General features: G+C 39.3%; 1 protein-coding gene and 1 pseudogene across 4 annotated transcripts; both read right to left on the reverse strand.

Moving 5' to 3' along the window:
* Window positions 1-38,470: 38,470 nt before the first annotated feature.
* Window positions 38,471-84,353, reverse strand: TMEM168 (transmembrane protein 168). Of its 4 annotated transcripts, none has more exons than XM_051848889.2 (5): window positions 83,899-84,353; window positions 77,936-79,182; window positions 47,050-47,192; window positions 45,070-45,344; window positions 38,471-40,447 (listed from the first exon to the last, which is right to left on the reverse strand). In XM_051848889.2, exons 2-5 carry the CDS (start codon window positions 79,061-79,063, stop codon window positions 39,900-39,902), a joined length of 2,094 nt encoding a protein of 697 aa, XP_051704849.1. In that variant the 5' UTR covers window positions 79,064-79,182; window positions 83,899-84,353; the 3' UTR covers window positions 38,471-39,899. The 4 variants fall into 4 exon arrangements, with proteins under 4 accessions (XP_051704849.1, XP_051704850.1, XP_017198217.2 ...); XM_051848890.2 differs by having other exon boundaries at window positions 84,036-84,175; XM_017342728.3 differs by lacking the exon at window positions 83,899-84,353 and adding an exon at window positions 83,321-83,803.
* A 19,178-nt stretch (window positions 84,354-103,531) lies between these two features.
* Window positions 103,532-121,618, reverse strand: LOC127491655 (COP9 signalosome complex subunit 2 pseudogene; annotated as a pseudogene).
* Window positions 121,619-121,896: the final 278 nt, after the last annotated feature.

The raw sequence follows: 121,896 nt of genomic DNA on the forward strand, positions 1-121,896 counted from the left end.
CCCTGGTATGCAGGGATGGTTCAACATTCGCAAATCAATCAATGTGATTCACCACATTAACAGACTGCAGAAGAAAAACCATATGGTTATCTCAATTGATGCAGAGAAAGCATTTGATAAAATTCAACACCCTTTCATGATGAAAACTCTAAGCAAAGTGGGTATAGAAGGAACATTCCTCAATATAATCAAAGCAATTTATAAAAAACCCACGGCCAGCATCCTATTGAATGGGAAAAGTTGGAAGCATTTCCACTGAAATCTGGCACCAGGCAGGGATGCCCACTCTCACCACTGCTATTTAACATAGTTCTGGAAGTTTTAGCCAGAGTCATCAGACAAGAAAAAGAAATCAAAGGAATACAAATCAAGAAGGAAGAAGTCAAACTATCCCTCTTTGCAGACGATATGATTCTGTACTTAGAGGATCCAAAGAACTCTACTAAGAGACTATTGGAACTCATAGAGGAGTTTGGCAAAGTGGCAGGATATAAAATCAATGCACAAAAATCAACAGCCTTTGTATACACAAGTAATGCCATGACTGAGACAGAACTGCTAAGATCAATCCCATTCACAATAGCTACAAAAACAATCAAATACCTTGAAATAAACTTAACCAAGGACGTTAAAGATCTCTACGATGAAAATTACAAAACCTTAAAGAAAGAAATAGAAGAGGATACCAAAAAATGGAAAAATCTTCCATGCTCATGGATTGGAAGAATCAACATCATCAAAATGTCCATTCTCCCAAAAGCAATTTATAGATTCAATGCAATCCCAATCAAGATACCAAAGACATTCTTCTCAGATCTAGAAAAAATGATGCTGAAATTCATATGGAGGCACAAGAGACCTCGAATAGCTAAAGCAATCTTGTACAACAAAAACAAAGCCGGAGGCATCACAATACCAGACCTCAGGACATACTACAGGGCAGTTGTAATCAAAACAGCATGGTACTGGTACAGAAACAGATGGATAGACCAATGGAACAGAATTGAAACACCAGAAATCAATCCAAACATCTACAGCCAACTTATATTTGATCAAGGATCTAAAACTAATTCCTGGAGCAAGGACAGTCTATTCAATAAATGGTGCTGGGAAAATTGGATTTCCACGTGCAGAAGCATGAAGCAAGACCCCTACCTTACACCTTACACAAAAATCCACTCAACGTGGATTAAAGACCTAAATCTACGTCCTGACAGCATTAAGTTATTAGAGAACATTGGAGAAACCCTTCAAGATATTGGCACAGGCAAAGAATTTCTGGAAAAGACCTGGGAGGCACAGACAGTCAAAGCCAAAATCAACTATTGGGATTGCATCAAATTGAGAAGTTTCTGTACTGCAAAAGAAACAGTCAGGAGAGTGAAGAGACAACCAACAGAATGGGAAAAAATATTTGCAAACTATGCAACAGATAAAGGGTTAATAACCAGAATCTACAAAGAGATCAAGAAACTCCACAAAAACAAAACCAACAACCCACTTAAGAGATGGGCCAAGGACTTCAATAGACATTTTTCAAAAGAGGAAATCCAAATGGCCAACAGGCACATGAAAAAATGCTCAAGGTCACTAGCAATCAGGGAAATGCAAATCAAAAGCACGATGAGGTTTCACCTCACCCCGGTTAGAATGGCTCACATTCAGAAATCTACCAACAACAGATGCTGGCGAGGATGTGGGGAAAAAGGGACACTAACCCACTGTTGGTGGGAATGCAAACTGGTCAAGCCACTATGGAAATCAGTCTGGAGATTCCTCAGAAACCTGAAGATAACCCTACCGTTCGACCCAGCCATCCCACTCCTTGGAATTTACCCAAAGGAGTTTAAATTGAGAAAGAAAAAAGCGGTCTGCACCCTAATGTTTATTGCAGCACAATTCACAATAGCCAAGACCTGGAACCAACCTAAATGCCCATCAATGGTAGACTGGATAAAGAAATTATGGGATATGTATTCTTTAGAATACTATACCGCAGTAAGAAACAACGAAATCCAGTCATTTGCAACAAAATGGAGGAATCTGGAACACATCATGCTAGTGAAGTAAGCCAGTCCCAAAGGGACAAATACCATATGTTCTCCCTGATCGGTGACAACTGACTGAACACCAAAAAGGAAACCTCCTGAAGTGAAATGGACATTATGAGAAATGGTGACTTGATCAGCATAGCCCTGACTGCTAATGGACAACTTAATACATTATCCCTCATAGTATTTTTTTTTGTCTGTTCTACTTAATATGACTGGTTTAATTCTGTAATTATCACACAGTTATTCTTAAGTGTTGAAAATTAACTGAAATGTGATCCCTGTTAAACATAAAAGTGGGAATAAGAGAGGGAAGAGATGTATAATTTGGGGCATGCTCGGGCTGACTTGCCCCAATTGGTAGAGTTGGAAACATACCAGGGGATTCCAATTCAATCCCATCAAGGTGGCATGCGCCAATGCCATCTCACTATTCCAAGTGATCAATTTCAGTTCACAATTGATCATAATGAAAGGACTAAGAGTCAAAGGGAGCACATAAACAAGTCTAGTATCTGCTAACACTAACCAATAGAATAAATAAAGGGGAGAGTGATCCAACATGGGAAGTGAGATACTCAGCAGACTCATAGAATGGCGGATGTCCTAAATAGCACTCTGGCCTCAGAATCAACCCTAAAGGCACTCGGATCTGGCTGAAAAGCCCATGAGAGTATTTCAGGCATGGAAAGCCAAGGCACTCTGGCAAAAAGATCTCTGTGAGTGAGATCCCAGTGGAAAGAACAGGTCTTCAAAGAGGGAGGTGCCTTTCTCTGAAGGGAGGAGAGAACCTCCACTTTGACTATGACCTTGTCTAAACAAGATAAGAGTCGGAGAACTCAAGGGGCTTCCATAGCCTTGGAAACTCATGACTGGTGCATAGGGAGATTATTGATGCCATAAACAGGAGTGTCAATTTGTAAAGTCAACAACAGGAGTCACTGTGCACTTACTCCTCATGTAGGATCTCTGTCCTTAATGTGCTGTACATTGAGATTTAATGCTATAACGAGTACTCAAACAGTATATTTCACTTTGTGTTTCTATGGGGGTGCAAACGATTGAAATCTTTACTTAATGTACACTAAACTGATCTTCTGTAAAAAAAAAAAAAAAAAAAAAAGAAATTATCAATTCCCAACTTGACTCTCACTGGGATTAAACATGACAATAGGTCTGATCTGATTTCATCATCATTTAAAAAAAATCATCTATTATTTTTCACTTTATGTTTCTGTGTGGGAGCAAACTGTTGAAATCCTTGCTTAAGGTATACTAAGCTGATCTTCTGTATATTAAGAGAATCTAAAATGAATCTTGATGTGAATGGAAGGGGAGAGGGAGTGGGAAAGGGGAGGGTTGTGGGTGGAAGGGACGGTATGGGGGGGAAAGCCATTGTAACCCATGAGTCGTACTTTGGAAATTTATATTCATTAAATAAAAGATAAAAAAAAAAAAACCTCAAAAAAAAATATAGTCACATCAATTATATTAATAGCTTTTTCTTTTAAAGAGATTGTATCTTGGAATCTGTTGTGTCTTATGAATAGCATGTACTCTGGACACTGCTTTTTAAAAAATTTACTTGAGATGCAGAGAGGCATAGGGAAAGGGGTAGAGACAGAAGTGGAGGCAGAGAAGGATATAGAGAGCTCTATCCATTGATTGATTCCCCAAACTCTCACAAATGCCAGGGGCCAAAGTCAGAAGCCAGGAACTCAACCCAGGTCTTCCACGTGGGTGGTAGGAACCCATTTACGTGACCCATCACCTCTGTCCCCAGGGTCTACATCAGCAGGAAAGTAGATTGAAGAACCAAAGCTGGAAATCGAACCCATTCAGTCTGATATGGATCACGGTAGTCTTAGCAAGTACCTTCACTGTTAGGCTAAATGCCTACCTTGGATATTGCTTTTTTTTAATCTAGTTTGACAACATCTTCCTTTTGAGTGTAATCACATTAAATATAGTTATTTACTTGGAAATGTCAGCCTTTTTTTCTATTTGTCTTTTAGATGGTGCATGTATTTTTTTGTCTGTTTCTTTTTCCTTTATGGTTCTTTTGTGTCAAATTCCTTTTAATGTATCACTTTAATTCTGTCCATTTTCAATTGTTTTAGTATTAGCAGCTGTGCTATGGATTTCTGTATGTGTCATGATAAACTACATCAGGTTAATACAAAGCTTATTCCAGTAAAATATGGCAAAAATTCTACCATACTTTTCCTTCTTCCATCTTTGTGCTATTGTCATGTCAATGTATCTTTAAACTCAACAGTACAGTTCTAAAATACATTTATACATTTTTAAAGTGTTATCTACATGTTTACTATTTCATTTTATCTTATGGATTTAAGTTGCATCTTGTGTTATTTCCTATCAGTGTGAAGATTTTTAGTATCTTATGAGGCAGATCTAAGTCTTCTCAAACTTTACCAGCCATAGAATTCTTCATTGACTTGTTTATTCTGCCAATATTTGGTATATATTTTTCTTTTCTTGCTCTTAAGGTAAATCCTAAACAGTTTTGACTCCTCCATTCTTTTTTTGAACTCAAAATCCAGGTGCTTTCTGCCCCATAATCTTGACCTTTATATTTTCCTTTGGTTGATTTCTTAGCCTTTTATTTCCAGTTGGTCATGAAAACCCCTGGACATTCCAATTATCAATAGAATAACCTCTAGAAGGAAAGGAATTTTATTTACTTGCTCAAAAAAGCAATGATTATTGCCTTGGCTTTCCAGAAAGCCAAAAGTTAAATTTCATTTGAAAATATAAACATTGGCTCCCAATGTAATCATCTCTCCTCATAGATCTAGCAGTCTATCATTCTTCTAAATGTTCTGTTTTTAACTATTCCAGTAGCAAATCACCAAAGAACCCAGACTTCCTGGTAAGCTGTTAGCACCACCATTTTCATTTTATTTACCAAATTAAGGAATAGAAAATTGAAACCCAAGCTCAGACTTTTTCTAACCCACATCTGCTTCATGCAGCAATAAGTCTAACACAGTTCATTTACACCTTAAAAGGGACCAAATTACAATCTTTATAGTAAGCATGACTACCTAAAATAAGGAATAAAACAATGTTTTCCAGGCTTCCTTGTTAAAAGAAACTTCCTATTTACCAAAAACTGAGTGTGATGGGAAGGCCTTTGCAGCAATAGCTCAGGCGGAACGCATGCCTCTGCTGGTGGCATCCTGCGTCTTCAAGTAAGTGAACATAGTAAGAGGCATAGCTGTATCCAGTAACACTAGTTATTTTACAAGGAAAAATGTGATGAAGAATCATCCATTAGGTATGAAGTTGCTCATTAGGTGACTAAAAAGACAGAAGGGGTGGAAGCAACAGCAGGAAGCAACCGCCACCCTCTGGGGGAACAAAAGGAAGAGGTTGGATAGATGAAAATTTAGAGGCTCAGAGGAGAATCCCCATGGAGCTGGAAGTCAGGATGGAGGGTCTGGAGGCAGCTGGTGCAGGCATCTGGTGCAGGAGGCTGTTTCTTCCAGTGTTGTGTAGGAGATGCAGCATCACAGATTGATGTTCCCAGGACTGGGACACAGATAGGAAGAAGCAAGTGTTCCTTTCTCCCTTCACCAGGTACTCTGATGCTAAATCACACCACCCCAGTACAGACAAACACAATTGACAGAATTTACTAAGGAGCCAGCTTGCACCGTAGAAATATGGTTTGCCAAGCCCCAGCTCCAGTGTCAGTAAGGAGGGTAGGTTTGGACTGAGATAAAAACCTTAATAATGGGAACATTCATTTAGTTATAAATAAAACTTGTACAGAATGTGCATTTTGTATAGTGGTTAAGACGCCCACATCCCACATGACAGAACCTGGGTTCAGTTCCCAACTCTGACTCCTGATTCCAACTTCGGCAACAGTAGTTACTTTGGAAGCTGGGCTGAGTGAAGGGCTTTTCAGCTTACAGCCAGCAAGTTCTTCAGCTCTTGAGCTGGGAGTCCTTCAACTCTGGGGTAGTTCTGTTTCCAGTGACCCAACTCTTGGCTGGCAGAGCTGCCAGGGCTCTTTACAAGCTGACTTCTGCTGAAGCCCTGGTTTTCCAGATTGAAAACCAATGCAGTGGAGTGGCCTGTTGGGTCTCCTTGATGGCAGATCACTGTGGAGCAGCCATTAATTGGCCTGCCACCTATCTTGACATTGCTTCCACTGCCTAGCTTCCTCTTCCTCCTGGTTTGTTTTTTTTTTTTTTTTTTTTTTTTTTTTTTTTTTTTTTTCAAAGCAGACTAGAGGAAAACTTTAAGAGGATTCCAAGTCAAAGGGTTGCTCAGTCCCTAATCCTTGATGGCCTAAACTGGAAATCTATAGTCATAGGCATGTTCTGGTAGTGGCTTTTCTGTGAGGTAAACAGTGGCCATGAGGAAAGCTATGTTCTCACTTTAACATCAAACATGATGACCATCTTATATATAAAATTTGAAGTCATTAGTAAAACTTTCTCTCCCTTCCTTTGGTCTGAAAGGGAGGTTTTGTCTGTTTACCCATGGCAAAGTAAATCTAGCTATGAAATCATAACTTAAGGTCTCATTTTTGTTATGCTATTAGTACAGAAAAGTGTTAGTCATCCTTTTATAAGATCTAAAAATCAAACTGTACACTCTGGAGAGTCCCTCAGTATAGAGTAAGTTTCTCATCTTGAAGAGAAGACAGAAATGAGGGAAAAAGCCAGCCTTCCCAGATTGCTTAGTGTCAATAACTTAATATTAAATGAAAGCATAGCAAACAATTTCAACTGTTAAATAACAACTTCTGAAAACATTTACCAGAAAGCCCAATGCCTGCTCTAAATTTCAAGAGTACCTGTATTTGGAAACGTTGCTTAAATATGTAACACAAGTGTAACTTGTTTGACCAGTAAACCAAGTACAAACAAGTCAACTAATTTAAAACACCACAGATTTAAGTCACATGAATCAAAAATGTGTATTTGATTTGTTTAGCAATATATATACACATGTATAGCATAACATACAAGATAAAATAATAAAACAGTTTCAGTAATAGTTTCTTAAAGTCTTTAACCTTTTTTTTTTTTTTAAGATTTACTTATTTATTTGAAAGTCAGAGCTACACAGAGACAGAGGTCTTCATCTGCTGGTTCACTCCCCAAATGGCCGCAAAAGCCAGAGCTGTGCTGATCCAAAGCCAGGAGCCAGGAGCTTCCTCTCGCTCTCCCACGTAGGTGCAGGGGCCCAAGGACTTGGGCCATCTTCTACTTTCCCAGGCCATGGCACAGAGCTGGATCAGAAGTGGAGCAACCGGGTCTTGAACAAGAACCCATATGGGATGCCAGAGCTTCAGGCCGGGGCGTTAACCCACTGTGCCACAGCATAGGCCCCTAACTATTTTTTAAATTACCAATTGATTTGAATTACTTTCTGCTCTTAGTAACCTCAATTAACTATACTTTCAGTTGCAACCATAGTCCATTATTGGCTTTAACTGCTTACAAAGCCAACCCAAAGTACTGAATACAATAGAAGTCACTGGGAACCATCCTTCAGACCCTAGAGGACACAGTTGAACACAGAACCAACATGTTTTAGTTTTACGAGCAGCAAATCTGACTGTTAGTATTTGGAGGAGAACACAAACTGTGGATGACAAAAGACTTTAAACAGCCATGTTTAAAATTATAAATTCATTAACCAACAAGAGGTGCTTGCTTACTCCACACATTATTTTTGAAAGCACCTATAGGATTTTTACAAACATTTATCGCTTTTAGGCCTCTGGGCCTGTCTCATTAAGATAACTATCATGTCTGGTAACACAAGATCATTAGACTTTTTAATTTTTGGACATTTGCATCAGTTGTATTTTATATTATCATAACTAAAAATTTAGCACCACTTCACATCTTGACAGGACCTGTAATATAATCCAAATAGCCTGATTAGTTGGTGTCTCTACAAGATGAGACATAAATCCTTTATTTCCAGGGGCCTAACTGGAATTATAAAAGTCCAAAGAATTTAGAACTTTGATTTTTCTTTTGAATGGCTTTCAAGGATGCCAAGGAGGTTTAAAATATCTGGTAGAAACAAGATCCCTAAACATCATGACATAATATAGACCAGATTTGATCACTGTCATAAGGTGACTACTCAGATGCTTTTGAATGAGTATATATTCAAACATACAGTAACTCCTAACTCAGTTGTTCCTAAACAGAGCTTAACACACAGTAGAGAACACAATAGATTAAAAGAATACAAAATCTGTCTCTTTGCTCATCCCAAACATCACAAATAAAAACTTAGCACATGCAGTCATCCCATAACTTGTAACAATTTTAACAGAGCCAGAACTAGGGAAGAGAAAATAGCTTATTGGAGCTGGCTAGAAAAATGACAGTCACCAATTAAATAAAGCTATCAAAAGGAGGCTCCTATAAGAGCATATGAAGAGGCAGGGTAGAGAGAAAACTGGAGGCTCTACGAAGAGATAACAGCTGTCCCCAAACCAAAAGCTAATACTGGAAGTGTCTAAATGCGGGAGCTGTTGGTCAAACCAGCCTCAGGGATGGGGGTCAGGTCTGGAGGTGTCTCAAGAAGTATTCATAGCATCTGAGATTACTGGGCTTGGATTCTTGCCTAGAGGCCCCTGGGCAAAATTACAACAATGGGAGGCAATAAAAAACTTATTAAAAAAACTCTCATCCACCAGGATTAAAAGCCTCAACGATAGTCAAACATGATAAGAGAAGGAGTCTGGCTCACTAAATAGACCCACCACTGTGGAAAAGAATTTGACTCGGACCCTTTGGAAAACAATTTAATGCATATTGGAGCACATGCAGGGAAATAGAGCAAGAATCAAGTTAGGAGACAGTTCTGTGACAGGAGTCAGGGTAGAGGGGCCGGCACATCTTGCAACTCTTTTGAGCCTTCATGGTGAGAGAGCCTTAGCAAAAGTGTTTTTAAGCTTAGAGTACCAGCTCTGATTACCATATAAGTTGGTGACTAGGCAGGTGTAGTCACAAAGAAGCATAGTAGGGGAATAAAATTCTCCCCAGGAAAACTCTTCTGAAGTATGTACCACATAGGAAGGACCCGACAGAAGTGACCCAACAGAGGGAGCTTAAGAAGGAAGATAGGAGATACCAGTGACATGCTGAAACTTGCCTACACAAATTCAGCCACATGGGGACTGTATCTAATGGGAGTCTAGATTGAAAAACTACCTGTCTGCAAATGGGATAATTAGACTTTAACGCAGAGCTAACAAATGAAATATCTAGGAAATACCTTCTATTGGGACCAGGAAATTGAATTTGTAGGAATTGAGGCGACCTGATGAGGTACAAGGTATCAAAGTCTCACTCCAGGCTGCACCCAGTCTCACTGACAAATTAATCTCCGAGGAAAGAACAGAATGCAGCTTTCAGCTGACACCCTAACAGGCCAAACACCCATCAGGAGACCTGATTATCCTGTCTGGCTTGCTCACAATAAAACAAAGTGCCATCTGAAAGGTGGGATAGGTGACGTGAGATAAGGGTGAGCAGGAGCTTGGAATTCCCAGGTGGGAGGGAGAGGTACAGAGAGTCAGAGCAGGGAACATAGAAGAGAAGTTCCAGATTTTTAGTGAGAACTTTGGCCGTTAAGAGAGCTTGAACAGGAGATCACAAGGTGTAAAGAGAAGGTTTAGAGATAGGAAATCTCCTTCCACTTTTCCAAATGCTCACAGAAGTGGTAGAGATCCCGTCAGGGTCAAACGTGCCATTAAGTGTCCATTTGGACTGGTTGTCGAGGTCTGGGGCCAATTTGAGATGGAATCCACATTCCATCTATGAATGTTCCTATAGTGACCTGCAGAGGTAGGACTGGCAGATAGCAGGTGTCCCAGTATCACAGCCATCCAACAGGGAGAGTAAGCCTATAGAAGGGAAACAGGGAGTGAGTCGTCACCCACACCTGCTGTTGCCTAGGGCACAAAGTCTGTAGAGGCATGAGGCCATAGGAGTTGTGGTGCCTAGTACCAGGACTTTGGGGGTGAAGTCACCTGGAACTATAACACATAGAGGGTTGTGATGAGAGGATCCTCTGCCCACCATGTCTGTCTACAGGATCTTGAAGGGCTGGTGTGTGGATGGGAATTGGAGCGCTCAGTGGCGAAGGAGGTCTGAGGGTGAGTTTTGTGGTTGGCAGGGGTCCAGGATCCCAGAGAAGCTGAGATTCCCCAGGGGGAGAGTAAGGTCGACTGGAGAGCCTGAATCCAAGTCACAGCACCAATGAAAGGCCACCACAAAACACACGAAACACCGGAGTTTTAAACGGAATGGTTTATTGTTGGATGGGAGGAACTCAACAGGCCGGAGAGAGGGCGAAAAGAGGACAAAGGAGAAAATGGATCGAGAGAGAGAGCGACCACATATGCAGGGAAGCAGGTCCTGTTGCAGCTTTGCAAGGGGTAGGGAAGTGGGAGCAACGAATCCCCTGGAGGTGGAGTTGCCCCTTATGGTTGGGCCATCTGGTCACCTGACTTAGTAAGCCAGGCTGTATCCTGGACTGAAGCTTACTGTGCAAGGTGTCGTCCAGGGCTTAGATGGTGCCTCAGATAAGACCGTGCCATTTTACTAACACTCATTCTTATGCTGTAAGTAAATAAGTTTTATTTATTTTCCCCTATGTTTCCTATCTCTTTATTTCCTATGTGTCTGAGATATTCAGACTCTTGTAACATTAAAATATTGTGAATTATGGTTATTTTAATGAGTTTAATCAAAACTGACTTATATTTTCTAGTATCATGGGTTTTGGGAGGGAACACACAGGAATTAATAGGGGCAAGCAGAAAGATTACAGGAGGAAAGAACTCAATTCGTGTGGCCTATTTAATCACAGGAACCAAATTACTTGCACCATCACCATTGTCTCTCAGGGTCTACACAAGCAATAAGCTAGAATTAAGAGCTGGACATGGATTCAAACCTAGGGACTCTGATGTGGGATGTGGACAATTTTTTAAAGAATGATTTATTTTCTTTGAAAGGCTGAGTTACAGAGAGAGGAGGAGAGACCAAGATCTTCCATCCTCCGATTCATTCCCCACAAATGGCTGCAATAGCCAGGGCTGGGTAAGGCCAAAGCCAAGAGCCTGGAATTTCATCCAGGTCTCTCAAATGACCAAATATCTGGGCCATCATCCACTACTTTCCCAGGTGCATTAGCAGGGAGCTGGATCTGAAGCAGGAGCAGCTGGGACTGGAACTGGCACTCTGACACAGTTGGTTGCAAGTGGTGGCTTCACCCATGCAGCACATAGACCTCTTAATCACTGGGCTAACCTACCCTTACTCCTGCTTTTTTTAGTGGTCCTATTTTTATTGTTGACTACTTCAAATGCATTGGTCATACGTGAAGTGTAACTTGTAAATAGATAAAACTCAGCTGTACCAACAAATCATAAAAGACACCCAACAGTTCCTCAATGGTTTAAACTGGAAGAGTATGCAGTCTTAATGCTGGGTATTCCAAGTCAACACAGGAGATGACAGAAGGAAAGGGTAGTGTGAAGTGAGATGCAGCACTTCAGAATCCACTGCATTTCTCACCCCTCCCCCGAGGGTTATCAACCCATCAGAAGCAGCTTCCGTTTTCTGAATTGATAGAGAACAAAGGACGAACACATCCAAAGTAAAAGCACTGGCTAAGATTCTCTTGAAAGTAAGATAGAAATAGTTTTATTTTTAGAACCTTTAGGAAATTACTATGGAATAATCCATAGAACATGAATAAGAGGAGTCTTCAATTTTTTTTCCTTTGACTGCAACTTAAAAGCTAACGCTGTCCTTATCAATGTAGGCATAAAAGAACTTTTAAGCTACTAGAAGATACATACTGATGGTGCTTAAGATAAAACAAGATGCATCCCCCAGGCCAAGTAAAAGTTATTATGCAAGTGAATTTAATCAGTTTCCCTCCCTGGCTTCAGAAAATGAGGATATGAATTCCTACGGCTTTTGAAATCTTGACTTTAAGAGTTCTGAGGAATTAGGAAAATGGAGTGATTTTTCAACATAGCATAATCTTGCATAAGAAAAGGGAAGGTATGAGTTAATTAAAATTTTTTCTAGGGGCTGATGTTGTGGTACAGTGGGTTGGGCTGCTGCCTATGCCACCAGCATCCCGTATGAGTGCTGGTTTGAATCCCAGCTGCTTTGATTCTCATCCAGCCCCTGCTAATGTGCCTGGGAAAGCAGCAGAAGATGGTCTAAGTATTTGGATACCTGCCACCCCTGTAGGAGACCTGGATGGAGTTCCAAGCTCCTTGCTTGGGCCTGGCCATATGGCCATCTGGGGACTAAACCAGCAGATGGAAGATCTCTCTGCTTTTCTTTCTCCCTCTCCCTTTCTCTCTATAACTCTGCCTTTAACACAAACATTTTCTTTACAAAATTTCTGGAAAGGGCATATACTAGTGGTCAAGGTGACACGTATCACAGTACTTGGGTTTGCTTCCTGGCTCTGACTCCTGACTCCAGCTTCCTACTGCTAAGTGCCCTGGAAGGTGGCAGTGATGGGCCAGGAAATTGGGTTTCTGCTACCTGTGTGGGAGACTTGGGTTAAGTTCTGAGCTCCTGGCTCTAGACAATCCTAATGTGGGCTTTTGAAGGAGTGAAGTAGTAGATGGGAGCACTCTCTCCTTTTCTGTACCTGTCAAATACAATGTAAAGCACACACACAAAGTAGCACTTTTCCTGGCGACTTTGACATCCACTCCCTATGCCAACCCAGGTTTACAAGCAATGTAGAAAGTGTAATTCTCCACTAACATTTACTATCAGGAAAGTTGAACCCTTAAATAAAATCTCTTATCTCAATTGTTTTATTTTGAGTTGTAAGTTATCACAAATAACACCTAGATCACCAACAACTACCAAAAGAAAGCAAACATCGATCCCTGGGAATTAAAGTAGCCCATCAAGGCAGGCAGCTCAGGATGACTGGGATCTACCACAGAAGACACTAGATTGTACAAAATAACATAAAGAATGCTGACAAAACACAATGAGAGCAGGGCTCCAAGATGTGGATCAGAGCCTGTGGGGCTTTCCTCAAGGTAGGCTCAGGAGGTAGACGACCCTGGTAGAAGGCAAGAGCTGTGGTAGGCTGCACCCTCTCTGGGAGAAAGTCTTGGGTACAGGCTCTTGTTGCTAATTTTCCTAACTTAGATCTCAGACAGGCTATTACTCCCTTTGGTCACCAGCCCAACTGAGGTGTCTCTTCTGAGGAGGTTTCCAATTCTCTTCTTGCAATTTCAGATCACTGTGACTTGAAAAGCAGTCTCCAGGCTGGCGCTGCAGCTCACTAGGCTAATCCTCCGCCTGTGGCGCCGGTATTCCGGGTTCTAGTCCCGGTTGGGGCGCTGAGTTCTGTCCCAGTTGCTCCTCTTCCAGGCCAGCTCTCTGCTATGGCCCGGGAAGGCAGTGGAGGATGGCCCAGGTCCTTGGGCCCTGCACCCCATGGGAGACCAGGAGGAAACAGCTGGCTCCTGGCTTTGGTTCGGCGCAGCGTGCCGGCTGTGGTGGCCATTTGGGAGGTGAACCAATGGAAAAGGAAGACCTTTCTCTCTGACAGTCTCTCTCACTGTCTAATTCTGCCTGTCAAAAAAAAAAAATGCTTTGAAAAAAGCAGTCTCCAAACCAAAGTGATGTCCACATCTAAACATCATCACCCCATGTATCTCTTATATTAACTGACTAATGTTAGAAAAACTCCACTGTTGAACAGACCACAAATAAACTTTATGTCAGTGTCTGGTCTTGTTTTTAAGATATAATTTGTCATAAATTCTGTAAAAGGGATGTAGAAACACATTAACCATGTTACTTTTAGACTTTATGGTGTCTTCTGCCTTCCTGTTGAAGTCCATGTCGTGTTATTTTAAATGGAGATAGTGAGATCCACTGTAGTCTCTAGGCTGGTGTAATGGTTCAATGAGATAACACAGAACACTGGGCCAGAATTTAAATTTCAGGGGCTGAGAGTTTGCAGGTGCAGGGTGAGCCTTTTTGTCCGAGAAGGAAGAACCCAGTGAAAGTCCACTAATTCCAATTAATTATTTGCTCAATTAAAACAGAAACGACACCTATGTGGGATGCGGGCACGGCAGGCCTTAGCCCACTACACCACAGCCAAGTCCTGATTTGCTGAATTCTGAAGTTTGTTCAAGGCCTCCAGTATACACCAGAATTCCTACAAATGTTCTGTGCCTTTAATGAAAGAAAATATTTTGCAGTCAATTTGAACTTTACTAGGGAGAGAGAGTTTAGCCTGATGGTTAGAGTTAAGTTTCAGACAGACTGCCAGAGTTGAACACGCTCTTCTGTGTGATCCTGGGTGAGTTATTTTTACCTCATTTTACCTCTCTGCCCATTTTCTCATCCCTAAAACAGGGATAATAATAGCACCTCTTTCATAGGTTTGTTAAAAAGATTAAATGAGAACTCAACGTCAAGTTCTTACAACAAAGGTTCTCTGTGTTAGCCAAAGTTAACTATTCCCTTTAAAGATTTATTCATTTACTTGAAAGTCAGAGTTACAGAGAAGGAGAGGTAGAGAGGAGGAGGAGGGCTCTTCCATCTGCTGGTTCACTCCCTAGTGCCAGCAATGGCCAGAGTTGGGTCAGGTTGAAGCCAGAGAGTCAGGAGCTTCATCGAGGATTCTCACATGGGTGCAGAGGCCCAAGCACTTGAACCATCTTCCTCTGCTTGCCCAGGCACGTTAGCAGGGAGCTGGATTCCCAGTGGAGCTGCCAGGACTCAAACTGGAACCCATATGGGATACACAGCACCAGCCTCCCTGGTGTTAAATTTAAAAACATCTCTCAAAACAATCTAGCTTCTGGAAATTTATTTTTTAATCAAATTCCAGTAACAATAAGACTATATTTAACAGTCTTGCTCCCCACTATTTATACAAATGCTTATAAATCCCTGTTTAAAACCTTTTTTTCTATACTTCAGTTTTGAATGACTTCCTAGTACAGAGTTATTTTTAACAGGAACCCTACAAATGTCAATGCATTATTTACTCTGTTGATGGAATTGTCATTTCTAGAACCAACTTTGAGAACTAATGTGTTTGTTTCATTTTAATCTTCTTGGCTTTGACGTGCAGCAATTTTCAAATCTGTATCTTTCTATCATGAATAAATATAATGTGAGGCAGATGGCCTATGTGTGTATGGCTAGGAACCTGGGCTGAAATATACCATGAAAATACAATTTAAAAAGCATTGTTATCTTGACTTTTTTCCAAAAGTATACTTTATAATATGTTGGTAATTTTTAGATAACTTCAAACAAAGTGGCAATTATAACTGCCACATTTGGCATTTAATAATTAGTCATTTGCATCACAAAACAACACCGGCTCATTAGCTTTCTGTCTCTCCTCTATGAATTATTGTTTGAGACGCTTTATATAGATGATGCAGTGAGCACCGTTCACTTTATAAAGCTTAATTTAAAATGTATGTAAAGGATACTAGGAGCTCAAAAATGATGAACATAGGCATTAAAAATCAATTGCTGATAGAACTTGGGCATAAAGTTAATGAAGCGGTTCATGTTTTCTGATAACTTCTTGTCTCTTGCATGAGATTTTTCCATTAAAAACAGTTTTAGGACCATTGTGTCACCTATTTGTCTTCTGGAATAATGACTTTCCATTCTCCAACTTGTTCTCTTGTAATGTCTGGGGACAAACTCTGATTGCTTCAGCACTATGTTGTATGATATTAAAATACAGGTAACAAATCAGAAGGAATTAGGATGTAAGCAGTCAAAAGTGAAGGAAACGAAAGTGGGTATATCTGGAAACATGTGATCTGCAAGGAAGGAATGAAAGTCTTCCATTTGTATAGTTTGGACAGCAAAGTTCTCATTTTGTGGTAAATAGATAATGCAATCCTCATTTTCTGGAAGAGCTTAAAGCTAGATTGAATACTTTTAAAAAGCAATACGGTAACTGTGCTGTGTGAAAAATGAGTCGATACCAGTTTCTTCCCAGAAAGTCATTAAAAGAGAATTGATTAGCAGGTTTGATATTCTTTAGCATAAATCAGATTTTCTTTTTCACAAATCTTGGTTGAAAATGGATTTTCAAATTGAAATATCTTCTAATATAATTATATTGTCTTCTATTATAAATCAGTTCAGAAATGAAAACTTTTACCCAGAAACAAATTCAAGTTCTTAGCAGAATTAAAATGAAACCTGAAATGCATATGTAGTGTGGACCACAATATGGATAACTGGATGCTTAACACCTCCGTAAATATCTAGTTTGAATACGGGTAGCTGCATACAGGACTATAGACTAAGTTTAGAACATTTGTTTTGGAGATCCACTTTGTAACTTGAACGCTCAGGAGCTATTTTTGCCTTAAAGAATGTGAGCTTGTTGGAAAACGTTTGCCCATCTGTTTCTTCTGGATAATTAAGAACTTGGGATATATTTGAACAACACAACTAAGCTACATGTTGTTAAATGCATAGTTGTCATAGTAGAATGTTTGTTGGAGTTGGGATTAGACCTGATTAGAATCCCATTTCTGTCACTTGCTATCCAAACACCATTGGACAATCCTCACCTCTAAATTGGAACACAAACCTACCTTGAAGTTTTATCACTGGAACTAAGAAACATGACTTCCTAGTGCTCTCTTGGCACCTAATAAAGTGTCCAAGAAGTATCAATTACTAAACTTCCATTCATAGACTTACTAAAGAGGAGCTCATGGGTGGGATGAGGCAAACTGGATTCATAAATTGGTTGAACTCTCGTCTTTCATACTGTCACATACTACCCATGAAATTTCTGAAATGGTAACATTGGATCGAATCTATCTTCTTACCGTACTTTTTGTCTTACCTGTCCTATGACCTGTGTCTTCTGCTTTCTTGCTTTGAGAGAATTATTTTCTTTTAAATTCTACCTTTTCCTCTCATTCTAAAAGCTATGCAATTGTTTTATTCCCAAAATGACAATTTGAACTTTAACCTTCCAGCAGGAAGATACAATTAATATGCTGCTGTTTAACGTATGCTCTTTTTTAAAAAAGATTTTTATTTATTTGAGAGGTAAGGTAACAGACAGTGAGAGGGAGAGAGACAGAGGGAAAGGTCTTCCTTCCGTTGGTTCACTCCCCAGATGGCCACAACAGCTGCAGTCCGAAGCCAGGAGCTTCTTCTGGGTCTCCCACGCAGGTGCAGGAACCCAAGGACTTGGGCCATCTTCTACTGCTTTCCCAAGCCATAGCAGAGAGCTGGGCCGGCGCCGCGGCTCACTAGGCTAATCCTCCACCTGCAGCGCCGGCACACCAGGTTCTAGTCCCAGTTGGGGCGCCGGATTCTGTCCCGGTTGCCCCTCTTCCAGGCCAGCTCTCTGCTGTGGCCTGGGAAGGCAGTGGAGGATGGCCCAAGTCCTTGGGCCCTGCACCCCATAGGAGACCAGGAGAAGCACCTGGCTCCTGCCTTCGGATCAGTGCGGTGCACCGGCCACAGCGCACTGGCCACGGCGGCCACTGGAGGGTGAACCAACAGCATAGGAAGACCTTTCTCTCTGTCTGTCTCTCTCACTGTTCATTCTGCCTGTCAAAAAAAAAGGGGGGGGGGCAAAGAGCTGGATTGGAAGAGGGCCAGTCGGGACTAGAACCGGCGCCCATATGGGATGCTGGCACTGCAGATGGAGGATTAACCTACTGCGCCACAGTGCCAGCCTTGACATATGCTCTTTTAAAAAAACTTGCCTGGGTATTTTAAACTCCAGAAAAGCTTTACTATTATTTTACATAGCCAATGTTCATTGAGATTTCTCCCCTTATTTATGGCTTTGCACACACATAATTGACAGACTGCTTCCAGACAGAATTTGACTTCCATATGTAGTAAAAATGTTTGTCTTTTAAAGATTTATTTATTTGAAAGGCAGAGTGACAGAAGGAGAGACAGAGCAAGATCTTCCCTCTGCTGGTTCAGTCCCCAAACAGCTACAACAGCCAGGAGTAGGCCAGGCAGAAGCCAGGACCCTGGAACTCCATCTGGATATCCCACATGGGTGGCAGGGACCCAAGTGCTTGGTCATCTGCTGCTGCTTTCCCAGGCCATTATCAGGGAGCTGGAGCAGAAGCAGAGCAGCTGGCTGTCCAGTATGGGACGCCACAATCACAGTCAGAGGCTCAACCTGCTGTGCCACAACACCAGCCTCACAAAAATGAATTTATTTTCTATATACTGGAGTGAAAGTAACTCTGCATCTGTGCTCGCTTTACTCTAGCACTGAGTTAAAGAACCAGCAGAACAGGAGTACTAAAGCAAGTTGTTTTGAGGAACTTCGACATTCAAGTCAAAATATTCTCAATTTCCCTTGAGATTTTTACTCAGAGGTTATTTAGATGTATGTTACTTTTAAGTATTCATTATTGATTTTAATTCTGTTGTCTTCAAAGAAAATACTTTGACTGCAAGCATTTGTTATTGAATAACTTGTTTTTAGGCCTACCATAGGAGCTAGCTGGGTGAACATTCAGGGTAACTTTGAAGAGTGTATTCTCTGCAATTGTTGAATATAATATTGTGAAAGTATCATTTAGGTCAAGTGGGCTCACAGTGTTCAAACATTCTATGACCGTAATGATTCTTATCTAATTGTTCTTTCAGTAATTCCTAGAACAATCTTTAAATATGCAAATACAATTATGGATTTGTAGGCTTTCTTTTTTTCTGTCAATTTAGCTTTCATGTATTTTGAAGTTCTATTATCAAGTGTGTACAGTTTAGGTCCTTTTCCAAGCAATAGTTTGGGATGATAAAATGAATTACCAACCTCTGATAATGTTCTTTGCCTTCAAAGATACTTTGACAGTAGTATTCTCACCAGCTTTCTTATGATTAATTTTGATAAAATACTGTTTCAATCCTTTTTCTTTAAGTCTCTTAATATTTACATTTTTTTATATTGATTTTATTTAAAGAGTTAGAAGGAGAGAGAAATCTTCACTGGTTCACGCTCCAGATGGTTGGGGCTAGGTGAGACTGAAGCCCTCCCACATGGGTGCAGGGGCCCCAGGCACTTGGGCCATCTTCCACTGCTTTCCCAGGTGTATTGGCAGGGAACTGGATTGGAAGAGGAGCAGTTGGGAATCAAATGCTGGCGCCCATATGGGATACTGGCATCACAGGTGGCAGTTCTATTGCTTTACCACAGTGCCAGCCCCTTTACATGTATTTCTATAAAAAACACTAGTTGGATCTTGACCTTTATCTAGTAAATGGTTCTCAATCATTATTTTTCCCCCAAAGGGACATTTGACATCTAGAGACAATGTTGGTCATCACCACATGGAAAGGGGAATAAGAACTATCGGTATCTGGTAGGTAGGCATCAGAAAGCTGTTACACATCCTGCAGTACATAGGCAATTGCCTACAACAAAGAATTATCTGTCCTCAAATATCAGCAGTGCTGAGTTTGAGAATCTCTGATCTAGTTTGATAACCTGTGACTTTAATTGAAGCATTAATGGATTTATATTGCCTATAATTATCAATATTCCAAATTAACATCTTGCTATTTGCTTTCTATTATTCCTTATTGTTCTTTATTCCTTTAATCATTCTTGCCTTCTTTGGGGTCAGTCCAGTGGGGAACAGTTTTATTATTTTATTTTAAAGAATTATTAATTTGAAAGTTTCTGAGAGATTGAAAGAAGGAGAATCTTACATCGATTGGTTCACTCCCCAGATGGCCACAATGACTGGATGGTCCAAGCTGAAGCCAGAAGCTGGGAATTCCATCTAGGTCTCCCATGTGAGTGGCAGGAGCTCACGATTTTAGCCACCATCCACTGTTTTCCCAGATGCTTTAACAGGGAGCTGGTTTGGAAATGGAGGAATGAGCACTCATATGGGATGCTGGCATTGTAGGCAGTGGCTTAACCCACTGAGCCACAACACTGGAATCCTGTTAATTGTTTTGATGCTCAAATTGTCCTAAATGGGCATTGGGAGTTGTTTCAAGTTGACTTCTGTGACTATTTGATTTGTTACTGTCATTCTTAGAGCATTTTTTGCTTCTGTAATAAATGTGTTCCAAGCTCATCTTGTATTTGTGCTATCTCAGCAAAAGTACTCAAAATTGATCAGTTCTCCAAGAAGCCTCCAGTTAACAGAAAGTAAGAGCTAGGATACAAATGTATTTATGGCTATTAGGGCATTGGCAGTCTCAGGAGGACATTTTAGTAGACAGAGCTGATGAATTGAGGAATAAAGTTGTAAAAATGCACGCATATGTATATCTATGTTAATTTCTGTATCTTTCTGATACTTCTTTAATACTTTAGACACCATTCAAGTTCTTTCCATTTCCTTATTTGCCATTCTCTTCTTTATCACAAGAACCTGTCCCCATTGTCTTTATCACCTTGTCTTATTTTTTTATGTGAAATTCTGCATGACAGCATAAGTTTCCCATAATTCCACCCCGTGCCTGGTGTGGATGCTGCTGCCAGACCGCTCCACTTTGGGGATTCTTGCCCTATGCTCCAATATCATATGTAGGGGCTCTTCCAAATCTGCCATGACTACCAGAAGTGATTTTTTAAATAAAAATTTTATTTTTAATTTTAAAATTTTTATATTTTTTAAAAATTTATTTTTAGCAGATTCAATATAGTTCCTAGATAAAATTCTAAAACTATAACGATATTCCCTTTTTCCCAACCTTCTTCTTTTTCCCTTTCTTTTTTTAGGTTGAGATAGCATATTTTAAATTTATGTTAGAGTAGGGGCCAGTGCTGTCGCATAGCAGGTAAAGCTGCCACCTGCAGTGCCAGTATCCCATATGGGCACTGGTTCAAGTCCTGGCTGCTCCACTTCTGATCCAGCTCTCAGCTATGACCTGGGAAAGCAGTGGAAGATGGCCCAAGTCCTTGGGCTCCTGCATCCATGTGGGAAGACCCGGAGGACACTCCTGGCTCCTGGCTTCAGATCAGCCCAACTCTGGCTGTTGAGGCCAATTGAGGAGTGAACCATTGGATGGAAGACCTTTCTCTTTGCCTCTCCTTCTCTCTCTGTGTAACTCTTTCAAATAAATAAATCTTTAGAAAATTATAGTAAAAAATTATAGTAAAAAGTCTTAGCTCTTCACTAGATAAGAAATTTAACAACTAAAAAGCAAAAAGACCCTAGTTTAAGGAGAATATAGGCAATGGTTATAAATAGTGACTGAATGGAAAAATTACCATTTCACCTACACAGAATAAATTTTACAGTAATCAAATATCATTAAAACTATAGCAGTATAACATTTTTAACCACTGGTTTGACAAAGGTATAAAACAAAGTTTTATGAAAGAAGCATTTGTTTTTTGTTTTTTTTTTTTTTTGATTATTTTTCCTTTTTTAAACTTTAGCTACCACATAGAGGAGAATGTGTTTTTATTTATCTTTCTGAGTCCACCTTATTTCACACAACATGGTGTCCTCCAGTTCCATCCATTTTCCTGCAAATGGTAGAATTTCATTCTTTTTTTTTAGCTGAATAATATTCCATTATGTATATAAACCACCTTTGTCCATTTATCTGGGCATGTTGGTTGATTTCAAATTTGGGCTATTGTGAACAGTGCTGCAGTAAGCATGGTGATGCCAGATAGCTGTTTAATACAATGTGTTCATGTCTTTTGGGTGTATACCCAATAGCAACATTGACGTATCATATGTCAGGCATTTTTCTAGTTTTTAAAGAAATCTTCATATGGTTTTCCACACTGGCTGCACTAATTCACACTCCCACCACCAATATGTAACAGCTCTCCTTTCTCTATATCTTTCTGAACATCTGTTACTCTCTGTCTTTTGAATTTTAGACATTCTGACAACAGTGAGGAGATATCTCATCATGGTTTTGATATGCATTTCCCTATTAGCAAGTGATGTTGAGCATTTTCATGTATTTGTTTTCCATTTGTATTTCTTCTTTTGAGAACTGTCTATTGAGGTTCTTTGCTCGGTGTCTTAACTAGATTGGTAGATTCTTGTAGAGTTTTTCAAGTTGCTTATTGTTCCAATTATTAATCCTTTGGATAGGTGGCTTGCAAATATTTTTTTCCATTCTGTTGGATGTCTTCACTATTGAATTTTTTGCTGTGCAGAAAATTCTGAGCTCAATATAACCCCATTTGTTTAGTTTTGCTTTTGTTTCTTGTAGTTTGGGGGTCTTATCCAAGAAGTCATCTTCACACCAGTATCTTGGGATGTTTCCCCTACATTTACTTCCAGCAACTTCATAGTATCAGGTCTTAAATTTGGGCCTTTGAATTATCTGGAGTTCATTATGTATGTGGTAAAATGTATGGATCTAATTTCATTCTTCCTATATACTTCGAGTTTTACCAGCACTATTCATTGAAGGGATTACCCTTACTCCTAGGTGTGATCTGAGCAGTTTTGTCAAAACTCAGTTGGCTGCATGTATGTGGATTAATTTCTGAGCTCTCTGTTCTTTTGATCTATCTAGCAATTCAATTTTTATGCCAGTACCATGCTGCTTTAATTAAAATAGTTTTGTAGTATGCTTTTACGTCGGGTATTGTAATCTTTCCAACTCAATTTTTCTTGCTCAGGATCACCTTGGCTATTCAGGGTCTTTTGTGATTCCATATGAATTTTAGAATTGTTTTCCTAATTCTGTAAAAAATATATTGATATTTTGATAGGGATTCCATTGATACTCCAGATTGATAGTATAAACGTTTTAATAATATTCCTCAACTCTGAACAAAAAAATATTTTCATTTTTTCGTGTCCTTGATGATTTCATTCAACAATGTTTGATAATTTTCATTGCAGAAATCTTTCACCTTTTTTTTTTTTTGGTTAAGCTTATTCCTAAATATTTGATTTTTTGTGGCTTTGTGAATGGGATTTCTTTCTTAGAATTCATTTTTTTCTTGAGTTCATTAGTGTGTATATTTTTATTTGACAGGTAGAGTTAGACAGTCAGAGAGAGAGAAAGGTGTTCCTTCAGTTGGTTCACCCCCCAAATGGCCATCACAGCCGGCACCATGCTGATCCGAAGCCAGGAGCCATGCTCTCCCTCCTGGTCTCCCATGCGGGTGCAGGGCTCAAGCACTTGGGCCATCCTCCACTGCCTTCCCGGGCCACAGCAGAGAGCTGGACTGGAAGAGGAGCAACCAGGACTAAAACCAGGTGCCCATATGGGATGCCAGCGCCACAGGTTGAGGATTAACCAAGTGAGCCACGGTGTCAGGCCCCTAGTGTATATTTTTTAAAGCTATTGTTTTTTGTATATTTATTTTGTAACCTGCAAATTTACTGAATTGGCTTATCAATTCTAACAGGTTTTTGATGGAATATTTAGGTCTTCCCATGCACAAAATCACATCAACTGCAAACATGGATACTTTGACTTCCTCTTTTCCAATTTTTATGCCCTTTATTTCTTTGTCCTCCCTAATTGCTCTTGCTAAAACTTCTAGTATTATGTTGAATAAGAGGGGTGAAAGCAGACATCTTGTCTTGTTTCAATCTGAGGGGAAGTATTTTCAGGCTGTTTGTCATATACAGCTTTTAAAATTTTGAGGAATGTTCTTCTATGCCTAATTTGAGGAGGGTTTTTATCATCAACGGGTGTTAAATCTTTAAAAAAAAAGAGAGGCAGAGAGAGAGGTTCCCCATCTGATAGTTCACTTCCCAAATGGCCCTAATTGCCAGAGCTGGACCAATCCAAAGCTACGAGTTTAGAGCTCTTCCAGGTATCCCATGTGGGTGCAGGGGCCTAAGGATTTAGGCCATCTTCTGCTGTATTCCCAGAAACATTAATAGGGAGCTGGAGCAGAAGTGGAGCAGCCAGGACCCGAACCAGTGCCCATGTGAGATGTCGGCACTGCAGGTGGCAGCTTTACTCCCTACGCCACAGTGCTATCCCAAGGTTTTGAAACTTGTCAAATGCTTTCTCTTCATCTGTTGATCACCATATGGTTTTTGTTCATCCTATTGATGTGATATATAAAGTTTATTGATTTGTGAATGTTGAGCCACCCTTGCATTCTTGGGACAAATCTCACTTAATGGTGATGTATGATCTTTGTGATGAGATTTTAGATTTGATTTACTGAGAATCTTTACATCTATGTTGATGAAGGATATAGGTCTGTAGTTTTTTTGTCATGTCTTTGATAGGTTTTGGTATCAAAGTGATGATGGCTTCATAAAGAGTTTGGCAGAGTTCCATCTTGTTCAGTATCTTGGAATAGTTTGAAAAGCATTGGAGAAAGTTCCTCTTTTAATGTACTGTAGAATTTGTAACAAAGCCATCCAGCCCTGGACTTTTCTTTGGTGGAAGACTTTTGATTACTGCTTCAAACAGATTAGTTGTTATGGTTTTGTTTAGATCATCTACATCTTGATTTAGTCTTAGCAGGATTATGTATCCAGGAATTTGTCTATTTTTTTGAGGTTTTCCAGTTTGATAGTATATAGTTATTCATAGTAGTTTCTTATGATCCTTTATATATCAGTGGTGTCAACTATAATGTCTCCTGTTTCATCTCTAATTTTATTTGAGCCTTTTCCCTTTGTTTCTTTGTTACTCTGGATACAGTTTTATCTATTTTGTTTATCTTCTCAAAAAATCCAACTTTGGCTTAATGATCCTTTGTACTTACTTTTAGTTTAAATTTCATTTATGTGTGATCTAATCATTTTTTGAATGATTTTATTTATTTGAAAGGTAGAGTTACAGACAGATAGGGATAAACAGAAAGGTCTTCGATCCATTAGTTCACTCCCCAAATGACTGCAATGGCCAGAGATGGGCTGATCTGAAGCCAGGGGCCTGAAAGTTCTTCCAGGTCTCCTACATGGGTGCAAGGGCCCAATCACTTGGGCCACCATCTGCTTTCCCAGGCCATAAGCAGGGAGCTGGATCAGAAGAGGAGCAGCTGCAGCCAGGACATGAACAGGAGACCATGAGGGATGCCAGTGCCATAGGTAGATGCTTTGTATATGCCATACCATCAGCCCCTCTGCTCTGATCCTTATCATTTTTTGCCTCTTGCTGATTTGGGGTTTGATTTGCTCTTGATTTTCTAAGTCCTCAATGTGTATCATTAGATCTTTAATTTGAGGCATTTCTCCTTTTTTAATGTAAGCATTTAATGCTATAAACTTCTCTGATACTGGTTTGCTGTATAACACAGGTTTTAATATGTTGTGTTTCCATTAATTTCAAGAAAATTTTATTTGTTTTAAAAATTTGAGAGGCAGAGTTGCAGACAGAGAGGGAGAGACAGACAGATATGTCTTCCATCCACTGGTTCACTCCCCAAATGAGGCAACAGCCGGAGCTGGGCCACTTGGAAGCCAGGAGTCAGAAGCTTCTTCTGGGTATCCCACAAAAGTGCAGGGTTCCAAGCACTTGGGCCATCTTCTACTGCTTTCCCAGCCCATCAGCAGGAAACTGGATCAGATGTGGAGCAGCTGGGACATGAACTTCTGCCCATATGGGACACTGGCACCACAGGCGGAGGCTCAAGTTGCTATGGCACAGTGCTGGCCCCTCAATTTCCTTTTCAATTTCTTCAATGACCCATTAATAAATAGCATGTTGTTCAACTTCCAATTATTTGAGTGTTCTTGTTTATCTAGTTGCATTCTTTTACTTCTAACAAGATATATGGTATGATTTCAATCTTAAAATTTACTGAGACTTGATTTGTGGCCTTACATATGGTCTATCCTTAAATGTTCCATGTATATAGGTACAGCTTTAGGAGCATAGTGGTTTCTCTCCCCTACCATAACTGCCCTCTACCCCCATTCCAGTCCCACCTTCCACTCCCTCTCCAATCCCATTCTTTGTTAAGGTTCATTTTTAATTAACTTAATATGCAGAAAACCAACACTATACTAAGGAAATATTTCAACAATCCGCAACCAAACACACACACACACACACACACACACAGTATAAAGTACTGTTTGAAAACAAGTTTTACAGTTAATTCTCACAGTACAACTCATTAAGGACAGAGGTCCCATATGGGGAGTAAGTGCACAGTGACTTCTGTTGTTGACTTAACACTTATTTCTGATGTCAGTGATCACCCAAGGCACTTGAATGAAGTGCCAAGGCTATGGAAGCCTTTGAGTCCACAAACTCTGTCAGTATTAAGACAGGGCCATAAGCAAAGTGGAAGTTCTCTCCTGCACTCAGAAAAATACATCCTTCTTTGATGGCCCATTCTTTACACTGGAGTCTCACTCACAGTTAGATCCTTCATGTAGAACATTTTTTGTAAGTGTCTTGGCTTTCCATGCCTGAAATGCTCTCATGAGCTTTTCGGCCAGATCCAAATGCCTTAAGGGCTGATTCTGAGGTCAGAGTGCTTTTTAGGGTGTTTGTCATTCTATGATCTGTGTGTCCTGCTTCCCATGTTGGAACATTCTCTCCTTTTTATTACTATCTATTGTTATCACCAGTGTTTTTTTTTTTTTTTAGAAAATCTTTTATTTATTTTATTTATTTTTAAATTTTTTGACAGGCAGAGTGGACAGTGAGAGAGAGACAGAGAGAAAGGTCTTCCTTTGCTGTTGGTTCACCCTCCAATGGCCGCTATGGCTGGCGCACTGCGGCCAGCGCACCGCGCTGATCTGAAGCCAGGAGCCAGGTGCTTCTCCTGGTCTCCCATGGGGTGCAGGGCCCAAGCACTTGGGCCATCCTCCACTGCACTCCCGGGCCACAGCAGAGAGCTGACCTGGAAGAGGGGCAACCGGGACAGAATCCGGCGCCCCGACCAGGACTAGAACCTGGTGTGCTGGTGCCGCAAGGCGGAGGATTAGCCCAGTGAGCCGCGGCGCCAGCCCAGTGGGTCTTATTTATGTGATCCCTTTGACCCTTAAACTGACCTATATGATCAATTACACCCTTAATATGATCACTTTAACATATAAGATTGCGTTAGTGCCCTCCAGCTTAATGGGATTTGGAGTCCCATGGCAAGTATTTAGCTTTACCCATAGGGGTAAGTCTGGGAATGTGTGCCAAACTGTACATCTCCTCCCTCTTTATTCCTATTCTTATTTTTTTACTGGGATCTATTTTCAATTGATTTTATGCACCTATGATTAATTCTGTGTTAAGAGTTCAACCAATAGTATTAAGTAGAACAAAATAAACTCTTCCTTGACAGTCAAGAGAAGGGCTGTTCAAGTCATTGCTTCTCATAGTGTCTATTTAACTTCTACAAGTTTCTTTTTAGGTGCTCTGTTAGTTATCACAGATCAGTGAGACTATATGGTATTTGTCCCTTTGGGACTGGCTTATTTCATTAAGTATAATGTTTTTGAGATTCATACATTTTGTTGCAAATGACTGGATTTCATTCTTTTCTACTGCTGTGTAGTATTCCATAGAGTGCATATCCCCTAATTTCTTTATCCAGTTTTCCATTGATTGGCATTTCAGTTGATTCCTTGTTCTTAGCTATTATGAAATGAACTGCAATAAACATGGAGGTGCATATAGCACTTTTATTTGCTGATTTAATTTCTCTTGGGTAAATTCAGAGGAGTGGGATGGCTGGGTCATAAGGTAGGACTACATTCAGATTTCTGAGGTATCCCCAAACTGTCTTCCATAGTGGTTTTTCCAGTATACATTCCCACCAATAGTGGATTAGGGTAACATTTTCCCTACATCCTCTCCAGCATTTGTTGTTTGTTGATTTCTGTATGTAAGCCATTCTAACGTTGGTGAGGTGAAACCTCATTGTGGTTTTGATTTGCATTTCCCTGATGGCTAGTGATCCTGAGCATTTTTTCACGTGTCTGATGGCCATTTGGATTTCCTCTTTTGAAAATGTATGTTTTAATCCTTGCCCATATCTTGACTAGGTTGTTTTGTTGTTGTTGAGGTTTTTGATCACTTTATATATTCTGGTATTTAATCTTTTATCAGTTACATGGTTTGCAAATAATATCTTCCATCTATCAGTTGCCTCTTTACATTCCTGTTTTGCTGTACAGAACTTCTCAATTTAATGTAATCCCATTTGATAACTTTGGTTTTTATTGCCTTGCCTCTAGGGTCTTTTCCAGGAATTCTTTGCCTGAGCCAATGTCTTTCAGGGTCTCTGATACATTTTAGTGTTTAACCCATTTTGAATGGATTTTTGTGAAGTGTGTAATATAGGGGTCTTAATTCATATTTTTGCATGTGGAAATCCAGTTTTAACAGTACCGTTAAAGAGGCTTTCCTTGCTCCAAGGAATGGTTTTAGCTCCTTAGTTAAATATAAGTTGGTTTTAGATGTTTGCATTGATTTCTGTAGTTTCTATTGTTACATTGGTCTATCCATCTGTTTTTGTACCAGTACCAGGCTGTTTAAATTATAAATGCCTTGTAGTATGTCTTGAAATGTGGCATTCTGATGCCTCTGGCTTTGTTTTTGTTGTATAAGATTTCTTTAGCTATTCAAGATCTTCTGTGTTTCCAAATGAATCTCAAACTCCACGGGGACCACAGAATTACCTTCAGATAAGATCCCCTAGTTGTGCTCATGCATGCCACAGCATCCTGTACTTACCTTCTTAAGTTGACACTTCTTCCCTGCTCGTTACCAGGAACCCTGTGGGAGGGATGGGAAGTAGGCAGTGTGCTTACTTCATGGGGTTATGCAGTCACCCTCCCCCTATTAGCACTCCAGACTCAGTGTGGTCCCCAACGTTCTCCCTCAGGCAATATCAACAGTGACATGGGTTGCCACAGACTCTTCTCACTTCTAAGAGAATGGCATCTCCTCCTGACTCTAATTCTGATGCTGGTAGGAGCAGAACAGAGGCTTAATATGCAGCTTTTCATTGCCAAGTATGGTGTCCTGCAGGAGTTGGGGATGGGAAAGCAAGCAAGGTGGCTTCCATGCTCCAAGCTAGGCAGTTCAAAAGAGTAAGCTCCAAGGCTGAGTCAGCTAAGACTGAGAGGTGGAGCACACAGCAAATTCTTTCTGCTTTGACATGTTGTGATGGTGGTTCACAGCAGCAGCTGACAACACCGTGCAGCTGGCTGCGGCAGTGCCTGTCTTTTCTCCTGTTGTCCCATGGAATCTTCATTGTTTCTTCACTTGTTCACTGAAAATTTCCATCAGTCTGATCCTCTCCTGGAAATGTCCTTCCTTTGTTCTTTTCACCGCCCATAGCAGCTGTAGTTATTGTGGCTATACTTTATTCTGCCATTTTTGATCTCCAAAATTTTTATATATTTAACAGTCCTACATTTTTCATTTGGTTCCAAAGTTTTCCTTTATCTTTGCCTATTATACTCATAATTTCCTCAACCTAGTCTTTAAAGATGATCTTGCTTGTGACTATATACAAATATGTTGCTGCCTCTTATTTCTGATAATGGTTGCAATTCCTCTCCTTCCTTATATCTTGTAATTCTGTATTGAGCATTAAAAATCAGTGGGGAGTAATTTTGAGAGTGCATGTGTGTGTCCAGAAGTTTTCATCCAATGGTTGTTATAATATATGGCTTTCCCTTCACTTTTCCCCTAAAGCTGAGATGAGCTGGAGCTGGGCTGCAGCTTTAATCAGACCGAGTTCACATTCAGTTAGCCCAGCCCCTGCTCCCTTACACTTTAGTTGCCAAGTGTTTGAGCTGGAAGAGAGCTGGGGCTTGTTTCAGAAATTCTTGGTTCAAATGTGATGTGGTTTGGGCTCTAGCAATTCAAATACTAAAATTCAAGCACTGTGAGAATGTATAAAAACATGAAATCTCTTTGCTTATTAGGCCCTCCTCACTACTGCTTTCTTGCCAACATTCCGTGAGCATTTTGGGGCCAAAACTTAATGCTCTTTACACACTCAATTTGTCGGTGTACAAAAAGCTGTTAAAAGCTCAGTTTCTTCTTCCTGCAAAATCTCCTGGTCCATGACAGTTCCAAGGCTCACTCCTTATCACTCAGGCAGGCATTAAGCCCCCAGTGTGGAAACTGCTGTCGTTTCTGCTCACTTAGGAAGGGCTCATCCCTCTCTAGAACTTATCTCATCTAGACTTGCTTGTGTATATACTCTGCAGTTACTCCATTAAAGAGAATATTTTATCTCAAATTCTTCTAATGTTTCCACTGGAGCATTTTATGCCCTAACCAGAGGTTGAAGTTAATTTCACCATGTTTTTTAAATGAAAATTACATTGCTTTTAGTTTAAGATAGTGAACACATGTGCTTTTGCAGCTTCTCTTATATGCATTAAATTAATAGTAAAGGAATAAAGTGACTATACCACCAAGACATAGGGGATGGAAGGATGTGCCATCAGGCCAGAAACTTCAATACATTCCCGGAAGACATAAGCGGATAGAAGAGTAAGAACTTGCGTGGCAGAGAGGGGCAGGCCATAGCCCAGCAGGAACATGGATGTCTGTGGTGGAGCATCTGACCGCCTAGCACAGCCCCAGGGAGTCTCTAGCGTCAGAGACTGCTGGTGAACTGGGGAAGGGCTTAAGAAGTTCAGCTGACAGTTGTGAAATTAATAACTGGAGACCTTCATCTTCACCAATTTTGCTTCTCCCTTTTACCCATGTACTTATAGTCAGGCATTTATCCCCAGGAGCAAAAAACAGTTTCTAAAGGGTATTATAGTATTTATACCTGACAGTAAATCCACCCAATACACAACACAAAAATTGGCTTCCTACACTTTCATTTTAGTATGAAGCCATGAAGTTCAGAGTTTGTATCCTGAATAAAGAAATTTAAGCCAGCTTTTTAATTGTCTCCTCCTTAACCATGAACAGGCAGCAAAAGGTCTTCAGACATTCCAGGAAAGTCTGGAATACAAAAGAGAGACTAAGGGAAACTAACAGAATGACAATGACAGCAAATCCCAGAGGAAGCAAAGAAAGGTCAGAAATACAAAGAAAACTGTAGACCACCTCTAATTTAGAAAAATCAAAGATACTCAATTCACATCATGAAAAAGGAGTTATAAAGAACAACAAAGGCATTAAAAATGTGTTAGGTGAGGGGAGGGTAGAATGGTTAGAAGTATTGGAAGATAAACCCAAGGGAGTCTTTCAAAGTATAGAACAATTAAATAGAATATAGAATGTTCATTCTGGTAGTAGGACATCAGTAACGTGAGCTCACAAAAAATGGAGAGAAAATTTAAAATTCTCAAAGCTCTAAGAAGACTCACGTCTTCCGGGTTGGCATTATGGCAAAGCCGGTTAAGCCTCCACTTCTGATATAGGCATCCCATTTGGGCACTGGTTCAAGTCCTGGCTGCTCCAGTTCTGATCCAGTTCTCTGCTAATGGCCTGGAAAAAGCAGTGAAAAATGGCCCGTTTGGGCCCCTGCCATCCTTGTGGAAGACCTAGATTTAAAAAAAAAGATTCAAATCTTCAAATGGAAATTGCTTGCTGGGGAATGCTCAGTTTGACTAAAATATACCCCCAACCCATTATAATTGAGTTTTGTTTTTAAAGAGAGAGAGAGGCTTGCTTGCTTGCTTCCATCTGATGATTCACTCTCCAAACAGCTACAACAGCCAGCTCTAAACAGAAGCCAGGAATATTTATTCCAGGTGTTTCACTTGTGCAGCAGGAACATAATTTCTTAAGCCATCTTCTGCCTCCTAGGCACATTAGCAGGGAGTTGGATCAGAAGTGGAATATCCAAGACCTGACCAGCACTCTGATACTGCATGCCAAAGTCCCAAGTAGTAGTTTAATCCATTGTGTCACAACACCTCCCCTACAATGGAATTTCTGAACAGCCAAGTGTAAAGAGGTATTTTCAGATAGATCATAAATTTGTATATACCAAACAAAATTAAAAAAGCCCAGAAAGGCAAGAATCAACTGTCAGTGACTGGCAAAAGGGGCCATGCCTTCAACTTTCTATATACTATATACTATATCACAGTTGATCATAATGATTGGACTAAGAGTCAAAGGGATCGCATAAACAAGACTAGTGTCTGAAAATACTGATAGAATAAAAAAGGGAGAGAACGATCCAACATGGGAAGCGGGATACACAGCAGACCCATAGAATGGCAGATGTCCTAAACAGCACTCTGGCCTCAGAATCAGCCCTTAAGGCATGCGGATCCGGCTGAAAAGCCCATGAGAGTCTTTCAGGCATGGAAAGCCAAGACACTCTGGCAAAAGAAAAAAAAAAATGACCTAAATGAAATATCTCTGAGTGAGATTCCAGTGGAAAGAACAGGTCATCAAAGAAGGAGGTACCTTTCTCTGAAGGGAGGAGAGAACTTCCACTTTGACTATGACCTTGTCTAAATATGATCAGAGTCAGTGAACTGAAAAGGCTTCCATAGCCTTGGCAACTCATGACTAGAGCCTAGGGTGATTACTGATGCCATAAACAAGAGTGTCAAATTGTTAAGTCAACAACAGGAGTCACTGTGCACTTACTCCTCATGTAGGATCTCTGTCCTTAATGTGCTGTGCATTGTGATTTAATACTATAACTAGTACTGAAACAGTATTTTTCACTTTGTGTTTCTGTGTGGGTGCAAACTGTTGAAATCCTTACTTAATATATGCTAAACTGATCTTCTGTATATAAAGAGAATTGAAAATGAATCTTGATGTGAATGGAAGGGGAGAGGGAACGGGAGTTGGGAGGGTTGCGGGTGAGAGGGAAGTTATGGGGGGGAAGCCACTGTAATCCATAAGCTGTACTTTGGAAATTTATATTCATTAAATAAAAGTTAAAAAAAATAAAAAATTTTAAAATTGAAATAAAATTTTTAAAACCAAAAAGAATTATGAATATTTCAGATAGCTAAGTGTTTCAGTGAGGGAATACCATTGGAAACAAAAAGTAGAGGAGGTGTGCCATGCTAGGAAGAGTCTTCATAGAGTCATACTAATGTAATTGTTAGCTCTGAGAATCAAGCATGAAATAAAATGGAGATATTACTCTGGTTAATTACCAGAGACTGAAGCAACAAGTTAAAAGGTGGAGAAGTAGCAGAAGTGTAATACCCTCATTACAAACTTAGCAAATAAGATACAGTGTCTACAATTGGGAAAGCACAAAATAGTTTTACATATATTAAAATGAGGAGGAAGCCAAGAGCAGCACAAAACCATTTGGAAGGCTGAGGAAAAAGGAGTTGTAAAAGTGAAATAAATTAAAATTTATTTTCAGAGATATGAAAAACTAAAACAAGTTTATAGCCAATTTCAGAAAATAGGAAAAAGTATAAGCCACATTGCTGTTGCCATTTTACTTATGATTGTATTTTCTACTTCATAATGGATTCATATGGTTACTTAAGACTGGATTAAATTAATTTTGCTACCATGTAAATAGTTCAGGTGAACAATATTCATCCCCTACAAAAATATGCTGTGTCTGTATCTGGTCTGCTCTTACACATTTTAATATAGTTAGGATTTCCTTTCTGTTTAATGTGATATTACCTAAATCTGGTGCTGTTAGTATAATTTTTCCCATTATACTTAAAATGAGTTATTGCTAGTGGAAAACGATATCTAAACCTAGAGACCCTCAGTTTAAAATCACTGTGACGACAGTGAGAATCCAGCCAAGGAAGAAAAATGCCCATGAAGAAGGTCAAGAATAAGTCATGTGACTTAAATCCCTCCCATCTAGAAGATATCAAGGCTTTGGAAGCTGGCTCTTAAAGGCAGATTTCAAGGTCTCATTGGAGAGTCCTTACAGTGCTGGAAGTAGTTGCAACTGAGAAGGGGGTACTTGTTGGGGGGGCTATGCCTCACCTCAAATCCTAGTGAAAGGGCTCTAATTTGGCTCCTCAGAGAGGTTGGTCATGGACCTACAGTTGGCCAGTATTATGAACAGGACTTGACTCCCCAAACTCTTGCAGACTTTTAAACCCTGAAGTCTTAGGTTAATAGTGGATGGAGTAAGGGTGGAGATTTGATCTAACTATGGCCTCTGGTATGTGGGCCTGGTGAGAGGTCTTGGTATTATTGGGGGCATGCCCTTGGAAGGTAGTTCTGCAGAGATGGTTGGTTTTATAAACCAGGCGAGCTTCCTGTGTCTGTTTCATGACTTCACTGGGTGGCAATGTTCTTCCACTGCCAGCCTCTAGCAGATGCCAGACTAAAGGGGACATCTGATCTTGAACTGGGAACCTCCAAAGTATAAGCCGAAATGAACCTTTTCCTTCCCAAGAAGCTCGTTTTGGGTATTTTGGTTAAAGTAACAAAAAGCTGGCTAACAGGGCAGGCATCCTGGGCTGCTGTTGACTCCTGCCTGAGGAACCCTAAGGACTGGCCAGATACTAAGAAACAAGCTGTAGACATAATTGCAGATCTGCCTGCACGGCCCCACTTGCTAGGGCAAAGGTTGTGAAAGGGTTTCCCACTGACCAAAGGAGGCCCCTGAACACTGGGCTGGTGTATGGCTACAGGATGCTCACAAAGGCTGAGAACAGAAAACAGACCTCAGTAGAGAGAAGCTTGGGATATCAAATAAATTCTTAGTCTCTGGAGTCAGGCAAATAAACACATGGGAGGATGGGAGCTCCCCAGGAAGAGGAGCATCAGGGAAGCCTCTTGCTGTAAAGGTCAGCAACATGCAGAGGGCCTGCCCTCACCACCTCTCCTACCACCCCTCCATCTCCCCTCACTCCTCAAGGGGTAAAGAAAGAAGTGGCTGGCCCTGTGCTCTGCCCCAGCTGGATGTAGTTAGATTTTTGATGAAGTTGGAATATTTACTAGTTCCATGCAAATGATCATCCTCATTCTTAAATTGAGGCCGTATCTTCAAAGTATGACTAGGGAAAAAAAAAAAAAAAAAAAAAAAAAAACCATGGAACAGCCTGAGTTTTCATCCAGACCATAAAAATGAATCAGACCTGCCAAAAAATACTTTAAAGAAATAGTGGGAAATGTTAGTTATCTCACTGCACTTCATAAATCCTGATTACTTCTCATTCCTTCTATGCTACTCTACTTCAGGACCCTTTTAAATATATCCACAGCATTTCTGCTTTGCTCTTGTGACTTGAGGAAGCCTTTCCTCTCATTTGCTCTCATCTGCCTTTGTCCTGTCACCCCAGCACTGGATCATGTCACTCCGAGTGGTATCAACTGAGCGGTTTGCTTGGTTTTCATATCTGTTTCTCTCCAAGAGCCTGAGTCTTAGCCCTTTGCTCCTCTTGGTTCTAAACCTTTGCATCAGCTAAGCTCTTGGGATACTATATCCCAGTGTCAGGTCCTTCCCCTGTCCAGGAATAATGGAGTATAATTACCTAAACATAGTTGCTTGGACTTTTTCGTTTTCTCCCACACTGAAATTATGACCAACTAGATGTCCTGATGTACACGGGAGCATCAAAATGTCTGGAAAAATGGAATTAAAAATTTAGTGTTGGGAGAAAGGGAGAGACTGGCATTGTAAAGCTGCCTTTAGAGCCAACATCCTATGAAGAGTGCTCTGAGAATCAAGTCCCAGCTGCTTCACTTCTGAACCAGCTCCATGCTAATGTGCCTGGGAAAGCAGTGGAGGATGGTCCACGTGCTTGGGTCCTGCACCCACGTGGGAGACGCTCCTGGCTTTGGCCTGGCCCGGTCCCAGGCATCATGACCATTGGGGAAGTGAACCAGCAGATGGCAACCTCTAGGAAGATACGCCATGTTCCTCATTTATCCCTGGTACATTGCTGAGATTTTTGATTTCAGATAAATCAATATTTTCTAAGTCTGGATGAAGTAACAAAACTTCACTAAAATTGGGGTGGACATTTGGAGTAGCAGTTAAGACACCACTTGGGACACCTACATCCCCTATCAGTCTCCCTGGATTCAACTGTCAGCTCTACTCTTGATTCCAGTTTATTGCTAATGTGCACTCGGGGAGGTGGCAGGTAAATGCCCAAGTAAGTGGGTTCCTGTTATCCACATGGGACACCTGCCATGAGTTCAGGACTCCTGGCTTTGGCCTGGTCCAGTCTTGGGTGTTTCAGGCATTTGGGCAATAGATGGGGAGACCTGTTTTTCAAATAAAAAGTTTTAGTGAAATTGCTTACCTCTTTTTAATTTCAAACTTACAAAATGTTATATCACATAAGATGATTAATCAATTTTTAAAAAATCAACTAGTTTTTAAACACCCAACATTTTAAAGAAACCTGGTTAGCTCACATTTCAATTTTGAATCATTGCTAATCTAATATTTCCTAAAATATATAAATGTAAATTATCCCATCAGAATGGTTCTAAATAATTACTGCTTAAATCTTAGTAATATTTTATTTCAATGTATTACAACTAGTAAATAAGGGAGGATACTCTAAAAAGACTTGCAGTTTCCCTAACTTGTACTTAACCCAATTATGTTAACAGCTCTATTTTTCTGACTTCACAATTTAGCCATCACCAATATGTACAGCTAAATTCCTTTGTTCAGCAGTCAAGACTTTAATAATTTCCACTTGCAATAAGCCTCCAATGTATAAATGTAGTAATGGGGAAATTAAAAATTATTAGAATCATGATGGAAATGGGCTCAGCCCCAAAACAAGTCAGCTATCCAAATCAGTCTTAAAAGTTTTTCCTTCCCTCATCTTAACACTCAGTCTTTTAACTACAAATATGAAATTTGTTTTCCTTTTGCTAAATTATTTTCTTAATGATCTTGTAATAATATCCATTTAAATAAAATTGTAGGGGAAATGTAGTAAAATTTGATTCCAATTTCTCTTACCATTGTAAATACATTCACTCAGTCAAAAATATTTATTAAATAGCTCTTATTGTGGGTAAGGCACTCTTCTAGGAAATCTTGTCAGAAATGTCTAACTCTGTGAGCTCTGCCTAAAGGGATACCAGTCTAGCAGTTTCTAATAGAGAAGACATGCAAAAGTACTGACAGATCTAACTCCTTTTATCGTTTACTGTCAAATATCTTATATTGTTAAACCATTGCCTTGGCATACATAATATTAACTATCATATCACCTGTTGAACAGTAAAGCAGAATATTTCTTAGAGACTAAGCCCTATTTATGAAAGAATATGTATAAATAAGTAGTACCCAAAACAACAAATATATTTAAGCCAAAAAGTTACAAACAAAACAATTACAAATAGATTTTACTGAAAACAAAAATGGACCTACCAATGCATTACATATAAATGCATTTTAACTGAGAATGTATTTTTTAAAAGCATTTATGAGAACACTATCATATCATATCACTTTTCCATAGAATTTTGAATTTATTAAGAGCAAGGTTGAATTCTATGGAAAGACAAATGCCAATTTCCTAGGGAGGAAGAGTTTAGATCAAAATAAACAAGAGTTTTAAATAAAATAATAACTGAATTTAGAGAAAGAACTTGCCTCCTTTGTTTAATATTCAATGGTATATATAGATTTTTCAAAAGATGTTTTTAGGGTCTGGTACTTTAGTGATTTTAGCAGGTATCATATATGGAAATAAGTCAAATTATTTTAAAAAGCATTTCCATGTCACCTCCTTTTTAGTAAAATGGTAGTTTTGCCTAAAATAGCTTATTTCACTCTAAGTTTAAACTCCTTCCTAATTAAATTTATAAAATTAAGAGGCAATGGCTAATTATTTTCATCAACTGTCATCTCTGCTTTTTAATCTTTAGGTAAAAGTATCTATTTACTTTACACTTCTTGTACCAATACTTACTTTTCCATTCTGCTACACTCATGTTTTAAACTCGGCAGCTTTAATTTAGGAAACCATCCTGAAGAGTCACTCAGTTTTTTTGGTAGGAAAATTCATCAGAGTGTACATTTTTTGGTTAATAAGTAGGCTTAAGTCAGATTTTTAGCCCAAAGACCTTTTGAGGAGAGATGTTTACAGAAAATTCATATCAAATGAAAGAAAAAAAGCAAGAAAAACAGAAAATACATACCAAAAACTTAGCTTTGTGGCTATCAGTTTGTGTACCTAATGTAATTTTTGGTACCATTTTAAACTATATAAAGAATGGGGGCTATACTTTACTATTTGTCTTTCTCAGAGTGAAGAGATTTGCTTTAGTTAAAGCAAAGTTGTTCATCCCTAGCCAAGAAACTTAAAAGATTCTATTTAGCATAAGTTTGAGTGGGTTTTGAAGCCATAAACTCATATTTTTAACATTTGGCTTTTCTACTGTACTATTTCTGAATAAACATGTCATAAAACATTAAACCATTTCATTCGGGTAATGCTAATATAAATACTTAACAGAATATGTGAAAATTTAAAATCGACCTGCCACCAAATGTGAACTCTTAAAAATGAGCATTTTTATAACTATCACTTTTAATATACTAAACTATCAATGTTATTTGCACATTAAATGAAAAGCTAATTTTTAACAAAATTTTATTCAAAGCATTAAGAAAATCACATTCAATACATAAAAATAACCAGACTGCAACAATGCTGCATAGATAGTGGTATACAAGTTCCCTGACACTAAGTGACTTCTTCCTAACTAAGACCTCAGTGTGCAAAGTCACCAGGTAGAAAATAGTGGAGGCATTATTTCCTTTGAGGTTGGAAAATGGCTTCAATGGTGAGAAGTCACTGCATTTTAGTAACAAAGACCAGATTACCTCCCAACTTAATTCTGTTCCCTTCTTGTTATTTCTCAAAGATGGCAACTTGGAATGCAAGGATTACTGGAAGGGAATATGAAATGAATTACCACTAAGGAGATACCCTGATCAGTGCCTGCCTAAAGGAGACAAAAAAACACCGAATTAAGTTTAAAAATTACAACCACACTATTATGCTGAACTAAAATTGCCAGTATGAATACTTTTTTTTTACATAATACATTACGTGTACACTAGAAAAAACTGACCTTTTCCTATCTTTTGACCTTCAGTAGAAAAAATGTCTATCAATTAATGGGAATTTGAAAAATAATTTTCACAGCAGAGCAACTATAGAGATAAAAAACTTTACTGAATATTTCTCATTCAGTCAGTGAGAAACTGCTAAATTTCTTTTATGAGTACTTTTTCAAAAGGAAGACAATTTATTTGGGAGGAATTTCTGGCTGGAAATACTGTTCTTTAATAAAATATTGTTACCCTGAGACTCTTTAAATTAGCAGTTTTTAAAGCCCCCCCCCCCAATGCATGAAGGAAAAATTTATAGAATCTAACCTCTTAGAGCTATCTACATGAAGAATGTTCTGATTTGAAAAAAATAATTTTGGCTTCCCAGATACACTGGTTAACAGGTCACAAGCAAGACGTTTGACTGTGATGGAGTATAAGTAAAATCTGCATTCATTCTGGATAAGTTTCCTCTTCTAAGAGTGTCATCCTTCCAATGGTTTTGAAACCTCAAAGCTATCATTCACAGAAAAGAATCCTCTCTAAGTAAATTAACAGTTTTCACAAAGTAGTCAGTTTTTCTGGTCTACATTCCCTAAGCCTAGAAAATAAGGCATTAGTAATTCTTCATTGGCCATTACAGAGTATAGAAGACTGCTTTCTTTCTAATCAGAGGCATATGCAAACATTCCTGAAAGTGCAGTTATTTTTAACATCTCTTATGCATTTACAGAGTTAGCATTTGATTCCCAACCTACTTTTAATATAAAGTAATGCTTATTCCAACACCTTACCTATACCATAATTACTTGAGAAAAGACAAAGTGAGGGCAGCTACAGAAATAGGAAGGTATTTTCCACAAAAAAAAAATACAGCATACAAAAAAAATGGCAAGTTAGTGATAATTGGTAGTATGAACTCAGCCACATCTTGCATTTGGGTCCAAATTAAGATTTGACAAGTTTGAAACCTTGTCCTGTGTCCAGCACCGTAGGAAGAAACCACCTCATTTTTAACCTTTTCAAGCACCTAAAACAAGTTTTGCAGATCCAAAAGAGATTCAGACCACATAACCAATTGGCTAAATGCACCAGTGGATATGTAATGCGAGGAAAGTGTAGCATCCAGTGCTTGGCCACATCGCTTCCTGTTGGCAAATGCAGAGTGTAGTCGCTCCACCGTTTGGACACACCATATACTGCTTTTACAGTGCGGCCCTTTTCCGTCCAGCAAATGCTATTACTAGAGTTACAGTTGTATTCCACCCAGTCTTTTGTAAAGTCGCCCAGCTGTGGTGGGTCAGCTTCTTCAATATCTATGGTCTTTGTCAACTCTGCTCCTTGTACTGCAATATACTGGTCATTAATTTTTCTCACTTCTTTCACCCAAGGGGTTGAATTCTCACTGTCTAAAATGATAATTAGACGAGAACAGAAGGAACCATTCTTTTCTCTCCACCATTCTAAAAGTGTCTCAAGGCGCAGTATGTCTCCACCTGGAATGAGAGAAAATTTAACGGTACAATTTCTGAAGCCTTGCATTAAGAATACTCTTGTTTCAAGTGTATTTTCTTTAGATTCTCAGAATTAAATATATAAGCCAAAAAAAAGTGAAAATGTGTTACTTTCAAAGTACCTTTTCAGAAGGTATTTTTAAAACAGATTTTCAGGGCCAGTGCTGTGGTATAGTGGATAAAGCTACCTCCTGCAGTGCCGGCATCCCATATGGATGTTGGTTTGAAAAGCCAGGCTGTTCCACTTCTGATTCAGCTCCCTACTAATGTCCTGGGAAAGCAGAGGATGGCACAAGTGCTTGGGCCCCTGCATCCACATGGGAGACCCAGAAGAAGCTCCAGGCTGCTGGCTTTGACCTGGCCCAGCCCCAGCCATTGTGGCCCTTTGGGGAGTGAACAATCAAATAGACGATCCCTCTCCCTCCCTCCCTCCCCCTCCCTTCCTCCCTCCCTCTTCCCTCACTTTCTCTCTCTCTCTCTGCCTTTCAAATAAATAAATCCTTCTTTAAAAGATTTTCAATCTCAGGAAAAAAAAATCCTTGTTACTTACATTAAAAAGGGATATGCTCAGTCAAAAATTGTATTATATAGTTAGACTTAATGAAAAAAATAGGAATGCTAATATTCTACACCTGGGGCAGCACACTGGCTTGTGGGCCAAATCCAGCTTGTTTTTATATGGCCCACAAGCTGAGTTGATTTTGTATTTTTATAGTTGACAGAAAAAAACAAAAGAGTAATAGTTTGTGATATGTGAAATTATAGAAAAATTAAATAGTATATAATTATTCCATCAATAACATTCCATTAGAACACAACCATGTTCATTCATTTACATTCTGTCTATAGCAACTTTCAGTTTACAATGGCAGAAGTGAGTAGTTGCAATAGATTTTCCAGCCCACAAAGCCAAAAATATCTGGACTTCTACAAAAACTGTTGACCTCTGTTCCACACTCATTTCCTATCCTCATATATAGGTACCTATAAAAAGAAAAACCCTCTTCCTATCTATACTCAGAACAAAGGAATGAATACACACACCACACACACACAAGAAGTGGGGGTAAAAATTATATATAAATATTTTCTTCCTATTGTCATCTTAGATAGTATGAAATAAAAGGTGGGGGATGGAAATGAATTATGGTATAACCTCAGGAAAGAATTTTATAATGTTTATAAAAAACTTTTAATGGTAAGATGTCTTTATATGGGGGGAAAAAAGCATGATGTGGAATCATACCTGCATAAGTTATATAATTATTGTGGGGTGTTTGGATATCTGGTGGTTTTAAAAAGTACTTTTCTGTTTTCTAAAATGTTCACATTGAGCATGTTATTTTTATAATTAGAAAAAGTTTTAATATGCTACAATTTACTACTAAAAGATTCAACCACCTAACTTTAGAACATGCATCTCTACCAAAAGTAGCCATCCTTTTTGCTAAACTATCAAAATGATATCACCAGGGAATTTGAATTCTAGTATTAACATGACTTCTACAGCCAGGCTGAAACACATTCTTTAATATATAACTAATTTTCTTTTTTCCAACAGCCTGCTGTATGTTAGACTCAGCCTGATATATTTGAGACTATAAGAATGAAAAGTAATTGAGCTGCTTTAACACTGAAGAACATCATCTCAGAGGCACTACTTCAAATATAGTTTCCACATATTACCAATGTGTTGTTTCACTGGAAGATACCACTTTTTCAAAAATCACCAGATGTTAAGTTTTCATTATTGCCTGCTCTATTAAATTTCTAAGAGATCAGAGGATGACATAAATTACAAGAGTCATTATACAAATTCCATCTGTCACAAATCATTGCCTAACATGTAATTCACAACTATTTCAATAAATATTCTTTAGCACATTCTACCCTAATTCTCTTTTAAAAATACTCTTTAGATATCAACAAGAGAGTTAAAGCACAATTAAAGCCTTTCAAATTCTTTCTCTAATTTTCTTTTACTTTGCTTTCTTTGGCTTTTGGCCCAGATGCAAAGTACTTACATTCATTTCAGATAACAGCCATCTGATGCATTTCAAGCAACTGAGACTGCTTTTTAAAGGCTTTGTTTATCTGTGATAAACTGCTTTATAGATCATCTACATTTTTCTCATTTATTTCTCTTGTAATTACTGTAATTGTTTTTTACCCTCAAGCAACGAGGCAAAAATATCAGGTAACTTATTATGAAACCCCATAAATGTAAGACTACATGTTCCAAAAAGTATCAAGAGTGAAAGTATGTGATGAAGGATAAATAAAAATTTCTTTTCCACAATGGTATTTAGTTCTAGAATGGTTTTAACTTACTATCCCAAAGAAAATCTACTCATAACGTTTCCTATTTCAAAGGTTGTTAGATTAATCATTAATAAACTATTGGAGTTTAAAGTTCTTTGTCACTTGGTTGGGGATAAATTAAAGCACTCCCTCAGTGCAAGAGTGTTCAAAGCTATTTCTGAGGCAGAATGAGCCTCTGAGGCTGTATCTGAGACAAACCAGGGTAAGAAGTGACTAAAAAGGAGGGCTTCTGAGCCTAGTTCAACCTGAGTAAACCAGGTGCCTCAGGTTAGGCCTGACACAATGCAGTTGCTGAATTGTGGGATAAGCCAGAATCCTGTCAAGATCTGAAATCTTCCTGGCTAACAGCAAAATTCAATTTATGGTAGCATCAAAAATAGTATATACCATTGCAGAATGTATCTGCTAGACATTTAAGATTTCATAGGGGCCAGTGCTATGGCATAGCAGGTAAATCAGCCACCTGAAGCACTCACATCCTTTATGAGTTCCAGTTCAAGTCCTGGCTGCTCCACTTCTGATCCAGCTCCCTACTAATGTGCCTGGGAAGATAGCCCATGCTAGGTACCCAGATGGAGCTCCTGACTCTTAGCTTTGTCCAGGTCTAGCCCTGGCCATTGTGGCTATTTGGTGAGTGAACCACTGGATGGAAGATCTATCTCTCTCTCCCTATCTCTCTCTCTCTCTGCCTCTCAGTAACCCTTTCAAATAAAATAAACCTTCCAAAAATTTCATAAATTATTCCCAACTCATCATATATGAAAATTTAAGAACAATGACTTATAAATTACTTTAGTGCCTTTGATTTTTCCTAGGAAAAGAAAAAGCTGATTAAATTATGGGTTGGCTATATGTTTAGAATTTACATCCAAAGCCATCCATAAAAACTACTTGAAATAAGTTTTTAAAATATTTGAAGAAAAACACAAACTTCTTAAAGTGTTTATATAAACATTAAGTAATAAATCCTTCATGTAAATACACAAAAGTTGTTTTTAAAACTACTCTTTGGGATGAGTATAGTTCACAGTAATGTACTGCACATTTTACAAAGAACTAAAAGGAGCTCAAAGGCTCCAAACATAAAGAAATAAGGAGATGGAACTATTAATTACATGACTTGATCCATTTAACTGGTATACATGTGTTAGAATATAACACTGTACCCCCCATAAAACTGTACAAGCTGATGTCAATTTAAAAAAACTTCAATAAATTTAATCATACTTAACTAAAAACATATGCATGGTCACTGAAATTATGCCTTTTTTCCTATTGATCTGGGGATAGTTCATTACCAACATTCTAGTAAGTTTTCAATAATCATTCCTAGAGATCTCAAATTTTGTTTGTGAAGATTGTGAATTGACTAGAACTTTTTCTCTTGGGCTCTGAGATAGAATATACATAATGATATACTCTACCTGGAAGTGAAGTGCCTAAAGGTTAAAAAGTCATATTCTATGTTGTAAATAAACCTCCTCCTGGTAAATTAAATTGTTTTATAAACTATGTTCAAGTAGTTTACACATTGAGTAGCTTCTTATACATTCTGATTTTTTTGAAAATGGGTGGTTAATGCTAACAAATATCTACTTAGCCAGACCATGCTGCTTATCTATCATCATAGCTTTCACCCTTGGTGGCAACATGGTACAGTGCGGGAAAAATACACTTTAGGATAGACCTGGACTGAATCATGGCCCTTTCAGTTAGTGGTATGACCACAGAGATGTTATGTAACTACTTTCAGCTTCTACTTCCTCCTTTAAAAAAGAATATAATAAAGGTGATGGTATCTAAGTCAAAGAATTCCACATCTTATATACTATGTATAAAGTACTTAGTACACTGCAGCTAATGCTTCAGATGTGCCCAGTAGTAAATTCATTCACCTTTACTACTAGACAATCACTGAGTTATTCACTATGTATTAAAAGAATTTCCAACAATACTATTCTTTAAAATAAAGCCCCAGTTACAAATCTGGCATGAAATTAGTAAAACTAATTAGGGTAACTAGTTCCAAGTCTCAAATCAAGCAGAATTTTCTTCTTTCCAATTATTTCAAGACAATTCTCAAAACCTTATCATTAGAGATTACTAAAATTATTTTAAAGAAGTATACCAGAGAAGAAAAGAAACGAAATAGAGCTATATGTATACCTGATAAAGTATGAAGTGAAAAGTTGAGAAATTTAATGTCTCTGTGTGAAGACTAGATCACACAAATATTCCTATGTATATCTCCATCATGGTAGAACTGCTAAAAGTGCCTTTACCTGCTAGAGCCCACTCTCCTGAACCGTGCGTGTGCCCACTGTAATATAAAACGTATGTATCATGTCTAGGTCCATCTATAGTCCGAAGTTCAAGGAAAGATTTAAGTTTGGAATGCAGAGTATCAAAAGACAGTCCACTTGTGGAATAGTCACATCCATACGTTTCAATCATGTGATACGCAAAAAACCTTTGGATAGCGTTGAGCATGCCGGTAGACCTCAAATTTAACTCTTGTACATGTTCTGGTGGAAGCAATGTTGGCTGACCATCAGGACTAAAAGACAAAACAATTATTTTAGTGCTTAAGAAATGCTTTATGTTATATTCTTGCAGATCATTCATAATTGATCACCTCAGAAGCATAATAGTTGCTGCAATCTAAATGGAAGGATTTTGAGAAATCAGCGTTTCTAAAATTCCTATAAGGTTAAGAATTAAGCTTAGAACCAAAACCTAGTTTCTAAAAATTGGTTATTTTAAGAAAAAATGTAATTTAAATGCTGGAAGAATATCTCCAAATGTAGATAGTATTCTTTGTTCCCTATTTACAAATACTTACCAAATAACACATTGGACAGCAAACTTTTTAAGCTCAAAATTATACGAAGCATTTCAAGAATACCTGGATGGGGATTATTAGAACTTCTTATTCTTGAGAAAAAAAATCTTAACAGGTAAAATGAGATGTTTTAATTAAACATTTAATTTTCACATTGAAAAGTATAAAGTATTGTGTTCAAGTTTCAGTAACTTATGTAAATGATACAGGAAATTATCTACTAACAAACAGCATTTACAAGCACTATTAAAAGATCAATTGCCTCTATACTATTGAACATGAACTTGAAGATTTAGATTCTGCAACATATAAAATGGTAGTCCAGTAAAAATATTAAACTAAGGCTTATATCTAGCAGAAATGAGACAACCAATAATGAAAGGGGAAAAAAATCATCACTCCTATCTAAAAAAGGAATTTCTCTATTAGGGATCTGAAAACTTTACATTTTACTTAATGTATTATCAGTACTGTTCTAGTAACAATATCTTGCATATATGGAACTTAATGTTTTAACAATAACAAAAATGTTAAAAAGCAATATAACGGAATAAAAACTTAGCAGTGCATATTATTACTTCCATACACACTCTTGGCAAAGTTGTCATGTCTTCCAAATCTCTAGCATTTCCCATGAAAATCTACTTCTTAACCCTTTGATGTGGAGGAAAATTTACTACAAATAGTCTATTTTATGGCAAATATTTGAAAGCAGATAAATTTTTTTTTTTATTTCAAGGTACCTCCAACCTCCAATAAAGTATGATGAAAATCTGGTCATCAGAATTCATGACTGGCAAATATTTTTCTCCCATTTTAAAAATATTTAGCTATAAAATAAAAAAATGTAGTAATAGGTAAAGATTCATACAGATCTCCCATTCATTTGGGGACAAAAGTTCTTTTGGAATTGAACTTTACTGCTCATCTTTTTGAATTTTTGGTATTTGTATGGCATTTTTTCAGTATGCAGTGTTCTTACATTCATAATCTTGTTAGTTTCCAAAACAATTGCTGAGATAGGCAGAAAAGGCATTACCATTTGCACTTTAGATACCGACACTCAGATTTGGAGAAATTATGATTTGCCTAAGGTAAGAGAACTAGAATTCTGGATTCGGGTTCAATGTTCCTTGTTTAGGACATTTTCTTAAACAAGATATGAATGAATTTTCTAAGGATAGGTCCTAGTATTTTTTTACTTCCAGCTAAAATATAAGCTAATCAAACTTACCAAAATACTTAAATTGAACCCTATTCTTACTGCCTTTAAAAAATTTATAATACAGAAATGCAACAGGGTATATACTTTGAAAATATTACAGCTTGTAAAAAATGAGTTATTTATTCATATTTACACACATCCTAAGAAAATGTTATGAATCAAGAAGTCATTACCAACTATACTAGGTTACTGTACCTGCAGAAGTTGGTAGGAATCACAATGGCATATCCAACAGATGTTCCTCCTAAACAGTTGCCCAATTCATGGAAGAGCCCATGAGCCATAGATTCCAATGGCAAAACAATTAGAAACATGCTCAAGAAGATTCCATTTGTTGGCTAAAAGAATTCACAACAACATGACTCAAGTAAATATGAATACATAATTACAATAAATATAGACTCATATTTTTACCTCCACTTCCAAACAGGATAAAAAGGACAATTAATAATTTAAAGCCAATTGTAAGCTAAAGCTGACAAGTAAGCTTTATCAGCTCAATAAATGCTAAATTTATCCCTAGGCTGTCTGGAAGCTGTGGCAAAACACAACATATCATATTTTTAAAAATCTGTCAACATCTGAAACTAAAAATTATACCAACCAAAACCCAAAAACCAATCCCTAAAACCACTCTGATATGATGGAGAAAAAGCCAGAAAACAAACCTCCTGCTAAAACCCACATGCCTCATGTTAGATTTTAAATAATACATTCACTCTTTTCATCAGAAACACTATTTTAGAAAGGGTTCTTTTCCTTTCTTGTAAAAAAAAAAAGTCTAGAAATTAGAAAAATCTTCAGGAAATTTAAGACTTTAAAGCTATCAAAATCAGTTCCATTTCTTACAGTTTATCTAGGAAAAGCCCTTAAACTATAAAATGGGAAGAGAAAAAATGAGTGAATGAATGAAGGACAGTTAAGCACCATAAAAGCAGAGTGGAAAATAGGTGAGCAAAAATATTAACAGGAGGAAAGATTAGACATTAATCACAGTTCAACAACAACAACAACAAGAAGGCCCATTTAAGAGACAAGAGACTATAAAGTCCTGAACTATCCATTTAGAATACTAATTCCATATTGCCTATATTGCTATCGCACATAATATAAAGCCTAAATGCATGAACACACTTTTAACAAAAGGCGTGGTTCACCTCATCAACTTTCTAATTAAAGAAACAGAAAACTGACTCTCACAATGGAAAAATGGATATAGTGCCCTATTTCAGCATATTCTAGTTCATCAATTGTATCAATAACGCAGTACATGTCTAACTTATAAATACTGGAAAAACAGAAGTAAAAACACAATGAAAATCATTACAAATCACACCACCATATAGCTACCAACTTTCTGAAATATTGCCAAATTCAATGCAATATATGCATTCACACAAATACATATTCATATGTGTGCATATAACTGTAGGTCATTTTCTTTTCAAAATGGGATGATAAGTATTCTGTCAATTTATTATAAGCCTGTTAACATAACTCTAAATCACTTGTAAAAGACTAACTAGCATTCAAACAATATGTGACTTTAGCTGAACCCTTACTACTGGTTTTTAGCTGCTTAAACTTTGCATTACAAATAAAACTAGATTAAATATCCAGTTCTCTGATTACTAACGAAGTGAAATATCTTTGATCATTTGGGTCTCATCCTTGGTTAACTGTTAAATATTCTATCCACTTTTCTCCGGACCTGGACTTTTTCTCACTGATTTACAGCTTTGTTTGATTCTTAACATATTTTAGGTCAAAGCCTTTTGTTGTACTGCAAATACCTTTTCCCTTTTCTGACTCCCTTAAGTGCTTTATCCTCAAGTTCTTAATTGTAATGTAGTCATTTTGTGTCTTGTTAAATCTCCCAATACCCACAAATCAAAACAAATTTTAGGAATGGGCATCAGATGCAGCAGGTAAGCTGCCAAGTAGGATGCCTGTCCCAGCTCCATGCCCAGTTATCAGCTTCCTATTAAATGTGTACCTTGGGAGGCAACAGGTTGGGTTCCTGCTACCCATGTAGGAGACAGGAACTGAGGGAGGTCCAGGCTCCACACATCAGCCTGTTGCAGGCATTTGGGGAGTGAATCAGCTTGATAGTCTTTCAAATAAAATGAAAATAAATTTTTTAAAGTCTTAAGCTAACCAAAAAAAAAGGTATTTTACATTATTCCTTAAAGGCTTTATTGATTTCCCTTCACATTTAGGTCTCAATACTGATTGCTTATGAAAATGATGCAATTTAATTTTTTCCTACATGAACAGCTAATTAAGAACCAATTACTGGAAGTAGCAACCATTCTTCATTACTCTAAAGTGCCACTTTATCATAAATCAAGTGCTCTCAGATCTGTTTTGGGACATTCTTCTCGTCTATTGGTCTGTCTGGCCTTTCAGTTCTTTGGCCTTTGTTGCCCCCTGGCCACTTTCTTTCTGGGACTTGAAACACAGAACAGATCTTTTCACGGTATTTTCTTTCGAGTCTTATGCTTCCCTTCTGTTTGGTATTTTCCATATTTTTTCCTCTTTTGTGCTCCTTGTTGCACAGCCTCTCCACATCTTCCACTTCACCAACATTCACTTCAGCCTGCTAGAATCTATTGTTAAGCATGCACATTCAGTTAGCTCCAGGTATTTTCCAAGACTTGTATTTTGTTTGTAAAAAATGACAAGGCAGATTTAAAAAATCGTAACAGATGCTGTTTTATTCAACTTAGTGAGCATGTGGTTTTATGCATGACAATTCTAATAGGTTTTTACTCCAAGAATTTTTTGTAGCTTTTGTTGGTACTGCTACTTCTTGCTCTTGTTGCCATGTGGATATACCTGGTTATATTTATGTGTGACTATGCATGGGGAAAATAAACTAGATCTCACATGATTCATTTTAGGCTTAGGAGAGATGATTTTTGCGCCAGAGAGCTGTGGCCATTACCAGTATACATATCTTAATTCAGGTTTGATCATTAACAATAGACAAGGTTCATGAGAGGACTGTTCTAAGATGGCACTTCAAAATACTCATGGAAAGCGGAATTACCAGATATGGTTATTTGGACACACACATAAACAAATTAAAGTCCATGCATACAAAGCATCTTCAAGGAGTTCATGAAATGCGTATTATGAAAAAACTATATGCAGATGTCAAATTTTTTTACACTAATATTTACGTTTCAATTCACTTTTCCACAATTTTTGAAGTACCCTTACCATGGCTCCACCTTCTTTCTTTAATGTGTCCACATAAGATGGAGGTAATTTATCAGTGATCCCACTTTTGGAGGCCCTCACTTTTACTCCTATAGAGGACCAGAAGTTCAGCATAGCTTTGAAAATCATTTCCTCTATACTGACAAATGTCTGCCAGGCACAACACTGAGTTTTTCTATCCTATTAGGTGCAGTATGTTTTTCCATTTGTTTTTTTATGATATTCAATGGAGTTCTTTTTTTTTTTTTTGACAGATAGTTAGACAGTGAGAGAGAGAGAGACAGAGAGAAAGGTCTTCTTTCTGTTGGTTCACCCCCTAAATGGCCATCACGGCTGGTGCTGCGCCAATCCAAAGCCAGGAGGCAGGTGCTTCCTCCCGGACTCCCATGTGGGTGTAGGGGCCCAAGCACTTGGGCCATCATCCACTGCCTTCCCAGGCCACAACAGAGAGCTGGACTGGAAGAGGAGCAACCAAGACTAGAACCCGGCACCCATATGGGATGCTGGCACCGCAGGCAGAGTATTAACCAAGTGAGCCATGGTGGCAGCCCCTAAAGTTGTGTGTGTGTGTGTGTGTGTGTGTAGTGTTATTTTTATCTACCTGCAAGACAGGGGCAGGGAGTACATCAATTTTCTATGTTCCTTCCCAAATGCCCACAACAGCCAAGGCTGAGCCAGGCTGAAGCCAAGAGGGAACCAAGCATTTGAGTTTTCTGCTGCTTCCTAGGGTGCATCAGCAGGAAGCTGAACAGAGAATGGAGTAGCTGGGATTCAAACTGGCACATTCAGATATGGGATGCAATATCCCCACCAATGGTTTAACCTGCTGTGACACAATGCCTACCCCTTCAGCAGAGTTTTATAGTACTTCTTTGTTTTATACGTTTCTTTAAAAACTCATTTCTAGGCATTTTACGCTTTGTTATATTTTCTAGCTGATTATTAACTTCCAAGTTTTATTAATTTTAAATATTTACATTTTCATTTGTCATCATCTTAATGGTATTACAAATTTCCAAGGTAAATACATTTCTTATAACTTATATATAAACTATATATTATATACCATATTTTTTACATAATTCATATAAGTTCAAGAGAATTTACATAGTTTTATACTGGTTGGGTTAATAACTGTATCTGTGAACAAAATTAACCTTTTTGATAGTTCACAACTTTAAAGCAACTAATTCTCCCAAACATTACTATAGTATTTTCATTTTTGTTAACTCTTAGATTTGATAATTAATCATCTTATCTTAAATATTAATAATTTCAATTTCCATTGCACATGTTGCTCTATTTCAATAGAAAATGTTTTGATTAAGCCTTTATTCACATAAAAATATTACTTTCAAATTATATTAGCAATTCATAAGAACCACTAATCAATAACATGAACACTATTAATTCCAGCTTTTACTTCATATAATGAGTACTTTTCCACTGATGATAGCAATATAAGAAATAATTCACCATCTTATCCTTTATAGCAAGGGTCACAAACTCCAATGTCATCAGGGGCCAGACAAGTGCATGTGTGCTGCAGCTATGGTAGTATGCAGTTACAGAGAAAAAAACAAAGGTGCATTACTATCTAACGGTACACACTTCAAAAATAGGTCTGGTCAAATAAAACAGTCTACTCGGTATTCTTCCAGGCTTGTTTACTTATTCTGTTATATAGACAAAGGTGTAATTATGAAATTAAAAAAAAATTACAAGAGAATAGTCCCCTTAAAAAAATCCCTGCACATTACTGCTAAGACTAGGAGAGTTATTAGAAGGAAGAGTTCAAAGATAAAATGTATAAAACAGCTTTTCTGTATTGAGAGTTACTAGAAAATTTCATGACATGGAGAAAAAATATGAAGAAGCATGGATTTCAAAATTTTCTTGTACCAAAATAGACTTACTTCCTTCCAACTCCCCATGGACCTTTAAAAGTATCCTCATTTACATATTAAAGAAATCATAAACATTAGAAAATTTGTTTTCCTCTTAGAACAGGGGACCAGAGTTTAACATGTAAATAGTAAAAGACTGGAACACTATACTCCAGGAGACCAGAATATTCCACTATAAACTATTCCTTATTAATATAAGGATTGATTTGAGTTGAAGGCAAATTGTGAAGAAACAGACGAAAGAAAACCTGTGGCCTTCCCTTATACATTAAAAGCAGGACAGAACTTTATAAAAACAAAGGTCTCCTTTCTACCTTTCCCTACCGGAATGGACAAAAGTTGATCACTGAAGACTGCTTTAAACCCTTAATGGGCTAGAAGATAGGTATGTTCTCTGGTACTAACAGAATCCCACTTATTTGCCTTCCCAAAATTTGCCACCTCTAGAGACTCAAAGTCCTTTTCCTTTGTCATGCCACTTCTCTAACAAGTTACTTTCCTTGTTGAAAATGCTATATAAGCCTTAATTAAAAGTCATCTTTTGGGTCATTCAACCTAGTGGTTAAGACAGCTATCTGGATGCTCATGTCTCATACTGGAGTACCTGGGTTCAATACCTGGCCCTGGCTCCCAATTCCAGCTTCCTGCCAATGTAGACTGTAGGAGGCAGTAGTGATGGCTGAATCGAGTTCCAGCTCCCAGATTCAGCTTGGCCTGGTCCAGTCTAGCCATTGTGAGAATTTGGGGAGTGAACCAGCAGATGGGAGCATTCATTCTCTCACTATTCCCCCTGCAACCCCTCAAATTTTCTAAAAGAATACAAATAAATATGTTGAAAAAAAGTTTAAGTCATCTCTGAGAATTGCTCGTGCCCTAGGTGTTTTGCATGTAGACATGAGGTATACATATCAATAAACTTTGGCTTGCTTTTCTCTTGTTAGTTGGCATTGACCCCTGGAATGAAAGACTAAGAATTCTGGAGGACAGAAATAAAAAATTATGTTCTCCTCCCTATGGTACCAGCAGAAAAGGTGTTCTTCGTTAACAAGCTATCAATTTCCTCTCCTTTCCTACAGAAAAAAAAGAATAAAATGGAAAAAAGTTTCCATTTCTAAAAGTAGAGCTAGAATATTTATTTTAAACATGATTCTACTTATCTAAATATGTCAAATGTAGAGATTGGTCGGACTTATTCTTGCGTACAAAATATCAATGGTTATTACTACTACATTAAAGAATTTTGCAGGCGGAGCCAAGATGGCGGAATAGTGAGGGCGCGCACCGATAGTCCGGGAAAATTTAGTTTAATAAAAGGGGAGTTACGGTAGCCGCAGAAAATAGAACCAAACAAAAATTGCAGGGGAAACCCTTCTGAATGGAGCAGGCGTGAATCGGAGGACCTACTGGGAGAACAAGGTCGCCCACCGCGCGGAAGCCAAGTCGCGGGACCCAGCCGCAGAAGCCCCAGGGTCCGCGCGACAGTGCTCCAAGGAGAGTGCACGCCACACAGAAAACAGCGGGGAGACTTGAGACGCTCAGGGCTCCGAGTCCACACATCGGCGCTGGAAGGGGAGGTGAGCTCAATAACCCGAGACATTGGTGGGGAAACGGGGGTCAGAATCTAGAGGGGGGCCGGAAAGTGCAGCAAACTCACTACCGGAAAGAAGGAAAAAAAAAAGCTTCGGGTTTCTCTTCCCCCTAACCTTGCAAAGGTTACAAGGCTGCAAGACTTGAAGAATTCCCAAGAGACAAAGAGCAGGCCTCCTCTTTGGATTTACATATCAGTGGGGGAGAGTTAAGGAACTGAGTCACTACAATTCAGTAGCCTAGGCAACCCAGTGGGAGCCCAGAGGAGCCAAAGACTGGAAGCTAAATACCATCAATTCTGCACAGCCCTGCCCTGCAGTGTTACTTACCCCCTGAATAAATAAAATAAATAAATAAATAAAAAGAGATTTACCACACATAACCTGAGGGTGTCACCTTTGCACACCCTTAACCAGGAAGAACCAGGCAGAGCTCTCAGGCCGCACCCATCTCAAGCCTCCAAGGCTCCTCCAACAGCAGGCAGTCCACTTAACAAGGACACAGTATAAAAAAAAAAAAAAAGAAAAAGAAAAAAAAAAAAGCGCACAGTGACGCAAGAAGAATTAACTATGCCGAGTAACAAACACAGAAATAGAGGGAGCAAGATCAACGATGACACTATGATGCCTCCAAATAAGCAAAACACCCCAAGCCAAGAGTATGAAGATGATGAGATAGAAGAAATGCAAGATACGGATTTCAAAAAATTTATGATAAGAACATTTAGAAGTTTTCAAAAGCAAATCCTTGAACTACAGAAATCCTTAATGGACAAGATTGAAAATCTTTCTCGTGAAAATGAAATTTTAAGGAAGAGTCAAAATGAAACTCAGAAACTAGTAGAACAGGAAAGTGTAATAGTCAAGAGAAATCAAAACGAAATGAAGAGCTCAATAGATCAAATGACAAACACATTAGAAAGCCTTAAAAACAGAATGGGTGAAGCAGAAGAGAGAATATCGGACTTAGAAGATAGAGCACAGGAAAACATACAGTCAAACCAAAGAAAAGAAGAGGAAATTAGAAACCTGAAAAATATTGTTGGGAATCTACAGGATACTATTAAAAAAACCAACATTCGAGTTCTAGGAGTTCCTGAAGGCATGGAGAGAGAGAAAGGATTGGAAGGCCTTTTTAGTGAGATACTAGCAGAGAACTTTCCAGGTTTGGAGAAGGACAGAGATATCCTAGTACAGGAAGCTCATAGAACCCCCAATAAACATGACCAAAAGAGATCCTCACCACGACACGTGGTCATTAAACTTACCACAGTGAAACATAAAGAAAAGATCCTAAAATGTGCAAGAGAGAAACGTCAGATTACTCTCAGAGGATCTCCAATCAGACTCACAGCTGACTTCTCATCAGAAACCCTACAAGCTAGGAGGGAATGGCGAGACATAGCACAGGTGCTAAGAGAGAAAAATTGCCAGCCCAGAATATTATATCCTGCCAAGCTCTCATTTGTGAATGAAGGTGAAATAAAGACCTTTCATAGCAAACAGAAATTGAAAGACTTTGTGGCCACTCGTCCGGCCCTGCAAAAGATACTTAAAGATGTGTTACACTCAGAAACACAGAAACACGCCATCAATATGAAAGAAGGGAAAGGAAGAACACCTACCAGTAAAAGAGCATGGGAAGCTCAAAGCATATACTAGAAAATATTTCCGGGAAAATGGCAGGGCAAAGTCACTACGTATCAATTGTCACATTGAACATTAATGGTCTGAATTCTTCAGTTAAAAGACACCGTTTAGCTGACTGGCTCACAGAACACAACCCAACTATTTGTTGCCTACAAGAAACACATCTCTCTAACAAAGAGGCATGCAGACTGAAAGTGAAAGGTTGGAAAAAGATATTCCATGCCAACAGAAACCAAAAAAAAGCAGGTGTAGCCATATTAATATCAGACAAAATAAACTTTAATACAAAAACTGTTAAGAGAGACAAAGAGGGACACTATATAATGATTAAGGGTTCAATTCAACAGGAAGATGTAACTATTATAAATGTATATGCACCTAATTACAGGGCACCGGTCTATTTAAAAGATATGTTAAGGGACTTAAAGGGAGATTTAGATTCCAATACAATAGTACTGGGGGACTTCAATACTCCACTCTCAGAAATAGACAGATCATCTGGACAGAAGATCAACAAGGAAACAGCAGATTTAATTGACACTATTGCCCAAATGGATCTAACAGATATCTACAGAACTTTCAACCCTACATCTACAGACTTCACATTCTTCTCAGCAGCGCATGGAACCTTCTCTAGGATTGATCACATACTAGGCCATAAAGCAAGTCTCAGCAAATTTAAAAGAATTAGAATCATACCATGCAGCTTCTCAGACCACAGCGGGATGAAGCTGGAAATTAGCAACTCAGGAAACCCCAGAAAGTATGCAAACACATGGAGACTGAACAACATGCTCCTGAATGAACACTGGGTCATTCAAGAAATCAAAAGAGAAATCAAAAACTTTCTGGAAGTAAATGAAGACAACAACACAACATATCAAAACTTATGGGATACAGCAAAAGCAGTATTGAGAGGCAAATTTATAGCAATAGGTGCCTATATCAAGAAATTGGAAAGGTACCAAATAAATGAGCTTTCAGCGCACCTCAAGGACCTAGAAAAACTGCAGCAAACCAAACCCAAATCTAGTAGGAGAAGAGAAATAATTAAAACCAGAGAAGAAATTAACAGGATTGAATCCAAAAAAACATTACAAAAAATCAGCCAAGCAAGAAGCTGGTTTTTTGAAAAAATAAACAAAATTGACACCCCATTGGCCCAACTAACTAAAAAAAGAAGAGAAAAGACCCAAATCAATAAAATCAGAGATGAAAAAGGAAACGTAACAACAGACACCACAGAAATAAAAAGAATCATCAGAAATTACTACAAGGACCTGTATGCCAGCAAACAGGAAAACCTATCAGAAATGGATAGATTCCTGGACACATGCAATCTACCAAAATTGAACCATGAAGACATCGAAAACCTAAATAGACCCATAACTGAAACAGAAATTGAAACAGTAATAAAGGCCCTCCCAACAAAGAAAAGCCCAGGACCAGATGGATTCACTGCTGAATTCTACCAGACATTTAAAGAAGAACTAATCCCATTTCTTCTCAAACTATTCAGAACAATCGAAGAAGAGGGAATCCTCCCAAATTCTTTCTATGAAGCCAGCATCACCTTAATCCCTAAGCCAGAGAAAGATGCAGCACTGAAAGAAAATTACAGACCAATATCCCTGATGAACATAGATGCAAAAATCCTCAATAAAATTCTGGCCAATAGAATACAACAACACATCAGGAAAATCATCCACCCAGACCAAGTGGGATTCATCCCTGGTACGCAGGGATGGTTCAACATTCGCAAATCAATCAATGTGATTCACCACATTAACAGACTGCAGAAGAAAAACCATATGATTATCTCAATTGATGCAGAGAAAGCATTTGATAAAATTCAACACCCTTTCATGATGAAAACTCTAAGCAAATTGGGTATAGAAGGAACATTCCTCAATATAATCAAAGCAATTTATAAAAAACCCACAGCCAGCATCCTATTGAATGGGGAAAAGTTGGAAGCATTTCCACTGAAATCTGGCACCAGGCAGGGATGCCCACTCTCACCACTGCTATTTAACATAGTTCTGGAAGTTTTAGCCAGAGCCATCAGACAAGAAAAAGAAATCAAAGGAATACAAATCAAGAAGGAAGAAGTCAAACTATCCCTCTTTGCAGACGATATGATTCTGTACTTAGAGGATCCAAAGAACTCTACTAAGAGACTATTGGAACTCATAGAGGAGTTTGGCAAAGTGGCAGGATATAAAATCAATGCACAAAAATCAACAGCCTTTGTATACACAAGTAATGCCATGACTGAGAAAGAACTGCTAAGATCAATCCCATTCACAATAGCTACAAAAACAATCAAATACCTTGGAATAAACTTAACCAAGGACGTTAAAGATCTCTACGATGAAAATTACAAAACCTTAAAGAAAGAAATAGAAGAGGATACCAAAAAATGGAAAAATCTTCCATGCTCATGGATTGGAAGAATCAACATCATCAAAATGTCCATTCTCCCAAAAGCAATTTATAGATTCAATGCAATCCCAATCAAGATACCAAAGACATTCTTCGCAGATCTAGAAAAAATGATGCTGAAATTCATATGGAGGCACAAGAGACCTCGAATAGCTAAAGCAATCTTGTACAACAAAAACAAAGCCGGAGGCATCACAATACCAGATTTCAGGACATACTACAGGGCAGTTGTAATCAAAACAGCATGGTACTGGTACAGAAACAGATGGATAGACCAATGGAACAGAATTGAAACACCAGAAATCAATCCAAACATCTACAGCCAACTTATATTTGATCAAGGATCTAAAACTAATTCCTGGAGCAAGGACAGTCTATTCAATAAATGGTGCTGGGAAAACTGGATTTCCACGTGCAGAAGCATGAAGCAAGACCCCTACCTTACACCTTACACAAAAATCCACTCAACGTGGATTAAAGACCTAAATCTACGTCCTGACACCATTAAGTTATTAGAGAACATTGGAGAAACCCTTCAAGATATTGGCACAGGCAAAGAATTTCTGGAAAAGACCCGGGAGGCACAGACAGTCAAAGCCAAAATCAACTATTGGGATTGCATCAAATTGAGAAGTTTCTGTACTGCAAAAGAAACAGTCAGGAGAGTGAAGAGACAACCAACAGAATGGGAAAAAATATTTGCAAACTATGCAACAGATAAAGGGTTAATAACCAGAATCTACAAAGAGATCAAGAAACTCCACAAAAACAAAACCAACAACCCACTTAAGAGATGGGCCAAGGACTTCAATAGACATTTTTCAAAAGAGGAAATCCAAATGGCCAACAGGCACATGAAAAAATGTTCAAGGTCACTAGCAATCAGGGAAATGCAAATCAAAAGCACAATGAGGTTTCACCTCACCCCGGTTAGAATGGCTCACATACAGAAATCTACCAACAACAGATGCTGGCGAGGATGTGGGGAAAAAGGGACACTAACCCACTGTTGGTGGGAATGCAAACTGGTCAAGCCACTATGGAAATCAGTCTGGAGATTCCTCAGAAACCTGAATATAACCCTACCGTTCGACCCAGCCATCCCACTCCTTGGAATTTACCCAAAGGAGTTTAAATTGATAAAGAAAAAAGCGGTCTGCACCCTAATGTTTATTGCAGCACAATTCACAATAGCCAAGACCTGGAACCAACCTAAATGCCCATCAACGGTAGACTGGATAAAGAAATTATGGGATATGTACTCTTTAGAATACTATACCGCAGTAAGAAACAACGAAATCCAGTCATTTGCAACAAAATGGAGGAATCTGGAACACATCATGCTGAGTGAAGTAAGCCAGTCCCAAAGGGACAAATACCATATGTTCTCCCTGATCGGTGACAACTGACTGAACACCAAAAAGGAAACCTCCTGAAGTGAAATGGACACTATGAGAAATGGTGACTTGATCAGCATAGCCCTGACTGCTAATGGACAACTTAATACATTATCCCTCATAGTATTTTTTTTTTGTCTGTTCTACTTAATATGACTGGTTTAATTCTGTAATTATCACACAGTTATTCTTAAGTGTTGAAAATTAACTGAAATGTGATCCCTGTTAAACATAAAAGTGGGAATAAGAGAGGGAAGAGATGTATAATTTGGGGCATGCTCGGGCTGACTTGCCCCAATTGGTAGAGTTGGAAACATACTAGGGGATTCCAATTCAATCCCATCAAGGTGGCATGTGCCAATGCCATCTCACTATTCCAAGTGATCAATTTCAGTTCACAATTGATCATAATGAAAGGACTAAGAGTCAAAGGGAGCACATAAACAAGTCTAGTATCTGCTAACACTAACCGATAGAATAAATAAAGGGGAGAGTGATCCAACATGGGAAGTGAGATACTCAGCAGACTCATAGAATGGCGGATGTCCTAAATAGCACTCTGGCCTCAGAATCAGCCCTAAAGGCACTCGGATCTGGCTGAAAAGCCCATGAGAGTATTTCAGGCATGGAAAGCCAAGACACTCTGGCAAAAAGATCTCTGTGAGTGAGATCCCAGTGGAAAGAACAGGTCTTCAAAGAGGGAGGTGCCTTTCTCTGAAGGGAGGAGAGAACCTCCACTTTGACTATGACCTTGTCTAAACAAGATAAGAGATGGAGAACTCAAGGGGCATCCATAGCCTTGGAAACTCATGACTGGTGCATAGGGAGATTACTGATGCCATAAACGGGAGTGTCAATTTGTAAAGTCAACAACAGGAGTCACTGTGCACTTACTCCTCATGTAGGATCTCTGTCCTTAATGTGCTGTACACTGAGGCTTAATGCTATAACGAGTACTCAAACAGTATATTTCACTTTGTGTTTCTATGGGGGTGCAAACGATTGAAATCTTTACTTAATGTACACTAAACTGATCTTCTGTTAAAAAAAAAAAAAAAGAAAGAAACTATCAATTCCCAACTTGACTCTCACTGGGATTAAACATGACAATAGGTCTGATCTGATTTCATCATCATTTAAAAAAAAAATCATCTATTATTTTTCACTTTATGTTTCTGTGTGGGAACAAACTGTTGAAATCCTTACTTAAGGTATACTAAGCTGATCTTCTGTATACTAAGATAATCGAAAATGAATCTTGATGTGAATGGAAGGGGAGAGGGAGTGGGAAAGGGGAGGGTGGTGGGTGGGAGGGACGGTATGGGGGGGAAAGCCATTGTAACCCATGAGACGTACTTTGGAAATTTATATTCATTAAATAAAAGATAAAAAAAAAAAAAAAGAATTTTGCAAGCCATTGAGATTTTATTGTGAAATTAATGATATGATACTTTTCAACCACTATAAGAAAGTATTAAACAGTCTGATTTAGTAGTGAACTATGTAAGATAAAGTTCAATTGCCAATCAATCTGTACATAACTTAAGTGGAAAGTCTAATTAAATAATTTAAATTACAATGAAAATACTGACATTAATATTGTTCAGTACCTTCAAGTCAGTTATTTAACACAAGTGATAATATCTCATAGTAGGGCTAAAGTAGGGATTTAGGGGGTTACTAATTACAATTCATATAAAACAGGTAACCTATTTTCATATTTATAAATGCTTGGAAACTGAAAACTGAATTTTATCAAATTTTTCAAACAAAATTTTCGGGGGAATAGAATTAAACACTTCTATTAGGTATTTTGAGTAAGCAAGCTTAGAAAAATATTAAATATTAATATAACACAAAAAATGAACATAGCTGGCAATAAAAAAAATTCACAGTCAGAACAGATGGCAAGTGTGTCCAGGGAAAGCCAAAACAAATTTCGAATGTTTTATTCACTTGTCATTTTCAGAAAGCTTCAGTTATACTGGCTTGGAAACCTTTATTCCACAGTTTCAACCAAGAAGCCATATGTGACTCTGAAGTACTCATTAATCAATTCGCCGTGACAGTAAGATCAACTCTTCAGATTAAAGCAACTAAGTGTAGATACTTTTCATCTTTTGCTTCTCTAAATTAGCCTAATGTTACTATCAAATTTGAAGACAACCCTGAAATTTCAGAATATATAAAGTGAACATAAAACCATTAAGTAAAGCTTTCAACAGTTTGCTCCCACACAGAAACATAAAGTGAAAAATACTTTCTGAGTACTAGTTATAGCATTAAATCTCAATGTACAGCACACTAAGGACAAAGATCCTACATGAGGAGTAAGTGCACAGTGACTCCTGTTGTTGACATAACAAATTGACACTCTTGTTTATGGCCTCAGTAATCACCCTAGGCTCTTGTCATGAGCTGCCAAGGCTATGGAAGCCCCCTGAGTTCACCTACTCTGATCATATTTAGACAAGGCCATGGTCAAAGTGGAAGTTCTCTCCTCCCTTCAGAGAAAGGTACCTCCTTCTTTGATGGCCCCGTTCTTTCCACTGGGATCTCACTCGCAGAGATCTTTCATTTACGTTTTTTTTTTTTTTTTTTTTGCCAGAGTGTCTTGGCTTTCCATGCCTGAAAGACTCTCATGGGCTTTTCAGCCGGATCCACATGCCTTAAGGGCTGATTCTGAGGCCAGAGTATTTTTCAAAAAGCAATATCCAGAGTACATGCTATTAATAAGACACAATACAGATTTCCAAGATGCAATCTCTTTAAAAGAAAAAGCTATTAATATCATTGATGTGACTACATTAATATATTAATATAGGACACAGGAAATATTACTAGAAGCAAAGAGATATTTTATAATTGAGTCAATTTACTATGAAAATAACACTTAATTTTTAATCATCTCAAAAGATCCTCAAATAAGAAGAAACAAAATGTATAAGAGAGGTAGATAATTAAAACTATAGGGGAAGGCTTTTAGTAAGGTAGTTAAGATGACACTTGGGACACTGACAATCTCACACTACAGTGCTTGAGTTCAAGTCTCAGCTTTATTGCTGATTCTAGCTCCCTGCTAATGCGTAAGAGACAGCAGGTGACAGGTAGGCCTGCCAGTCATGTGGCACACCTGGATTGAATTCCTATCTGTTGAATTCAGCTTGGCCCAGCCCAGGCTGTTGTAGATGTTTGGGGAGTGAACCAGCAGATGGGGGATCTTTGTCTCTCTGCCTTTCAAATAACTAAAAAAAAAAAAAAAAATACTATTCAGACTTCAATGCCCCACTTTCTACATTGGATACAAAAAAAAGATATAAAATAAAAATGGATATAGAAGAATTCAAAAATACTATCAATCTATTTCAGGTGTAGTTTGTAATAAATTAAAAGGCATTTAGCCACCCATGTCCTACCCAACAGAGAAATACAAATTAACTTCAAATACACATGGAACATTCTCCAAGATACATTGTATGGTAAACTATAAGTGAAATGGAGAACATGTGGGTAACTTTAAAAATGTATACTGTATTTTACAACAACCCTATTATCGATCAAAGTATGTGCTCTGACCACAGTGGAAATTCATTACAAATGAGAAACAAATTTGAGAAATCCTGCAATGTTTAAAGTTAAATAAACATACTTATGACTAACCCTAAGGACTCAGAAGTCACGTTAGAAAACTTGGGCCTGAATCAAAACAGAAGCACAGCATTTTATATACATTAGAATGCAGCTAACACAGTGCTTGAAAGAAAATAAATCGCTTAAAAATATTTGAAAGAATCTTGAATCAATAATCTAAGCCTCTACCTTAAGAAAAATAGACAAAGAGCAAATTAAACCCAAAACAGAATGCAGATAAAGAAATAATGAGTAGGGCAGAACTTCAACTTATCCTAAAAGGCTAGTTATATAACATAGTAGGTCATTCTTAGCCATGGCTTCACTTCCTGAAGTTTGAATTATTCATGGTCAACTGCAGTCTGAAAATATTAAATGGAAAATTACAGAAACAAGTTTTTAACTGGGCACTGTTCTAAGCAGCATAAACCATCCCTTGGTCCGACTTGTCCATGGTATAGGAATGACCATCCATTAGTCACTCAGCCAGCTCAGTTGACAGATCAAGTCACAATACTGCAGTGTTTGTGGTCACATACTATATAGTTATTGTTTTATTATTGCTAATCCCTCCCCACACTTAATTTATAAACTAAACTTTATGTAACAGATGCATATGTAAAGGATGAAAATAGTATATATAAGTTTTAGTATTACGAACAGGTTCAGGCATCCATTGAGGGTCTTAGGTAAGAAAAGGTAACTGTATCTAAAAGCCAGACAGAAACTTCACAGGAAAACAGGAAAAAAGAAACACTGACACAAAAATTCTGAACAAAATATTAGAAACTGGGACCAGCAACATTAAAAAGAATTATACACCATAACCAAGTGGGTTAGAAAAAGTCTGAGCTTGGGTTTCAATTTTCTATTCCTTAATTTGGTAAATAAAATGAAAATGGTGGTGCTAACAGCTTACCAGGAAGTCTGGGTTCTTTGGTGATTTGCTACTGGAATAGTTAAAAACAAAACATTTAGAAGAATGATAGACTGCTAGATCTATAAGGAGAGATGATTACATTGGGAGCCAATGTTCATATTTTCAAATGAAATTTAACTTTTGGCTTTCTGGAAAGCCAAGGCAATAATCATTGCTTTTTTGAGCAAGTAAATAAAATTCCCTTTTCCTTCTAGAGGTTATTCTATTGATAATTGGAATGTCCAGGGGTTTTCATGACCAACTGGAAATAAAAGGCTAAGAAATCAACCAAAGGAAAATATAAAGGTCAAGATTATGGGGCAGAAAGCACCTGGATTTTGAGTTCAAAAAAAGAATGGAGGAGTCAAAACTGTTTAGGATTTACCTTAAGAGCAAGAAAAGAAAAATATATACCAAGTATTGGCAGAATAAACAAGTCAATGAAGAATTCTATGGCTGGTAAAGTTTGAGAAGACTTAGATCTGCCTCATAAGATACTAAAAATCTTCACACTGATAGGAAATAACACAAGATGCAACTTAAATCCATAAGATAAAATGAAATAGTAAACATGTAGATAACACTTTAAAAATGTATAAATGTATTTTAGAACTGTACTGTTGAGTTTAAAGATACATTGACATGACAATAGCACAAAGATGGAGGAAGGAAAAGTATGGTAGAGTTTTTGCCATATTTTACTGGAATAAGCTTTGTATTAACCTGATGTAGTTAATCATAAATTATGACACATACAGAAATCCATAGCACAACTGCTAATACTAAAACAATTGAAAATGGACAGAATTAAAGTGATACATTAAAAGGAATTTGACACAAAAGAGAACCATAAAGGAAAAACAGACAAAAAAATACATGCACCATCTAAAAGACAAATAGAAAAAAAGGCTGACATTTCCAAGTAAATAACTGTATTTAATGTGATTACACTCAAAAGGAAGAGGTTGTCAAACTAGATTAAAAAAAAAAAAAAAAAAAAAAAAGCAATATCCAAGGTAGGCATTTAGCCTAACAGTGAAGGTGCTTGCTAAGACTACCGTGATCCATATCAGACTGAATGGGTTCGATTTCCAGCTTTGGTTCTTCAATCTACTTTCCTGCTGATGTAGACCCTGGGGGCAGAGGTGATGGGTCACGTAAATGGGTTCCTACCACCCACGTGGAAGACCTGGGTTGAGTTCCTGGCTTGACTTTGGCCCCTGGCATTTGTGAGTTTGGGGAATCAATCAATGGATAGAGCTCTCTATATCCTTCTCTGCCTCCACTTCTGTCTCCACCCCTTTCCCTATGCCTCTTGCATCTCAAGTAATTTTTTTTTTATTTAACTTTTATTTAATGAATATAAATTTCCAGAGTACAGCTTATGGATTACAAGGGCTTCCCCCCCAACACGTCCCTCCCACCTGCAACCCTCCCCTTTCCCACTCCCTCTCCCCTTCCATTCACATCAAGATTCATTTTCGTTTCTCTTTATATACAGAAGATCAGTTTAGCATACATTAAGTAAAGATTTCAACAGTTTGCTCCCACACAGAAACATAAAGTGAAAAATACTTTCTGAGTACTAGTTATAGCATTAAATCTCAATGTACAGCACACTAAGGACAAAGATCCTACATGAGGAGTAAGTGCACAGTGACTCCTGTTGTTGACTTAACAAATTGACACTCTTGTTTATGGCCTCAGTAATCACCCTAGGCTCTTGTCATGAGCTGCCAAGGCTATGGAAGCCCCCTGAGTTCACCTACTCTGATCATATTTAGACAAGGCCATGGTCAAAGTGGAAGTTCTCTCCTCCCTTCAGAGAAAGGTACCTCCTTCTTTGATGGCCCCGTTCTTTCCACTGGGATCTCACTCGCAGAGATCTTTCATTTAGGTTTTTTGTTTGTTTTTTTTTTTTTTTTTTTTTTTTTTGCCAGAGTGTCTTGGCTTTCCATGCCTGAAAGACTCTCATGGGCTTTTCAGCCAGATCCACATGCCTTAAGGGCTGATTCTGAGGCCAGAGTGCTGTTTAGGACATCCGCCATTCTATGGGTCTGCTGTGTATCTCACTTCCCATGTTGGATCATTCTCTCCCTTTTTGATTCTATCAGCTAGTATTTGCAGACATTATTCTTGTTTATATGATCCCTTTGGTTCTTAGTCCTATCATTATGATCAACTGTGAACAGAAATTGATCACTGGGACTACTGAATTGGCATTGGTACATGCCACCTTGATGGGATTGAATTGGACTCCCCTGGTTGTTTCTAACTCTACCGTTTGAGGCAAGTCAGCTTGAGCACGTCCCGAATTGCACATCTCTTCCCTCTCTTATTCCCACTCTTCTATTTAACAGCGATCACTTTTCAGTTAAGTTTCAGCACTTAAGAAGAATTGTGTATTGATTACAGTATTCAACCAAAAATATTAAGTAGAACAAAAAAAAATACTAAGAGGGATAACATAATTAAGTTGTTCATCAACAGTCAGGGTGAGGGCTGATCAAGTCACCGTTTCTCATAGTGTTCATTTCACTTTAACAGGTTTCCTTTTTGGTGCTCAGTTAGTTGTCACCTATCAGGGAGAACAAGTGGTATTTGTCCCTTTGGGATTGGCTTATTTCACTCAGCATAATGTTTTCCAAATTCCTAACAGGGATCACTTTTCAGTTAAAATTGAAACACCTAAGAATAATTGTGTTAATTACAGAGGGAGTGGGAAAGGGGAGGGTTGCAGGTGGGAGGGACGTTATGAGGGGGAAGCCATTGTAATCTATAAGCTGTACTTTGGAAATTTATATGCATTAAATAAAAGTTTAAAAAAATAAATAAATAAAATACAAAAATACAAAACCAACAAACAACCTGTAAGCAATGTCTTTTGGACAAAAGTAATTATAAGCTATTGGTTATCTATTCAGCTGAACTTGAAAGCTATGTTAAAGCTCAACATTCCATATCCTAAAATTTTTCAGGTGACAGGAACAAAACTTTTAATGCAACATACAAATGCCAATGTCTAAATTTCACATATAAAATCTGGCATTTACACTAAGAAGCATGTAATTCTTGTCTAGAAGTATTTTTCTAAGTGCCACAGTGAGTCAGTCAGATTTAGAAAATATATGTAGAAATCTATGGGAAAGTCAAGCCTAAGAAACATAAATAATGGGTGTTATGAAGCAATATGTAAATGGAGATACTATATTGTTCAGTGAGAAACCTAGATTTAAGAAACCACACGCAACTTTCAAAACTTTGCTTAGTTCAGGCAATTTAAGAACATTATCGAAGCCAGCACTGTGGCATAATATGCTAAGCCTCCGTCTATGGAACTAGCATCCCATACAGGTGTCAGTTTTTGTCTTGGATGCTCCTTTTCCAATCCTGTTCTCTGCTATGACCTGAGAAAGCAGCAGGAAATGGCCCAGGAGCTTGGACCCTGTGCCTGCATAGGAGACCTGGAAGAAGCTCCTGGCTCCTGGCTTCAGGCCAGCCCAGCTCTGCCAACCAGGGCCATTTGGGGAGTGAATCAGAGGATGGAAGACCTTTCTTTCTGTCTTCTCCCTCTCTCGGTAACTCTACTTTTTGAATAAATAAATCTTTTTAAAGAAATTTCAAAAGCCTCTTTATAGTTTTAAATGTAGAATCAATAGGCTGAAGTGTTTTGCTGTTAGACTTTGGTTCAATTCTAGCTCTCAGCCACTTACCATCTGTGTGTACATGAACAAGTTAGTTAACCTTTATAGTCTTGATTTCCTGAATCCATAAAGGGTATACTTATTTTATGACCTATTGTATAGATTAGAAATACAAAGAATGTCTAGTATAATAAAGGTAGCTATTCTTTGTAATGAAACATTTGAAAAGTGGTATGAGGTCATTATAAACAATAGAAATCTAAACAATTATTACTTTTTTATCTAAATGACTATTGTTATTTAAATCTTGATGTGTAGTTGTTAAGACCCTTGTAGAGGGGCTGGGGTTGTGGCGCAGCATCCCATACTTGCACCAGTTCAAGTCCTGGCTGATCTGATTCTGATCCAACTTCCCTGCACCTGGGAAGGCAATGGATGGCCCAAGTCCTTGGGCCCCTACACCCATGTGAGAGACCTGGAAAAAGCTGCTGGTTTTGGTCTGGTCATTGACATCATTTGAGGAGTGAAACAGTGGATGGAAGATCTTTATCTCTCCTGTCACTCTGCATTTCAGATAAATCAATCTTAAACACCCTCATAGATAATTAAAACTATCTTGGGGCTGAGGATCCTCAAAAGATAACAAACTGGAGACAAGCATTGGGTACAGTGTTTAAGTGCCTGCTGAGACACCTGTAGCCTATCAGTGTGCATGGGTTCAAGTTCTGCTTCTGATTCCATCTTTTAATGCACAATCCTAGGAGACAGCAAGTAAAGGCTCAAGTAATTAGGTTTCTGCCACCCATGTGGGAGACTCAGATTGAGTTTTCAGCTCTCAGCATAAGCCTGGCTGAGTCCTGACCCTCATGGGCAATTTGGCGAGTGAATCAGCAGATGAGAGCTCTCAGCCTTACAAAAAAAAAAAAAAAAAAACCTAAAAATTTCTAATTTAAAAAAAAAAGCTTTAGAACACAATCTTTATAAAAGTGAAACAATGGTTGAATCAAATTCAGTCTACTGAGTCTTACTTTCCTCTACATAACCAATAGACATTAAGTGCTCTGTGCTCATTCCTAACAGTACATGAAATGGAGTAAAGTAGTTAAAGTAAAGGCTGCAAAGGTACACGGCCTGGATTCACACCAGCCGTGCTGAGCAACTTTCCTAAACTCAAGCATGTTTCTCCTCTTGTGAACAGTAACAGTAATGGTACCCATCTCAGAGTCATGAAGATAAAGTAAAACAATACATATAAATGACACAGACAGAACAGCAGTTAGTACACATAAAACAGTGCAAGAATGGTAGGCCTTATTAAAATGGAAAAAAAACTGAAAACCTATAATTATTTAAAAATGTTTTAATGTTTTTCAAAGCTGGAAGACCAGCTGGTTAGAGGGAATACAGATGATGACGTTTTGCTCAACAATAGACCACTCATACCTTCTAGGTATAAACAAGTTACTCATTAGATAGTCTCATAACTGAGCTGAAAAACTTACTGCCTAGTGATCACAGCCCTTGTAACGTAGTGCAATGCATTTACTCAGGCACTTGTGGTGAGGTTGGCATAAACAACCCTACTTTGCTCCTGGCTTCAGATCGGTGCAGCCAGCCGTAGCGGCCATTTGGGGGGTGAACAAATGGAAGGAAGACCTTTGTCTCTGTCTCTCTTTCACTGTCTATAACTGTCAAATAATAATAATAAAAAAAAAACCCTACTTTGCCTGGCATATAAAAGTATGGCACACACATTTATTTACTATATTGTACTTTTTATGTTTTTAGGGCATACTTATTTTTAAAAATGTTTATTGTAAAACAGTATGCTGTATTAAGCTGGCAGAAGCCACCTACATCTTGTATTTACAGCATTTCTTGATTACATCAAGAAGCTGAATGGAGGTTTGTGTAAGCATGCTCTGATGTTTACACATGATAAAGTTGCCTAGCAATATGTTTCTCAGAACTCATCCTAGTCATTGAGTAAGGCATGATTTGTATCATGTTCTTTTTTATGAAGAAAACAATATTCAGGGCTTGGTTTGAGGTAGGGTCAGGGAAGCCTCTACTCCTGTGTGGTGGTTTGAATGGGTCTCAAGCATGCGTTGGAAATATAATCCCCAATATAGCAGTGTTGGGAAGTGGGGCCCAATGGGAGATCTTTGGATCATGAGGGCTCTGCCAAATAGAAGGAGGCTAGGCTGGTGCCATGGCTTACTAGGCTAATCCTCCACCTTGCGGCGCCGGCACCCCAGGTTCTAGTCCTGGTCGGGGCGCCAGATTCTGTCTCGGTTGCCCCTCTTCTAGGCCAGCTCTCTGCTGTGGCCAGGGAGTGCAGTGGAGGATGGCCCAAGTGCTTGGGCCCTGCACCCCATGGGAGACCAGGATAAGTACCTGGCTCTTGCCATCAGATCGGAGCGGTGCGCCGGCCGTGGCGGCCATTGGAGGGTGAACCAACAGCAAAAGGAAGACCTTTCTCTCTGTCTCTGTCTCTCACTGTCCACTCTGCCTGTCCAAAAAAAAAAAAAAAAAAAAGGAGGCTTGAGGATGTAAATTGGATCTTTTAGCTCCCCATCCCTCAATTTCCACCACAGAGTGACACAACAAGATGGCTCTTGCCAAATGATGACACTTTGATACTAGACATTCTAGTTTCCATATCTGTGATTATCTTTTTCTTTATAAATTACCCATTCTGTAGTATTGTTATAGGAACATAAAACAAAGACATCCTATTTCATAGTGTTCTGGCAAAAGTGATAAAACATAAAATTTTAGCTGCAAGCTGAAAGAGTTAATGTCCTCATCTCATCTAAAATAGTTCAAAGCGACAGGAAGAGAAATGCAACAAAAATTGTACAATTGAACACTTCCTAGTCCTAGCAGATTTAAAAACTCCCTGCCCTCATGCCCAATGAGGTGATATGGCTGATCCTGCCATCTTGCTAGAAATGTAACTCACTCTGCTGCATCTGTGTGATCCCTTCAGGGTCAGGAAGCTTTTCTGCCAAGGGCCATCTGGATATTTATAACTTCATTTGTGGGCCATACAAAATTATCCATTTAATTTCAGCCTGCTATAAATTTATTGAATTTTGAGTACCACCTGCAGTTGTCTTGGCAGAGCCAGAGCAAATGATTTTGTAGGCTTTCTAGGGCCTGTGAGCTGGATGTTCACCACTTTTGCCTTACACAGATGTGAGGCTGATCTATAGACATCTGCCACACCCAGTGACTGCACTGCTTCCCCTATGGAGAAATCAACAGTGGTCATGGTTTCTCATTTGGGTTAAAAGGGCTTCTATGAGAATCTGTATCAACCCCCAATGAATCTACAAATGACAATGACTGGCAAGGAAAGGCATATAAAATCTCATGTAAAAGATTACATGGAGAATTACTAAATATAAGGAAAGCCAAGGGGCTCTTATGTATCTAAACACTTTCCCCAGTTTTATCCTTCTGTGAATTATCAATTATCATAAAAGCCTATGGCTGAGCAATAAAACTAGCACCAAATGTTATGGTACTGCCTTTCTAACTGACTTATTTGAGGAAAAAAGTTTAAAAGAGGAAAGCAAATAGCACATTCAATGAATATAATACAAATTGCAAGAAACAACAGCTGTGATGTTGCATTTTAAAGTTGAAATGAGATTATGAAGAAAACACAACAGAAGTTAATGGTGAAATTCTAGCTTTTTAATGTAAATGACTATTGACTCATTCTGAAAATTTAAACTCAGCAAAACTAACAAAAAACAAAGCTATTCCAATGGGTTTAGAAAACATCTATTTAAAAGAGATCAGGCAAAGATTTCTTAGATATGACATCAAAATGTGATTCATACAAGAAAAAACTGAATTGGACTACACCAAAATTAAGGTTTTTCTGCTCCATAAACATGGTAAGATGATGCAAAGATAAATCACATACTGACATGAAAAATTTACAAGACATATGAAGGTACTTCAAAAAGTTTTGCAAGGAAATGGAATTAAGTTTGTTTCAGTACCAAAAAAATACTGAAATCCATGCATAGTTTTTTTCATAATAAGCATTTTTCATGAATTTTTAAGAGTCCTTGTATATCTTTAGTATAGGATTTCTATGTAGAATACATAAAGAGCTCTCAGACCTCAATAATGAAAAACCAGTTTTTCAATGGCCAAGAGACACTGACAGGTATTTCACTAAGAACAACATACAATAGGCAAGTAAGCACATAAAAAGATTAACATCATTAGTCACTGGGGAGATAGAAAATAAATCCACAACAAATTAATTATTACACATCTATCAGAATGGTTAAAAACCAAACAGATAATATTAAGGAATACTGGGTATGTGGAGCAACTGCAACTCCTGTACACTGCTGGTAACAATGCAAAATGGTGTAGCTCCTTTGGAAAACAGCCCAGTTTCTTATACAGTTAAACACATGCTTACCATCTGACAACCCAAGACTATACTAAAATAAAGCCTTATGTTACCACAAGACAAATCTTTGTTCACAATTACCCAAAACTAAATAATTTTAATCTCCCTCGACTGAGTAATGGATAAACTGTGCTACATCCATATAATGGGAGGCTGCTCAGCAATAAAAATAAATTACTGACATCACACTTAACATGGATGAATCTCAAATGATTTATGCTAAGAAGCCAGATTCCAGAGGTCACATACTATATGATTTCATGTATATGTTATTCTAGGGTTTAGGAAAATGTCTATGTCTATGGACATACATTAAGAATTTCTAAGTACTGGATTATTGGGAGGACTGACTACAAAGGAGCAGGGGGGATTGTTGGGAGGTAATAGAATTGCCCCATATCTTGACAGTGGTAGTGGTAGTGGTACTGGTGGTCATACAACTATGTATGTGCATTTGTCCAAATCACAGAATTGTATATTGAAATGGATGTGTATTACCATATACAAATTTTTCCTTAACGCAGATTATTTGTATGTCAAACTATTAGTTTTACTAACAACTGAGATTTTCCCAAATATAAAAAATTTAAAATAAGAAAAAATAGCTAGGCTCATTTTTGGGGAATTAACATCCAGGTTACAATTGTACTCCACAAGACATATAAACCTCATGTATCTTATTTTACTTTTCTAATAGTAAGAAGAGTACATTTGACTCCCTAGAAATATTTAAAAGGTAAATATAATTTCAGGGGTTTTATAAAGTACAAATGCACACTAGGTCATTAACTCCATGAATTGCATGCTTTCTCTCATCCTACATTCCCATTGCTCCCTTCAGTTTCCCACCATCTTTTTGACTATCTACCATGTAAGAATGTTCAACTCAACATCAATCCAAATTCTCTTTAAATGTTACTTCTTGGGGCTGGTGCTGTGGTGCAGTGGGTTAATACCCTGGCCTGGAGTGCTGGCATCCCATGTGGGCGCCAGTTCTAGACCTAGCTGCTCCTCTTCCGATCCAGCTCTCTGCTATGGCCTGGGAATAGCAGTGGAGGATGGCCCAACTCCTTGGGCTCCTGGATCCGTGTGGGAGACCCGGAGGAAGCTCCTGGCTTCAGATCGGCACAGCTCCGCACATTGTGGCCATCTGGGGAGTGAACCAGCGGGTGAAAGCCCTCTCTCTCTGCCTCTACCTCTCTGTAACTGTCTTTCAAATAAATAAAATGAATTTTAAAGTTACTTCTCAATAAAATCTGTTTTTCCTTTGATAATAATCTCTGTATTCTTTTCATTGCACTTTTCCTACAACACCTTAGTCCAAGTCTTTATTCTCTCTTGCATTTAGCTGGACTTCTTGATTTCAACCTGTATCTCTTTTCATCAATCTTGTCCATTGCTGACAAGCTGATCTAATCAAAATGATTGTTTAATTCCCTATTTTTTTTCTTGCCAAATTCACTGTGTCTCTTCCAGTGGAAAGCTACTCAAGGATATTTTAATTGGACAGAGAAAAATCAGTTTAGCATTTTAGTACTCTTTTCAAAGAAATGTTACAAATGGGTTTATATTATTAAAAAAGTTTAACTATCAACAGCATCAGGAATGTTAAGCAAAAATAGTTCAATTTAAAAATTAAATTAAAATCTAATTTAAAGATTTGAGATAGCCCTTACAATGTACTTGGATTAAAAATGTTACCCCTAGAATAGTCTTATCCTAACAAAGCTCTTAATTATTTGTCTTTCATATATAATTTTCTGATTCTTTCATCATTCAAATTGAGTGAAACTCATATAAACCCAGGAGGTACCTCCCAAATTGTTTCATACAGAGGTTAAAAGTTGTGTGTGGACCAGTGAATAATGGGAGTAATGAAGGGTAGAAGCAAAGATTTCACAGTCAAGTAAATTTGGAAATGTTTCTTTCTGTACTTCCTTAAACACTTTCTCTGAGTATAATCATTAGCATTTCACAGAACACTGGGCAGAACAGTTTGGGAAATCTTCTCACAGAACATTAGTTAAATTAAAATTAAGTTAAAAAAAAATTGCCTCCAAGGCACAATGTGTATACCAGAAGTAGCAGTTATCAAATAGCAACAATTGGAATATAGACATCTCAGGTAGATTATATTAGTCTCGAATAAATTAATGCCATCCAATAAGTTTCTACATCACCTTGAAGATTTTTACAAATACAGAATCTCAGGCTGTTCCTCAAAATTAGTGAATTCCAATCTTCAGAATCTTAGTAAGATTTCCATGATTAATATGCATAATAAAGTTTGAGAGGCACTGGTTTAGAACAAAGGTTGGCAATCTTTTTGTATAAAGGGCTAGTTATTTCTGTGGGGTTTGTAGGCCATATAATTTGTAATTACTCAACTATGTTTATCATAATTAAAAAGTCACTATATTAAAAAGACATAACAAAGATGCACTTACAACTAAGAACAGAACTTCAGAAGCCACAAGGCAAAAAAGTATGACAGAACTGAAAGAGGAAATTGCTATGTTTGAATATGGATTTTCCCCTACAAAACTCACACTGAGTTTGGTCCCCAGTGTGGCAGTGCTAGGAGGTGGGGCCTAGTGAGGGGTGTATTGTGGGTCACAGGGTGGAGCCTTCATTAAAGGATTAATTCCTTGGTCTAGAGAATAGATTAGCTATATCAAGTATAGCATAAAAAACAAATAACTCGGCCGGCGCCACAGCTCAATAGGCTAATCCTCCACCTGCGGCACCGGCACACCGGGTTCTAGTCCCGGTCAGGGTGCCGGGTTCTGTCCCGGTTGCACCTCTTCCAGGCCAGCTCTCTGCTATGGCCCGGGAGTGCAGTGGAGGATGGCCCAAGTCCTTGGGCCCTGCACCCCATGGGAGACCAGGAGAAGCACCTGGCTCCTGGCTTCAGATCAGCGCGGTGTGCCGGCCACAGCAGCCATTGGGGGGTGAACCAACAGCAAAAGGAAGACCTTTCTCTCTCTCTCTCTCTCACTGTTCACTCTGCCTGTCAAAAAAAAATAACCCATAGATACAGAAAGAAATTTAAAAGAAAATTAGAAAACATCTCGAGACAGTGTAACACTAGCATTAGCAATAGACATGTAGATCAATATAAATAGTTAAAAATAAAACTTTTACATTTCACTGATTCTAGACAAAGGTATTAAGGCAATTCGGGGATGAGAGTTCACTCTTTTCAACATAGTTCTGGAACAATTAGCAATTTGTATTTTAAAAAAAAATCCTTACCTCAACATACACAAATATTAATTCAAAATGGATCAGATATCTAAATGTAAAAACTAAAGTGATAAAGCTTCTGGAACAAAAACCTAGGACAAAAATCATTGTGACCTAGGGTTGAGCAAAGATTTCTCAAGATACTGAAAGAAAAAACTGAAACTGCATGTTGTAAAAATTAAAAATCTTTACACTTCAAAACGCATTAATAATGGGCCCACATAGTGAGTGGTGGCAAATGGAGTTATGTGATGCCAGCATCCCACGTGGGTGCTGGTTCATGTCCTGGCTGCTTCACTTTCAATCCAGCTGCCTGGTACTGTGCCAAAGAAAGCAGTGGAAGATTGCCCAAGTACTTGGGCCCCTGCACCCACTTGGGAAACCCAGATGAAGCTCCTGGCTTCAGTCTTGAGCAGCCCCTGGACATTGCAGCTGGAGAGTGAACCAGTGGATGGAAGATCTCTGATTCTCCCTCTTTCTGTAACTGCCTTTCAAGTAACTATTAAATAAAAAGCATCATTAAGAAAATGAAAATATAAGCTGTGGACTGGTAGAAAACATTTTCAAATCATTCATCTCATACAGAGGATTTATCTAGAATAAGGAACTCTTAAAACTTGAGATATGACCCAATTTAAAAATGGGGAAAAGATTTGAATAAGATTCTTCAAAAACAAAGAATAAATGGCTAGCACATACATTAGAAGATACTCAATATCATTAGTCATTAGAAATATATAATTAAAATCACATGACATACCACTTCACATCTAAGTTGAGGGGCATTATGAAGTAGATCAACTTCAGAAAAGAGTAGAATGGAAGGTAAGAACCTAGAAATTGACTCTTAAAGATATCTTTGCTCACATTCTCTTGAAAGCTTTTGTATACTTCCAGGGACACACATCCTATATCTGAAGATCACTGCTGTATAATACAAACACACAAAATTTGGTAACTAAGAAAATTTTTGGTTAACAGGATCTGATGCCCTAGAAAGGCATTCTGCATCAATGAGGCTGACTCAGCAAAGAAAAAGTAGGGCTGGGAAAGAAGCTAACAGGGAGAAGAGGAGGGGGAACAGCTCTTCTGAGTCCTTATTACGGGGAGGACACCCCCAGGCAACACCCAAGATGTTGCCATCATTTGGTTGACTCCCACATAGGCTCTTTCCCCAGCCCACACTGACTAGAAAGCACCAGGTCTAGGCAAGTCTGCCTTCAACTACATCCAGAAAGCACTCTGCAACAACAAACTGGTACAAAGCAGAGAACTGCACCAAGCAGGTCTGACTTCGCTTTGTGCCCCACATTCCAGTCTGATGTACTCAAGTTACAGCACTGGTCACACTGGAACCACAATTGTTTGTTTATATGCCTGCCTCTTACTCTTGCCGCCTTTAAGGGAAGAAGCAGCCTGACAATTTCAGCACCTAGTGTAGTGTGCAGCAGACAGTGCAGAGTTAATAAATGTTAATGGTGTACTGATTTCTTAGGGTTGTAGGTAACTCCAACTGTACAGTTTTTTTTTTTTCATTTTCAATTATCTTTATATACAGAAGATCGATTCAGTATATATTAAGTAAAGATTTCATCAGTTTGCACCCACACAGAAACAAAGTGTAAAATACTGTTTCAGTACTAGTTATAGCATTACTTCACATTGGACAACACACTAAGGACAGATCCCACATGAGAAGTAAGTACACAGTGACTCCTGTTGTTAACAAATTGACACTCTTGTTTATGGCGTCAGTAATCACCCTAGGCTCCAGTCATGAGTTGCCAAGGCTATGGAAGCCTTTTGAGTTCACCGACTTCGATCTTATTCTGACAGGGTCATAGTCAAAGTGGAAGTTCTCTCCTCCCTTCAGAGAAAGGTACCTCCTTCTTTGATGGCCCCGTTCTGTCCACTGGGATCTCACTCACAGAGATCTTCCATTTAGGTCTTCCTTTTTTTTTTTTTTTTTCCCAGGGTGTCATGGCTTTCCATGCCTAAAATACTCTCATGGGCTCTTCAGCCAGATCTGAATGCCTTAAGGGCTGATTCTGAGGCCAGAGTGCTGTTTAGGACATCTGCCATTCTATGAGTCTACTGTGTATCCCGCTTCCCATGATGGATCGTTCTCTCCCTTTTTGATTCTATCAGCTAGTATTAGCAGACACTAGACTTGTTTGTGTGATCCCTTTGACTCTTAGACCTATCAGTGTGATCAATTGTGAATTGAAATTGATCACTTGGACTAGTGAGATGGCATTGGTACATGCCACCTTGATGGGATTGTATTGGGATCCCCTAGCATGATTCTAACTCCACCATTTGGGGCAAGTCCGATTGAGCAAGTCCCAAATTGCAACTGTACAGTTTGAATATCCTTGTCTATGCATATATATATCCTTGTCTATAAAAATAAACATTTTTGGGCAGTAAATGTACTATAAAATTTGGGGTTTTTTCTTTCTTACAGATAGGTTATAATTAAGAACCTGATATGTTATTATGAACCTAATATCTTTTATATAAAATCTTCAGGGACATGGCCATCTAAAAGAAATGTGCTATAGTGAGGAGACCAGGTACTAGAGAAAAGCCAGGTCACCTGGCTCTGGCTAGCACCATGACTTTGGGTATGACTTCTCTGGCTTTTAGTTTCCTCATGTGTAAAATGAAAGGAATAAACTACTGTCCCTAAACATTCTCCAAATGCTAGTATTCTAGGGGTCTTAAATCTGTGAGTCTTTCACTAATGAACAATTAAGAAGTAGACAGTATGTCACATACTGAGTATTCTTGCACTTTGGTACCTTTTTGCTAGAGAACAAATTATCCAGAATGTACTCAAGGCTTCAATTCCATGAACAAAATTGAGTAGGCATCAGAAAAATCTCCTTTTGAAATCTGACAGTTGATTTTACAATTTCAACTTTAACTTTGAAGCTAGCGTTTCATTAGAAATCATAGGCACTGATAAAATAAGCATACACTTACCTGCCAGGACACTGCTCCCAAAATTGCTGTTGCAAGAAGACTAAAAAAAACTAACTGCTCTGAAATTAAGCAGAAATGACGCATCCCTTTGGATGCCATGATTCTATCAAGACTATTGTTATCTGCCCTGTGGGTGAAATAGACCTTATGGCAGTCATTCAATTTGGTATGGAATCCCCAAAGAGTTAAAAGAAAAATAATATGGCAAATCATCCAAAAAATTCCAAAAATTGAAAAGCCTGGTATTACAAAATACCAGAGATGAGTGTCTCTAAGTTTGAATGCTGAAAGAATAAAAAATGTAAGCTCTATCATTCCCGCAAAAACAACTGAAAGTCTTCTGCAAATTCTTCCACGGTACAGAAAGGGTTTCCACCGTTCAGTTACTGAAAGTCCACTAAAATAAATGTCAAGGAAAGGATCAGTTATCAGGCAAATAAAAAAACATGCAAAAGCAATCGGATTTTTGGGAGTTTCCAATGAGGAAAAGAACAATAAAACGGAAAAAATAACCAGATTTGGAATAGCTAGAAAAGACTTCATTCTCAGATCAATAATCAGCAAGGCCAAAGCTACAACAAGCAAAATGACGCTCAGAGACTTCTCTACCAACATAGTTGTGCTGGCAATGGCAAACCCAACAAGTTCCAAAAATTCAACTGAAGTTAGCAAAGTGGGTCGATGACGGACATAACCAGAAATCCTCTCCACCAAAGCGCATAATATCCTTAATACTATGGAAGTTAAAAGCAAATATTTGGTTGATTCTTCTTTCACATCATTTTTAAAGGACGAATTATCAAGAAAACATAGAAGGCCAAGCAAGAATCCAAACCAAAGATTGGAGAGACTTAAACTTGCTGCTTCCATTGAAAAATAATAATACAGTATGCTGGCAATTCCAAGAACAAAAAGACCAAGAATAAAAATTACCAAAATTAGGGAATTTGCTGTTTTTTCCCATCTTACATAAAGACCTAAGCATATAGCAACAAGTAAGTTGATTCTGGCTAAATAGCCAAGATACCGCACTGAAGAATGCATGTTCACTTCTCTGTTTACTTCTTCCAGTCTTGTCATTGCTAAATACAGACAATGACTAAAGCAATAACGCAGTGATTTACACATGTAATCTGGCTTTTTCTCCACGTTACAAAAATCAACTGCGTGTATTTCATCCAGAAAATCCAGTAAGTGTGTAATTCCTATTTCAACATTTTCTCAGGTGGAAATTTGTTTCTAGTGATCTAAAAAAAGAAGAAAATTCAGTGTTAGCTTTATATACCTTTTATATGCATCTTCTTTATGCAAAATAATAAGTTAAACAAAAAGTTCCTTCCAAAAACCAGTTTCAAACCTGATTTGCATTCTCTTAATTGTAACTGTTTCCAGCTTAAAACCTTGACAGTTTACCCAAATGAAAATGGCAATGCTTTCAACACATCATAAGCTAAATTTGTACGGCTGAAACAGCATCAGTAGAAGTGCTCTTCTAGACAAGGTGAAGAATTCACCTAGTCTACTATTATTCCAGTACCTTGTCTGTCAACAACATGCAAATTCATACATCTCATGTTCAACTTAGTTCAGATTATAGCCAATGGCCTTGGCATCGTGGAAAGCTATTTAACTATTAGAATAAGGAATTTCATCACTACCATTAATTTGAGAAGCACCACTACACAGCAATAGCAATCTATAAGCCCCTAAGTCTTATCAGAAGGCAGTTCTGGAATGCTATAAAATCCTAGTCTTCACATTGTTTGTCTGACAAACTTAACAAAAGAGTTTCACTATTGAAGTTACTTAGTCACTAAAGTCAAGCCATATTTCTCCCTGTATTTTTATCTCACGTAAATTATTTTCTAATCTAAATACCATCTCTGTAGCGATCCAATTCCTTAACTTTCTAGCCAAAATTGAAAATTAGAATGCTGACCAAGAGTCATTATAAAGTAAATGAAGTTTTGCCGGCGCCGCAGCTCACTAGCTATTCCTCCGCCTTGTGGCGCTGGCACACGGGTTCTAGTCCCAGTCAGGGCGCCGGATTCTGTCCCGGTTGCCCCTCTTCCAGGCCAGCTCTCTGCTGTGGCCCGGGAAGGCAATGGAGGATGGCCCAAGTCCTTGGGCCCTGCACCCCGTGGGAGACCAGGATAAGTACCTGGCTCCTGCCACTGGATCAGTGCGGTGCGCCGGCCGCAGTGCGCCGGCTGCGGCAGCCATTGGAGGGTGAACCAACGGCAAAGGAAGACCTTTCTCTGTCTCTCTCTCTCACTGTCCACTCTGCCTGTCAAAAAAATAAAAAATAAAAAATAAATAAATAAAAAAATAGTAAATGAAGTTTTCACTTCTTAAAGTTACTGTAACAATTATTTGTTAGAGAAACCAGATAATTATTTCAACCTTAAATACCCCAACAAGCTGTACCTAAAACATGGTAGTGGTCAAAAAATGATTTAAACAAGTATTAGATAATTTTTCACTTGTTTCTAGTATACTGTTTCAAAACAACTGACCTATTGCAATGACAAATGGTCACACTGAATATCGTGGGACAATTCAACCAGATTCAAAACATAACTGGTTTATAAGCAGTCATTTGTACTTTCTTCACAGGGGCACACCAGAGACCCAACAGAAACATGAGACTATCTGGAATTAACACTTAAGAACTCATTTGGCTAGAAAGGAATGTCACTCAAATAACCATGGGGTGTTAGGGAGTTCTAAGTATTATCACTAATTCTACTTCTACATGTACAAAAAGCTTATTTTTTTATAACAATCTTTTTAGGTATTCCAATTGGTTTTCCTCAATTATATTCTAACTCAGTAATTTATTAAGATACCATACCATGTTAATGTCTTCCTTTTGTATATTTTAGTTTTTTTCTACCTAAGAGCAAGAAATTGATCAAATCTGTAATATATTGAGATTTTCAAAATACCACTCTTGTGTATTATATCACCACACAACAAATACACTGATACATCTCAAAGGGCTGATGGTACAGTCTGGGCTCAGACTACTGAACATTGCTGGAGGAAAAGAAAAATCGCACATTAGGCTAACTGGTGTCACTCTAAGTTCACGAAACATCTCATTCTCTGCAGCTATTCAGATCTCTCTTCCCTCTCCTCAAATCTCCGAAACCCACTTCCCACTACATTTCCACCAGAAGATCAGCTCCTACAGAATCAGTCAGAAGGGAGCTCACTTGCATTTCCAACATCACAAACTCACATCTCCCTCTATCTTGCCATACAGGAAAAGAAGGGTGCCCTTGCCCTACCTAAGGCTAAATCTTTCAGCCACACCATGTGTATCTTCCCTTCTACCTCATCCAGAGTCACTTTGTTTCCTGTCTCGCTTGTCTCTTATCCACTAGCAGTTAAACATTTGCAAATCTTTTTTAAAATGTTACCCCCCAAAAGATACAAAACCAAAACTTGCTCATCTGCATCTCTTCGATCAAGTTCAATCTTCTGTCCTCTTCTAGATAAGTAGTATTTGGTTGTTTCACCTCTTCCCATTCACTTTTCAGACTACTAAACAGTGGTTGCCACCACACAACTGCTCTGCTGAGCTCTGAAATGACTTGTAAATTCCAAATATGCCAGGTGCTTATTACTCAGTAGCCTGCACAATCTTTAAACAACCTTTGACAGTGACACTGATCTTCTGAAACCTCCCCTTCGCTTGGCTTCCAAAGGCCAAATCTCCAGTTTTTCTTTCTAATTCACTAGTCTCTCCTCAATCTCCATAAAAGCTCTTCATTCTCAATTCACCCTTTGAATGTTCCATGACAAGCCAAGGGGCCTAGTGTTTTGGCATAGGAAGTAAAGCCACCACCTGTGGTGCTGGCATCCCATCTGGAAGCCAGTTCAATCCCAGCTGCTCCACTTCCAGTCCAGTTTTCTACTAATGGCTTGGACAAATCATGGAAGATGGCCCAAGCACTTGAGCCCCTGCCACTGAAGGTGGGAGACCTGGCCTGGCCCAGCACTGGCCATTGCAGACATCTGGGAAGTGAACCAACAGATGGAATATCTCTTTCTCCCTCTCTCTGTCAAAATAAATAAATTTTAAAAGAAGAAAAAACATAAGCCTATACTTTTCTCTCACTACACCCTCTCTGAGCAACCTCAATTATTTCCAACTGTCCACCTATATTAATCTACTTAATAGAAAAAAGCACAAGCTGTTCTGCATTTACAGAGGTAGACATTTAGAAACAAAGTAAATGCGAACAAATAAACTTAACACTTTAAAGTAGGATATATCCATGCCACAGAACATGTGCAGCTACATTCTTGTGGGTCAAAACAGCATAGCAGTTAAGTATTTATAGACAGCTCATCTACAAAAGTGTTTCCCGATTCTGATCTTCTTCAAAATACAAATAGCCCAAATCAGAGAGTGAAACAAAAAAGCATTACAACCCTGTTCAAATTGTCTGCCATCACTAGATTCGATGGAAAATTACTCCAGAGGCAGAACAAAATGGAGCCCAGAAGAGCCAGTCTGTATATGGGAAAAGTTACCCAATCCCTGCCAGAGTCTATTCTATAAACCCCCATATATTACTCTAAACCCTGTGTCCTGCACCGCCTACCATTTAATTCTCACCAGGCCCTATCTATTCTTCCTAAGCATCTCTCACATGTTTCCACTTTGCACCTCTGAAATCGCCAATCCAGTGCTGGCCTCATCTCACACACAAAAGTCTCCCTGTGTTCTCTACAAAGTGCCCTTTTTTCAACCAAGATGTATCAAGTCACTCTGTTAGTGAAGGGAAGCCAATGGAGGATTTTACCTCTCAGCAATAAAAACTCCTTAAGCAAGACACCTTATAAAGCACTTCCCACTGGGCCTGAAGAACTCTCCTGCCTCCTCTGTTCCCTTCCCTTCCACAGTTCGCATTGCAGCCATGCCGGTCTTTCCATTCTGAACTGCACAAATACGATTTTCAGGCCACAGCTGAAAATACTTAGGGAGATTACTCCTGACCCCATTATATAATCCTATACTTCCTAACAGAAAAAGTCACGTATACATTTTCCACTAGATCACAAGGTCTCAGAAGGCTTGTCTCCAATATTGTACACCAGTGTCTAGTAGAAAAGTATGCTATTAAGCACATAGCCAACAAATACTTGATAAAAGACTAATCAGAAATAATTATATTTAGCAATACTGGTCATCAGTTAAGGCTGACTTCCTAATGCACCATGAGAATAACTTGTCTAAATATCCTACAGCTAACAAGTAGTAGAGCTCGGGCAGATTCCATGAATTCCTGGTTTCTTTCTCGGCCTTACTCCAGCCTTCAATTAATTCACGCGAATTCCACCAAACCAGTAAGTTCTGTCTCCGTGTCCTACCTCTATGGAATGGTTTCAAGACCAACTGTATCACTTGCACCATCTTCCACTCTGAAACTACTTCTGCCCCATGTGGAGGAAGTGTCAGAGGCGGAAAGAACCGCTCCGAGAAGCAGGGTCGGGGAATTTCAGTGCTTTGCTTCTGCGAGTTCTGGTGAGAACTCTTCGGGCCCTTAGAGTAGGACAATCTCGAACATTAAACTTAAACATTAATCTCGAACATTAAACTTCTCAGTAACGGGCAGCAACAGCAACTTCTCTCCCCTTCGGCCTCCTCCTAGCGAGAAGTGAGGCCGTTCGACAAGAAGCCTGGCTCTCTACCCAACCTTTTATTTCCGGAGAAGGCGCCCAGAACGAGGCGGCCGGATAAGGGGAAGCCGCTGCGGGTAACCCGACCCGGAGACGTCCCCAGAGCCTCCATCCTTGCCCGGCCACCTTCAGCTCCTCCAGGGGCTGGCAGCCCTACCCCCGCCCCGGGAGGCCGGCTGGGCGGAGCTTACTGCCCGCACCACGCGGGGCCCTGGGCGGTGTCTGTGCCCAGGTCTCGCCGCCCCGCCGTTCGCCCCCGGTCCCCCTACCTGACTCGGTGGTCGCCACCAAGGCTGTCTCAACCCTCAGAATCTGCGCCGGAGCCCAACAAGATAACAGGGAGGAAGAGGCCTTGGGGGCTGAGCACGCGACTCGGGACAGAGAGGCTCCACGCGCTAGTACAGACCCGTCTCCGTAGAAACTTTCTCCGTTACCGGCCCTAACACGGCCGCCATCTTTCCGCCGCGGGGTCCGCGACGGTACGGAGCGCCGCCGGGGTCAAACCGCGCAGCGCGCTTCCTCTCCGAGGCCCGGCCCCCGCTCCCTGCCCAAGCCCGCGCGCCGCGGCAGAGCCAGGTGCTGCCGTCTCTGCGCCGGTGACCGCCGCCCCGCTTAGAGCGGCGGCCTGGGCTCGGCCAACGCTTCTGCCGGGACCTGGAGCCCGCGGAAGAGAACAGGCTGGCTGTGCCCAGGAAACATCTAGGCCACCGCCTCGGGGTGGACCGAAACTGGGGCGGGACGGGCGGGGAGGGGCACGTGTGGACTGTCAATACCGCAGGAGACGTCGCTACTGTTTAATAGACAAGGATGTGGCCTAATATGCAGCTTCGTGCCCACTGGCCAGCCAACGCCCAAGCTCAGGTGGCCTTCAAAGCCCTCCTCATCTGGCCCCAGCTTAGCTTTCTAATTAAGTCTGACGTTAATCCACCGACACCCTTACCACTGCCCACCCCGCCGAGGAGCCTAAAAAACTTAATGGAAATATTTTTTGAGGCACTATTTCAAAACGTATAGCCAAATGGGTATGGGGTTCGAATCGTAGTTGCAGTCTCAATTTCTGCGTCTGCAAAATGGTAATGAAATTTTCTTTGCAGGATTTTTGTGACTATTCAATGAAACAGTATTTTTTTCTTTCCTGGCGTATGGTAGCATAAAAAAGTTACTCACTTAAAAATCTTACTTGTTAAAGCACAGTAAGGAAGAGTTTTTCTGGACGGTCACCGTGAGTATAGGAGCCGCTGTAATGGGGTTGAAATTGGGCTCAACTCCAGCAAGGGAATTTATAGCCAAGCAGCCAGGGGGGAGGGTATGAGAGTGGATGTGAAATTACTAAGAGAAATGTCCGGGGTGAGAGAGAACCGGGTATTCAAACATCACCTGGTGGAGTCTGTGGATAGAGGGGTGAGGAAGTTGATCAGATTAATTAAGGACAGAGAGGTTTGCTAAACTGAGTTAGCAGAATTCTTTTGCTAAAACTGTACTCTTTCGAGGAAGCCCAGGATGGGCCCAGAAGATGGTTTAGAAGCCTCCATAAAGTTTGGCCAGCAAGGAATCTGTCAATAGGTCCTCAAAAAGTCTAAGTTCTCTTCTTTCCTAAGAAACCCTTCAAGCCTGCTGTCCCTCTAGTCTACATCATTTTCTATGGCTTGCAGTTCTTAGGTCAAATCATCTCCAAGTCCGCTTCCCTCAGATGTCAATGGCTGTTGATAATGCTTATTTTACAGGGTTATTGTACAATTAAATGAAAGGACATATCTAAACTTAAAAACAAAACCTTAAAACCTTCAGATGAAACTCAAAATCCTTAAATAAGTGTCCACAAGTAGTCTGCCCCCTTTGTAGCTCCAGCTTCAAGGCCATCCATACAATTCTCTACACCTCTTCCTATTTTCATTTCCCAAATACACAGATATTTCTGGTCTTACTATTTGCCTAGTGCCCGATATCTAGTTGGCATTTCAACATTTGTAAGATAATAGTGTACTATAGGTCCTTAATAATTCGTAGTCCTTTCCCCCCACATGTGTTGTATAGGTATGATCTGTGCAGTAGTACTGTCCCCCCAAATGGAGTGTGAATTTCTTTGATTTAATAGATGTTGGAGTTGGTGTGGGTTGCATATCCATAGAGTTCAACCACTCTCAGATTCAGATTGCAAATATGTAGATGAAAAGTCTGAGCTAGATTCTCTCTAGACTTATATATAATTATTTTAAATTGATATGAGAATGCACATATTTATGGGATGTCCTGTGATGTTTTGAATCAAGGTAAATATCTTTCCACTCATTTATCACCTTTTTGGGTGTAAAAAACATTCAAAATCCTTTAGACACTTGTCTAATTTTCAATGCAGTTTTAACCAACTCCCACATATGTAACTCTGGCTCTTTGGGAGAACACCAGTGTTACATTTATAATTACCTGATAAGTGTTCCCACTCGAATATATTGTCTTCACTTCCAATTCAACTTGCCTTAATTAAGTGGACATTTAAAAATTTATGTTTTGGCCGGCGCCGCGGCTCACTAGGCTAATCCTCCGCCTTGTGGCGCCGGCACACCCGGTTCTAGTCCCAGTCCGGGCGCCGGATTCTGTCCCGGTTGCCCCTCTTCCAGGCCAGCTCTCTGCTGGGGCCCAGGAGTGCAGTGGAGGATGGCCCAAGTGCTTGGGCCCTGCACCCCATGGGAGACTAGGATAAGTACCTGGCTCCTGCCACCGGATCAGCGCAGTACGCCGGCCACAGCGCGCTGGCTGCGGCAGCCATTGGAGGGTGAACCAACGGCAAAGGAAGACCTTTCTCTCTGTCTGTCTCTCTCACTGTCCACTCTGCCTGTCAAAAATAAATAAATAAAAAAATTTATGTTTTGATGCCCACGATCTGAATCCTGGTCTGGATTTAGGGAATCTCCCACCTTAGAGGAGTTTAGTAGCTGAAGCTGAAATGCCAAATACATGCTCAAACCATCATGTATGCCATCTGGAAGTTAATGATGCAAAAGGACAGTCACAGAAAGCTACACTCCCTGGGCAATTGCAGGAGTGTAGCAAGGTAAACTCCTGATGCAGTAGTGAGAGTGGTTCTTGTGGTGGCATCTGGCTTCCAGTGTTAATAGGGCAGAGGTGCACCCAGAGCCTCTACCAGTCAATTCTATAACCTGTGGTAGACCGAATGTCTAGGTACCCTGAACTGCCAGCAAACCTTTGAGCTTTCAATCATACTCTAACAAATTTCATTTTTGCTTAAATCAGCTATAGCTGTTTTCTGTTATATAGCACTAAGACCTTTCACTAAACCATTGCTTTATCATCTTTGTTCTCAAACTTGACCCACTGGTGACCTTGAAACTATTTTTGATGCTTTTCATCTTGTCCCTATACTTTAGAATATTTAAATGAGGCCGGCGTCGCAGCTCACTAGGCTAATCCTCCGCCTAGCGGCGTCGGCACACCGGGTTCTAGTCCCGGTTGGGGCGCCGGGTTCTGTCCCGGTTGCCCCTCTTCCAGGCCAGCTCTCTGCTGTGGCCAGGGAGTGCAGTGGAGGATGGCCCAGGTGCTTGGGCCCTGCACCCCATGAGAGACCAGGAAAAGCACCTGGCTCCTGGCTCCTGCCATCGGATCAGTGCGGTGCGCTGGCCACAGCGCGCCGGCCGCGGCGGCCATTGGAGGGTGAACCAACAGCAAAGGAAGACCTTTCTCTCTCTCTCTCTCTCTCTCTCACTGTCCACTCTGCCTGTCAAAAAAAAAAAATAAAAATAAAAAAATAAAAAAGAATATTTAAATGAGATGAGTATACATTTGGAAATTATTCTGAACATTCCAAGGCAAGTAATTAGCATTTGAAAGACAGTAATTAGGAATCTTCACTGCAGAGTTGGATGCACAAATGCTTCTACTAGCACGATATAAACCTGCGCTAGAGGCATGTTAGTTAGCATAAAGGATTAGAAGGAAGTTTTCATTGTAGAGTAAGAAATGTGCAAGTTATATGACCAGCTGGAAGATTGTGTATGCACCTCTGCCCTGAGAGAAATGTGCTAGAAAAATCTATTAAGTTAGCACACTGACGCTCTTCAGAATGGCTCCAAGTCTAGAGTGTTCAGTACTCCACAACAAGGTACTGTTTGTGTACTGCTTTTTGCAGTAGCATTTAGTCTGAAGCTAGCTTTCATTGTAGGACACCACGAAGTAGGGAAGGAGACAGGTTGCTCTCATCAATCTGGTTTTCAGAGTACCAGCCTGTCACTTCTGAGAGTCAAGTTAGTGACTTCTGGATGCTGCTGAATGAAGTCCAACTTCCTTACTCAGGCACCTGAGGCCCTCCAGAGCCTGATCGAAATCTCCCTTTGCCTGGTGCTATTTATCCTGAAATTCGTGTCTGGACCAGCTCCTGACATGTGGAACATCCACAGTAAAATACCTGGATATCAGACGGCCACCTGGGAAATCATTTCAGTGACAGGAGGTTTTAGCTTATGGTTATTAATGGCAGTGTAGTGATACTAATGGGTGGAACACCCATTCTTCAATACCCACATCATACAGGCAAGATTCAGGGTCAGGAATTTCACCAACAGGAGTTACTTCAGACTAAGAATACCTGTTGAAAAGTTATTCTTGATAGTGAAAAATCAAACAGAAGAGGGAGCAGGTCCCTCCCAGGTGCAATAGCTAATCTTATCTTACACTCCAGATGTCTGGCATGGAGTCTCAGATGAGATCTGTACTATTTCTGTCTGTCTCCTCTCATTTTCCTTCTACCCCTTTCAATCCCTCAACCCAGAATCAGTCTAAACTAACTCGGGCTCTTTGAAGGCCTTCTGCAAGGTCTATTCCTTGGATAGTTTATACCACATTTTTTTTTTTTTTACAAAGTGCTGTTACTTATTTGTATCATACAATGTTCAGAGAAACCCAGTGGTTTAGGTGTTTTCCATCATTTTACAAATAAAGTAACCAAGGCTCCATGAAGCTGCATTGTTTCAGGTCCTCAAAACTGTGTTAGAGCAGAGACTGAAACCTGTCTTTTGGTTTAAAGTTCTAGACCATGAAGTGCAGTTTTCTGAATAACAGTGCCCTTCTCTGGGCCAACACAGGTATTTCCAGCTCATTATTGCTGTTCACAGTTAGCAGGGAAAGTGTTACAGTGTTCAAGCCTGGCTACATCTGAGAATCGTCTGGAAGATCTTTAACCTACACATGCGGCACCCCCCCACACACACACACCCCGTAAGTGATTCTAATGTAAAGCAAGGGTTGAGGACTGCTATGGGGGATTCTTCTGCAAGCAGGGTCCCCATGCCAGCTACTTCAGCATCACCTGGAACAAATCTTAAAAAAAAAGAAAAAAAAGGCAGAATCTCACATACACACACACACACACACACACACACACAGAGGAGAGAGAGAGAGAGAGAGAGAGAGAGAGAGAGAAACTTCCATCTGCTAGTTCACTCCCCAAATGGCCCAAATTGGGCCAGGCTGAAGCCAGGAGCTTCTTTTGGGTCTCCCACATCGGAGCAGGGGTGCAAGTACTTGAGCCATCCTCCACTGCTTTCCCAGGTGCATCAGTAGGGAGCTGGATTGGACGTAGAGCAGCCAGGGCTCAAACCAGTGCCCATATGAGATGCAGGCACTGCAGGTAGCAACTTAACCTGCTACACAACAGTGCTGGCCCCCAAAAGGTTCATATTCTTTAATCTGTCTAGATATCTCTTCCAAAGTGATCATAAGAAATGCAACATATCACAAATGCAATGAGCCCAAGTATTCATCACTGAAGTATTTTCAACAAAATATTTAAACATCTAAATATTCAAATTAGAGGAACAGTTTACAAAAGTGAGATTTAGCTACATATTTGTCATCACTAATACAGTGGAAAAAGGCTAATGAAATAACATCACTTAGACTAGCACATCAAAAGTGATTCAAACAATGTTGCTTATTACTTAACTGATCAAGAATTTAGAAGGCAGGGAAAAGGCAGAGTTCAGCTCTGGCAAAAACTGCTTATTGTCATCCAATATAAATCTTTAAAAAAAAAAAAGGAACACTTTTAGGGCTCTTTCTTCATACTGCTAAATTTTTTTTTTTTTTTTTTTTTGCCGTGAAGGAACTGTATTGTGCTCCTGTTGTCAGTAAGCTACATTTTTAGCAGCAAAATTTTTGTCATTTTTGAATTGTTTTGCTGATTTTAAGATTTTGAAAATAATGAATGCATATTTTCTTATATTCTCTAAATCCCAAGGAGAAGTCTGATGTTAATTTGATTCTCATCCATTATTAGGTAATCTATTTTTTCTCTCTCTCAGCTTTCAGAAAATTCTTTATCCTGAATGTTCTGAAATTTCATCATGTTTAACTACGAGAGGCCCCTATATTTAGCAGTTCTTTTGAATTGAATGATTCTGTTCATTCTCCAATTCTAGAAAAATACTGACCACATTTTTTCCTAGTATTTTCTCTATTATTTGGACCTCCTATTTCTAATACTTTTTGGAACTGTATGTAAATCTCATGTTTCTTTCATGTTTTAAACCGTTAAATCTCTTTCCTTTCACTTGAGTTGAAAAGCAGAGAGACAAATCTTCCATCTGCTGGTTCTGCCTGCAGATGCCTCCAACATCTGCGGCTAGGCCAGGCCAAAGCCAGGAGCCTACAATTCTACCAAGTCTCCCATGTGGGTGACAGGGACCCAAGTACTTGGGCTATTACCTGTTGCCTCACAAGGTGCACATAACAGAAACATGGAATTGTGAGCAGAGCTGGGACTTGAACCCAGCCACCACAATACTGGATGTGGGCATCCCAATTGGTATCTTATTGCTGTGCCAAATGCTCATCCCATCTCCTGATTTCTTTATGCTGCTTTCTGGAAAAATTCTTCAGTGTAATTCTGTTACAGATTTACTAGGTAGGCTTTCTTTTTTGTTTTCCTAGGCCTCTAGTTCCCTTTAAAATTTCTTGTTTTTATTTTTTCCTTTTTCTTACAATTGTTATCCCTTTTTGGTTTCTTACTGCTCATTCTGTTCTCTGCCTTCTGCAGATATTCAACACCCTTGTTTGAGATCCTGCTCTGAATGCTGGCCTGCTGTTTCATAGCTTGCAGATTTGGCCCTTTGCTGGACTTGTCATCTCTCTTCCTTAGTATCAACTTTGTCCAGGTGTTGGGAATTTCTTGCTTTTCCTCAGCAGTTGTGATTCTTGAACCTTCCTGCTTTAATTTCTTATAGAGAGTGATAGTTTTTCCTTGTCTTCCATATTCAAATAGCATATGCATTTTCTTGCTGAGAATTACCTTCTAATTTTTTTAAAGATTTTATTTTTATTTATTTGAAAGACAAGGTTACAGAGAGAGGTAGATACAGAGAGAGGTGTCTTCCATCCACTGGTTTACTCCCCAGATGGCCACAATGGCTGGAGCTGCGCTGACCCAAAGCCAGGAGCCAAGAGCTTCTTCCAGATCTCTCACGTGTGTGCAGGGGTCCAAGCTCTTGGGCCATCTTCTGCTTTCCCAGGCCATAGCAGGCAGGTGGATCGGAAGAGGAGTAGCCATTTCTAGAATCAGTGCCCAAATGGGGTGCCGGCTCTTCAGGCAAAGGCTTAGTCTACTAAGCCACAGCACCAGCCCCCCATACTGGCACTTTGATACGGGATGTAAGCATTGCAAGCAGTGGCTTAACCCACTGTGCCACAACAGCATCCTGGGGCTACCTTTTTTTTTTTTTTACATCATAATTTAAAGCACTGTTGAGAATTATTGGTTTATATTAATAAGAAATGAAAGTAGACATTCTTGGTATGCTCTTGACTTTAATGGAAAAACTTCTAATATTGTCATCATAAAGAATACTCTACTTGGTTAATTTAAGGGGATATTCAAATAATATAACCTGTAATTCCTAGTTAAATAAGAAAAGGTTTTCATTGTGTGTTTTATTTCACCAATTAGTTTTGAATTCCATGAAATTCTGTTAATGGTTTTTTCCATTGGTCATATGGTTTTTCTTCATTGACTCACACAGAAGTTAATGTAGCGTAATAACCACTAATATTAATATAGCCTTGTAATTCCATAACAGATTCTCATTGTTCTTTTAATGAACTGTTAAATTCAATACCCAAGATTTAACTTTTTCTATATTTTTAAGTGAGATTTTTTTACATGATTTTCTAATCCTGCATTGCCTTTTTAGGTTTTGGAATATGGGGTATATTTGTTTCATTTACAAATTGGGTATTTTTTTTCTTTTTTGTGCAACAGATTATTTAGTAAACAGATCATCTTTTCTTTAAGTTTGAAAGAACTCAGTCCCAGAACATTTGGAACCAGAATATTTAAAGGGGTGACTTTTTTGGTATTAAACATTTTCTTTTCTCACCTTTAGTCTTTCAAATGCTGTTTCTTGACTTTATTATTTTTTAAAGATTTATTTATTTCAAATAGTTACAGAGAGAGACAGACCTATCTCCCATTTATTGGTTCACTCCTCAAATAGGGCTGGGCCAGGAACCAGGAGCTTTATCTAGGTCTCCCATGTGGGTGGCAGGAGACTTGGGCCATCTTCTGCTGTTTTCCTGGGTACATTAGCAGAGAGATGGATCAGAAGTGGAGTAGCTGGGACTCGCACCAGTGCCCATATGGGATGCCTGGGTGTTGCAGGTGGCAACTTAATCTGCTATTCCACAGTGCTGGTCCCTTAAGTTAGTGGTTTTGTTTTGTTTTGTTTTGTTTTGTTTTGTTTTTTCTTTTTTAACAGGCAGAGTGGACAGTGAGAGAGAGAGAAGGAGAGAAAGGTCTTTCTTTTGCTGTTGGTTCACCCTCCAATGGCCACCATGGCCGGCGCACCACGCTGATCCGAAGGCAGGAGCCAGGTGCTTCTCCTGGTCTCCCGTGGGGTACAGGGCCCAAACACTTGGGCCATCCTCCACTGCACTCCCTGGCCACAGCAGAGAGCTGGCCTGGAAGGGGGGCAACCGGGACAGAATCCGGCGCCCCGACCGGGACTAGAACCGGTTGTGCCGGCGCCGCAAGGTGGAGGATTAGCCTAGTGAGCTGCGGCACCAGCCTTAAGTTAGTTTTAATAACTCAAATGCTTTCAGAATACTGACTGCTTATGTCAAGATTTTTCTAATTAATTTGATAATTTTAAAAGTGTTTCCTATCACATCATATTTCTCATTTATCAATTTAATCTTTGAAGACCTGCTTGATATGTTATCAACCTATTCTCCGTGTACTCTCAAAAATATCTGCACTTTGTGGTGGATGTTTGTTGTAGCAGTTAACACACCCCTTGGAATGCCAGCATCTCCTATCAGAGTTCCTGGGTTCAAGCCAAGGCTCAACTCCTGATTCTAGACTCTTGTTGATATGCACTGTGGGAGGCTCTGGTAACAGCTCAAGTCCTTGGGTTCCTGCCACCTGTTGGGAGACCTGGATTGAGCTCCTGGCCCTGGCTTTGGCCCAGCCCAGCCCAACCCATCCCCAGCCATCATAGGCATTTGAAGAGTAAGACAGTGGAGGAGGTATCTCTGGGTCTCTCGGCCTCACAAATAAATAAAACACTTTTAAAATCTTCGTTCAAGACTTCTGGTGTGTTTTTCTCTCTGCCTCATTGCTTGATGTAGTCATTCAATATTAAGAGAAGCAGTATGAGGTAGTGATTAAGACAGATTTCTGGAGCTAGACTGGCTGAGTCTGAATTCCATCTGCATACTCACTGGCTCCAGGAGTTTCCCCATCTGTAAAACAGAAATAGCAATAGTGTTTATTCACAGGTTGTTGTGAGAACTCAGAGTTAATTTTTGTAAAGTTTTTAGAATAGTGTCTGAATCATCAGCCATTTTCATTTTTTTAAAGATTTATTTTATTTATTTGGAAGAATTAGAGAGAGAGGTGGAGACAGAGAGATTTTCCATCCGCTGGTTCACTCCCCAGATGGACGCAATGGCCAGAGCTGTGTGGATCTGAAGCCGGGAGCCAGGACCTTCCTCTGGGTCTCCTGTGCAGGTACAGGGGCCCAAGGACTTGGGCCATCTTCTACTGCTTTCCCAGGCCACAGCAGAGAGCTGGATCTGAAGTAGAGCAGCAAGGACTAGAACTGGTGCCCGTGTGGGATGCTGACATTGCAGGTGGTGGCTTTTCCTGCTATGCTATAGTGCCGGCCCCTCTGTTTTCTTCACTTTATTTGTTTTCATTTTTTTTTTTTTTTGACAGGCAGAGTGGATAGTGAGAGAGAGAGAGAGAGAGAGAGAGAGAGAGAAAGGTCTTCCTTTGCTGTTGGTTCACCCTCCAATGGCTGACACGGCCGGTGCGCTGCGGCCGCTGCACCGCGCTGATCCGAAGGCAGGAGCCAGGTGCTTCTCTTGGTCTCCCATGGGGTGCAGGGCCCAAGGACTTGGGCCATCCTCCACTGCACTCCCCGGCCTGGCCACAGCAGAGAGCTGGCCTAGAAGAGGGGCAACCGGGACAGAATCCTGTGCCCCGACCGGGACTAGAACCTGGTGTGCCGGCACCGCAAGGCAGAGGATTAGCCTAGTGAGCTGTGGCACCGGCCTGTTTTCATTGTTTTAAAAACAGGTCCCAACAGATTTCCCCATGTAGATTTTCTTCCCTGCCCTCAGGTCCATTTTGATGCTCTCTTTATTTCGGTGTCCACCCCCACCTTAGCTAGATCTTGCCATCAGTTCTGGTTCCTAATCCTGTCTATCCCAAGCTTTCCGAAAGCCGGGCCACATTTTCAGCCTCCCCGCCCCGCCCCCTGTCTTCACAGCCCTGCTCCACCTATAGGCACTGCCTCCGCCATCATTCATGTTCCTTTCCTTGGGAAAGGCTATAGCCTTTCTTACAATGTCTGCCTCTTCAGTGCATCCTGGTAGCTGATGAACCTTCTTCAAGTATTCTTCTATGACAAGATTCTTAAGTTAAATTGCTTACTGCTTACAGAGTTCAGATTCTTTAGTCTGATAGCTAAGTCCCCCAAAAAATATCGCCTTAACGTATTACACTCGTAGTTTTGAACCTTTCTGTTCAGGTTGCAGTACTTGGTCAAACCCGATTGCTCTCTGAGGACCTTCGTTTCTCCCTCCTCTGTCTGTACCTCATTTGTCTATCCAGAATATTTTTTGGGGGGTTTACTTATCCCAACCTCAGCTTTTCTTTCAAAGTTCACTTCAAATGCCACTTCCTCCAGGAGGTTCCTCCTGAGTGCCAGTTGTGAAAATATTTTTCTTTCTTTTTTTTTTTTAAGATTTATTTATTTACTTGAAAGAGTTACACAGAGAGAGAAGAAGCAGAGAGAGAGACAAAGAGGTCCTCCATCCACTGGTTCACTCCCCAGATGGCCGCAATGGCCGGAGCTGCTCTGATCCGAAGCCAGGAGCCAGGAGCTTCTTCCAGGTCTCCCACATGGGTGCAGGGGCCCAAGGACTTGGGCCATCTTCTACTGTTTTCCCAGGCCATAGCAGAGAGCTGGATAGAAAATGGAGCAGCCAGGACTTGAACCAGGGCCCATATGGGATGCCGGCACTGCAGGCGACAGCTTTACCTGCTATGCCACAGCGCTGGCCCCATTTTTTTTTTCTTTTAATTCTTTTCTGCAGCCCTTTGGGAAATATACTAGCATATAGCAGACTCTCTGTCCCTTTGCCTTTCAAGTAGATAAAAATACATGAATAAATAAACATAAAAAGGTGTTAGTTCTCCTTCAGTACTGTGTCAAAGCCATTCTCACATCGATAAGAAAGCAATATTACTGTCTGAAGTGTTGTTTCCTTCTAAATCAGTGTTTCTCAAAGTGTTGGCCACAGACTCCCTGAGGCTTCAAATCACCTGAGAGGAAGTGGGACCCAGGAGATGCACTTTGATCTCTCTTGAACTAAATTTTGAGAATTACTGTTTTTATCCATGCATTATGCAGGTGTTTTTATACATATGGACAGTTTTGTTTCTCTTGGTTGTTACTATGTTCCTTTGCTAATAGTATTATTGACTGCCTTTTATTTTTAGCAATTTATCTTGGAGATGTTCTCAAGGCAGAGATAGACTGTTATTTTTAAATTTAAAAAATGCCTTGTGTACATTTGTTATGATTCTTAGTCTTTCCAATTTTTAATCGTTGAGAACTTTGCTTCAGTGAACATACAAAATTTCCACACATGGCTATCTGCTTTTAGACTAGAAAAAGCTTGGTTAAGTGTACATTCAAAATGGTGAGGCTGTTAAATAACTCCCCAAAAAGGCTTGTTGAATTTATACCAAATTCCTACCAACAGTGACAGAGAATTTTCATATCCCTATACCTGTGTCAGTAGGGCATATTAGCATTTTTCAGTTTTGTCAGGCTAGTGGATGAAAAATCCCTTGTTTTTCAAGTTTTCTCTTTTCCTCATGACCAGTGAGATTGAATTACTTATCTTATTGCAAATTATTTTTCTTATGTAAACTATCAGATCTTATTTAATTCATATTTTTATCCATATTTGTTTTAAAAAATTATTTCTTTGAGAGGGAGAGAGGGAGAGAGGGAGAGAGGGAGAGAGGGAGAGAGGGAGAGAGAGAGAGAGAGAGAGAGAGAGATGCTTCCATCTGCTGATTCATAAATGGCTGCAACAGCATGCACTGGGCCAGGCTGAAGCGAGGAGAGAAGAACTCCAGCACTCCATCTGGATCTCCCACCTGGGTGGCAGGAACCCAGGTACTTGAGCCATCATCTTTTGCTTCCCAGGTACATTAGCAGGGGGTCAGACTGGAAAGCAGATGAGAAGTAGCCAGGACTCTAACTGGCACTCTGGTGTGGGATGCTAGTGTCCCAGGCAATGGCTTAGCCCACTGTGCCATGGTACCTGCCCCCTTTTGTTCATACTTACTATCTTCTGTTGAATTGTCTACTGCCAATGATAATGATTTGTTCATTGTTTGTCTACTGATTTGAAAAGTCGTGTTTGTCATATGCTAAATTCCTACAGGAAAATTAAGGAGTTTCTGAATTTTTCTGTTCTGTTAATCTATTTGTGTTTATATTATTATAGCTTTGTGATTTGCTTTTATGTCTATATCTTCTTTATTCACATTTTTCCTTTCATGATAAATTTTAGTCAACTTATAAAATCTTTGGGTTTTGAGTGAGGTGGTAATGACTTATACATCTATTTTGGGGAGATTTGACATTTCTCAATCTTGATATCTCCCCAAATCACAGACTTACCTCTAATATTGTCTTCCTATCAGGAACCTGGAAATCTCTGAAATCCTAGTATTTTAGAGTGAAGAGTTTAGTATTTTCTTCATAGGAGCCTCAAAACTTTTTTATATTTAATTTATTGCTGTAAGTGTTTATAGTTTTTATGTTTTTTTCAAACATGAATTTTTTTCATTAGATTTGCTAATTGGGTTTTGCTGATTTTTAGCAAAACAATTTGGCTGAATTATCTTATTCTCAGTTTTTCAGTCCTTTATTTTATATATTTTAGTCATAGATAATACTTAGAAAATGGATTTTATCTCTCCAAATTATACCTCATTTATCATATGTACTAAATTGGGTACTTGTTTTGGTTGAATATTAAATAGTCATGGTGTCATTGGGCATCCTGGTTCTTATTTTAGCCTTTGATGAAAGTCTTCTAGAGTTGGTTGATTCAATAGTTTTCAAGTTCCATATTTAGAAGGGACTTTTTTTTTGCTTATGACATTTGACTTTATTATTATAAGGAATTAACACCAGATAAATCCAAGCAATGAAAAATAAACATTGAGATCTTTGTGTAGGGCAAAGTACTGAGTAGAGCCTGAAACTAAAAATTGGAGTTTTTTTCCCCAAGTCTGAAAACTCAAAGGCAGCTTGGAAGGAGTTTATTGGGCACACGGCCAAATGCATGTTGAGCTGAATAAATACTTCCTTCAGCATCCCGATGATCATATCATTTTTCTACTTAATTGTTGGATATAATGACTTACTTTATTACTTACCTGAATTCATTCTCGGAGGGAAAAAAAAGCACTCCTTGGTAGTAATGAACGGTGTCTTAATACATCTGCTTCCTGTTTTTTCTAGAATTTTATTTAGTAGTTTCACATTAATAGTTAAGTGAAATCAGCCCTTGAGTAAGCAGAAAAATGGCCTCCTAAGGATGTTCCAATTCATGGAACCTGCGCCTTTACCTAGGCACTTTATCTGGCAAAAGGACCTTTGCACATGTGATTTGGGTTAAAGACTTTGAGACAAGGAGAGTATCCTGGATTACATACATTAGCCCAAAGTAGATACACATGATCTTAAAAGGGAACAACCTTTTCCAGTTGTAGACGGGGAGAGTGAGGTGATGGTAAAGGAAGGTTCAGAGAAGTGATGTGAGAAGCCCCCCAACCCCTGACCATGCACTGCTGGTTCTGAAGATGGGAGAAGCCTGGGCCAGAGAGCAGGCAGTCAAGGCAAGACAATGCATTCTTTTAAAGATTTATCTCTTTATTTGAAAGGCAGAGTTACAGAGAGGGGGTGGAGAGATGGGAGGAGAGGGAGGGAGAGAGAGAGAGAATCTTCTATCTGTTGGTTCACTCCCCAAATGCCACAATGGCCAGGGCAGAGCCAAGCTGATGCCAGGAGCTTCTTCCAGGTCTCCCACGCAGTTGTGGGGGCCCAAACACTTGGGCCATCTTTTGCTGCTTTCCCAGGCCGTGGGAAGTTGAGCAGCCAGGCCATGAACAAGCTATATGACATGCGGCTTCACTAGCTATGCCACAGTGCCAGCCTCAGAAAATGCATTTTTTCTCTAGAGCCTCCAGAAAAGAACTTGAAACCATGATTTTAGTCCCATGAGATCCTGTTGGACTTCTGATCTGCAAAACTGTAAGATACTGAGTTTATGCTTTAAGCTACAAAGTTTGTTCTGGTGGCAATGGAAAACTAATACATGCTATAATCCTGTGTGCTCTTCAAGTATTGAAGTTTCCTTCTTAATGACTTAAAAGATTTTAGAACAAAAGCCATAGACATTTTAGGAAACACCTATAAAACAATCTGGTTCTCGTGCCTTTTAAAAGAGAAGATATTTGATTCTGTTTCAGTTTCTTCTGTGACATGCCTTTTTCTACCTTGTGTTGTAATGTTCATGTATGTATTTTGTCTTCTATACTGGAAGCTTCTTGAAGCATAATCTAATTTATTTTGGCATCTAACTGGGCACTTAAAAGAATCTTTTGCATACTGCAATGCAAATACTTAACATGGGTATCTCAGTGTTGCATCTTCACAGCATAGTATGCATGGTGTAGTGCTTAGGAAACTAGTTTCAGAAATATATGGTCACTTAGACAGCTATGATGATTAGGTGACTCAGAACAGATAGTGCATGAATATGAGCTTTGAACCCCATAGTCCTGGGTTACATTCCTGATTAAGCCATATTTTTAACTCTAACTTGAGACAGCTGCTAACACCGCAGAGTCACTCTCCTCACTAATGAAATGATGCTAATAGGCCATTTGGCCTAGTGGTTTAGACACCTGAGTCCTATATCAGAGTTGCTGGGTGTGAGTCCTGGTTCTGCTTTTGATAACTAACTTCCTGCTACTGGGAATCCTGGCCAGGGTTGGGGTGGGAGGAGAACAGGTGATGGTTCAATTGGGTCCCCGCTACCCTTGTGGGAAACCTAGATTGACTTTCTGGCTGCCAGCTGTGGGCTGGACCAGCTTGGCTGTTGCAAGTATTTGGGAAGTGAACCAGCAGACGGTGAATGCTTTCCCTCTCTCCCTCTCTCCCTCCTCCTCCTCTATTCTCCCTCTCTCCCTCCTCCTCCTCTACTCTCCCACTCTCCCTCTCTCCCTCCTCCTCCTCCACTCTCCCTCTCTCCCTCCTCCTCCTCCACTCTCCCTCTCTCCCTCTCTCCCTCCTCCACTCTCCCTCTCTCCCTCCTCCTCCTCCACTCTCCCTCTCTCCCTCCTCCTCCTCCTCCACTCTCCCTCTCTTCCTTCTCTCCCTCTCTCCCTCTCTCTAAAGCAATAGTCCTTACTTGCTAGAGAATAAAAGTGAAACATTGCTTGTAGAGTGCTTAGTACAATACTTGATATAAAATGGTTGATTAGTAATGATACTTACATTAGAGCTAATGAAAGGACTTTACTTAGAACTGAATTTTAGCAAAGCTATTTCTTTTCTGTTGGTCCTGGTGTAATTTTCTAGGGTGTTGTCACATCACAGGGAATGTTAAGTCTCCAGTGGGGTCATGTGTATATAGTAGTGCCACAAATAACACCAGTGGGTAATTGCAGATAATTACTTCCCATGGATGAGTTTACATAGAAGTAACTTGAGATATGATAGAAACAACATGGGTGTGCTTGCATAATGCTAGAGAAATCAGCACATTAAGTGCTGAAAACTGTAATTCAAAGCATTTCTTCCTATTTAAGCTGCAGTGTCCCAGTCCTGCTGGTTCACTCCCCAAATGGCTGCAACATCCAGAGCTGGGCAAATCCAAAGCCAGGAGACTGGAGTTTCTTCTAGGTCTTCCACGTGGATGCAGAGGCCCAAGTACTTGGGCTATCCTCCGCTGCTTTCCCAGGCACATTAGCAGGGAGCTGGGTGGGAAGTGGAGCTGCTGGGACTGAAACCAACACCCATATGGGAGGCCAGTACTGTTGATAGAGAGTGAAGTTTCTCTGCTACAGCACCGGCTCCACAAACTTTAATTCATTTATTGGCAAAGAACAGATAGTGAGGACTGGATAGTACTGATAAGTGGTGAGAAAGTAGGATCTTGGATTAAGCTGCAATAAATTTTAATGACTGAGTTAAAGCTGAGAAGAGAAATTATTCTGAATCACTTAGTATTGATCTAACTTTTATACAAACTGATTCAGAATTGTCTGAAGTATAAATTGAGCCTAATCCTAATTCTGAGAATGCATTAAGGAAGAAATTACTTAATACAAAACAGAGTAAGACCACCCTAAAATATTTATCATCTCAGTTGCATTTTGGATGAGAAAATTAACTGATCTGTCACTTGACTTTTCCAGGCTACTTTTCCAGGTTGAAGATGCAGAACAGGCTTTGCTATAAATGAGGCATATTCAAAAGTTCATGGAAAATGGTTCTGATGAAAACTGCATGAATTTCAAGTTTTTCTTGCATCAAAATAAACATGGTTTTTAATTTTACTTTCCATGAGATTTTTTTTTGAAGAACCCTCATTTGTAGGTACAGGAAAAAGGTGAATTTGGAGACTTAATGGTGATGCGAAGAAACTAGATTATGTAGACTAGGAACTTCTTGTTGAAGTGACATGCAAGCTGAAATGTAAGAAAAATGCACCAGTAGTGTAAATTGAATATAGGAGGAAGAATTTCTAGGCAGATTGACTTTGCCAGGGCATCTGTTTATATGTGTGTGCTTCTTTTTACCCTTAGGACTTTAACTGAGAGTGGTAGGGAGCTACAGAAAGAGGGGGGTCATCATTTACATTTGATCCTCCAGTGATGGGGGTACCCACATTTAAGTAAATTGCATCTAGAGGAGTTAAGAACAGTTAAAAAGGTCAAATGAACAAATTTAACTGAAATGTACCATCAGATGTTGCAATGCAAGAATGTTTTCTACAATCTTAAGTTTTTAGTGGCCTTGTATTAGTGCTGATGTTTAATTTATTTACTTATGTAAATAAGAGGGGAAGAGTCTTCCATCCACTGGTTCACTTGCTAAATGTCTGAAACAGTTACAGCTGGGTCAAGTTGAAGCCAGGTCTCCCATGTGGGTGTCGGGGACCCAAATACATAAGCCGTCATCTGCTGCTTCCCAGGGTGCAAGGGTGCACATTAGCAGGTAACTGGAATTAAAAGTGTAGCCAGGACCTGAACCTAGGCAGTACAACATAGAATGTGGTTGTGTCAAGTACTGTCTTAATTGCTGTGCCAATGCCCACTCTGATATGTATTTTTGTGAGTTATATCATCAACTCCTGAAAAGTGGAGATAACTATTCTTTATTAAACCTAGTCCATTATTAACAGTGCAGTAATTAAAATTAAGCCTTAACTAGTGAGTCAGTATTGATCAGTGTAGACAACGTTGCTTTATTCTGTTGCCACAGGTGGTATCTCTAAGTTGAGCCAGTTATCCTAGTAAGAATTTCAACAAATATTCATAGTTAATTGTAAGCTTGACCTACTTCCATTAATCAGACTTATTTAAGCTGCAATTGGTTAATCAGTCCAACTGGTCTACACCCAGGGCTGTTGTAGGTTATAAAAGGCCCAACGTCAGTTTGAGCCCTTACAGAAATGGAAGGGAAACTCCTGGCCTTAGTGAAACTTCATCATACTAGGCCGGCACCGCGGCTCACTAGGCTGATCCTCCGCCTAGCAGCGCCAGAACACCGGGTTCTAGTCCCGGTCGGGGCGCCGGATTCTGTCCCGGTTGCCCCTCTTCCAGGCCAGCTCTCTGCTGTGGCCAGGGAGTGCAGTGGAGGATGGCCCAGGTGCTTGGGCCCTGCACCCCATGGGAGACCAGGAAAAGCACCTGGCTCCTGGCTTCTGCCATCGGATCAGCACGGTGCGCCGGCCGCAGCGCGCCGGCCGTGGCGGCCATTGGAGGGTGAACCCACGGCAAAGGAAGACCTTTCTCTCTGTCTCTCTCACTGTCCACTCTGCCTGTCAAAAAAAAACAAAAACAAAACAAAACAAAAAACTTCATCATACTAAAAAACAACTCCAAGTATTTTTTTAAAAAAGATTTTATTTATTTATTTGAGAAGGAAAGTTAGAGAGAGGAAGAGACAGAGAGGTCTTCTATCTGCTGGTTCACCCTCCAAATGGCCGCAATGGCCAGAGCTGGGCCACTCCAAAGCCAGGAGTCAGGAGCTTTTTCCAGATCTCGCACATGAGTGCAGTGGCCCATGCACTTGGTCCACCTTCCACTACTTTCCCAGGACATTAGCAAAGAGCTGAATTAGAATTAAATCAGGCAGGACTCGAAAGGGCACTCATATGGGATGCTGGCACCACAGGAGGAGGCTTAACCTACTACACCACAGTGCCAGAACCCAAGCATGTTTTAAGCAATTCTGTACTCAGTGGTAAATGATCTGTCAAGACCTGAGATTGATCTCTGAAATTTCATGCTTCACATTCTGTGAGAAGTGAAATTAATCACAGAATGATTACTATTTACCTACATTTACCTGTACCTGAACTAATAACATTCAAATACTTTACACCTCAGAAAATTGTAGGTAGGGGACCAGCATTGTGGTGTAGCAGGTTAAGCTTCTCCTTTCAATACTGACATCCCGTATCCGAGGGCCTGTTCAAGTCCTGGCTGCTTTGCTTCTGATCTAGCTCCCTACTCATGTGGCTGGGAAAGTGATAGAAGTTGCTCCTAGTACTTTGGCCCCTGCCACCCACATGGGAGACACAGATGGGAGTTCTTGGCTCCTGGTTTCTGCTTGACCCAGCCTAGGCCGATGTAGCTGTTTGGGGAATGAACCAGTGGATGGAAGATTGCTCTCTTTCCCTACCATTCTGCCTCTTGAATAAATAAATCTTTAAACAAATAAAATTTAGGAAGACATTTGTTCTTAATTTTATTATAAAGGATTTGTTCAAATTTTTGAGGCATAAAATTGAGGTTGACAGTTCAGTGTAGCCAATCATAACCACATCAAAAAGACCGCTAGTGACATAATAACTTCCATTCTGTATATCCTCATTGCAGCTGGCAACATTGTCTAGACTCACAAAGTCCCTCCTACCTGGATACTTCCAGTCACACAAGCTTCAGACTATCACCTTTCCTCTCTTTCTTTTTTTTTAAAGATTTATTTTTTATTTACTTGAAATACAGAGTTACAGAGAGAAGTAGAGACAGAGAGAGGTCTTCCATCCACTGGTTCACTCCCCACATGGCCGCAATGGCCAGAGCTGTGCCAATCCAGAGCCAGGAGCTTCCTCCAGGTCTCCCAGGAGGGTGCAAGGGCCCAAGGACTTGGGCCGTCTTCCACTGCTTTCCCAGGACATAGCTGTTGATTTTGTGTGTTGATTTTATATTCTGCTACTTTAAACAACTCTTCTTTGAGTTCCAATAGTCTCTTAGTGGAGTCTTTTGGATCCCCTATGTAAAGAATCATGTCATCTGCATAGGGATTGTTTGACTTCCTCCTTTCCTATTTGTATCCCTTTGATTTCTTTTTCATGCCTAATGGCTCTGGCTAAAACTTCAGGACTATATTGAATAGCAATGTTGAAAGTGAGCATCTTTGGTTCTGATTCTGGATTTCTGGGAATGCTTCTATCTTTTCCTCATTCAGTAAGATGCCATGGTTTGTCATAAATTGCCTTGATGGTGTTGAGGAATGTTCCCTCTATACCCAATTTGCTTAGATTCATCATGAATGGGTGTTGTGTTTTATCAAATACTTTCTCTGCATCTGTTCAGACAAAAAATATGGTTTTTGTTCTTCAATTTGTTAATGTGATGTATCACATTGATTTGCAAATGTTGGACTATGCCTGAATAACAGGGATAAATCCTACTTGGTGAATGATCTTTCTAATGTGTTGTTGGATTCAATTGGCTAGAATTTTGAGGATTTTTGTGTCTATGTTCATCGGGGAAATTGGTCTGTAGCTCCTGTTCTCTGTTGTATCTTTTTCAGATTTTGTAATTAAGGTGAAAGGTGGCACTGGTTTCATAGAAAGAATGTGGGAGGATTCTTTATCTTTCAATTGCTTTTGGATAGCTTGAGAAGAATTGGAGTTAGATCTTCTTTAATTGTCTGGTAGAAGTCAGCAGTGAAGCCATCTGGTCCTGGGCTTTTTTGTTGTTGTTGTGTGCAGAAGTCTTTATTACTGATTCAATTTCTGTCTTGGTTATGGGTCTATTAAGGTTTTCTCTGTCTTCATGATTCAATTTAGGTAGGTTGTATATATCCAGGAATCTGTTTATTGCTTCTAGGTTTCTTGATTTGTTTAAGATTTATTTTATTTATTTGAAAGAGTTACAGAGAGAAATAGAGACACAGAGAGGTCTTCCATCCACTGGTTCACTCCCCATATGGCCGCAACAGCCAGAACTTCACTGATCTGAAGCCAGGAGCTTTTTATGGGTCTCCCACATGGGTCAGGGGCTCAAGGACTTGGGCCATCTTCTACTGCTATCCAAGGCCATAGCAGAGAACTGGATCAGAAGAGGAGCAGCCAGGACTAGAACCGATGCCCATATGGGATGCCAGCACCTCAGGCCAGAGCATTAACCTGCTGCACCACAGCACAGGCCCCTAGATTTCCTGATTTGCTGGCATACAGATCTTAGTAGTAATTTCTGATGATTCTTTTTATTTCTATGGTGACTGTTACATTTGCTTTTTATGTCTAATTTTATTAATTTGAATGTTCCCCCTCTGTGTGTTTTTTTGTTGTTGTTGTTAGTTGGGCCAATGGTGTGTCAATTTTGGTTACTTTCTTCAAAAAGCTACCTCATCATTTTTGCTTATTTTTTGTATATTTTTGTTTTGATTTTGTTCATTCTCTAATTTTAATTATTTCTTTTCTACTAGTTCTGGGTTTGTTTGGCTGCTGTTTTTCTCTGTCCTTGAGATGCACTGATAGCTCTTTTATTTGTTGCCTTTCCAATTTCTCTATGTAGGCACCTGTTGTTATAAACTTTCCTCTTTACCACTGCTTTTGCTGTTTACCATAATTGTTGATATGTTGTATTGTCATCTTCATTTGTTTCCAGGAACTTGGTTTCTCTTTTGATTTCTTCAATGACCCACTGTTCACTCAGGGGCATGATGTACAGTTTACATTTGTTTGCATATGTTCTAGAGATTCCAGAGTTGTTGATTTACAACTCCATTCCATTGTGGTCAGAGAAGATTCATGGTAATATTTTGATTTTTTTTGGGGGGGGGAGAATTTGCTGAGACTTGCTTTATGACCTAGCATGTAGTCAATCCTAGATAAAATTCCATGTACTGGTGAGAAGTGTGTGTTCTGCAACTGTAGGATGGAAAGTTCCGTAGATATCTATTAGGTCCATTTGGTCTATAGTGTCAGTTAACTCTTTTATTTCATTGCTGATTTTTCTGTCTGTTGATCTGTCCATTTCTTTCTTTTTTTTTTTTTTTTTTTTTTTTTTTTTTGACAGAGTTAGAGAAAGGTCCTCCTTCCATTGGTTCAACCCCAAAATGGTTGCACGGCCGGTGTGCTGCGCCAATCCGAAGCCAGGAGCCAGGAGCTTCCTTCTGGTCTCCCATGAAGGTGCAGGGCCCAAGCACTTGGGCCATCCTCCACTGCCTTCCTAGGCCACAGCACAGAGCTGGACTGGAAGAGGAGCAACCGGGACAGAATCTGGCACCCCAAAAGGGACTAGAACCCTGGGTGCCAGCGCCGCAGGTGGAGGATGAGCCTAGTGAGCTGCGGCGCCGGCTTGATCTGTCCATTTCTGAAAGTGGGGTATTGAAGTCCCCCATTACTATTGTACTGGAGTCTGTGTCTCCCTTTGGATCCATAACGTTCTTTGAAATAGCCTGGTACCCTTTAATTAGGTGCATATACCTTTATAATTGTCATATCTTTCTTTTAAATTATCCCTTAATCATTACATAGTTCCCTTCTCTTTATCTTTTTTTATCAGTTTTTGTGTTAAAGCCTATTTTTTCTGATATTAAACTGGCTATACCTGCCCTTTTTTTTCACATTAACATGGAATATCTTTCCATCCTTTCACTTTTAGTCTGCATGTATCTGTTAGTCAGATGGTTTCTTATAGGTAGCAAATAGATGGGTCTTGTTTTTCAATCTATTCAGACAATCTGGATCTATTTTTTTTCTGAGCTACACTGTTTATTTTGCTGCTTGAAACCTAAGTGACAGTATGCCACTATAATTATGGGGTTTCATCTAAACCTTTACTACACTGCAGGTACAGAAATATATGGACACATTTTTGGAGAATTGACATTTTTGCAAAATGCATCAAACATTTTTATTTATACATGAGAAAAGGAAGTGCTCAAAGGGGTACGCATTTCAAGTTATTGAAGGTCATTTGTGAGAAAATTTCTGCAGATAAAACATGTTTAAATTTAACTAACAGTAGCGTGTCAGTATATTTAAAATCATGAAAAAATCTTCTCTCTGGTCATGTTGCCCATGACAAATTACTATGATTTGTATGTTTAGGGCAAGATGTCAATTCAGCATAAATCCCATGGTATTTTGGTTTTCTTCTGGAGATTAAAGCTGTTTTTCTTGGGATAAATGCAACAGGAAAACACAAACCAGCTGTTCAAAAAATCACATCTGCCATATTCCAATAATTTTCAGGACACATCAACTGACAGTAGCTTTGCCATTCCCAGTTCTCTTAAGGTTTACTTCTCTGCACTTTGCCTCAAGGACGCCTGTCAAAGCTTGTTCTCTGTTATGCTAGTTTGCTGACTACAGCCTGGTTGAGAGAATTTAGTTGATTGGCCCATTTGTCTAGTGCAATATATCGTGCACCTCTCCTCTTCTGATGATCCAGTTCAAGAAGTTGGTTGACTTGATCAATTCGGCCATGAATAGTGTTATCCAATATGCACTGGATCAGCAAGCTCTCCACATCAGCTACATCTATGTTTAACTCCTTATAAATAAAAGGAATATGTATTCTTGTGTAAGGTTTAATTAATTTTATGAGCACTTGTGTTCTGATGTTTCACAAAAGCTCTTCAATGTGTTCTCTTATGAAAAGATCATCCATGACGTTGCTGTGATTTGTTTTCAGAATCTTTTCAAATTCAGTGATGTCATTATTCTGATAAGCACTTAGTAAATTTGTCATTGCTAGAATTTCTGAAACATTTTTATACAGCTTAGCCTCCTGAAGTCAAATGGATTGATTTCGATTTCATTAACATGTTTGCTAGGACCAAACACTTTAAGCAAGTGGTTCGTCTTGGATTTCCTGATTGATCGTAATTCTTAAAGGTTTTAAAAAAAATCACTATGTGCCTTTTCAAATTCACCTTCTCTCAAGTGCATTTTACCACCACATTCTCTGACTCCCAGGATCAGTAGATGAGGATGGCAGACTTGATGTGAAGGGACTGTTCATAGAGTGCGTTAAGTTTTTTGTTACTTTTCTGTGCTGTGTACGTTTTATTTTCCAAAGCATATATTTCTAATAATCGTGTACTTTTTTTCAGGTCATCTTCATTATCAGTCTGGCAGGATTGGTGTAACTGGCGTAAAATTTTTTGAAGCTTTCCATATTCCCCTCATTCTAAATACAATTTTCCAAGCTTTGTGTTTGTCTTAAACCACAGTCTATCATTCTTAGCATCTTTCAAAGCTTCCACTATTGTTTCATAAAATTCCTGCAGTTAATCCATCTGTTTAGAAGTGGAGATATAATAATCAAAAACAAGTTAATGGATTTTTCGGAATAGTTTCTTTTGACTGCACTCCAAATATAGATCAATAGTTGTTTACTCATCATTTCTGGAAAGTTTGTCAACTTGAAGTTAATCTCAATCATCTGTTTCTGTGCTTTAAATTCCCATTCTCATTTTCGCCTCCAAGTTCCAAAACTTTTTGGAAACTGCTTAATGCTGCTTTTGGGTCATCTTCTTTAAACGCTTTAGAATTATAGTACTGATTTTCCAAATCCACCTTTGGTTCAGAATTACTATCTTCAGAGTATTCCTGGTCATAGTCCTCCTCCTCATCGTACATGAAATCATCCTCCATGTCAGACATCTTGGCCAGGTTGGGGGAGGGGGAGAACAGTCTGGATCTTTAACTGGAGAGTTGAAGCCACTGATATTCAATATAGCTGTTGATAAGTAACTACTTTGCCCTGTCATTTGTTGTCAGTATTCCTATCGTTTACTTTGGATTCTTTTGTATTTTTACTGGGGGATTTGTTGTCTTTACATTTTTTCATGATGATGGCTTTCTTTCTGTGTTTCTGTGTATAGCACATCCTTTTGCATCGTTTGTATGGCTGGACATGTGAAAAATTCCTTCAATTTCTCTTTGTTATGGAAGATCTTTATTTCAACTTTATTCATAATTGAGAACTTTGCAGGGTACAGTATTTTGGGTTGGTAGCTTTTTCTTTTAAGAGTTGGACTATATGCTCTTCTAGCCTGTAGGGTTTCTGATGAGAAGCCAGCTGTGGGTCTAATTGGAGATCATCTGAAAGCAATCCGGGGTTTTTCTCATGCACATCTTTTCTGTATGTTTTACTGTGGAAAGTTTGACTACAATGTATCATAGTGAAGGTGTTTTCTGGTCATGTCTATTAGGAGTTCTATGAGCTTCCTGTACTTGAATGTCTCATCTTTTTCCAAATTAGGGAAGTTTTCTGTAATTATTTTCAATAAATAGGCCGTCTAGTCCCTTCTCTTTCCCCACCTTCAGGCTCTCCTAAGACCAGTATGCTGGGTCGTTTGATATTATCCCATAGATCTCCAGCACTTTTTTGTTTTCTAATTTCTTCCTGCTTTTGGTGTGACTATAAAATTTCCTCAGATTTGTCTTCTAACTTGTATATTCTTTTTCTACTTCACTGATTCTATTGTTAAAGATTTCCACTGCATGTTTTATTTGATTTTATTGAATTCTTCATTTCTAGTATTTCATTTTGAATTGTCTTTTAAAATCTCAATTTTATGGGAAAAATTTTCATATCATACATGATTTTCTTTAGTCTGATTTGTTTCTGATTGCTTTTGAGTAATCCTATAATTAACTTTTTGATTTCTATTTCTGGTACTTCCTTAATCTCTTCATCTTCACATTCTAGTATTGACATGTTGTTGTGTTCCTTGGGGGGATGGGTCATAGTGTCTTCCTTATGGTTGTTTCTTGAATTTCTGTACTTAATTTTAGCATTTGTAGAATTATTTTTTCTTCTGATGGCTTTTATCTTGAGCTATGCCTCTGTGTCTTAGTGGAATGTCTGCACTTTCAGTGAACCGCAAGAGACGCTTGGTGAGTTTGGCCAGGGAGCTTGGTTCAGTGCTCTAGGATGGGGAGAGTACCAGGGTACCACCGAAGTTGAGTGTGGTAGCTCTCCTCTGAGTATCTGGATGGAGAGAAATGGCCCCCTCTGTTGGTTCGACTACCCCTTCTCCAAGTTGAGAAATTCCCAGGTGTTAGCTCTCAGTGTGTTCAACACTCATCTGCACCACCGTATGAACCATACATATTTTCTGTGCAGTCCTTCCTTTGAGCATGATTCCCTCTGCTATGAGCTGCTCTAGGCAACCAAAGAGCTCTGAGAGTGTGCAGCAGCACTCTGTGGTTGCCCAGAACCCAGCCACACCCTGTGTCCTCTCACACAGTCACAGTGTTTTCTCAGCCTCAGCTTCCAGGGCTCTCAGGGTCAAGGAGTGCCAGTGGGGCCCCGCCTCCCCGCTAGCCTGTCCCAACCGCAGGGAGACTGAGGTGTTCCCAGAGCCGCTGTAGATGAGTGTTCCAGTCTGCTACACTGAGTCAGGTCTTCCTAACCGGATTGGATGTCAGTGGGGGACACAGGATTTTCTCTCTAAGATCTCTGGATCACAGGCATGCACAATACCCATGAGTTGCAGCCCCACTCACTTCAAATTGTGCTGGGCGCTTAGGAGAGTGCTGTATGCGACACTTCCCTTGCATAGGGATGGCTCCCCCACCCCACCCATTGCCTAGTGGGTGCAGCTGGCACAGTGGAAACCATCCCAGTCGTTTCTCTTGAACTGCTGTGGTTGCCCCCGCTGACTGGGTGGAGGGAGACCCCAATAACTGCTAGCTCTGCACACAAGCTGGAGCACCTGCTACCTGCCTATGTCCAAAAATGGTGCCAGCCCTCGCACCACTGGCTGTAGGTCACTGTTGTTGGAGGGTGAAGGGGCAAGAAAGACATGTGCCAGGTTTTTCTGCCCCCCTCTCTGGGTGGGCAGTCACTCAGCTGTCCTGGGGAATTTGGACCAGATTCAACAAGGTGCAGTTCCCTAAGCTCTCCTTCCCTTTGTATCTACAGTGGCATGCAGTCCAATTTTACCTGGTTTGCCAGGCTGCCAGTCTTATTCCCCAGATCCAAGCTGCCCCAATCCTAGAGTATTAAAGTACCTGAAGTGTAAAGCAGTTGTTCAAGCAATACATTTTGAGTGAAATTATCATTGAAGGAAGAGGATCTGAAAAATGTAATATTAAGTAAAAAGCAAAAGCTGATCTTTGGTCTTTAAAAAAAATCACAGCAATAAAAAAAGGTTAGACATACTAAAAAGAAATTCACAGTTTTGGAGATAGCAGTAAATTGGAATGAAAACTAATTGAATTATTCCATCCAGGGAAATGAAAATTGAAGATATAGTGAAATATTCTAAAATGTATGCTAAATAATTAACACATCCAACAATTATCTGCATTAATAGAAGAGGTAACTGAAGTATTATTAATTGATAAATGCAGAGAGCAGTAAAACCTTTTTGTCTGAAGGTATTCTTTGTTTGCTTTGAGTCTTATGCTCTAATCAGTACTCTGCTTTTCCATCTTCCATGTGTATCTCCAAACAAACTAAATTCATAAAAAAAAAGGACATGAAGAGAGACCTCAAGCTAAAAAGTCACACTAACAAAACAGGAACATGTGGTGTAAATTCATAACTCGGGCAGAAGTAAGTTTGCTAGCAAAAATTTTGTAGAAGATTATAAACCATCATGTGGGTACAAAGAATTAAAATAGTAACAGTGTTCAATAGCTGGGCTTCTTTAATGTTGCAGGAAGCTTTCAGTTTACAGCACAAGCACACGTTCCCTTTATTAAACATTACATGCCATAGCTCAGTTGTAAATCTGATCTATCTTTTTGCACAAGATAGTCCATGAATATGCTTAAAAAGCTAAATGTCAGGATTATGCAGAACCAAAATTATCCAAGTATGGATAAAGTATAAAAGCATAAATCCTCATTTGCAAACCATGGAGGTCCTACAGAGTAGAATTGGAGCAGCAAAAGATGGGAATTATCACTTTTATGTTGGATGGTTTTTAAATTCAAATGGTTTTGTTTTAATTGATTATAATAGTCAAGTACTATCGTTGGCACTTCTGACCACATGCCAAATAATGGTGCTTCTGAGTCTGAGGAATTTCTGAGTTAAGGAAACAACATTTACTAATGATCCATAAACTTAATTCCCTGGCTCCCATCTATACCTTTTTCCCCTCAATTGGACATACCTCCAAACCCACGGAAAAGATTCAGGGCCATAGCCAATTGAACGAACGTGGAGTGGAGGAAAGGAGGAATACAGCTTGATGGAATTTAGACAATCCGTGAATTCAAAACAGTGCCTGAGAGAAGAAATTGTGGAGAGGATGAACAGACACTGAAGCAAGATTCCCAAAGAGCACTCCACGCCTAAATAAATACTTCCTGAAGTACTTTTTTCATTTTTGCCTTTACGTTGTTATACCTCCTAAAATTCTACCAAAAAGATCATTTTTTCATTTACATCTTACTTTAAAATGTGCATAACAGTGCCATACCTGGTGTAGCAGGCTAAGCCATGGCCTACAACACTGGCATCCCATATGAGTGCCAGTTTAAGTACTAACCATTCCACTTTCAATCGAGACCCTGTTGCATCTGGAAAAGCATTGGAAAATGATCTAGGTACTTGGGCCCCTGCCACCAGGTGGAGTTCCAGGCCCCTGGTTCAGCCTGGCACAGCACCTGCCATTGGGGCTCTTTGGGTCATGAACCAGCAGGTGGGAGATCTGTCTCTGTGTCTGCCCTGTTCTCACTCTGTCATTCTTTCAAACAAAGAAACAATTTTTTTTTTTTAAACTGTGATTACCTCCTGAAAGGGCCAAGTGTTACTCACTCTACACACATAGGCAAAGTTACTCCCATGGCCTCACAACTGCCAGCTGCAATTCATCTTACTGAGGAACAAAAATGCCTACCATTTGCAGGTTGATAATTGGTGGTGGGAGACTCAATGTTGACCTGGAAAGGATTTGTACAGCAGAGAACATGCAGGTCTGGGGTCAAGGGAAATGGATCCCAGAAACAAACCATGGAGGAAGATGGGGTGGACATAAAGGTTGCAGAGTCCAAATGTTTTATGGCTACCTAAAAACAGCGAGTGAGAAACAATAAAATCTTGCTCCTTTCCCTTTTCTTTACTCACCTTCTTTTATAATTCAAATACTAAAGCAAGTATTGATACTATAATTGAGTTATAGATAATAGCCTAAATAAACTTCTGTGGAACGCTCTCTCCTCTACCTTGTCCTTTAACCCTTGGGACTTCCCCACCACCTGCCAAGGTCTAAACACACAGTCACCTGGCCAGGACAAGGTCTGAGAGACTGTTCACTGAGGGTTTAGTTAGTAGACAGTTTTGTCAATGCTATGCAACCTACAATGGAGATGATGAAATCATACCCCAGAGGTGCACACCCGACAAATGATAAATAGCTGACTGTTTTACCGAGATGGGAATGCAAGCCGAGGGGAAGAATTGAATTGCTGGGGCCTGTTGAGAGGGACTGAAGGGTTGGGTAGGAGGCCAGAAATGAGATCTTGGGCAGGAGAGTGTGGAAAAATCGAACTGTCAGGTCTCTGCTGTGTATTGTGCCATCCATGTACTTTTCCACTCACCCCCTCTCATCCTTTATTAAAATGTCCGTTAGTCATGGTGGGGTTACTTTGTTTTGCAGGTAGATAAGAGTTGAGTAAAGTAAGTGGAGTTGAACGTGGCTTCCTCTCAGAGTCCCAGAGCACTTATTGAATAAAAGTATGCTAGGAACAAAATAGAATTGTTTTAAATCAGAGGTGATCACCTACTTTCTTTTATTTTATTTTATTATTATTATTATTATTTTTTTTTGACAGGCAGAGTGGACAGTGAGAGAGAGAGACAGAGAGAAAGGTCTTCCTTTGCCGTTGGTTCACCCTCCAATGGCCGGCGCGCTGCGGCCAGCGCACCGCGCTGATCTGATGGCAGAAGCCAGGTACTTATCCTGGTCTCCCATGGGGTGCAGGGCCCAAGCACTTGGGCCATCCTCCACTGCACTCCCTGGCCACAGCAGAGAGCTGGCCTGGAAGAGGGGCAACCGGGACAGAATCCGGTGCCCCGACCGGGACTAGAACCCGGTGTGCTGGCGCCGCAAGGCGGAGGATTAGCCTAGTGAGCCACGGCGCCGGCGATCACCTACTTTCAATTGTTATATCATGCTATTTTACAATACACAATTTTGTTCCAAGAAAGAACTTTGTAGCCAAGTGAATACACACTTGCTCAGAGTAGCGAGGTCCTTCAAGGTCCTCTCTGCAGCCTGGCCCAAGGCACAGCCTGTTTGCCATTGACATGTTAGGTTTCCCTACAGGATTGGAAGCTGTTCAGAGCTCCCATGGGATTGTAGATTCCTAGACAAGCCTCTGTGCTTCTCAAAAGACAAAGCAGCCAACCGGGAGCAGGGTTGGCTGTGCCTTGTAAACCATGGCTATGAAATTCAAGGAGGAAAGCCAGGGATAGAGAACAGACTATATACACCATCAAGAATGGCCAGTAAAATGGGCTAAATAAAAGACATTCATTGATGATGATTTCTTCATTTTCCAGTGGTGTTTCTCAATTGAAGGAGAGTCATGAATACTTGTGCCCTTTGTAAAAGATTTATTTATGTGAATGTGAGTCATGCAGAGAAAGAGGAGAGACAGAGAAAGAAATTGACCACTCCCCAGTGGCCACAATGGCTGGGGCTGGGCCAGGCCAAATCCAGGAGCCAGGAGCCTTCTCCAGGTCTCCTGTATGGTTGTAGGAGCCCATGGGCTCGGGCCATCCTTCACTGCTTTTCCAGGCCACCAGCAGAGAGCTGGATCAGAACCATGGCAGCCAACAATGGCGGTCACATGGAATGCTGGCAGTGCAGCAGAGGCATGACCTGCTGCGCCACAGTGTTGGCTCCATACTGGTGCTTGTAAGGAAGACTCTGAGGATAAATGAGATAACATGCAAACTGTTTGAGCATTATCAACTCTAGGAAATTGCCACTGAAAGCAGTGATGCATAAATACATACAGCTTTTTAAAGTAGATTTCAAAAGTCACTAAGTAGACTTTTGACCAGGGATTACCTTTATTCCACTTATACTTTCTCAGTTATTTCACCTCTTTGCTCTCTGTAGGATCAACACACTAAAAAATCACATACATCCTGCTGAAACAAAAGCAATAAAAGCATTGTCACAGGCAGTATCTTCATGAAAACCAAGTCTATATGACTCAGAGGAACAAGAGTGTGGTTACCTTTGCAGTCTTTCTGATTCTAGCCTCAATATATGTAGTTTAATCACTGCTATTCCTGACAATTTCACTGCTTATCTAGAATATTCAAATGAAGGTAAGAATATAATTTGAAGATCACAGGATTTCTAGAATAATAGATAACCTTGAGTTCGACTGCCCAGATTCAAATCTCTGTACTTCCTCTTAATAACTGAATAACAGGGAAGATTTACTTAAACTTGTCGTGCCTCAGTTTCTTCATTTGTGATGTAGGGAGAATAAGAACAATCTACACAGAATTGGATAAACTGAATAAACAAAGATAAAATTCTTAGAACATTGCCTCACATATATGAGTAGTAAGCCCCAATAAATTTTACCATAATATTGACACTACAAAATCAACAAATTTGACCATTTTGTGACACTTGGAAAGCTCTTATAGTGTGGTTTTCTTGTGGTTGTCACTGAAAGGTAAGAAATGAGGCTGCAGAAATAGTTGCTTTCACTTTCATGGTCCTTTTTGAAAAACTTCAGCTTGTGAATGGAAGATTATAAATGTTGCCTAATAGAATTTCATAATACTGCACAAGAAAATTCACTTACAAGTTAATATGATTAAATGATCAGTACGAAAATGAGAGAAATGAGGAAATGAGAAATTTGACATTCTGTTAAACAGCAAATGAATTTTATTGCTAGTGTTAATTACTGAAAAAGACTGCCTACTTATTTCCAAAACTATGGCAAACTGCATAAACTGAAAGGTTTCTGGTCTTACATAATTTATTTTTTCCCAGAAACCTTTTATTTAAAGTATACAAACTTCATACATTTCATAAACAGAACTTTAGGAACATAGTGATCTTTCTCACCGTACCCACCCCCCAACCTGTAACTCCTACACTGCTTCCTCCTCCCTCTTGTATTCCCATTCTTATATTTTACTAAGATCTACTTTCACTTAACTTTATATACATATGATTCATTCTATACTAAGTAAAAAAACAGTATTAAAAAAAATGTTCCTCAACAGTTGAGACAAGGGCTGTTCAAAGTCATCACATCTCAAAGTGTCAATTTCACTTCTATTCATTACCTTTTAGGTGCCCTATTAGTTACCACAGGTCAGGGAGAACATATGGTATTTAACCCTTTTGGGACTGGCTTATTTCTCTAGGGATGTTTCCCAGATTCACCCATTTTGTTGCACATGACAGGCTTTCATTTTTTATCACTGTGTAATATTCCATGGTATACATATCCCGTAATATCTTTATCCAGTCTTCAGTTGATGAGCATTTGGGTTGTTTCCATATCTTAGCTATTGTGAATTGAGGTGCAATAACATGGGGATACAGAAACTCTTCCATATGCTGATTTCATTTCCCTTGGGAAAATTCCCAGGAGTGGGATGGCTGGGTCATGTGGTAGGTCTATATTCAGATTTCTGAGGTATTTCCATACTGTCTTCTATAGTGGCTATACCAGTTTACATTTCCACCAGCAGTGGATTACAATACCTTTTCCCCCACATCCTCGACAGCAATTGTTGTTTGCTGATTATTATATGAAAGCCATTATAACAGGGGTGAGGTGAAATTTCATTGTGGTTTTGATTTCCATGTCCCTGATGTCTAGCGACCCTGAGTTTTTTCATGTGCATGTTGGCCATTTCAGTTTTCTCTTTTGAAAAATGCCTGCTTTGCCCATTTTCTAACTGGGTTGTTTATTTTGTTGTGCTTGAGTTTCTTGATCTCTTTATATACTCTGGATATTAATCCTTTATCAGATGCATAATTTGCAAATAATTTCTCCTCTTCTGTTGGTTGCCTCTTGGCTGAGGGTTTGTTTCTTTTGCAGTACAGAAACTTCTCAATTTGATATAATTCCAATTTTCAATTTTGGCTTTGATTGCCTCTCCCTCTGGGGTGTTTTCCAAGCACTCTGCCTACACCAATGTCTTGCAGGGTTTCCCAATGTTCTCTAGTAATTTGATGACATTGGGTTACAGATTTAGGCCTTTAATCCATTTTGAGTGGATTTTTGTGGTAGGTGTAAGGTAGGGATCATGCTTCATACTTCTGCATGTGGAGATCCAGTTTTTCCTACACCTTTTTTTTTTTTTTTTTTTTTTTTGAAGAGAATGTCCTTGCTCCAGGGATTGATTTTAGCTCTCTTGTCAAAGATAAGCTGTTTGTAGATGTTTGGAATGATTTGTGGTGTTTTTATTCTGTTCCATTGGTCTATCCATCTATTTTTGTACTAGTACTGGGCTGTTTTGATTTTATCTGCCCTTTAGTATGTCTTGTCATTTTTTTTTTTTTTTGGACAGGCAGAGATAGTGAGAGAGAAACAGAGAGAAAGGTCTTCCTTCTGTTGGTTCATTCCACAAATGGCTGCTACGGCCAGCGTGCTGCGCTATCTGAAGCCAGGAGCCAGGTGCTTCTCCCGGTCTCCCATGCGGGTGCAGGGCCCAAGCACTTGGGCCATCCTCCACTGCCTTCCTGGGCCACAGCAGACAGCTGGACTGGAAGAGGAGCAACTGGGACAGAATCTGGCACCCCAACTGGGACTAGAACCCAGGGTGTCAGTGCCACAGGCGGAGGATTAACCAAGTGAGCTGTGGCGCTAGCCCTTTAGTATGTCTTAAAATCTGGTATTGTGATGCCTCTGGCTTTGTTTTTGTTGTGTAAGATTGCTTTAGCCATTTGGGATCTCTTGTGTTTCTATATGAATTTCAGCATCATTTTTTCTATTTATGAGAAGAATGTCCTTGGTATTTTGATTGGTATCATATTGAATATGTAAATTGCTTTTGGTAGTATGGTCATTTTGATGATACTGATTCTTCCCATCCATGAACATGGAAGATTTTCCCATTTTTTGTATCTTCAATTTCTTTCATTAATGTTTTGTAATTCTTGTCAGAGATTTTTGACCTCCTTGGTTAAATTTATTCCAAGGTATTTGATTTTTTTTTGTAGCTATTGTGAATGGGATTGATCTTAGAATGTGTTTTTCACTTATTGCATTGTCTATGTATACCAAGGCTGTTGATTTTTGTGTTTTAATTTTATATCCTGCTACTTTACCAAATGCTTCTGTGAGTTCCTGTAGTCTCTTAGTTGAGTCTTTTGGATTCCTTATATATAGGATCATGTTATCTGCAAATAGGGATTGTTTGACTTCCTCCTTCCCTATTTGTATCCTTTTGGTTTCTTTTTCTTGCCTAATGGCTCTGGCTAAAACTTACATGACTATACAGAATAGCAATGGTGAGAGTTGGCATCCTTTTTTGGTTCTGATATCAGTGCAAATGCTTCCAACTTTTCCTCATTCAATATGACCATGGCCTTGGGTTTGTCATAAATTGTCTTGTGTTGAAGAATGTTCCCTCTATACCCAATTTGCTTAGATTCATCATGAATGGGTGTTGTATTTTATCAAATGCTTTCTCTGCATCTATTCAGACAAAAAATATGGTTTTGTTCTTCAATTTGTTAATGGGATGCATCACATTGATTTGCAAATGTTGAACCACCCCTGAATACTAGAGATAAATCCTACTTGGTCTGGGTGAATGAGCATTCTGATGTGTTGTTGGATTTGATTGGCTAATATTCTGTTGAGGCTTTTTGTGTCTATAGTCATCAAGGAAATTGGTTTGTAGTTACCTTTCTCTGTTGTATCCTTTTCAGGTTTAGGATTTAAAGTGATGTTGAATTCACAGAAATAATTTGTGAGGTTTCCCTATCTTTTCTACTGTTTTGAATAGCTTGAGAAGTATTGGAGTTAATTTACTTTAAATGTGTGATAGAATTCAGCAGTGAAGCCATCTGGTCCTGGGCTTTTGCTTATTGAGGTGGGGTCTTTATTACTGATTTAATTTCTGTCTTGGTTATGGGTCACTTTTTTTTTTTTTTTTTTGACAGGCAGAGTGGAAAGTGAGAGAGACAGAGAGAAAGGTCTTCCTTTGCCGTTGGTTCACCCTCCAATGGCCGGTGCACTATGGCTGACTGCGCTGATCCGATGGTAGGAGCCAGGTACTTATCCTGGTCTCCCATGCGGGTGCAGGGCCCAAGTATTTGGGCCATCCTCCACTGCACTCCCTGGCCACAGCAGAGAGCTGGCCTGGAAGAGGGGCAACCGGGACAGAATCCGGCGCCCCGACTGGGACTAGAACCCGGTGTGCCGGCGCTGCAAGGCAGAGGATTAGCTTAGTGAGCCATGGTGCCGGCCAGGTCTCTTAAGGTTTTCTAGGTCTTCATGGTTCAATTTAGGTAGGTTGTATGTGTCCAGGAATCTGTCCATTACTTCTGGGTTTCCTGATTTGTTGGCATACAGCTCTTTGTAGTAATTTCTGATGATTCATTTCTGTGGTGTGTATTAGATTTCTTTCTCCATCTCTGATTTTATTAATTTGGGTCATCTTCCTCCTTTTTTTGGTTATTTGGGCCAATGGTGTGTCTATTTTATTTTTTCAAAAAAACCAGCTCTTTGTTTTGTTAATCTTTTCTATTGTCCTTTCAATTTTGTGGATTTCTTCTCTAATTTTAATTATTTCTTTTCTCCTACTAGTTTTGGTTTGCTGTTTTTCTAGGTCCTGATAGCTCATTTATTTGTTGCCTTTCAATTTCTTGATGTAGGCATCAATTGCTATAAGCTTTCCTCTTAACACAGCTTTTGCTATATCCCATAAGTTTTGATATGTTGTGCTGTCATCTTCATTTGTTTCTGGAATTTTTTTGATTTCTCTTTTGATTTTTAAATGACCCACTATTCATTCAGGGGTATGTTGTTCAGTCTCCATGTGTTTGCATAGGTTCTAGAGATTCCTGAGTTGTTGATTTACAACTTTATTCCATTGTGGTTAGAGATGATGCATTGTGATTTTGATTTTGGGGGGGGGGGGGAATTTACTGAGAATTTCTTTATGGCCCAGCATGTAGTCAATCCTAGATAAAGTTCCATGTACTGGTGAGAAGAATGTGTGTTCTGCAACTATAGGATGGAAAGTTCTGTAGGTATCTGTTAGGTCCGTTTGGTCTATATTGTCGATTAAATCTGTTATTTCTTTGCTGATTTTTCTGTCTGATCCATCCACTTCTGAAAGTTGGGTATTGAAGTCCCCCATTACTATTGTACTGGAGTCTGTGTCTCCCTTTAGATCCATAACATTTCTTTTAAATAGCCAGGTACCCTTTAATTAGGCTACTGCAGACTGCTCTCAACTCTCACTCCAGGGCTGGTGCTGAGGTTCTCAGCTGCTGGGGTCCTGAGTTGTCCATGTCTACACACTACACACAGATCCACAATGTTCCTCTAGTTTGTGTGGAGTTTCCTTTGACATTTTTTTCCCCTAATTCTTCCTTGAGATTTCACTTTCCACTTTTTAAAAACTATCTTCTCCTAGACTAGAGCAGTAATCTCCCTCCCTATTCTGCCATCTTAATCCTCTCTGAATCAAAGCATTCTGTCCCTACTTACTCTTTTACACTTCTTTCTAGCTGTTGCCTATCTACTTTATTTCCAGGGAATGTTTCAGCCATGCCTGGCTTTGGGGAACATTTTATCTCTTGGATTCTTAGTGGAAAGCTTCTTTGTGATAATTCGGAAACTATGATTTGGTTTGCCAACTTTATCATTCCTTCATATTAGTCCATTTCTGCAAACTCTATCATCCAATTAGTGATGGGTTACACAAAATTAGACAGAGTTTGAGGGAAAACTAAATAAGTACTTTCCAGGTCTGTGTTTATATTCTCTTTCCTTGATAGAAGACACTGAGCTGGCTATAAAGTGGTGTTAGTTAATTGTAAAAGATATTCTAAGTCTAGGGATAAATGTAAATGCAAATGATTTAAATGTAGATCCCAAAATAGCTTTATATTAAACATCTATCTTCACAAATCATTCTTGATAGCTGATTCCCATACCAGCTCAAGAGACTATAGAAATTGTTGTCATTGGGATATTACTAAACGAGTTACTTGGCTGTGACAGACATCCATCAGTAAATGGCATGCAAGAGGGCTTCAAAAAAAAAAAAAAATCCATGGCAAAATGGAATTAAAAGATCCGTTCAGGGTTGGGGAATTGGGATAGAAGGTAAAATGCCACTTACTTTGCCTGCATTCCATATTTCAGTCCCTGGGTCTGAATCCTAGCTCTGCTGCTGGTTCCAGCTGCATGATAATGTGCACCCTGGGAAGTAGCAGATGATAGCTCAACTACTTATGTTTCCAGCTCTTGGCTCTGCCTAAGTCAAGAAATAATTTTGCAGACAGTGCCTATATTATTTCTGGTAATTTCCTTTTAACTTCAAAAATACAGATTCCATCTTTGTGACTCATGGGCTCAGTATTAGACACTTAAATAGATAATGCAAAAGTTTTTATCAGTTTTTGTTAGTAAAAACAAAAACATTAAAAAGTGTTTTATAGTGCTGCAAAAAATGGAATAAGTAACTTAAGATGGTTGAAAATGAAGTTTAGAATAACTTGAACTCTTATATTGACTAAGTTACCAATCAATAATGCCAAATGTTAGATTATTTTTTAAAATATGCATAATAAACTATTGATGTTCTGAAAAAAATTTGGGGCAAAGCATTCAAATCAAGGTTAAGGTAAGTTAAAGAAAAAGACCTCTGCAATTTGCTGGTTTTATTTCTCTAACAAGAGAAAAAAATAGTTCAGAAAATTAAGTCTTTCTCTCCTTCTATAGCAGAAGTCTTTAAAAGGAATGACATTGCCAGTTATTCTTGCATGCTTATTCACTGGGTTTTGTGTAGTATAGGCCAGCACTCATATTCTCGGAGTTTTGTATTCACAGTGAATATGAACATTTTTTATTGTAAACCATCCTGAAGATTTTACTCCAATTTAGTTCTTTTGGGGAAGAAAAAGTTACAGTGCAACCATTTCTCATAGGAAACATTTGTTAGGGATTTTTGTGGTAGTAACACAAGAATTTGGTGTTCATTTTTGCTA

Source organism: Oryctolagus cuniculus, chromosome 3 (assembly GCF_964237555.1).
Source record: "Oryctolagus cuniculus chromosome 3, mOryCun1.1, whole genome shotgun sequence".
NCBI classification, from domain to species: Eukaryota; Metazoa; Chordata; class Mammalia; order Lagomorpha; family Leporidae; genus Oryctolagus; species Oryctolagus cuniculus.

Coding starts and splice junctions, on each gene's coding strand:
- TMEM168 (XM_051848889.2), bottom strand. CDS start 79,063: ATGTGTAAATCACTGCGTTATTGCTTTAGTCATTGTCTGTATTTAGCA. Junction 47,193..77,935: donor TGGGAGCAGTGTCCTGGCAG/GTAAGTGTATGC, acceptor GAATTCTTTTAG/CCAACAAATGGAATCTTCTT. Junction 45,345..47,049: donor ATTCCTACCAACTTCTGCAG/GTACAGTAACCT, acceptor TTTGTCTTTTAG/TCCTGATGGTCAGCCAACAT.